Source organism: Triturus cristatus, chromosome 4_2, assembly GCF_964204655.1.
Source record: "Triturus cristatus chromosome 4_2, aTriCri1.1, whole genome shotgun sequence".
NCBI lineage: Eukaryota > Metazoa > Chordata > Amphibia > Caudata > Salamandridae > Triturus > Triturus cristatus.
This window is the reverse complement of record NC_140586.1, coordinates 543,398,394-543,542,572: the sequence shown is the minus strand read 5'-3', so window position 1 is coordinate 543,542,572 and position 144,179 is coordinate 543,398,394.

Genomic DNA, 144,179 nt, shown 5'->3' with positions numbered 1-144,179 from the left:
AATTTTCAAAACTAATTCTTAGATGAGATCAGCTCCTATGTTGAAAGTTTGGGGTGATTCGTCAAGAGGGGCAGAGAAAAAAGGGGGGTCCCAAAATGTGTTTTCTCCATGTTAATTTCAATAGGAAACTTTAGACAAGGCTACAGGTTGAATGGGTGAACAGAATTACCCCAAATTCGGCAGGGAGAAGGGTCTTGGTCTAGAAAGCATGCTTTTGTTTATTTGGTGTAAATTCGTTCAGTAGTTTTTGAGAAATATCGAAATTTACAGATATCGATATTTGAGAATTCTGTCATCTGATTGGCTGAGGCGTTACGAGCACAAGCTTGTTGCTGATTGGCTGCAAGCGGTGCAAGCGGTTGCAACTAGGAAGTGTTGGCCGCCATTTTGTGATTCCGTTGAAGCGAGTAAGGTGAAAAAAGGGGGGAAAAAGTGGGAAATTGGAGGGTAGGAGCACTGTAACCTCTGTGGGGTGTTTATGGTGTGCTATAGAGGGGTCTGAAGCGAAGTATTTACCCCTACCGGTGTGTAAGTGGTGGGCTATGGAAATTAAGTGAGGTATTAGGTAGAGTCTGATGTGGGTAAGGTGAGCTGGTGCGGGACTCAGGGATTAAAGCGTGAGCCCAAATTGTCTTATGCTGTGAAGTCATGTGCCGTGGCTGCTGCACTACAGTTGTGGAAGTAGTGTCCGGATGTGTTTATAACTACTAGGATGAACTACTGACCCGTACTGGTATGAACGTCCTGGGGTACGGAATATATGTGAGGTATTGTCTAGAGTCTCATGTTGCTAAGCTAAGCTGCTGCCGGAGTCGGGGATTAAAGCGTGAGCCCAAACTGTGTGTCATATGCTGTGAAGTCATGTGCTCTGGCCGCTGTGCCACATCTGTGCAAGTAGTGTCAGCATCTAGTTATAGGTACTTGGATGAACTTTTGTTTAGAACATTGTAGCTTGTGTTTGGTGCTTAGGTGGTTTTGTATAGGGAGTGCAAAGGTAAATCAATATGGTATTTGTAGAGCGCAAACTACTCACCCCTATGGGTGAGTAGAGCTGGGGATCAAAGCAAGAGGTCTGTGCTGCAAAGTGAGATGATCTGGCCACTGCGCCACAGCTGTGTGGAGAATACATATTGGTGAGGTTGCGGGAGTTGGTGTTATATGGCCCTAAAATAGGGGGCCTAAGTTGTAAGTTATAGGGTGGCTCTAAAAAGAGCCCTTGTGTTCATTAGTTGGAGCTACATATAAGTGCGGATGCACAGCTTCCAGTTATTCAGGAAAACTCGATTTCCCTGATCTGTGAAGTGTACTCCATCACTTCTGTATATATCCGCCATATCAAAACGTATGTTGTTGTTGTATATGGACCCCATTTTGTGGTGTCTGAGGTATGCAGAGACCACTTTGTTGACTTTTTTCCGAGATTTTTCAATCTGGGGACAAAATTGTTTGGACCATTTCCACTTCTGTCTTTGGCTTATATTGGCATATACAAAGACAGTTTGAGGCAAAAGTAACATCAATTGTCCAAAGGTGTCCTTCATAAGTATTTCCAAATCTACCCCAGTCAATGTGCCTAGGTCGTTTCCACCACAGTGCACAATCATGAGGTCAGGGTGTTGGAGATGCAAACAGGTTTTAACCAAAGGCAACAATTGGTGCCACTTCAATCCTCTCTGTCCAAACCATTTAATGTCCACATTTTGTAAACCTAGGTCTAAGTCAATACCTCTCTGTTCTGCATACCTCTTGCCCCAGAAAACATAGCTATATCCTACGATCCACACTAGCATTTTGAAGGTATGGCTGGAAGGTATGGAAAGATGTCTGTAACTCATGCAGTTCCTTCGTAGAATAAGAGATATGTTTAAAGATGGGGAACTAGTTTCTTTTCGCATACAAAACGGTACCTGATTGGGAGATGAAATTCGTTTTGTGGAAAAGTATGTTTGTGATTGGTTAAGAAAAAGCAGTTTGCACGTACATATTATAATACATATTATAGGACAAAATTTGCTCAACTCAACCACACCTGCTACTTGCATTTGGAAGGCACTGTTCGAACTTAAAACAATCATGAACTTTTAACCTGCACATGCCGTTAAATGTTCAAGAAAATGTTGCTAAAAAATATCATTAGGTTTAAAATAATTGATAAACTTTTAACCTCCATGTGTTGTAGAATGTTCTAGAAAGTGTGTTGACAGAACACGTTGCATTTCTGACTTCGATGTGTACTTGAATATTTAAAAAACTATTTATATGGAAAAGTAGAAAGATAGTAATAGAGAGAATTTTTGAAAGCTAAAAGAATCAAGGAGCTATTGTAATTTGTTCTTGATTACCTACTAGTGGTCGCCAGTCGGTAGTTATCACTGTTAACAGTCTGAAAGTGCGGTGTTGCTCAGAGTGGCATGGTGGTGATATGATGTGGTGCTACACTCGGGTATGAAACCGAGAGTCTAAACCGTGAGGTAATTGCTGTAAAGTGATGTGGTCTGGTGTTTGTAGCATACGTGTGCATGTAGTGTTAGTAGGCATTTATACCATACAGGGAGTGGGAAGAACACTACTGACCACTACTGTGTGTTGATAGTATACCGGAAGCAGGAAGCAAAATAGTTACGCCTACCGGTGTGAAGACTTGGGGATGAAACAGAGCTGATTGCTGTAAAGTGATGGTCTCCGGATGGTGTAGGATACCAGCCGCTGTAGTATAAGTAGTGTTAGTATGCGTTTATAGTATATAGGGAGTGGGAAGCGAACTACTCATCCCTACTGGTGTGAAGACTCAGGGATTAAACCGTGAGCCTAAATTGTGAGCTCATTGCTATAAAGTGATGTGCTCTGGGCGCTGTAGCATACTTGTGGAAGAAGTGTTAGTTTATGTTTATACAATATAGGGATTGGGAAGCGAAAGTCTTACCCCTACCGGTGTCAAGACTCGTGAATGAAACTATGAGCTCATTGCTGTAAAGTCACGTGCTCTCTGTAGTATTCCATTGTAAGTCATAGTAGAATGTTAGTATGTAATTCTACTAGAATCTAAGGGGCATATTATCAAGGAACGGCGTTAAAATTATCGCCGCTTTAGCGGCAGGAAACTGCCGCTAAAACGGCGATAATGGGCTTGATAATATGCCGTAGAGAATTCCAATAGAAGCCCATTGTTAGACTTGGGGGTCTCTAGTTGGCACAGGTATGCACTTGTCACAAATAGGGACCTCCTCCTCTAGTCAGGGTAAGGGGGTACACTCCTAAAAATATCCCCTGCTCACCGCCTTGGTAGCTTGACACGAGCAGACAGGTTTATCTCAGAAGCAGTGTGTAAAGCATTTGTGAACACATACAGTTATCAAGTGACAACACTACAAATGGACACCACACAGGTTTTATATCAAGAATAAGTATTCTTTATATAGATTTATCACAAGACCATTAAACGACAAAAACACACAATACCGTTACTTTTAGATGGTAGAATTTAACTTAGTTCTCTTAAGTTCTAATATGCAACACTTTAAGTCAATGTACCTTTTAGATGCGACATGCAGGGCAACGAAAGTGTTGCAACAATGTTGATGCGATGAAGTTTTTGGTGCAAAGAAATAAAGACGTGAAGATCTTCCAGATGCGATACGCTTCTCCGATGTTGCGAGAAGACTCGACTCGATGCTTCAGCTGCAGCGGCGGCACCCTTTACGCAATGCGATGACAGCGGCCTTGGCAGCGACACTCTTCTCCGACGTTTGCGAGACGCTTCCGCTCGATGCGATGTTGCAGTGGTGACACCCCTTTACGCGATTCAACAACAGCAGCTCTGACGGCGGCATGCTTCTCCGTGGATGCGAGGCGCTTTTCTTGATGCGGTACAATGCGACAACTATGATGGCTGCGATGGCGACACGCTTCTTCCTCGTTGCGAGACTCTTCTCTTGATGCGGTGCAATGCGTCAGCTACGATGGCTGCGATGGCGACACGCTTCTTCGGCGTTGCGAGACACTTCCTGGATGATGCGAGACGCTTCTGCTCGATGCGATGCTGCAGCGGCGACACACTTTACAAGATGTGACGCCAACAGCTCCGACGGCAGCACGCTTCTTCTTCTTGAGTCGCGCTTCCAGCTCCTTGTGACACGCAGTCCCTCAGAAGGCCCAACAACAGCAGCAGGCACTTCCAAAGAACTCTGGGGAGCTGGGGGGTGAAGTCTGTTGTTCCTGAGACTTCAGCAGGAGGCAAGCTCTTTTCCAAGCCCTTGGAGATCCTTCACAAGTTGAGCAAAAGTACACACAAAGTTCCTTTCTCCTCTCAGTAGGCAACCACTGCAGGCCAATCCCCCAGTTTCAGGGATAGTTTCCTTCTCAGCTTCTTCTGGTTCCTCTCCTCAGCAGATTTTCTTCTTGTTTCCCAAAGTGATCTAAATTCTGGGGATCAGGGTCCTAATACTTATACCCCAAAATCCTTTGTCCTCTGAGGGCAGAGGGGCCTTTGCCTTGTTCAAACCGGTACTGGTCAGTCTTGGAGCACTTTGTTGACATGACTCCTTCTTTCCTTTTAGAGACATCAGATGTACCACAGGAGGTGGAGCCAGCATTGTGGAGGGAAGGCACAACCCTATTCAGGTCCCAGGTGCTACTCCTACCACCCATCTAGATGCAGATCTCTCTATTCACCACTGGGACACCTCACCCTGTCTCCTGGAATTCCCCAGCCCTGTCACTCAAACTCCAGACAGGGAATACACAGCCTAGCAGAGGTAGGTTTGAATGGTTAGACAAGAAAATGCCTACTTTCTAAAAGTACAACAAAAACCAGAGGTGTATCTGGGAATACCTAGTGCACTACGAAAATACACTATCCAGTGTATATCTTTCACAAAAATGTTGAATCACAATTATCACATGAAACCCATTGTACAATGTGAACCAAAATGTTTATCCATGAATCAAACATAATTCAAACAAAGTCGCATGTTGATTGTGAAAACAGTTCTTTCTTTACTGTCACAGAAGATCAAAATTCATAGCTGTTGCAGCGACATCCTACTGCAATAAACACATGTTCAAAAGAACGGTCTCAATTTCAGAATTTCCCAATGCATTTCGGGCTGATAAAGCAAAGCCCTTCGTCAGGGGAATCTATAAAACATAAATGACAGCAATGTACATGATTGTTAGAACTACATATATACATATTATACAGCTAACAAATAGGGCCCAACAGTTTGGCCGGACTTGTGACTTGCATACAGTGTGTGACAATGGAAATAGTAAAAAATCAAAAAAGAAACCAAAGGTATTAGAACTGCCAAAGGGAGTTGAAAAGCCAAGAGAAATAGAAAATTCCAAAAGAATATAGAAAATTCCTACCACCACGGGTGTCGTGCAACTAAACATCAAGTGTTCTAATGAAGAAATACCATCTCTTAACTTTATACTAGGTGCAAAGCGAACAAAAACCATGAAAAATATCGTACCAGAAACTGAAAGTGAACACTATGTGCCAGGTCTTTAATTATAATTGATGATGGAAAACCTGAACGTAAAATAAAATAACATCAATAGAAGAAAAGACGAATGTGAACAGTCCACGACTCATTAAACCCAGTGTATTCATAATCGTCTTACCCACAACAGTCGAGGCTGCATACGGTAAGAGTTCAGAGAAAACAAAAATGCTGCAAAATACGGAAAAGCACGCAGATACGTTAGTGCCTACAAGAGTTTAACTAAATGTTCCACAATGGTGTATAAACCAGAGCCATCGGTCGCTTACCATTCGTCAAGTGGAAAAGAGTCCATCACCCAAAGTGTCGTCCTAACCGGAATGAGGAGTAAGACGTTGTGAGAAGCATGCAGATTTTAAATAAAATCAGCGGAAATAGACAGAGGACTATGCTGATAGACTCGCTGCGGCCATATTGACAAGTGCAATGAAAAGTACCACGAGGAGTGCAACAACACTTGAAAAATAGAAAGAGAACTAGATTGAAGAACTAACACAACCATGTTAGAAGATACAATGTAAGATACAGCAATGGCATGTTCTGATTAGAAGACTGGAAAGTCAACAAATAAAATACAAAGCAAATAAAGTATAATAACATTGTGCAATTATAAAAATTAACAATGCTACTGAATATTATGCTGCGCTATATGGCAATATACATGATTTACTTAACAAAGAAAAAGAATTGCAAAAATGGCGAAACAATAAACCTTAGAGTACCAGACAGAGAGATATCATTTATACACAGAGATGACAAATGTGTGAAAGCGATCAGAGAAAACATGATAATTCGAATTTGTCATTCAACCCCATTGGGGCCAGTGTTTGTAAAAACCAAATCCAGTGTGACTCCCGTTGTGCTAGCATTTTAGACATATTTCTCCCTGGAATGTTCTCAATGATTTCAAGAACCCCAAATCTAAGCTGAGCAAGTGAGTGTTTGGAGTTACTCCAATGTTGTGCAAGCGGGGAACTGGTGGTTTTAGTTCGAATCCGACTTTTGTGTTCAGTTATTCTTGTGCGAAGCGCACGTTCAGTTTTGCCTACATAGCATAAATCACAAGGACATTTTATAATGTAAATTACATGATGGCTGTTGCAATTCGCATTAAAATGTAGATCGATCTTTTTGCCTGTTCGTGGATGGGGTAGGCTACTTCCTACCAACACATTATTGCAGTGTGAGCAGTTCATACATTTAGACATTCCTTTGTGTGCCACCTTGGGTTTGATTGTACTCTTGGTGAGCAGTTCTTTGAGATTCCGTGATCTCTTATAGGCAAACAATGGAACATCAGTGAAAAGGCCCTGAAGGTCTGAAGGATGTCGCTGCAACAGCTATGAATTTTGATCTTCTGTGACAGTAAAGAAAGAACTGTTTTCACAATCAACATGCGACTTTGTTTGAATTATGTTTGATTCATGGATAAACATTTTGGTTCACATTGTACAATGGGTTTCATGTGATAATTGTGATTCAACATTTTTGTGAAAGATATACACTGGATAGTGTATTTTCGTAGTGCACTAGGTATTCCCAGATACACCTCTGGTTTTTGTTGTACGTTTGTATTCAGTGGTCCGCAGAGCCACTTATCCTGGTGCACACATAACCCTATAAGAGAGCTTGAACACGCAGAACATTTGATATATGGTTTAAATTAGAAGACTTTTAGAGTGCATCACAGCTGTCTTTCTCCCAGTACTTTCTAAAAGTGGCATTTTCAAACACAGGATGTTAAAACCAACTTCACTAAAAGATGTATTTTATCCTCCTGAGTTCAGGCATACTAAATTTGAATTTCTACCATGTTCCCTGAGTCAGTTAGGATTATAAAATGTAATAATCAAACTGCCCATTCTGGCCTATGGAGAATAGGTAGCCTTGCAATAGTGAAAAACAAAAATGGCTGTAATTCACGATTAGAACATGCCACACACACCAGGGCATGTCCTACCTTATACGTACAATGCACCCTGCCCTTGGACCAACCATCGGGGTGTCTGATATGAAGAAAAGGGAAGGTTTAGGGACTGGCAAGTGGGTGCACTTGCCCAGTCAGCATGACAGTACCAGACTGCACACAGGCTCTGCAATGGCAGGCCTTAGACACATGTTTACAGGCTGCTTCTGTGGGTGGCACAACCAGTGCTGCAGGCCCACCAGCAGCATTTGGATTTACAAGCCCTGGGCACTCCTGGTGCACTGTACTAGTGTCTGACAGGTAAACCAAATCAACCCATCATGGAATCACAAATCATACATTAATTTACAATAGGGAGCACTTGCACTGTGGCACTGGAAAGCAGTGGCACAGCGCCCTGAGCAACTAACACCAGCAAAAATACATGAGGCAACAGCAAAAAATGGAAGGGAGACCCACGCCAATGTGCCAGGTCTAACACCCATGTTAACACGAGAACATGGGCTTCTATTGGAATTCTCTACGGCATATTATCAAGCCCATTTTCGCCGTTTTAGCGGCAGTTTCCTGCCACTAAAGTGGTGATAATTTGAACGCCGTTGTTCCTTGATAATATCGCCCTCAGTATGTAATGTTAGAATGTAGGGCTGTCATGAGGGGAACCTTGCGGAGTTTGTACATGGTGCTGGATTAGACGGTTGCTTTGCTGTTTGCTCCTGTTGGTGGTTGTTTCAGGTGTCTTGTTTTCTTGTAATAAATCTACTTTTTGGATTCACTGCTGTCTGCCTATTCACTACAAAAATGTGGCGACGAGTAGGAGAAGGCAAAAAGAAGGCACCACTCAGCAATATTTCAAAATTGCTCGCGTTGTGCTGATGACCCATTTTGTTCGTGTAGCTGTTTCTACTCATGCCAGGGTCGTTGGCTCATTGAACTATGTCATTCGACTTCTGGTAGGATTTATATTTTTAAATTTTGCGCTTCCTTTGCTTCTTTGTAAGTAGTGTTAGTATGTGTTTATACTAACAAGTGCATCATGGTAGTAGGGAGGGTGACCTCTCAGGCGCAGCTCATACAATGTCCCGGGGTGTGCATTCGCTGGACATTTGTGTTTGCTATTAGAGGGTGGTACATGGCTTCCACCCTGTGATAGCAAATACTTGTTCGACTATTTGAAGCGAGAGGAGGAAAACCTCGTATCGCTGTAATAGAGGGAATACGGATGGTAAAAATGTAGAGAAAAGAACCAAAAAAAAAGCGGGGTCTCACCCGTTCTTTTAAATGAGGCCCATGGTGGGTGGGTAATGTTCCGTGGTCAATCCAATTATTATATTGCGGGGTCTCTGTAGGACTGGGGATCTTAATGTCACATGTAAATTAGGCGCAGAAGGGCACAGAGACGTTTTGCAGCCTAGGGGAGCGCCAGCTTCCCGGGTATTGTTTACTAATTGTTTGCGGGTTTTGAGGCCAACTGAAGTCCGGGGATCGCCACACTCCAGGTCTTTATTTAAATATGCAGGGTGGGCCTCGGCAGTCCCTGAAGCCTCGGTGGTCCTAGGCAGTGCCTTATTTGTTTTGTAATCACACGGGCAGTATTTATGGTGTTATAAAGTGATACACTCATAGAACTCTTGCAGTTGTACAATTACCCAGGCTTCATTTGTCTAATAGTCAGTTAGATTATGTTTGATAGGTGCACTCTAATATTAAATAATGTTGTCCTTTAAATCTCCTATAAACAGATGATTTTCACAATAAACAATAGACAGGTGTCGTCAAAAAAAGAAGACCTATACACTCAGTTATTTGAAAAAATAAGTAACCTTTATTAAAACAGAAATAAATAGAAATAAAACTTACATAGAACTGTATAATAAAAAATAAACGTGGGTTGGACTCCAGTGGAAACAGCGTAGGAAACCTGCAAGACAAAAAAGAAACATTGCGGACGCTCGAGTTATAGTTAGCTCAACTTACTATAACAGGTGAATTTCTCTGGTTTTATATGAGTCAAATGTTCAACTAACTATAACATCCCTGAAACCTATGGTTTTTTTGTGAAAAAAAAAAATATATATATATGTATGCATATCTATATATATATATATATATATATATTCATAGAAAAAACAAAGGTTACAGGGACGTTATAGTTAGGGTGACATTTCACTCACAAAAAAACAGAGAAATTCAGCGGCTATAGTTAGCTGAGTTAACTATAACTCGCGCCCCGGCTATGCACTGCTGATGACATCACATGTTACACCAATCATGATATGGTCAGTGACATCTCAAATGACATCACTGATGACATCATCCAGTGAGTAAGTGTTTCTTGAAAGATTAAGAATGTTATATGTATATATATATATCACTGATGACATCATCATCAAGTGAGTGAGTGTTTCTTAAAAGTTTAAGAATGTTTTATATATATATGGATGATTTAGTGCGTACGTGACTGTATAAGTGAGTGATTAAACGTGTCTTAGTGAATGTATGGGTGAGTGATTGATCTTTGTGAATGTCTGTATCTGTCTGTCAGTTGCTGTATAAGTGGCTGCATGGGTTGGTGAGTAGATACATGAGTGTCTATATGAGTTATTTATTAGTTGTCTGAGTACCTGTATGGGTGCCTGAGAGTCTGTGTAGGTGGTTGAGGGTATGTGTGACTCCCTGCATGGAGGTATGAGTGGGTAAATCCCTGGGTGCATGGGTTCATGAGTGCATCTGTGAGGGACTGTATGGGTGAGTGAGTGTCCATATGGCTGTGTCGGTGAGTGAATGGCTGTCTCAGTGGTATATGGGTGAGTAACTGCATATGTAAAAGGCAGTATATGTGAGTGTTGGAGTATATAAGTGACTGTATATGTGAGTGAGTGATTGTGAGAGTAGCTTTATGGGTGAGTACATGCTTGTTTCAGTGACTTTTTTGGAGAATAAGTATTGTTATATGAGTAGTGAGTGTGTGTATGTTTCTGTATGAGTGAGTAAGTGGCTGAGTGATTGAGTGTTTGGGTTAGTGAGTAGGTGTGTGAGTAACTCTATGGGTGACTGACGGTGTATGAGTGGCTGTATGGGTGTATGAGTGGATATCTCAGCGGCTGTATTGGTAAGTGAATGGCTGTATGAGTGCCTATATAGGTGAGTGAGTGTATGTGTATGTAGACCTATCAATCAATGAGTGGGTATGTACTGGCCATATCATGAGTGATGTAATATGTGACATCATCAGCAGTGTATTGCAGGGGCATGAGTTTGCTCAGCGAAATATAACAGCTGAATTTCTCTTTTTTTGTGTGAGTGAAATGTCACTCTAACTATAACCTCCTTGTGACCTTTGATTTTTTTCTATGAAGTTTAAGGTTTTTTAAAATGCTAATTCCTAACTATAACGTCCCTGAAACCGCTTTTTTTCAGTGAATTTCTATGGTTTTTTAAATGTTAATTACTAACTATAAAGTCCCTGAAACCTCTGTTTTATTTCAGTATATTTCTAAGGTTTTTTAAATACTAATTTCTAACTGTAACGTCCGTGAAACCTGTGGTTTTTTCAGTGAATTTCTAAGGTTTTTTAAATGCTAATTTCTTACTGTGCCTACTTAGGTATGACATGTGCAAAAAGAGCAAAAAAGGTACAGAAAGAAGCAGGAGAAGTGCAGAATGAGGCAAGACAGTTACAGAAACAAGCAACAGGGGTGCAGAAAGAGGGAAGAGGGGTACAGAAAGAGGCAGGAGGGGTGCAGAAAGAAGCAAGAGAGGTGCACAAAGAAGCAATAGGTGCAGAAAGAAGCAACAGGTGTGCAGGAAGAGGCAAGAGAACTGTAGAAAGGGCATGAGAGGTGCATAAAGAGGCAAGCGAGGTGCAGAATGAGGCAAGAGAGGTGCAGAAAGAGGAACAAAGATGCAGAAAGAGGCAAGAGAGGTGCAGAAAGAGGAACAAAGGTGCAGAAAGCGGCAAGTGGGGTGCAGAAAGAGAGAGAAGGCCTCAGAAATAGGCAAGAGAGGTGCAGAAAGAAGCAAGAGAGGTACAGAAAGAAGCAAGAGAGGTGCAAAAAGAAGCAAGAGGTACAGAAACAGGACAAAGGGGTGCAGAAAGAGGCAAGAGAGGTACAGAAAGAGGAAAAAGGGGTGCAGAAAGAAGCAAGAGGGGTGCAGAAAAAAGCAAGAGAAGTACAGTAAGAACAACAGAGATGCAGAAAGAGGCAAGGGAAGTGCAGAAAGAGGCAAGAAAGAGAGATACAGAAAGAGGCAAGATAGCTACAGAAAGAGGGAGTAGGGGTACAGAAAGAGGCAAGACAAGTGCAGAAAGTGGCAAGAGAAGTGCAGAAAGAAGCAACAGAGGTGCAGAAAGAGGCAAGAGAGGTGCAGAAAGAGGCAAGAGAGGTACAGAAAGAGGAACGAGGGTTGCAGAAATAGGTAAGAGATGTGCAAAAAGAGGCAAGAGAGGGGCAGAAAGAAGCAATAGAAGTGCAGAAAGAAGCAACAGAGGTGCACAAAGAAGCAAGAGGGGTGCAGATCCTGTCTCCTATCTACCTGACGTGATGTACCATCCATCCTGGCTAGAAACATTTGTCGCTCGCGGCAATCTTCCTCAATCACTTGGCTATTTGATAATCCTAAACCTAGCGGATCTTGACCATAAACCAGGTTCAGTCCAAGACTCCTACTGAGACCCTGCGACGGGGACAGATGGCAAAAATACTATCTAAAAAAGGGAAAAAAAGTTCATCGGTGGCAAAAGTAACAAATGTTCAAGTCTTTGCTTCAGGTCTGGTCCTCAGGTTGTATCGTTTCTTTGTTGGAGTCGTTTGGTCCTGAAAGATTATTTCCGGATTAGTAGTGTTCACTTGTAGATGTAATGGGATGGTTCTTCGAAGAGTGTCATCACTTTCTTCCTCAGTCTGGGTGTCTTCCAGCCGTGCGTTACTAAATGGTACGAACCGGGGAATCTTGTCTCCTTCAGATTCACCTATGCCCCCGCGGACCCACTGGTCAAAAGGCAAGGGCAAGGGTACCTTTTTGCAATGTACGGCGTGGACCCAGTTTTTCTTGCCTTTTATCCTTACTGCTGTCCGCGTAGCCAGTAGAACCTGGCGAGAAGGCGACCAGCGAGGATCAAGATTTTTCTTTCGTTGAAAGTTCTTGGTGCAGACCCAATCTCCCGGTTTGATAGAGTGACCTGGGTCTGTTGAGGCCTCTGGCAGAGCACTTTGAACCTGTTGGCGAAGAACACTTAATTTAGCAGTCAAGTCATGAAGGTAATCAATAAGCATAGGGTACGGTATGTCTGAGTACTTCCTAGGGCGAGGAACTCCCCAAATATTGGCGGGGCGTCCGAATATCACTTCATATGGACTAAGTCCCATGCGAGAGTGTACAGTAGTTCTGGTGGATAGTAAGGCCAATGGTAAAGCATCAGGCCAGGCAAGACCTGTGCTGGCCTGAATCTTTGCCAATTTCAGTTTGAGAGTGCCATTGTAGCACTCTACCAAACCCGCTGACTGTGGATGGTTTGCCGTGTGGAATTTCTGCCTAATACCAAGACCCGTACATACTTTCTGCATGATTTTGCCTACAAATTCACTTCCATTGTCACTCCAGACAATTCGCGGCAAACCGAATCTAGGAAAAAACTCTTTCAGTAATACTTTAGCAGTTGATACAGCTGTGTTATCTTTTAAGGGGTAAGCCTCTATCCATCTAGAGAATGCACATACTACCACCAGAACATACTTGTGATTGTTGCATCGATCCATGTGTATATAATCAATCTGTAATACTTCAAAGGGGTACGTAGGGGGAGAGAAATGGCCTGCAGGAGTTGGAGTACCTTTCCCTGGGTTATGCATTAAGCATATGATGCAATGTTTTACCACATTGTCTGCACATTTCGGAATTCCTTCATTTTGCCAAACTGGAGCCAGGAGTTTGCATATGCCTTTAGCACTAATGTGAGCTGGTCCATGAGCCATAGTCACTACAGGTAATACATATGCATCTGGCAACATCCATCGCTGATGCTCTGACAATTCTGTCCAACATCCATTCGAATCCAACATTCCCGTACTTTCTTTCCACTTACTCAATTATTTCTCTGTAGCCTCTTCCTGAATCGTTCTTACGCTCTCAATTGTGTCCTCACACATTCCTCTTTCTGGGATCTGATTTGCAGGGCCTGCAACATACATGTGACTTGTGATGTCCCTAGCTGTGTTTTTCACTACCTCGTCTGCGAAAGCATTCCCGCGACCAATGTCATCTGTAACTCTTTTATGTGCACTACACTTGATGATGGCAATTTGGGTAGGTAATGTGAGAGAGTCAAGAAGATCGGTGACCAACTGGCCATGCTGAATCTTCGTTCCATGGGAAGTAAAGAATCCTCTTTCCTTCCATAAATGACCAAAACTATGTGCCACGCCAAAAGCATATTGGCTGTCTGTGTAAACATTCACTCTTTTCCCTTTCGACAGCACACATGCTCTAGTCAAGGCTATCAATTCTGCAGCCTGGGCTGAATTGTATCGGATACATGCTGTCTCCACTACTGTATGTAATGTGGTGACTGCATAAGCTGAGGTAGTCTCGCCATTGGGTAATTTGAAACAGGAACCGTCAACCCACAAGGTTCCATCCGGATCCTCGAGCGCAGTATCCTTTAAATCTATACTTCCTTTTGTTTCTTCTTCTGTGCGAAGAAAGCAGTCATGATGATCCTGAGGATCTCTTTCATCTGGGAGTGGTAAGAAAGTAGCTGGATTCAAGGTGTTACATCGCTTTATACGTATGTGGCTTGCTAAGAGAGTCAACTCGTAACCAGACAACCGAGCACTCGTGAGATGCTGTGTTTTAGTTCTATTCAATAAAGTGTCCACAGCATGTGGTACCATGACAGTGAGAGTGTGGTCCAATACTACTCCAGCTGATTGACGAACAAAGATTGCTGTCGCCGCCGTAGCTCTGAGACAGCTAGGTAACGCTTTAGCTACCGGGTCTAACGTAGCAGAAAAGTAGGCACATGGCCTCTGTTTGTCTCCAAATTGTTGTGTCAAAACTGATAATGCACAACCTTCTCTCTCCTGGACATAGAGCGTGAAACATTTACTGTAATCAGGGGTACCTAACACAAGAGCAGAACAAACTCTTCTGACATTCATCAGTCCATGGGAGTGGATGGGGCGTGTCTTTCTGTGTAAGTGCTAATAAAGGTTTGGCCAATAAAGAGAAATTAGGTATCCATTGCCTGCAGTAGGAAGTAATGCCCAAGAAAGCACGTACTACTCTCACATGTGCGTAATTGCTTCAATGCGTTCGGGGGTTAGTCGCCTTCCCTCCATTGATAAGAGATGACCTAAGTATGTAACTTCTTGGCACACGTACTGTAATTTAGAATGTGATACCTTATGATTGAGATCAGACAAATGCCGCAACAATGCCACAGTCACATCTTTACACACATCCTTTGAATCAGTCGCGATCAACAAATCATCCACATACTGAATAAGAGTGGCTCCTGGAGGCAAAGGGAATGTATCAAGCTGTGATTTAAGAGCTTGACTATAAATGGATGGACTTTCACAATAGCCTTGTGGTGCTCTCTTGAATCGGAAGCTTCGGCCTCCTAAACAAAATCCAAAAATATCTCTGCTCTCTTTAGCAATAGGAATGCTGAAGAAAGCGTTCTTTAAGTCAATCACGGTGAACCAAGCTGCTGAAGCTGGTATCATCGTCAGTAAGGCTGTAATGTCTGGGACAACAGGGAACTGTGGTGAAACAATTTTGTTCACCTCTCGAAGATCAATCACAAATCTATAGACTGGTGGTTGAGAAGGATCAGTTCGCTTAAGAATCGGAAGAATAGGGCTGTTACACACATTTCCTCTCGTTTCTTCCACCACACCCTTCTGGACCAAATCTTGAACAATAGCCAATAATGCTTTTTCTCCTTCATTGGAAACCTTATACTGAGCTATACGTGGCAGTTTAACATTAGGCTTGAGAGTGACAACATATGGTGGAATTGCAAGACGACCCACATCATTCGGACCCGTAGCCCAAAGACTTTCAGGAAGAGATAGTAATTCAGGTGGAAACTTATCTCTAGACAGATGCATTGACGATGTCAGTTTCTTACCTAGTGTAAGATACACACCAGAAGGGGAGCAGTGTAACGTGGCATGTAACTTTTTTAACAGATCCAAACACAATAGATTCTCACCACAACCAGTTGTAAGGATAAGTGATGCTTCCAGGTCATATGGACAATCGAAACAGGTAAAGGGCAAGAGACTGGGTTACGAACTGGGGCGCCGGAAAATCCTACAGATGTGTTCATTAAGCCAGACAAAGGTGCCCCAGGGAGTTTAGAATGAATAATAGAACTTCTCATTGCACCAGTATCTAAAAGAAATGGCTCTGAAATACCCATTGCATTGACAGTGACATAAGGACCATTCTGATCTACTGGAATTGATACTACTCCCTTACTTTGTCCATGGCTGGCCTATTCATTTTGGAAACTTTCGTCGTCGTCTTCAACATAATAGTCACTATAATATTGTGTAGACTGGACTCTCTGTTGGTCAAAAGAATTCACAGCGTTAGGGGAGGGAAAGGAACGCTTCTCTTGGAGGGACGTACCTCTACCTCTACCCCTGGAGACTGACTGGAAATTACCACGGCCTCATGGGACAAACACTCCATTATTACGTTGGAGCAAAACTGGACAATTACTCTTAAAATGTCACTTTTCCTTACAGTAAGCGCATTGGTTTGGACCTAGCATGGATCGGGGTACATAATGTTCGGGCTTCTGAAACACTTTCTGAAACTGTGGGGGCTGAGAAGACTGGTGCTGAGCAGGACGTGGAGGATAAGCCTGCTGTAAAAGAACCTTTGTTTTTAAATCTTTATTTTTCTTCTCCTGCTTATCTTTCTCTTCCTTGTCCCTGTTTTCATAATATTGTGCTTTGGCCAATATTTTAGCAGTAGAAGAAACAGCCCATGCACTCTCGGAACTTTTTAATTTATTTGATAATTCGGGAAGCAAGTTAAATACGAACTTGTCCACAAATAAGCGTTGTCCACCTTCAGTGCTCATATCCTGGCCACTATGATCCAGAAAGGTCTCCTCAAAACGAGTGAAGAAATCGGAGATGCTCTCGTCTTTCTTTTGCTTACAGGCGGTTAACTTATCCCAATTTACTCGTACTGCAGGCATAAGAGTCTTCATTAAATCAATGATTCTACCAGGAAGTGCTGTAATCAGATCGTCAGGCTTTGCGCCGCCAACTTGTGCTGTTTCAGCAGCTCTAATAGCTGCCCAAACACCACCTAGTTCGGCAGCATGATCTTCCCTACGAATTTTCGCCCATATTGCTTGTGGAACAACATTCCCAAATAACATATCAATGTCAGCTAAGTTCATAACGCAAGCCTCAACTGTCTGGGATAGCTCCTTATAATAGCCAGCAGGATTTTTACGTGGGTCTGGAAGTGTTTGTTTAAGGGCTAAAACTTCGGCTCTTTTCCAAGGTTCAAGTACCCATATACGCTGGAAATGAGCAGCCACCGGCTGAGCACCACCTACCGCCTCTCTCCATACTGGGGGGACTTCACGCATTGGATAGTGTTTAGTTTTGTCAATGAGATCAGTTTCGGGGAGTTTTAGAGAGAGAAATGAAGTCCTAAATTCAATCAGCATAATCACCGCTTTCTCAACGTCTGCTCCTACTATAAAACCTTTATCAAAATCGGCTTGGAGCTTCATCAGTTCCATAGGAGCCGTGTCTAATTCCATATCGTCCCAACCCTTAATGAGAGTGTCGCACATTACGTCAAAAACATATCTTTGAATGGGCTCTGTCCATTGACAGAAGGTGCTCAAAATATCCCGTGCACTATATATTGGACCTTTCTTAATTCATTTACGGGCGAGGGAACCTAATACTGCTTTTTCTTCCATAATAGGAAGCTGACAACGAGATTGTCGTCTAGAAAAAGACGGAGACAGATTCAGGGCTCCAATTAAGGGAGAAAAGAAACTTGTGACAGTATTTGTGAGTCTCCTCGGTGTACCTGGAGAGTTTCTCACCAGAGCAGGGGATAGAGAGGAATTTAAAGGAGATGGAATAACAGGAGGAGGAGAGAACAAAGGCTGGGGAAGAAGTGAAGTATTATTTGGCTGAGCAGGTCGCTGAGCAGCTGCTGGCTGGGCCATAGGAGGTGCATTAGGAGTTTGCAAATAGGGTGGAGGAGAATTCAACAAACAAGACATTAAAGGGTCTTCCTCTATATCTTTACTCTTCTCTGAAGGGGAAGTAGGCAACACCGGATAGCATCTATCTACTGCCATGCGATGTTGTCTTTCTGATACCTCTCTAGCAGAGTCTACTTTGCTATTTCTGAACTGCTGGCCAGCCTGTAAAATCGACATATTTTTATCCTTTTGATCTCTTCTTGCTTGTTTCATTTCTTTCTGTTTGGCTTCCTTTCACCAAAGGCGGAACGAGTCAAACATTGCCGGCCAGGCTTTTCTTCTACACAAAGGGGTTTCTAAATTGTCTAATATATTGGGCTCAAAACTGCCATTTTGTGGCCACTGTAAAACACAGTCTCTTCTGGTATATCGGACCCATGTTTTGTTAAAAGTAATGGGGCCAATACCATGTTTCGAATAGAGCTCATAAGTGGGAGTTCCAACCGGAGGAATCGGACCAGAGTCCTCGAGCTGGGAGTCCCTAGTACAACCTAAGCAACAAAATCGACGAAACTTACTAAGACCAGGCATCGTTATTTCTCTGGACTATTCTACAAACTTCAAAAAAAGGGGGGGGGGTGTCAATTCTTAACAAAAACAGCACAAACGTACTCACCCCTTGGCTTCAATTATTGCAACAATTGAAATACAAAAAGGAAACTCAAAGAACCAAAAAACAAAATTTGTGGGAGCGACCCACCAATCAAATACATAACTAAGTATCTTCTTACGCCAACCGGAGGTCCATCTATCGTCTCGCTCTACCAAATCGTCACAAAAACCGGGGCCAAGGCAGGACGGCAGTCAGGGCAGCAGTCGCAGCAGCCGTCCGAAAGGAGAAGCCACGCCGTAAAATCCTTCGGTTCACTTCCGACATACAGGGGTCAATCACGTGGGGCGCCTCCTCCGGATTTTCCTTGCGGGGCCCCTCACGATCCTCTGGCTGCACCGCTACCACTGAAGCCGTCCCTTCGTGGTCTCCATTTGAGGAACCTGACCATTAAGGGCCAAGCGGCGCAGAGTACGCCTGAAATCCTCTAGTTCTCCTGCCTTGCAATACAGAGACACTGGACACTCCGTCTGGCGTAAAAGATCGAGTTTTATTAGCTTCAGCTAGGACAGTTGTCCGTGAAGTCACACAGGGATGGGTTCACAAGAGACTGCTCCTTGACCTCCGTGGCACACAAGCTTTTATACAGTGAAATACAATGGATACAATGGATAACCAAAAACATATAGAATTTGAGACATCGACAAATGTCACCAACAATGGTTTAAGCTAAAAAATGACTCGGGTTACAGGTGATGTTTGTTGCTGGCCCCTTTAAGCAAATTGCAAAGAGAATCCACATGATACAGTTTACAAGGAGAGAAAACATGGTTGTATGTTCTAGAAGGACAGTCGTGAAGCCAGAGAATGCATGAGATGTGTAGCGAAGGGCAGTAGATAAGATAAGCGAGAGGAAAAAATGGTGTGAGCTAACAGATAGTTCGGGCGGGGGTTATCCAGTTCAGACATGAATTAGTGTATTCGGCCAGACCCTGACACTAGTTAATAAACACGGGATGACAGGCTACCTGACACGCAAGGGCAGACCTGACAAAAACATCTAGTTTACCAGCTGCCTGAGTGAGGGCAACCTAAGATGGCGGAAAACACAAGATGGAGTCTGGGTGCGATCGAGAAACGACAAATTTCCGAACCTCAGGTGCAGGGAAGAAGGGTATAGAAAGAGGCATGAGAGGGACAGAAAGAGGAAGAAAGGCACAGAAAGAGGCAAGAGAGGTACAGAAAGAGACAAGAGAGGTGCAGAAAGAGGCAAGAGTGGTACAGATGGAGGCAAGAGAGTTACAGAAAGAGGTAAAAGAGGTGCAGATAGAAGAAGAAAGGTGTAGAAAGAGGAAGAAAGGCGCAGAAAGAAGCAAGAGAAGTGCAGAAAGAAGCAAGAGAGGTGCAGAAAGAGGCAAGAAATATGGGGAAAGAGGCAAGAGAGGTACAGAAAGAGGCAAGAGAGGTGCAGAAAGAGGCATAAGAGGTACAGAAAGAGGCAAGAGAGGTGCAGAAAGAGGTAAGAGATGTGCAGAAAGAAGCATGAGAGGTACAGAAAAAGATAGAAAGGTGCAGAAAGACGCAAGTGATGTACAGAAAGAGGCAAGAGAGATGCATAAAGAGGCAAGAAATATGCAGAAAGAGGCAAGAGAGGTGCAGAAAGAGGCATGGCAGGTACAGAAAGAGGCAAGAGAGGTGCAGAAAGAGGTAAGAGAAGCGCAGAAAGAGGCATGAGAGGTACAGAAAGAGGATGAAAGGTATAGTAAGAGGCAAATGAGATGCAATAAGAGGCAATAGAAGTGCAGAAAGTGGCAAGAGTGGTGCAGAAATAGGCAAGAGAGGTACAGAAAGAGGTAAGAGAGGTACATAAAGAGGCAAGAGGGGTGCACAAAGAAGAGAGTGAAGTGCATAAAGAGGCAAGAGAGGTGCAGAAAGAGTAAGAAAGGTGCAGAAAGAGGCAAGTGAGGTGCAGAAAGAGGCATGTGAGAAACAGAAAGCAAGAGAGGTTTGCACACCATTAGTACAAATTTGACACCCACATTTAGCAATAAGTAACACATGACCATTCCAGCTTTGCAACAGGCCTGTCCCCCATGTTGTAGCATGTGTTGCTGCATTTTTTATAACATTGAGCCATTTGAACTAGAACCAAGGTTTTTTTGGTTCAAATCTGCAGATTATGCGACAGATGATGGATTATGTGGCAAATGCGGAAAATGTATAATTATGAAAATTACGCATAGTTCCAGTGGCCCTCGTCATACCTCTGATTAGGTCCAGAAGTGAACCTATGTAGTTGCTTTTTTTGTGGCAAATTAGTTTATAGTTTAGCTTCTATGGAAACGAGGAAGCCTAAATGTGAGGTTACCACTCCACAACACAGACTACCGTACCACATATTTATTCCTAATAACACATAATACCATTCCACATAATTCCTATACACTAAATACCACATACTTTCTATTCACATAATTTCACTGCACAACATACCACATAGTTCTACTACACACAACGTACATTTACTCCACTCCCAAAAACATTAGTAAAAAACATTTACATTTATGACAATAGCTCTAACTCGCGCAAATGCGAGACCTATTGCATTGCAAATGCTTGTTTAACTACCAGTCACGTTTGCAGAGTGGTGGAGAAAGGGGGCTGGGCCTCTAACCAGTGCTCAGGAAGTACGCTGCGTACAACTTACAGGAAGTACCAGGAAGGCTTCTTGGCCACCAAAGTCCATCAGGAGTAAGGTGGACTTCATCACCCAACCAGTAGTGTGTCAGGAGGAGCATTTGCAGAGTGGTGAAGAAAGGGGGTCGAGGCCTCCGAAGACCTCTTAGCAATCCCACTGTGAGGGACTTACTGGAGGTAACAGGAGGGGTTGTTCGCCCCCAAGGACGGGGCCAACTACCCCTCCTATTACCTCCAATAAGTCTCACACAGCAAGAGTGCAAAGTTCTGAGAGCAGGCCATGCCCCCTGGGCCCACCACTATGCAAACACACTCCCTGGCATGCTCTTGCATGGGGATTGAAGTCCCCTTTGCTGCCGGGGGACCGTAGGGGTCAACCAGCCTACCTGTTACCTCCACTAAGCCTCAAACAGTGGGATTGCTGAGAGGCGGTCACTGGCCATGCCCCCTTTCTCCATCACTCTGCAAATGCACCTTCAGGTGTGCTCTTGGTTGGGGGATGAAGTCCCCTTGCCTCTTGAGGGTCCCTGGGGGCCAACTAGCCCTTCTGTAACCTACAGTAAGCCCCACATAGCTGGATTGCTGAGAGGTAGTCAGAGGCCACGCCCCTTTTTTTACACCACTCTGCAAACGCACCTACAGGCACACTGCTGCTTGGGGGATGAAGTCCACTTTAGTCCTGAAGTCCTCAGCAATCCCGCTGTGTGGGGCTTACTGGAGGTAACAGGTGATCTAGTTGACATGCAGCTCCCTTTGCCCAAAAGCAATTCTGCTTTGTTTCATGGAAGCAAGAGCAGTTTTCCTGCTCTCGCTTCAATGAAGAGTAGCAGAAGTTTGCTATGGCATAGCTGGAGCAGTGCTACCACCATGCCATAGCAAACTGAAATGTCCCGGGTGGCACCACCGGACATTGCTGGAGCTGGCCCTGGGGGGTGGTGGCCCCACATGGCCATGGATGGCTCCTGGAGGGGGGCCAAACTGCCCCCTCCAACACATTTAAAGCCCTGGGGAGGTGGTGGTCCTTGGGGCCGGGGTTCCGCAATGGACCATGCATTTTAATTGATGTATACCCTGGGGATGTGGTGGTCCATGGGGCAATGTGGGGGGCTTGAGCATGGCCCCCTGCATTTAATGATTAAACCTCTGGGGAGGTGGTGGTGTCCAGTGCTGCGGGGGCCCACTCGGGTCCCGGCATTTAGCAACATTATTTCCCCCGGACTTGGCCATTCCGGGGGCTTAAGAAAAAGAAGCACGGGAGACCGCGCTTCATTTTTAAAATAAACTTACCACATTCTCGCCTGATTTCTTTTTAAAACGCTTTTTTTTTGCCCTGGGGAGTCCCTGTGGGACCCCCTGAGCAGGCCTAGGGGGTCAAATTGTTTCTACCCTGCCCCCTTTTCTTGTTTTTAATCCTTTTGTTACTGTTTTTTCTTGTGACTCGGTTCAACCGAGTCACAAAATGACTGCCAAAACTTCCTGGTTTGAAGTGTTGGCAGCCAATCAGATTGCAGGCACGAGATCGGGAGGGTTCGCGGATCCTCTGTGTCCTCAGTTGTATATCTGTAAATATTTAATTTTCTCACTCTGGACAAAGAGCTACCTTTCTGCCAATTTGGTGTAATTCTGTTCAGAAGTTCGGGCTGTAGCTGTGTCAACAGTAGCCTATGGAAATAAACATGGAGAAAACACGTTTTGGGACCCTACTTTTTTCTTGGCACCCGCTTGACGAATCACCCCGAAACTTTCAAGACAGCAGCTCACCCGAGCGCCCCATTAGTTTTGAAAATTTTGCAAAGATTCATCAAACGGCTCCAAAGATATTGGGAAAAGAAATAATTTAATGGCTACGCGTTTCAACCCAAACGGGTCTTCATCACGGCCACGTAAATCCATTGAAACTGACATGCTGTGTGTGGGCTGTTTGTCTTTTTGATTTACAAGTTTGACTTTTACCTGGAGATATGTATATATATATATATATATATATATATAGATATATAGATATATATAAAAAACTGTGCTTCTGCATCGGCCATTTTGGTCGATGTGTGTTACAGGGTGTGAGGTGCCCTGTAGTAGTATATATATACAAACTACCTAGAGTTGTGATTAGAAGTGCATTTATTGATTTATGGCATGACCTTCATTTCCTCATTGACACACTGGCTGCAAATTGGAGTATTTCATGAACACATTAATACTAGTATGGTGCATCACTTCAAATTGCACATTTTTTTCCTTAATAAATAATCAATAATCACAAATGATTACTTCATGACCCAATTCCTTCATAATTGGAAATTACATATATATCTTATCCAATAAGATATATATGTACCAATTGGTATGACTATACTAGGAGTTGTATTGATATTTACAAATGTATTTGCAAGCTCAAATTGAGGAAAATGTACATTTTAAAACCTAGTAAGTTTGTAATGTGAGCATTGGTGATGTGAATCTTCTTCACACTCTAGTTGAACTTAATACAGAGTATGATTTGCATAGTGACCCCTGTCTGAATTAGGGTGGTACGGGCATTGAGGTTGATCAGAGCTAGACAAGCGGCTTTAAGCTACCATCCACCTATATGCCTTATGGTACTATTGATAAGTTCTACAAAATAAGGGAAACCCTAGGATTACTAGAGGCTTGGTGTATCAATTAATTTCCCAAAAACAAAGGGTCCTATAACAAAATGAGTTCTGAGGTCAAGTCATATCAAGTCAACAAACACTTTATTTGGTTAATTAAAGCCATAAAAGCAGCATTAAAAACATATGTTACATTAAACATTAACAAATACCTAAAGTTCATTATAAAACATCATACAAAATGTGATTACAATATGCCCAGTGTGCTGAACACTGAGGAGGAACCTAATGTTCATCTGGACCCAGGCTGAAGGAACAAATAAACTGATGATATGAATAATGTGCCTGTTTTTTCATCTCTGGTTGTTATTACCTTTCTTTTATGTACGGATTTTAACAGATTTATTGTAGTTACACAGGTTGTGGTGGCCAGAGCCTGAAACCACCAACTCACTAAGATATATTTTTTATATTTGTTGGTTGGATCAGTGAATGTATAATTTCGATTATAGATGATGCGATTGCGGTAAATGAAATCTAATGATTGTATTGCATGGGTACTCACAAACATTTTCCAGGGGCTACACAATTTAGTCCATGGTATTACTGAGGGCCTCACTGAAGCCAGCAGGGTAAGGGAGAGGTAGATGTAGGAGAAGCCAAGCATGTACATCTAGTGACTGAATGGCACAACGTGGAACCAGAAAACCTGGGATCAACCCTGGCTTCCCCATTTGACAAATTGTTATCCCAGGCAATTGTTGTATTTCACTTTCCCTCCTTTTTCTTCATTATCACATAAAAGAGGACCTCGAAATACGTAACTTCAAGATGTACACTGTACAAGACCTTCTCCTCTCCTGTGTTTGATTTAATAAACTATAATATTGTCCATGTATAATAGACCCCCCCCCCCCCCCAAGGGTGCAAATAACAACTAGCTTGCCACTTAGTTCACTATTAGCATTGTTGTCATGGTGGGGGCGGGGGGGAGCATGAATGTTTCTAAATTTATGTTTGAAATTATCACTTTTTAAAAATAATTCTTCTCAATGCACTGATATAATCTGATGTATTAATGTGAAATGGTTCTTCAGGTTAATGAAATATACTTTTTATTACTGTTGTATTGGAATTATTGCTCTAATTTATGTCTTTATGTATAAACATTGAGCGCTCTATGTTGGTACGAAGGAGGATTATAGGAATTATTTTGCCCTCTGGGGGCATTTAGGGGAATTTGGATGGAACTACTGCTCTCTCTCATGATTGCATATCACATCTCAGTGTGTTATGTGGTTACGAAGGAGGACCAGACACTTTTACTTTGCCCACTAGGGTTTGATGTTATGACTTGATGTGTCCTGCTTGATTATGCCTCCAGATACAGGCATTGATTAAGGCTCTGGGAAATAATCTGGGCTTATGGACAAGACTTGTGTTGATTCCATTTGGGATATAGTATTGTATGCCAATACACTAAGAGGCCCATTAGTATAGCGGGCGGATCGTCACCGCCCGTATGGCAGTGGCGATCCGCCCGCTTAAAAACACAGCCCGCTTCACAATTCCCCATGCCACATTACCATGGCGGGGGGGGCCCCGGCGGACGAAAAGACCGACCGTCAGTTTTCCACCCAGTCGCAGAGTCGACCGGGCGGAAAAGCAGCTAACATGGTGGCGGTGTCAGGGAGACACCACCATCCGTATTAGCATACATGTGTGAAAGGCAGGCGGTCTTTGCCATTGGGGACCCGTAGCGGGCCCCCAGGGATTCTGGGGGGTGAACATTGGGGGTACCTATGTTACCCCCCTGCAGTTCCATGCACAACATGGCAGGGAACGCGCGGTGCCTGCCACGTTGTGCATGGAAGTGCATGACATGCCTTTCTGGCATTGCGGCGGGCTGTGCTGAGAGAACCGCCCGCCGCAATGTTAGGAATGCAGGATGCACCCGCCAGTGTGGTGGGCGCATCCTAATGTCTGCAATGGGACCCCCGCATCGATGGTGGGCGGTCCCATTCCCCGACAGGATGGCGGGCGGACAAAGTCCGCCCGCCATCCTAATGACCCTCTATATGTTGATTATATTGAGTATGACACTACAGCACCCTTTGACTCTTCACTATTGCATGTCCTGTTATGAAAACTCTGAATGGGGTTTCCCTAGGAGCGTGTAAATGTGGACTCAGTACAGAGTGGTAACGTACATTAATGGATAATTGAAACTGTATATAGTATTATTGTCTGTCTTATTTGGTCTGCTATACGAGAAACATCGATTATGGAGGAATGGGGTCATCAAGTAATCATTTGTGATTATTGCTTATTCATCACAAAGGAAAATGTATAATTTGTTGTGATATCAAACTCCACACAGAATCTTTCTATGTTCACGACTTACTCCAATATGGCACTAGTGTGGCAATAAGGAAGGGATGGTCCTGTTAACCGTCTTCTATGCTACTTTCAAGTGTTATTTATAGATGTTATGGTTAATATTTAGGGCATAATTACAATGTTGGTTGGGTGAGCGTCTGAATGACATCGTAGTGGACACGTACTGCACGACAAGGAGTCTGCTGTTCTGCTTCCACAATTAGGATGCGACCGCCTTCACGGCGGTTGAAAAATGTGTATTTTCGATTGTGCTGTGCGGTGCAGCACCAGCCTCAATAGAAAATAATCAATTTTCCCTCCGAGCGCTGGCATTGTAATACAGCGGTCGAAGGGAAACCATCGATGTCGGGCAGAAAGCCTCAAACAAGCTGTCAGATGGCTTTCTGCCTGCCACCGAAATCGTGCCCATAATGTTGCTAGATTAGTATCTATTTTGTTATTTGGTGTCAAAACAATCAGGCGGAGTTCGTGCATTATTTACAATGCATTTATAAGATTTTTAGCTATAAAAATGTCAAGTCAAATGCTAGGGTAGAACGGCACTTTTGGTAAATTCCAATGATTTAAATGGATATTGCTCCACTACTTTTGAAATACATCTGTTTCTTTGACTACTATTTCAGCATGACAATTGTCTAAACTTGCCATCCCATGGTCCTGCACTATAACTACTAAACTGGTTGCAGCTAGAACTACTGTTGTGAATTGGCTGGTTCAGAGCAACAGTTAGGGGCTTATTACAAGGACGGCGATCCTAGCACTGTTGTACTCACGAAGGCGGTCTGACCACAGCCATCCCTGTGGGTCCACCCACTGTATTCAGAGTATGGTGGTCGAATCACCACAGGACAGCCACCTCTGCCGAGATCCAGGATCCCACGGTAGTGGCGGTGTGTGTCCATTGGGGCTAACTGCCCATTTCATAGCCGTTAGCCCACCATGAAAAGGGTGGTGGACATGCAAGTAAGTGGGCCCTAACAGGGCCTCTGGGTGAACTTGCCCATTGGTGTGAGTTAAGTGGGACACATGTTGTGCCCCCCTATACTTGCAGCCAGGTTTCTGCACTGTGTGGCATGGGCCGCATGGTGCATGCCACACTGTTCAGGAACATGCTGTAGGCGCAGTCAGGGCGGCGGTCTGCATGTTAGGCTCTCCTATGTGACAAAGCCGCCAAACTGCCTGCCCGCCCTGTATTCAAATTGGAATCTGGTGGGCGCTTGCACCACAGACTTGGCGGTCCTCCTGTGAGCGCAGCGTTGGCGGTCTCACAGGGGGACCTCCAAACTTGTAATAAGCCCCTTAGTCTGGTAATGGTCAGGTTCCAAAATGGAAATAAAGATGGAAACCATGCATGTGGATAGAGTTGGAGTTCCCATGACAGAAAAGGAAGATTCAGCCAGCAGATAATCTTCTTTTAAATACAGGCATTTAAAAGTAGCCAATAGAAAATAAAGATTGAAGAATAGGCTCCCCTACCTGCAATCGAAAAGGGAAAATATATTTTCTCAAACACAGTACATTTTGATTTTTAGGCATGAAGCTTTTATTACAAATATGTTTTTCCTAAAGCGCCCTTTATATAGCGTTCCATGTTCAACCAAACGTAGGACACCAAGGGGCCGATTCCGATCCTGGAAAAACCGGGTATGAATCGTCGGACGGAGCATTTTCTCCGTCCGACTCGTACCTGGGAAAAATACCTTACAAACATGCAAGTACCATTCGTACGGAAACACCATTTTTGTACGAATCGTAAAAAACACCGACTGGCTAAAATATACCCGCAATTCCGATCCGGGACACCGCGTACGCGACATTCGCACGGAGTCAGGCAGCGTTTTACGGACCAGCAAGTACGATACGTACCCACAGCACTTTGCACGGCAATATTTTTACGGGACCCAAAAAGTGCCGGAAAAGCTAAGTACGCCACGATGCACGGCGAAAAGGGGGCCCGGTACGCACCGTACCCCCATCCCTACACGTCCGCACCATACCCCCACCCCCCCATGTCCACGCTGTACCCCAGCACCCCCCCATGTCCGTGCCGTACCCCCATCCCCGTATGTACGGAGCGTACCCCCACCCCACCCCGTAGGTACGGAGCGTACCACCACCCCCATATGTACGGTGCGTACCTCCACCCCCCGTACATACGGGGGGTGGTGGTACGCACGGTACATACGAGGGGTATGCACCGTACATACGGGGTGGGGGTACGCACCGTACATACGAGGGGTACGCACCGTACATACGGGGGTGGGGGTATGCTCCGTACCTATGGGGTGGGGTGTGGGTACGCTCCGTACATACGGGGGTGGGGGTACGCTCCGTACCTATGGGTTGGGGGTATGCTCCATACATACGGGGGTGGGGGTACGCTCCGTACCAACGGGGTGGAGTGCGGGTATGCTCCGTACATACGGGGGTGGGGGTATGCTCCGTACCTACGGGGGTGGGGTGGGGGTACGGCACGTACATGGGGGGCTGGGGGTACGGCGCGTACTTGGGGGGGTGGGCTGGGGGGGTGTTCAGCGCGTATGCGGGCACATGTTTGGACGTCTCCATGGTTGCTATGGGAGTTCGCTCTGTACGGTGTTTTTTCCATACGGTGTTTTTTCCATACGGTTGTGCAGTTGGACGGACGGGACGGATCGTACTTGCGCGCTCGGACTTCATTTTCCCGATTCGTACGTAAAAATGTCCGGGGATGTGTCGGACACTTTTTCCGACCCGAGGACGTGTTGGGGAATGTTCCCAATGCGATTTGTATGGATTTTTTTACATACGAATCGTACTTGCCAGTTTGTACGGGACTTGTACGATTCGTACGTAAAAAAATCCGGATACGATTCGTACGGGGAATATTTTTAACGGATCGGAATCGGCACCCAAATGTATTTAACCAAAGTGCTTATCAGTCAAGTGCATTAAACTTATTTACCTAATACTGCATCGGTTTTTCCTTTTCTTTGCTACGATAAGATTTGCCAATTAACATTTGTTGGTGTAATGCAGAATGAGGAGACACTCTTCAAGCCATCCCAGTGGCTTCTCTGGGACTACTGACATCTGACCATAAGTACCAGCACCTTATCTGTCAACCAGGCAAACGCTCTGTGACTGTCATGCTAAGGTTCAGTGTGCTGGAAGAAAGGGCTTGCCGTCTTTACAAAGTTGTGGGACATGCTGATTTGTAGATCTGAGCCCAGGGAACATGGATGCTATACGTATCAACATAATTCTGCAAAGACTGAGAATGGGTAAAACACTTGGATACATCAGATCCCCAGTTTTTTCAGAAAGCTTCACATTTTGCTTAGAAGAAGAGAACAAGGAATACGAATTTGACAATTTCTTACCCAGGTTGTAAGGGTATTTGGACAAAATATTGAGTTAGAAATATCAAAATACAATAATATTGGAAAAAACAATATTGTGATGCAAAGATAATGTGGTCGAGAATATCGTTGTCAAGAATATCCATTTTTTTGGTAAGTAATATCGTTTCTAAGAATATCTTTATATTATTGTTTTCAATAAAATAGTTGCAAAAAATTGTATTTTAATAATTTGTTTGTGATTTAGTTATATTAATTTTAGGTGTTGGTATTGTTAGTATAATCGTTATTAATTTTACGAAATGTAGTTAGACATTTTTAGTGATTCAATTTTTTTATTATATTAGTAATTTAAAGTGCTATAGCAGGTTGTTGCATATGTAAGGGTGGGAAGTTATTTAAATAAGAAATAGTTTTAATGTATTGTTATTTATTGTTAATTTTTTTTATTGATTATTAATTATGCAAATAATTTTAGGGGGCCGTTTCTGATCCTGGACTTTTATTTTACATACAAATCGGATCTGTATTTTTTTCCATACAAATCGTACAAGTCCCTTCCAACCCGTGTAGTACGATTCGTACGGGAAAAATACATACAGATCGGCCCGATCCTTACAAATCGGATCGGGAAAAGCTGTACGACACGGACTTGTAAAAAAGACCATACAATTTGTAAAAAGGCTGTACAACCCGTCAAGTACGATTCGTACCGGGTTGTCAGCATGCGATTAGTATGGAAAATGGCCTGTATACGGGGAACAACTCATACCAGGCTATGAAGCAAACCCCTATATGCCTCGTACCCTGGTATGACTCGTTCTGGGGGTACGACTCGTACTGGGGTACGGGTCATATAGGGGTATGAGGCGTACAGGGGTACCCCCACATGCGAGGCATGTGTATGGAGCGTACCCCAACATCGCGCATTTACGCACCGTACATACGTGATTTTGGGGTCCGCACCATACATACGCACTTTTGGGGTACGGTGCGTACACAAGCGATTTTGGGGTACGGTGCTTGTACGGTGCGTACACGACCAGTACCCCTTCAGCGCGTATATACGCACCGTACCCCACTTTCCGTGTCATTGGTACGCACCGTACATACGCACCGTACCCCTGTATTCATGGGGTGTACGACGCGTACATGGGGGTCCGTCTCGTACTGTTTTCGGGGCGTACAATGTGTTCCCGGCACTTTTTGGCTCCTGTAAAAAAAGAGCCGTACGAAGTACCGTTTGTACGAATTGTACTTGACGGGTTGTAAACTGCTGCCGGGAATACATGTGAACGTTGCGTACAGGGCAATCCGAATCGGAATCGCTTGTATATACGAGTTGTATGGTCTTTTTTACAATTTGTATGGAGAGTGTCTATTTGTACGGATTGTACTGCCTAGGTTGTAGGGGAATCCTTACAAGTACGAGTTGTATGGGGAAAACACTCCATACCACGATTTGTACAGCGTTTTTCCAGGATAGGAATTGGCCCCTTAGTGTCATATTTTGAATTTAAAATTGATATTTCAATTTTTTTATGTAGTTATATTATTTATACCAGTAGGTTATATTTTAGTTGCATGTTGTTGGATTTTTAGGGGCTATAGGGTGGGAAGTTCAGTTAAAGAAATATTAAATAATTGTTAATTAGTTTATAATTGTTAATTTTTTAATTGATTGTTAATTATGTAATTTTGTATTACTGATTTATTTCATTTATATTTTAGTTGTGAGTTGCTGGGTTTGTAGGGGAATAATAGGGTTGGAAGTTTACTTAAATTAAATGTTTTTGAAATGTAATGCTATTGTTTAAAATAAAATATTATTTATTTATTAATTATGTAAATTGCTTTATTTAATAATTATTGTTTAATTATAAGGTTTTATTTATTTGAATATGTATGTTACTTTTGATATGTTTATTAAACATGTCTTTTTATTGCTGTGTAATTTTTAGGTCACAGGTTGTGAACAAAATAAATATATAACATTTTTTATATCAGTTGATATTTATATGTCATTTATTATTGATAATTAATTATGTAACAAATGTTTAGATTCATTATTTTGTTTAAACAAAATACTTTAATGGTAAATGTTTTTGAAATTTGGTTTCTGAGACGATATTTACTGTTTACATTTAGTTTGTTTTTATTTATTGATTGAAATAAAGAATAATTATTTCATAATTTTGTTTTTATTGAAAGTGATGTTATCTGTAACTTTATTTTTTCTTTGTTTCTTTTTTAACTTATAGGTTAACATTTCTAACTTTTGTTGATAAGTATATTTATGAATACTGTAATTTAATAATGTTTTGCATTAAGGTCCTGATAATGATGCGGTTAGGAAATGTTCCCGATCTAATCGGTTTGGAAATGGTTCCCGACCGACTCGGATCGGGAGAGTCCGACTGACCGAGTATGATGCATCCGGATGCTTCCAGATACGATTTGGTTGGACTACCATTGACTTCTATGGAAGCCTATGTTCCTAACCGCATTGTAATCTGGCCCTCGGTCGGAAAGATAAGTTCCAAATCCGATTTGGAAGGAGCAAATGCCATTAGGAGGCCTTCCTAACTGCATCGTAATCGTGCCCTAGGTGGGAATGCTTTCCTAACCGGATTTTGAATCAGGCCCTAAGGGGCCGATTCCGATCTCGCTCGGAAAGCCCGGAGTTTTCCAACTGACTCGTGCTCCGGGGTTCCGAGCGACAGAGTACGATGCGCTGCAGCGCTGATGGACTTGGGTCGCTCGGAGTCCCATTGAGGTCAATGGGAGCCAGTCGTATGTCGCGTACATAGGGTTCCATTGTGAAAAACGTACGTTTTGGAAAAAGGTGCCCCCTGTCGTGTGTTCGCGTCAGTGCCCCCAGCAACGTCTACGCATGGGTCTGGGGGAACCCTGGGTCCCCCGCTGTCTGAGTCGTAGGGCCCCAGGTGAAGGGGGGTCCGGCGCAGACACCCGAAGTACGCTTCCCGGAGCTTTTTCGAGCCAGAGGCTCTAATTTGGACCGGCTTCTCACAACATGCATCGTACTTGGGCGGCTGGAAATCAAACGCATTGCTCCATACGTGTTGGACATATATGAGTCGCTCGGGAGGCATCGCTGACAGGTACGAGTCGGTCAGGCATCGAGGTTATTATTGCATCGTACTTGCTCGCTCGTACAGCTGTATGAGTCGCACGGAAATCACTTGTTCGACTTGGACTCGCTACTGGTGGATGCCGCTAAGAGCCCTTCCGAGCGAGATCGGAATCGACCCCTTAGTGTTAACTTATACTAAATTAATATATTTTGTATTCATGTATGTAATCCTTTTTAAGGCAAATATTTTCCCTGCTGTTGCTTAGACTGGAGTGGGAATAGTATGTAATACCTTTGAAAACCAGCACTTTCCCTACAGTTTCGTAAGCTGGAATAAGGAATGGTAAATCTAAATCTTATGAGGTCAAACACTTTCCCTACTGTGTTTAGACTGGAATGGGAAGAGTAAATCTAGCTCCTCCAAAGTTCAACACTTTCCCTACTGTTGCCTAGAGTGGAGTTGGAATGGTAAATCTAACCCCACCAACGTCCATTACTTTTCCAACTGTTGTTTAGATCGGAGTGGGAATAAGAAAGTAACCCTACTGAAGTGTAACACTTTGCCTATTGTTGCATGAACTGGATTGGGAACAGTAAATCTAATATTTTCTGAGTCTAACACTTTTCCCAATATTGGTGACATTGATATTATTATTTGCGTTTTTTTACGTTATTTAATTTAAAAAAAAATGTTTATAATGTTTTTATTTAATTTGTTTTTCGTGGTTTTATTCTTTTAATATTTAAATATTGGGTAAGTTAATTAATATATTTGATTAATTAATTGTTTATATTGTAATGTTTTTTATTTGTTTATCTAGTTTGTATATATATATGTCTCCAAATATATAGATATATTTATATATTTTTTCCAACAAAGGCCACATTCACCGGCTGAACTCTACGGATGGGTGCCTTCTCACGTGCACATGGCTACACGGAATTAATTTCTTCCCAAAACGTCCCACTGGAAGGAACAGGAGCACACAACAGGTACAGTCTGATTAATTTATTAAAGGCAGTCGCGTTTCGACAAAAAGGTTGTCTTTTTCAAAGCCATAGTCTATCAGTGTCAGTACACACGTTGTTATATGAGTTTAACTTCATTGTGATTGGTTGCTCATCATCCAATGATATTTACCTGCTTGCAGCCCACAATGCAAGTGGTGAAAAAACAAAAATATGGAGACACGTTTCGTCCGGAGCCTTTGACTGACCATAGAGTACATTGAGTGTAGAGTCTATTTTTAAAGAGCACAAAGCCCATCCCCCATCTCAAAGTTAGAAAGAGCCACTGGACTGCTTACGGCAAGAATACTTATACTTTCGTATTCCGCACCATTCAGTGTATCACTCTCAATTTTAACATTATAAAAATATTTTGGTAAAGTACCATTTCAACGATATTTGATCCCTCTCAATTTCAACAGTCTGTAAAAATAATGGTAAAGTACCAATTCAAAAATGTCATAAAAATAATTAAAGTATCTGGTCCAAAAACTAAACAGGAACAGTTTAGTGCAATCAATATGGAAAACAGCTCATAGCACCTCAAGAATTCCCAAAATGAGGCACCAAATACTTTGTAAAATACATAAAGTGACACGTGCAATTTGACACTTTACTTTGTAAACTTTTCAAATATTCTCAAACTCACAGGATTTCTCCTCTTGTGTATTGACCACAATATATTTATATTAAATATCAGAAATCTCGCAGTATCTAAACAAAGTATTTACATATCTAAATAAAGTGCAATAGAGAAAAAAATAAAGTGACACGTGCATTCCATGTTTCTATACACATAGGGCCTTATTATGATGGCGGTCAGTCAGACCTCTCACCGTCATCATTTCAGACAGAACACCGTCCACCAAGGAGACCGCTATGCAAAGTGCCTTTTCTACTGCAGCCCAGGAAATGGGCTGCAGCACAAGTTGCAGTATTAAAAGGCACTTTGTGCACACCCATGCACCATGTGCCAGGCACCATGTGGTGCCTGGCACATGGTGCGTGAATGTGGTGATGGCTCTACATGTGCCCTCAGGGCCACATAACAGTGGGCTAAAGAGGACGGAGGCCCGGCTTGGGGCACCCAAAGTACCCATCCGTCTGCCTGCTCATGGCAGTGGGACTGCCAGAAATAGGCAGTCAGAAAGGGATAGCCTAATCCCTATGGCTGTGCCTGCGCACGCACCGCCTACACTGTAGGGTTAGGAATCTGACCACCGTCCCGACGGGATCTTTGATCATGTCGGAGGCGGCTGTCCTACCACCCAACCTCTACGGTCTGACTGGCTGCATTGTAATGCAGCGGTCGGACTGATGCTGTGGATAGCGGGCAGACCGACAGCCTGTCTGTGGCGGTCTGCCCACCAACGTAATGATGGCCATAATGTTTTCCACTGTAATGCAAGGACCCCCCTTACGAAAATAGAGCAGCATACATGTGGTACAACAAACTTGTCCCAAAATATATCTTTGTTAACACATTTCCTAGAAAGTACCAAATGTCTTAATCCTAAAGAAAGTGCTCAAGATTGTATAAAGGAACATATGCCTTTAACGTTTGACCATTTAAGCATGCTCAATATTCCTCATTCACAAGATCGACATTTCATGTATCTATCCACAGTAAAGTACAGTCAAATAAAGTGTCACATGCATCAATTATTTTCCACACATATGATTCAAAATTACAAAATGAAATACCCTATATGGTAAAGAGAAGTGCAGATAAAAGTATAAAGTGGCATGTGCACAAGACACAGAACATGTTAATGACTTTTTAAAAAAAAATTCTGTAAAATACCCAATGTCTTGGTACTCGATAAAATCCATTAAGTGCTGCTCCAAAGACAAGCACCGCATATATTTTTGATCAGACATTAACTACTAAAACAATAAGAGAAAATGACCTGTGCATTCCATGTTTATCAAGACACTTGCTTTTTCTAACCGTAATTGTGTGGAGACACCATGTTTGAAGGGTAAAGTACTAACTTCAAATACAAAGTGATGCTCAATTTGCATCTTCTTTCCAACATAGGGCCCGATTGCAATGTCAGAGGGACCAGAGTCCGTCCGACATTGCTCTGGAAATAGAACCGAACGACCTCCTGTCGTCGGTTCCAGCCCAGTTATTAGGATGTGACCGAACCCTGTTCAGTTGCAATCCTATACTTTACTATGGATGCATGCATTCCAAACGGAATGCATGCTCTCATTGCAAAGAGAAGAGATGCAGTTCATCCCTGCACCCCATGGCAGGCACCTCAAGATGCCTGCCACCGGGTGCAGGATCAAAAGAGGGGCACCATAAGGTCCACCAGGCTGCCATTCTGTGGCCTTGCACCAGTGACAGCCCTGCTGGGGGCTCCCAAAGATAGTTTCCCAATGCCTTACTGTGTCGTAAAGACCAGCACAGAAAGGCAGTGGGAAACTGCCATTGTAATCCCTCGGCCGGAAAGAGCTGGCTGAGTGATTGCTGAAGGCCTTCCAAATTGCGGGCGGGCTCTCCGAACCCATCGTAAGCCATTCGGAACCACTGTTTGGAATAATTTCTGACCTACTCCATCAAAATGGGTCGGTCGGAAATTATTCCAAACAGGAGACTACAATGCGGTAAGAATGGCTCCAACTGGCGGTCGGAGCCATGTCTTACTGCATCGTAATCGGGCCCATGGTGTTTTATACAATTGCCCTGACATTATTTATTGTATCAATACACATCTCTGATAAGCTTTTGTGTAAGGAATTCAAAATTTAAATCTAAAAAAGAGAGGGTACAACTTAGACAGATCTAAAATGACTCATACAATCAATCTCCATCTACATCAGGGAAGCTTTCAGTCAAGATACTAGATACATAAAAACGCTGTTACAGATGTACATGTAATTCAGCATCCATATTTAATACCCATGGTACCTCTGTCCCCATGAGGATAATCCATTTGAATTCAGACCTTCTGAAGGCAAGTTCCTGATCAACTCCTCTTGGCCCTTTGTTAATATGACAGATGTCATAATCGCAGGTCAGACTTTTTGCCATCATGATTTTCCCAAATGTGTTCGGCCATAGCATATGTGAAATCCTGGTTTGAATCAGCCTGAAGATGTGCAATTTCAATTTATTAACAGTACTGCCAACATATTTTTCCCACAGCTGCACTCCAGGATATATACCACGTATGTTGTCTCACAATTTATCCACTGCATGATTTTGCATTATGAAGTTGAAATGTGGTTTTGTTCTGGCCAAATGAACAAGCTTTGCATTTTTGGCAATGTCGGAACCCTTTATGGCAATTTGTAAGCCAATTAGAATTGTCAATATTGCTGCTTGTCATTAACTACTGGTGAGGTGATTCCTCAATTACGCAGTTTTCTTATAAGTGACTATGGGGTAATCTGGTAGCATTTTATTTAAAGTCTCATCCATTTTTAGTAGATTCCACTTTTCTTATAGCAATTTTTTACCTTGTTGGCTTGAAGCATTGAAGTCCATAATATATCTAATATCAGTTCCTTGTTACTCATTTCTTGGGATGACTTTTTTAGGAATCAGTGGTTCTTCTCTTTTTGTTTTCCAAGCTCTTTTCAATGCATGGTCCAATAGTGACTGTGGGTCACCTCTGGTGATAAACCTTTCACACATGTCTTCAGCCTGTACGTCACATTCACTGTCCTCAGAGCAGTTTTGCCTTGCTCAGAGGAGTTCCCCAAATGGTATGCTCCATTTGAGGGCCTGTGGATGTCCACTGTTAGCATGAAGCAGACTGTTACAGCTTGCGGGCTTCCTATGTATGCAAGCAGATATCTTGCCATCCTGAATATAATAACTATGTCTAGATAATTTATTTCAGTTGCGCTGATCTCATTGGTGAATTTTAGGTTTTGAGGATTATTTTTCAGTGATTTAATAAAACCTTCCAGATCTTTCTCATCACCTTTCCATATCAGGAATAAATTGTCTTTGAATCGCACCCATAGGATGACTTTCTCCGTGATCTTTGAGTTATTTTATATATATTATCTACTGGCAGTCGCCAGTAGATAGTTATAGTTAGGACCGAGTTTCCATAGGAAATCTGAAAATTCTATTTTGAATAACTTTGGCGCCGGTCGACGAATCCTCGTGAAATTTTCAAAACTAATGGGCCGCTCCGCTCAGCTCCTACCCTGAAAGTCTTGGGGTGATTCGTCAAGCGGGGGCTGAGAAAAAAGGGGGTCCCAAAACGCGTTTTCCCCATGCATTTTCCCATAGGACCTTTAGTCGAAGGTACAGCCCGAACAGCTGAACAGAATTACTTGAAATTTGGCAAAGAGGTAGTCCTCAGGTCAGGCATGTGCTTTTTGCATATGCCTGATCAGACATTAACTACTAAAACAATAAGAGAAAATGACCTGTGCATTCCATGTTTATCAAGACACTTGCTTTTTCTAACCGTAATTGTGTGGAGACACCATGTTTGAAGGCTAAAGTACTAACTTCAAATACAAAGTGATGCTCAATTTGCATCTTCTTTCCAACATAGGGCCCGATTGCAATGTCAGAGGGACCAGAGTCCGTCCGACATTGCTCTGGAAATAGAACCGAACGACCTCCTGTCGTCGGTTCCAGCCCAGTTATTAGGATGTGACCGAACCCTGTTCAGTTGCAATCCTATACTTTACTATGGATGCATGCATTCCAAACGGAATGCATGCTCTCATTGCAAAGAGAAGAGATGCAGTTCATCCCTGCACCCCATGGCAGGCACCTCAAGATGCCTGCCACCGGGTGCAGGATCAAAAGAGGGGCACCATAAGGTCCACCAGGCTGCCATTCTGTGGCCTTGCACCAGTGACAGCCCTGCTGGGGGCTCCCAAAGATAGTTTCCCAATGCCTTACTGTGTCGTAAAGACCAGCACAGAAAGGCAGTGGGAAACTGCCATTGTAATCCCTCGGCCGGAAAGAGCTGGCTGAGTGATTGCTGAAGGCCTTCCAAATTGGGGGCGGGCTCTCCGAACCCATCGTAAGCCATTCGGAACCACTGTTTGGAATAATTTCTGACCTACTCCATCAAAATGGGTCGGTCGGAAATTATTCCAAACAGGAGACTACAATGCGGTAAGAATGGCTCCAACTGGCGGTCGGAGCCATGTCTTACTGCATCGTAATCGGGCCCATGGTGTTTTATACAATTGCCCTGACATTATTTATTGTATCAATACACATCTCTGATAAGCTTTTGTGTAAGGAATTCAAAATTTAAATCTAAAAAAGAGAGGGTACAACTTAGACAGATCTAAAATGACTCATACAATCAATCTCCATCTACATCAGGGAAGCTTTCAGTCAAGATACTAGATACATAAAAACGCTGTTACAGATGTACATGTAATTCAGCATCCATATTTAATACCCATGGTACCTCTGTCCCCATGAGGATAATCCATTTGAATTCAGACCTTCTGAAGGCAAGTTCCTGATCAACTCCTCTTGGCCCTTTGTTAATATGACAGATGTCATAATCGCAGGTCAGACTTTTTGCCATCATGATTTTCCCAAATGTGTTCGGCCATAGCATATGTGAAATCCTGGTTTGAATCAGCCTGAAGATGTGCAATTTCAATTTATTAACAGTACTGCCAACATATTTTTCCCACAGCTGCACTCCAGGATATATACCACGTATGTTGTCTCACAATTTATCCACTGCATGATTTTGCATTATGAAGTTGAAATGTGGTTTTGTTCTGGCTAAATGAACAAGCTTTGCATTTTTGGCAATGTCGGAACCCTTTATGGCAATTTGTAAGCCAATTAGAATTGTCAATATTGCTGCTTGTCATTAACTACTGGTGAGGTGATTCCTCAATTACGCAGTTTTCTTATAAGTGACTATGGGGTAATCTGGTAGCATTTTATTTAAAGTCTCATCCATTTTTAGTAGATTCCACTTTTCTTATAGCAATTTTTTACCTTGTTGGCTTGAAGCATTGAAGTCCATAATATATCTAATATCAGTTCCTTGTTACTCATTTCTTGGGATGACTTTTTTAGGAATCAGTGGTTCTTCTCTTTTTGTTTTCCAAGCTCTTTTCAATGCATGGTCCAATAGTGACTGTGGGTCACCTCTGGTGATAAACCTTTCACACATGTCTTCAGCCTGTACGTCACATTCACTGTCCTCAGAGCAGTTTTGCCTTGCTCAGAGGAGTTCCCCAAATGGTATGCTCCATTTGAGGGCCTGTGGATGTCCACTGTTAGCATGAAGCAGACTGTTACAGCTTGCGGGCTTCCTATGTATGCAAGCAGAAATCTTGCCATCCTGAATATAATAACTATGTCTAGATAATTTATTTCAGTTGCGCTGATCTCATTGGTGAATTTTAGGTTTTGAGGATTATTTTTCAGTGATTTAATAAAACCTTCCAGATCTTTCTCATCACCTTTCCATATCAGGAATAAATTGTCTTTGAATCGCACCCATAGGATGACTTTCTCCGTGATCTTTGAGTTATTTTATATATATTATCTACTGGCAGTCGCCAGTAGATAGTTATAGTTAGGACCGAGTTTCCATAGGAAATCTGAAAATTCTATTTTGAATAACTTTGGCGCCGGTCGACGAATCCTCGCGAAATTTTCAAAACTAATGGGCCGCTCCGCTCAGCTCCTACCCTGAAAGTCTTGGGGTGATTCGTCAAGCGGGGGCTGAGAAAAAAGGGGGTCCCAAAACGCGTTTTCCCCATGCATTTTCCCATAGGACCTTTAGTCGAAGGTACAGCCCGAACAGCTGAACAGAATTACTTGAAATTTGGCAAAGAGGTAGTCCTCAGGTCAGGCATGTGCTTTTTGCATATATGGTGTCAATCTGTTCAGTAGTTCCTGTGAAAATTGCAGTTAAAAGTACATAAATATATATATGCGTGCACCGTGCGCGCACGGTGCGAGCACCATAACGTGCGCAAGCGTAATTGTGATTGGTGGTTACATGTCAGTCAACATTCGAATCGGTCGAAATCAGGAAGTGTCGTCCGCCATTTTGTGTGTGACCGTGAAAAAGAAAGGTGGAGAACGTGAAAAGGGGGCAGGGTACAGAGTTCCTGACCCCCTAGCTTTTGTCAGGGGGTCCCTGAAGGACCCCAAAGGGTGAAAAAAACATTTTATTTTTTTTCAAAAAAATCGCGAGGTGCGCGCATGGCGGGAAAAAAAATCATAAAAAAAATAGAATTAAAAATCAAATTTAAGTGGTTAGATTTTAGGTGGCTCTAACAAGAGCCGTTGTGTTAATTGAGGAACAGAGGAACAAAAAAATGAAAAAAATTATGGGGTGCCGCATGTGTGCTGCTGTATCTTGCTCTCTATTAGGGGAATGCTGGTGTCACCATAAGAGAGAAGAGCATTGCACGCATTGCACCGTATATGCACCCTCTTGAACAGAGGGTGCATATCCAGAGGAACAGAAGAAGGTGAAGCTGCCGCCGCAGATGAAGTGCTCGGCTGAGCTGCCGATGAAGTGCTCGGCTTAGCTGCTGCGGATGTGCTCGGCTGAGCTGCTGGAGGGTTGTCTCTAGCAGCTCGAGCATAAGCCACAGGATGTACTCCTTTAACGTGCCTGATCATAGTGAAAATACTAAAAGAGTATTTCTTTTTAGGATCTCCTCTTGATGAGACAACACCACCTCTGGAAATGTAAAAAATTGCCATATAAAAGAGTCTTTCTGTTTACTCTGTCTCTGTGTCACAAGGGTCTCCTGCTCACTCCCAGAAGATGAATGCTGCTCTGCCATTCTCAAGTACTGGAGTACTGGAAAAGCTGCTCAGCTCCTTCTCCCAGGGAATCAGAAGAAATAATGAGGGGAGTGGGTGTGGTGTTGGAAGTTTCTGGAACTAAACTACTTTAAACCAATGAAAAGTGTTGTTTCTTAATCACATGACCTGAAACTACTATAAACCAATGAAAAGTGTTGTTTCTTAAGCACATGACTTGCCCTGCGCGCACGGTGCGTGCACGGTACAGAGCACGCGCGCATGCGCGTATGGAGCACGCGCGTATGGAGCACGCGCGCATGCGCGTACGGAGCACGATGCGCGTACGGAGCACGCGCGCTTGCGCGTATGGAGCACGCGCGCACGGAGCACGCATGACGTACGCATGCGCACGTGGAGCACGTACGCATGCGCACACGGAGCACGTACGCATGCGCACACGGAGCACATACGCATGCGCGCACCGTGCGCGCACGGTGCGCACACGGTCAAAAACCCTTAAAAAAAGATTAAAGTGTTTATAAGTTTATAGAAGATATTAACTATGCTGTTCAACTTTATCCAAATAAAAAAAAAAAGAGCTGAGCCATTCCATATTACAGGATACAGTCAATCTATAACTATATACATAGGTAGCTTATTGTAAAATAAATATCTAAAAAATATAATAATACATTCATAAATTAGCATTTAAAAAACCTTGCAAATTCACTTAAAAAACCATAGGTTTCACACACGTTATAGTTAGGAATTAGCATTTAAAAAAACTTGCAAATTCACTGAAAAAACCATAGGTTTCACACACGTTATAGTTAGCAATTAGCATTTTAAAAACCTTGCAAATTCACTGAAAAAACCATAGGTTTCACACACGTTATAGTTAGGAATTAGCATTTGAAAAAACCTTGCAAATTCACTGAAAAAATCATAGGTTTCACACATGTTATAGTTAGCTGGACATTTCACTCGTACAAAACCATTGAAATTCCCGCGTTATAGTTAGTTCAGCTAACTATAACTCGCGCGCCCGCAATCCACTGCTGATGATGTCACATATTACATCACTCATGACATGGTCAGTGACATCACTCATGACATCACTGATGACATCTCAAATGACATCACTGATGACATCACTGATGACATCATCCTTGTGTAAGAGTGGCAGACCTCCTCTTATCCGAATATAAACTTTGATACACACATTAAAAAATACAAACTAAGGTTTTGAATACTATAGAGATACCAATACCAGTTAGAACAACCTATTCAGTAATTCCAAAATCTACATACGCATCCACTCATTCATCAACACTTCTATATAGTCACTCATACATGTACTCAGTCATCATATGTACTCATACACCTATACATCCTGTTACACACCTACACTCATACATAGAGTTACTCACACACATACTCACACATGCAAATAAACATCCATTTACTTGCATGTACAGCTATACACACACCAGTACACTTACTTCTACAGAAACGTACACATACTTACTCTCTAAAACAATCAGTTATAGAAACACATACTTATTTATACAGGAACTCTTCCAATCTCTCACTCTCATATATCCTCACTTATATACATCAATACTCACATATACTAATTCAAAACATATGGACTTACTCATAAAGATACTATTGAGACAGTCATTCACTCTCTTACTCACCCATACACACACTCATCCACCCATACTGTCTTGCTCACATACTGTCTTCAAAATACATACAGTGAGTCACTCATTCATGCATCCATACGCTAAGTAACATCCCCCACTGAACCACGCAGACACTCATACTGATACTCTAAAAACGAACTAATAACCCATATACACACTCATGTAGCTACTCACCAACCCATGCAGCCACTTATACACAAAGCGAGACGCTGATACAGATATTTAAATATTTAAACATTACTCACTAATACTTGTATTCACTAAGATACTGTTAATAAGTCAGTTATACTATTAATTTTACACAAAAAAAACATCAATTTAGACACTTATTTACCCATTTTTTCTTCCATTAACCTTTAGATATACATACATAAAAATATTTATTTTTCAGAAAGACACACATTCACTGGATGATGTCATCAGTGATGTTATCAGTGATGTCATTTGAGATGTCATCAGTGATGTCATGAGTGATGTCACTGACCATGTCATGAGGGATGTAATATGTGACATCATCAGCTGTGGATTGCGGGCGCGCGAGTTATAGTTAGCTGAATTAACTATAACGGGGGAATTTCAATGGTTTTGTACGAGTGAAATGTCCAGCTAACTATAACATGTGTGAAACCTATGGTTTTTTCAGTGAATTTGCAAGGTTTTTTAAATGCTAATTCCTAACTATAACATGTGTGAAACCTATGGTTTTTTCAGTGAATTATATATATATATATATATACACACGGATATATGTATGTATATATATATATATATATATATATTCACTGAAAAAACCATAGGTTTCAGGGGTGTTATAGTTAGCTGGACTTTTCACTTGTACAAAACCATTGAAATTCCCCCGTTATAGTTAGTTCAGCTAACTATAACTCGCGCGCCCGCAATGCACTGCTGATGACGTCACATATTACATCACTCATGACATGGTCAGTGACATCACTCATGACATCACTGATGACATCTCAAATGACATCACTGATGACATCACTGATGACATCATCCAGTGAATGTGTGTTTTTCTGAAAATTGAATATGTTTTATATATGTATATCTCAAGGTCGATGGAAGAATAAATGGGTATATACGTGTCTAAATGGATGATTTGTTTTTGAAAAATTGATTGTGTAACTGACTGATTAAGTGTATCATAGTGAATACATGGCTTAGTGAGTAATGTTTAAATATGTAAATATCTGTATCAGTCTCTCACTTTGTGTATAAGTGGCTGCATGGGTTGGTGAGTAGCTACATGGGTGTCTATATAGGTTATTAGTTGGTTTTTTGAGTATCAGTCTGAGTGTCTGCATGGTTCGGTGGGGGGTATTACGTAGTGCATAGGTGCATGAATGAGTGACTCACTGTTTGTATGTGTTGAAGACAGCATGTGTGCAGGACTGTATGGGTGGATGAGTGTGTGTATGGGTGTGTTAGTGAGTGAATGACTGTCTCAATAGTGTCTTTATGAGTAACTACATATGTTTTAAACTAGTATATGTGACTATTGGTGTATATAAGTGAGTATATGTGAGAGTGAGAGATTGAAAGAGCTCCTGTATGAATAAGTATGTGTTTCTATAAGTGATTGTTTAAAAGACTAAGTATGTGTAAGTTTTCGTAGAAGTAAGTGTGGTGGTGTGTGTATAACTGTATATGCAAGTAAATGTATGTTTGATTCTTTATTAGCTTGAGTGACTATGTGTGTGAGTAACTCTATGGATGAGTGGCATTGTGTAACAGGATGTATAGGTGTATGAGTACATATGATGAGTGAGTACATGTATGAGTGACTGTATAGGACTGTTGGTGAATGAGTGGATGTGTATGTGGATCTTAGAATTACTGAAGAGGTTGTTGTAACTGGTATTGGTATGTCCATTGTTTTGAAAATTTTAGTCTCTATTTTTGAATGTGTGTATCAAAGGTTATATTAGGGTGAGAGGAGGTCTGCCACTCTATCACAAGGATGATGTCATCAGTGATGTCATTTGAGATGTCATCAGTGATGTCATGAGTGATGTCACCGACCATGTCATGAGTGATGTAATATGTGACGTCATCAGCAGTGCATTGCGGGCGCGCGAGTTATAGTTAGCTGAACTAACTATAACGGGGGAATTTCAATGGTTTTGTACAAGTGAAAAGTCCAGCTAACTATAACACCCCTGAAACCTATGGTTTTTTCAGTGAATTTCAAAGGTTTTTTTTAAATGCTAATTTCTAACTATGCCTACAGAGATAGGACATGTGAAGAAAGAAGAAACAATGCACAGAAAGAAAAAAAAGAAGTGCAGAAAGAAGCAACAGAAGTCCTCAAAGACGAAGAAAAGTGCAGGAAGAAGGATAACGTGCAGAAAGAACAAAAAGAAGAGCAGAAAGAAGCCTTGTTGCAAAATCATCCTGTACCCTCAACTTTTTCAGACGGATACTGGTGGTAACTGTGTCTGACTAACCAGTCCTAGAGCCAGTGCTATGTTAAAAGACACTTAGAATACAGTGAAAACACCTACATACACTAGGGAACATTATGCGTTGGGGTCCCGCTGTGATTAGCATGACCTCCTCTGTAAGCCCCTAGTATATAATAGGGCAGGGGGATTAAAACTACCTCTTAAAACAGGCCACAGGGCGTTTTTGCACACGTTAACTCAGGCCCCGTCCCCTCCCTTCACCACTGTGTAAACACGCCCTGTGTCCGTTTTTAGTTGGGAGATTAAGTTCATTTGAATCCTGAGGGTCCCTAGGGTCCAACTAGCCCACTAGGTACCTCCAGTAAGTGCCACAGAGCTGCGTTGCAGAGAGTTGTAAAAAGTGGCACGGCCTGGACCACCTCTCTGCAATGCAGCTCAGTGGCGCTTACTGGAAGCACTTGGTGGGCTAGTTAGCCCCCAGGGGCCCTCAGTATTGAAGGGAAATTATATCCCCAATTTAAAACGTGCCATAGTGCGTGTTTGCACACGTCACCTCAGGCCCCGTCCCCTCCCTTCACCACTGTGTAAACGCGCCCTGTGGCTGTTCTAAGTTGAGAGATTAAGTCCCCTTGAATCCTAAGGGTCCCTAGGGTCAAACTAGACCACTAGGTACCTCCAGTAAGCGCCACAGAGCTGCGTTGCAGAGAGGTGTAAAAAGGGGCTTGGCCTCAGAACACCTGTCTGCAGCGCTGCTCCCTGGCGCATACTGGAGATGCCTGTTGGGCTAGTTGGCCCTCAGGGACCCTCAGTATTGAAGAGAAATTAATTCCCCAACTTACAATTCGCCAGGGGGCGTGTTTCAGAGTGCTGCAAGGAGGGGGCGTGGCCTCCAGCACGATGGCAGTCTTTATTTATTTTAATTTTTTAAGAAGGGGGCTGTGTGGTTCCCCTTCTTATTCTAATTTATTGGCCCTGATGACCCCATCCCCCAGGGCCTGTCTCCTAATTATATTTTTTTGACCCCAATCCCCAGGGCCGGCCACTGTTTTTTATTATTTTTAAAAAATATATATTTATAGACACACCTAGGACATGCTGGACAAACCGTACGTACCTATCACCATGACGATTTGCGTGATATTCATTAAAAGGCGACTATGCATACAATGAATCCACGTGGAATGTATTTACACCACTAGTGAAGCTCTGACATGTCTGATGCCCTACCGTGCCTAATCCCGGTAGACACCCTTGTCGTTTATTTATACAAACATGGGTAGCTATTGACGGGCACATTTAATACACATGCACACCAAGCCATTCAAAGGGGATTCGACAAAAATTCGACCAAAACTATGCAAGAAACCCCCCTCACGGTTAATAAAACACACATCCACTGCTGGATGTGTAATACTTTTTATTTTACTCTCTGGAAAGGGGACGAACATCACTTGAGAGTCACAGCGCGCTCCTGGCAGAGCCCCATGCTGTGTTACACCCACCACTGCCTGCTGAGTGCCACACACCTCTGTGTTGTATTCCACTAGCTAGTGCATATGCTATGACACTCTCTAGCCCATGTGCACTGTAACACCACCCCGTGAATATGTCATGCCACACTTGTCTTCACACGGGTTATATTGCTCCATCCTATGTGCCTTCCTCGATGCCTATGTTATAACGCACAGTGCTATGCCATACATATTACAATCTGGGATCCATATCTTTGTCACAGTGCATATGCAACGTTACACTCCCCAGCACATATTTTATATTACAACTTTAGAGACTAGTTAGGTTACACAACACTGCCCTGTGCATATTACACTCCAAGGCGCATATCGCATAGCACACGCTAGTGCCTGTGCTATCTCGTGCTCTCCAATGAATCTGCAACTGCGCACAATGTATTGCATATTATATTTCACACCCGGTTCATCTTATATCACACTTTTTGGTGCATAGTTTATACCATACACTATATCTAGTTTTCATTTTCAATCGTGCTCTCAGGACTATGTTCTATATAACACTGTGTTCACCTACCCTTTTCACGGGCATTACATTTTGCGATAGGGGGTGGAGGTTCAGGGGGTGTTTCTGCCAAGTGAGCCCAGAGTCACAGTCACAAACGTCCTCTTCTTCCTGAATAAAAGTGAGATTATGCTGCATACTTGTTCATATTTTAAGTAGTTCGCACAGACACACGTTTTAAAAACAATAAAGTTCCTAATACCCGCCTTCTCTGAACAGTTAGCTTGCTGCCCCATCCCCCTCCTCCCTATCCTCTGTTGTGTGAATCCATGGACTAGCCTTCTCCCTCCTGGCATGCATGGTTGGATGTGCTGCCACTGCCCTCAATTTAGTATGATGTACCAGTCCACTCCTCCTGCCCTCCATTGCCCAATTCTATGCCCCATCATTGACCTCCTGCTTAAACTCTGTGCTTAGCTTGCTGCCCCTCTTCTCCTTCCCCCTGCCCTCCGATGTCTTTGTGCATGCCCCTGCTCCATCCTTTTTGCCCAACATGTTCCATGGACCTGCCACTCCTATCTACTCTGAGTGTTCTGTTGAGCTGCCACTCCCCTCCCACCTGCCTAGCATTGTCAGATGACTGTAACCTGTCCCTGCCCCCTCCACCCTGCCTGTCCACATGCCATGCTCCTATCCTCTTCCTCCTGTCCTACATGGTCCATTGTACTGCCACACCCTTCTGCCCTCCGTGGTCTGTTGTTCTGCAACTGCTCTTCCTGCCTGTCCCGTGCGGTCTGTTGTGAGGCCCGTTCCCCTGAACTTTCTTGTCTGTGCACAGGTCCTGACCCTCCCTTCTATCCTCCATCATCCTTTGTGCATGCCCCTGCACCCTCCTTCTTGCCCATCATAGCCATTGTGCTGCCACTAACCCTCCCACTTGCCATGCATGGTCTTCTGTGCTGCCATGGCCCCTCCCACCTTCCCTGTGTGGTCAGTTAGCTGCCCCTGACCCCCTCCCACCTTCCCTCCATGGTCTGTGTGTATGCCATCACAGTATCAGTGTTGCTCTTCATGGTGTGTCTTGCTTCTAGTGCCCATCCTGCCTGACCTCCATGGCTATCTTGCTGCTCCTGCCCTGCCCCCTTGCCCCCAGCCCTCTGTTTACATGTGCAGACCCCTACTCCCTCCCTCCTGGCTTGTCTGTTCCATTGTAATGCCCCTGATCCGTCCCTCCTGCCCTTTATGGTCTGTTATGCTGCAGCTTTCTCTCCTGTCTGTCCATTATGGTCAGCTAGCTACCATTGCCTCTTGCCCCTCTGTTCTCTGTTGTCCATGTGCATGGTCCTGTCCCCTCCCTCTTGCTTTCTTCGGATTGTTGTGCTGCACTCCCGTCCCGCATGCCCTGTGTGGTGTATTGTGCTGCTGCAAACCCTGATGCCTGCCCTGCAGGGTCAGTTTGGTGCACCTCTCCATGTCCCTCCTGTCCTCTGTTATCCAAGTCCATGTCCCTACCCCATTTCCTTCCATGATCCAATGTACCATACTTGCGAACATTTTGAACTTGGTAAGAGGGAGATTTTGAAAAAAAACTGGGGTATTGATTTTCCCCTTTGAGTTACATTGAAAAAGAGGAGATTGTAGACAGGAGACAGATCAAATAAAGCCCATTTGAGCTTAAAAACATTGGACGTTTCCTGGCTGAATCGGGTCTGTTGGCATGTATGGTTGTACTACCATTGCCTCTTCCTTCTGCCCACAATGGTCTATTACATTGCCACAGCCTCTCTTGCAAGTCCTGTATGGTTGGTTTGTTGCCCCTGCCCCCCTTTCCACTGCCCTCCATAGTCTGTTGTGCTACCACGGCCCTTCCTGCCTGCTCAGTGTGGTTAAATTGTTGCCTTTGCACCCTCCTACCTGCCTTCAATTTTCAGAGTCCGTGCCCTTGGCCTCTGCCTCTCAACAGTATCCTAATGAACAACTAGATTGCTAACATTCTATATTTATTACAAAAGTGTGGAACGCCTGACGTCATCTTGATGTAATCAAAACTGTAATACCTAGAGCATTTCCTTTAGAAATTACATATATGAGAGGGTCTTATTGGCATCAAAATTATGGTTAGTGCTCTAAAAGACTAAAAGAAGGACATATTTTCTGAGTTTTCAAATACCGACAAAGCACTTTTAAATTATTTGTTATCTTTATGTTTTTTTATCCAGTTGACCACTTGATTAAATGTTGCACTTAGGGGAGAGGATGTGGTGTTACTTCCAGAACTGCAGACTTTGCAACTGGGGAACCAGGTTGGAGTTTCTGCTTCAACTCGACATTCTGTGATTCTGGTCAAATCACTTAGTCTCCCCCTGTCTACAACCAAAATGAATTTGTTCTTGTGTGATGTAACCAATGCTCATGTAAAGCACTCCAATACCTGACAAGTCTTCACTATATAACACTGCAAAAACACAAAATAATAAGTGTTTTGCACACTTCTGTCATTGGGCTATATTTGGGCTACATCTGGGTGATTTTGGGCTACGTTTGGGCTCTTTTGTCTCCGGCGGCCATCTTGGGAGATTTATTTGTTATGAAGTTTCCTAATTTCCTCATGTACTTGTGGAAATTTAGTTTACAACTGAACATTATCTGCGCCATCTTGCCTCTCCACAGCGCGACACACAGGAAAGCGCACGGCAGCCATTTTAGGCACTTTTGGTCTCTCCCTGCTCATTGCCGGTCGCCAGCGCGTCCCCCTGGCGCTGCAAGCACCCCCCGCGCGCCGACCACCCCCGCTCTCTCATACACGGGCCATAAACCCTCTCCTTCTGCGCGACCCTGCCATGGAACCACATCAAACGCCTGACCGACATCCCATACATGGTCATGCATCTCTTTGATAACCCCCTTCCTCTGCGCCCCATTGTCCGAACCGATCCCAGGCCATCACCTAGCTCTGCGGATGCAGTTTATTGCCCCTACTGTAAGGGAAACACCCCACATCAAAGGGATTACAGTAGATCAAGGCCCCCCACCCCCTGAGACCCGACCGGTCACACACACCCCCGGGAATTGGCGGAATGTCCAGCTGTGTGATAGCCATCTCCTACTGTGGGTGGGGTGGGGACTTCCACTGTAGATATGTGTGGGAACAAGCTCGAAGTGGGGATTCCGAGGATGTTCTTTCATGCATCAAAGTGATCTCAAGAATGTGCCATGTATGATAACCTGCAATAAAGTCATAAACCTGTGTATAAGAGGCTAGGCCTCAGAGATGCAGTTAGAGCACCTTGTGACGATACCTTGCTGTCTGATCTGATGTGTTCTCCTCCGGAGAGAATAAAACTTTGTTTCCTTCCTTCCAGTCTCCGGCGCCTGCCTCTTTGTTGGTTTAGCATCGAATGGTATAAGAGGCGATTACCGCCGGGCAATACTTGAAAGGTTATCGACTGCGACTGCCGCTACCATTTAACAATTGGCGTCCCAAGCGTGGGGCCCATCAGCGACACGTGGAACCAGTGGGAGAGGTCCCGACGACAGAGTGAACGACTGCAACGATCGGGAGAGCTCCTGCCCGATAGACCCTCGTCTGGCAGCCGATCATCCGAACTTCACTGGTTCCGAGCAGACCTCTCTCGAGTGATCTACGGTCCTGACTGGGAACCATCAGGAGTGCCGCGGCAATAACGAAGAGTAGAGGACGATCGGGCGCTGGAGGCGGAAGACGAGAAACTGTCCATGAGGTCCGGGTAAGGTCGTGATACACGACAAATTGCGAAACGATTGATTGATTGATTGAAAAATACTAGTATTGCTTATTGATTGTTCTCTTTGAGATATTCGCTGTCTACAAACGGGGAGGAGTAGAAATACTCTCTCTCTCTCCTTTTGCAGATAGTGAAGGGTAGGTAACGCAGACTTTTGTCCCCGTTGTAACCCGTTGTGCCTATCTTTATCTCCCCACTGATTGATTGTCCGAACATTGATTGTTTTGAAGGATAGTGCTCTTTGAGATATTCTCTGTTTGCAAATAACGTAGAATAGAAATATTCTGTCTAGTCTTTGCAAATAGTGAAGGGTAGGTAACGCAGACCTTTGTCCCCATTGTAACCCGTCGTGCCTATCTTTATCTCCCCATTGATTGATTGATTGTCCGAACACTAGTTGTTCGATATTGGTTCTTTGGAGGTATTCTCTGCTTACAAATAACGAGGAATAGAGATATTCTGTCTAGTCTTTGCAAGCAGTGAAAAGATAGGTAGTGCTGACTTTTGTCCCCGTTGTAACCCGTCATGCCTATCTTCTCCCCACTGATTGGTAGTTGGTTCTGCCCGGACCGCTTATTAGAGGTGGACCATCCGGCTCCACTGGAAGGCACCCCTAATAAGGACATGTTCACTAAATATGGACTAGTCGCCGTAGCTTATAAGCAAGCTATGGCATAAATATACAAAGGGGGACCCCGAGAGTCAGTGGCCACTGGTGGGATCTTTTTTTTGACCCTACAAAACTAAAAAGACGCTAGGAAATAGCCCTTTGTGGGATATATGAAACTAGGGGAAGGAGCCAAGCTCACGGTCAAGATGGCCACGAGGTAGCTCGGCTCCGTCGCTCTCGCTGCCTAAACATGTCTGCCCTACCACCCACCCCGCCCAGTAAACACGACAAAAATCCCACACAACCGGAAGCCTGCTGATACCCACCATCGACGTCACCGAACTGGACTAGGATCACGCACAATTGGACTATGCCATTTTCCGATTACACAGTAACTAGATTGCAAATATGTACAACACTCCAACAAAATAGTATGATTAAAACATTTTAATAACTTATAGGTATAACAACATTCCGACAGGGTGAACAAGTTAAAACACGTTTTAAACAACTATTTACATGACAGTCTGCTGCAACCTCCATCCCAAAGCATTTACGTCCGCGTGACACCGTCCTCGCCTCTCCTTCCTCGAAGTTGCAACATTGGCCTGTTTTGGGCGGTCCTTTTAGTCGGCTTTGGGCTATAAAAGCCATGCAAAAAATCCATTGACATCAGTGGCGGACAACTGTGCGAATAGGCCGGAAGCCACACGCGGCGCCAAGACCCTGGCAACGCCGAGGTGGGGTCTGCCACGTTGTGCGGATCTTCCCATTCTCTTCTTCTTCCTTCAACAACGAAGGGTGCCCTGGCGGGGGGAAGCGACGCGGACGGGCCTCCCCCGCCTCCCCAGGTGGAGGCTCACCAGCAGATGAGGGCACCCCAGCCGTCTCTTTCACCGGCCAGCTGAGTTGCACCCTGCCATTTTACTCGCCGGCCAGCTGAGTTGCACCCCGCCGTTTCTTTCACCGGCCAGCTGAGTTGCACCCAGCCATTTCACTCGCCGCCCAGATGAGTGGGCGCCCCTGCAGTCACCGACCGGCTGCAACGGGACAGCCATTCAAGTCTTGCCTGCCGGGTAGCCACTCAGGCGCAGATCCACTAAGATTGCCATTAGCGTTTCACCCGAGAAATGGGCCCCCGCGGCCGAGGGATCGAGGGACCCCCCACCCTGGTGGCTGTAACGAAGAGCTGCTGCTGCTGCTGCCTTTGGACTCCGGCGGTCGGTTCTTCGGATCCAGGCCTAGCCCACCGTGAGACGGCCCTGGACTCGGAGGCTTGTCTGCTCGGGCGTGGGCCCCACCCCTTGAAAAACACCCTCTCAGCTTTGCAGGTTCTGCGGGAGTCATTGACATTCGACTCCCGTGGGCCTCCGGTGGGGACAATCGCCGCTATTTTTCTTGATTATTCCACGTTAACTTGTCCTTGCCCCGGGCGGCAGCCATCTTGCCTCCGTTTGGTGTCGTAAAAAGAAAGACTGATTCAGGGCAACGGCGGAAGAACCCGCCTGCTGTCCCGCCCCAAGGACGAACCACGGCATCGCTACAAGACCGCGGTGACGCCATGCTGACGCAGGCTGACGCTGATAAAAAAAAACTCTCGAACTACCGAAGGGGATTCTGGTCCGGCAGCTAGTTAGTGGAAAGACTTACAATTGTGCACTGAACCCACCCGACCTCGCCCCAAAATGGCGCCGAGACACCTCTCACACCGTGGCCGGCCTGAACGGTTGTAGGCCCGTATTTGTATACTGACATTGTTTTAAATAAAGGGCTTCTTAAAAGAATTACGGAATCAGTGTCATGACAAATCATCTAGGTTGGTAAAGGTTTTCTTTTGAATAAATGATTGTTACTCCCAAGCAATAGAAAACAGATAATGCAGACCCCATTTACCTGAATCTTTTTGATTAACGGAATTTGTACCTGTCACACCTGTCTTTTTCCAAGAGTTGTCAGAAAATGATCGACTATAGCTTAAGGTATATGCCGAATGCAAGGTATGGTATCTTGCACCATAATATACGACCGATTGAGAAATACATGTACGACCAGGGAACCCGAATTTAGGAGATGAATGAAATAGAGCATCTTTGTTTCGGAAGAAAAGAATAATAGGTCTGTGGTATTACCCACTCCTGCGGCTAGCCTGGTACGTGGTTAGTAGAACTTTTTCGTGTCTACGCGCGCTAATGTACTTTGAATACTGCACATCCCCTCCCCTCTTTTCCCTCTCTATAGGTCACGACGAAGTTCCGACTGAAGAATGGAGTGGACATGGACCGCACCATGTTCAATATAGGGAAAAAACATAGACAAACGTTGTGGGATAATGCGCAAAGTACAGACCACCATTGGGAACATGAAAAACTGTATGATATGATTGTGCGTGTGTGCTACGATTATGCGGCATGAATGTGTATGCATTTCATGCTTGGGTCGCTTGAAGAGAGCGTCATCGTATGACTGAAGTGCTTGTCTATCAATCAAAGGGAGGGGAGTAAAAGGTCCGACACCCCCCCCCCCAAGATAAACTACAAAATACTGAAAATACGCAGCATGCATAGGAAAGAGGACAAGAAAGGAAAGGTCCCCATACTCAACGTAGCCCTGTATCTCCGTCTTAAGTTTCTGCGCTTGATGTATGTACTGTCACGCCCTATCCGGTATTTGTGTGTACGTGATCACCAAATTTATGTCTTTCCCCCGCTTGTGTTTTCTTACATAGAACTGACCCATGCTACTCCAATGTTGTGTGTGCACCAAGTAGCCTATTATCGTACACATGTTACTCTCCCTCTCTCGTTTTGTGTCGTACGTATGCCAAATAGCCTACTTGATGCGCACGCCTCTCTCTCTCTCTCTCTCTCTCTCTCTCTCTCTCTCTCTCTCTCACTCTCTCTCACTCACCCCCTCTCTCTCTCTCTCTCTCTCTCTCTCTCTCTCTCTTACTCTCTCTCCCTCCCTCGCTGAAGGCTTTCTTGCCCTCTTTGTTATTTTTGAACAAATTAACAACACATACCTCCTCAGTATGTGTATAATTGGCCTCGAACGCGGCGGTGTTCGAACAAATTGACAGAAACAAAAAACTACCGTACTTTACCACGTTACTACCTCTCCTTTCTGCAAATGTTGAACTTAATTGGCTGAGAAAGAAAGGACAGGTAAGACGACTGATGTCTTCCAATTTGGCCCTCATCACGGGGACTATATGTCAGTGGTTTTCGTTTAACAACACCATCTCCACCGCCCAGAATTGTCCCCGCCCAATTACCCCGAACTAGAATGTCTAAGCACCCCGTTCTCCCAAAATAACCCCAGCCCTGTACTAGCCGTCTCAGAGTATTTCGAACAAAACAGCTGATGACCTTATTCTCTAAAGGTACCTCGCCTAAGCTGATAAGGGTTACCTATTGTCTCCAGCAAGAAAAATGTTTAGCTTATGTCCCTCCCCGAAATAGATACCTGTGAACCCATGACAGTAGTACCTCGCATTTATTTCTTTTCATAAACTTAGCAGTCCTCGGAGGAAAATGTACATTAACAGAACTTGTGTTAAGATGAACGAGTCTCTACCGGAGAAGCCGGTTCGAATTTTTGATAAACCAGAAAGTCAACAGATGTCAGGCTTCCTGCAACGATTATAAGGCACAGGAATCGACACCTAGTAGGCCAGACGATGAACAGGAACACCCACAGAAACCTGCACCACAGCAATGATTAATAGATTAGTAACACACACCGACATAAGAGTTAATAGACATCAATCATGCAGCGACCGACAAAAGCATTTCCCTAACTACTCGGTGGTTGGGAGAGAGGATGAAGTGTGTAAATGTCTTCCCTGCCAACTCTCTAAGATTTTGTTTCTTGTACTCATTCAAAGATAACCTGCGGCCATCGGAAGAGAGGGGTCGGACGTGACGCACAGCCTGGCTGCGGACCATGGAACATCTATGGCATCGACCAAGGGGGAAGCAACGAAGCAAAAAGGGCGTGAGACGAGGCACCATTATCAGGATGATAAGCAATAGAACGAAGGGCTATCTCGAGGCCCCCTGCTCGCTGACCAGCGTGCCTGAAGTCCCAACCCGTCGGGCCCGATTGATGGGCCCAGTGCTGGAAGATTCTGCTCTCCTTGGTCCGCTTTTTGATCCGATCCCACTCCACCCCCTCTTCCCTCGGCATCCCGAAGCACGCCACACCCCTTCTCTCTCTCTCTCTCTCTTTTATATGGATTTTGAATTTGACTTAACTACAGAAGAACAAAAAGCGGGTACCCCGTCTCAAAGTACCTATGATAAAATGTGTTAGGGAACAGGACTGTGATCGGAGAACAACGAATGGTCACACCCTGCTACGTGAAAACTTGGATTTGAGCTGGACCTTAGCTCCACCGCCGGTGCTCAACAGTGCCAATAAAAGAAGAACAACAATAAGAGCTTACCAGTGATGGCTCGTTATAATAGGACACTGGAAAGAAGAACTCCCTTCCATGACTCCAACTCATGTTAAGTTGAATTCCTCTCCCAACCACCTTTTTATATTGACTATCTTCCAACCGAGTTTTCATGATATTGCGTCAGTCACTTCCAACTGTACACTGATAAGTTAAGAAACTCTAACTTTGTATAATGACATTTGTATAACACCAGCCGTGCACACGACTATGCTGACTATTTTTGATCCACACGAAGTCTGGGCCTTAAGTAATGTACGAAATATCCCTTGTTTTGCCAGAAACATTTTTGCTTTACGGTATCATGTTTGTGCTCAAACAAGCTCCCCTCCTCCTATCCCTGGGCCTGACATGCGGCACAGCTGATGTAATTTTGTATGCACTACCTCCTCGCCTATTTTATCAACTATATGTAACTATGTACAATTGTGTCAGATTGCTCCTGCCTGTCCTAAAGACTCTGTACTTTTAAGGAATGCATGAAAAACATTTACGATATTATAAGCTAAAGGGTTAACGAAGGTGAATGTCGGCCAGGCAAGCTGTCGAGATATGTTAAAAGGGAGGACTGTGGAAATTTAGTTTACAACTGAACATTATCTGCGCCATCTTGCCTCTCCCCAGCGCGACACACAGGAAAGCGCACGGCAGCCATTTTAGGCACTTTTGGTCTCTCCCTGCTCATTGCCGATCGCCAGCGCATCCCCCTGGCGCTGCAAGCACCCCCCGCGCGCCGACCACCCCCGCTCTCTCATACACGGGCCATAAACCCTCTCCTTCTGCGCGACCCTGCCATGGAACCACATCCCACGCCTGACCGACATCCCATACATGGTCATGCATCTCTTTGATAACCCCCTTCCTCTGCGCCCCATTGTCCGAACCGATCCCAGGCCATCACCTAGCCCTGCGGATGCAGTTTATTGCCCCTACTGTAAGGGAAACACCCCACATCAAAGGGATTACAGTAGATCAAGGCCCCCCACCCCCTGAGACCCGACCGGTCACACACACACCCCCGGGAATTGGCGGAATGTCCAGCTGTGTGATAGCCATCTCCTACTGTGGGTGGGGTGGGGACTTCCACTGTAGATATGTGTGGGAACGAGCTCGAAGTGGGGATTCCGAGGATGTTCTTTCATGCATCAAAGTGATCTCAAGAATGTGCCATGTATGATAACCTGCAATAAAGTTATAAACCTGTGTATAAGATGCTAGGCCTCAGAGATGCAGTTAGAGCACCTCGTGACGATACCTTGCTGTCTGATCTGATGTGTTCTCCTCCGGAGAGAATAAAACTTTGTTTCCTGCCTTCCAGTCTCCGGCGCCCGCCTCTTTGTTGGTTTAGCATCGAATGGTATAAGAGGCGATTACCGCCGGGCAATACTTGAAAGGTTATCGACTGCGACTGCCGCTACCATTTAACATACTGCAGTCTCCTCAGTAGGAAATGCTTTCAGTTTTTTACTTTGATTCCATCATGAAGGTATTCAGATATGTCACACATTTGCCATAAATTCTGAATGTTAGCACTCTAGTTGCTCATTAGATCACTGTGTAAAACTACTGTTCACCATGGAAGTCTGCTCCTGGTATTAAAAGTGCATGTTTCAGTCTGCATGTCAGAATTTTTTAATTAAATAAAAGAGGATTTGAGAAGTCACTCAAAATGTGCCCTCATTTTCTTTCTTCAGCATTAATCATAATTTCTATGGCAAAATGAACCCCCTCATTTTGTTCCTTTCTAAATTAAATGTTTTAAGAGTTACCACTTTAATCCAAGCAAGATGGCTTCAGGTGTGCCATATGTTTATCATAAGTAGGACTGTTAGCGCTCTAGTTGTTCTTTGGAACACTCTGGGAAGCTGTAGTAGAACACAAAGGAATCAACTGACAGTCTCTGCCCTTGTTGGATGTACATGTTTTACTGAGAATGTCAGACTTCATTCTCACATGACTGAGAAAGATAATGTGAATTTACAGAAAATAAGCTCTCAGTTTAGCTTATAGATCACCTTCCAAACCTCTGTGGGAAAAGCATGAGAAAATATTTTTCTCTCAATCATGATATCCCAGCAGAAGGCTTTATCACATGGTGAAATCACCTTAGAACATACTACAATTCCTAAAATGAGTATGGTACCATCAACAAATGATTTATAATGTAACTAAAGTCTTAAAACTTTCTATTAACTGCAATGCTTTTTAATGAGGTGCTATCATGTATATTGGTCCCAAGATGGCTGCCAACACTTCATGGATGAAGTGCTGACAGCCAATCAGATCTCAGGATGAGATGTGTGGTTAGGCTCCACCCACATATGTATATGGTTTTACTTTTGATTTTCTCAGGAACTACTGAACAGATTGACACCTTTCCAAATTGGTTGTTATGAGACCGTTCGGCTGTTGGAATCTGAGTTTGGAGGCCCGTGAGGGTACCCATGGATCTCCCATTCCCATGCATGCACAGTGTGGCAGGCACCATGGGGGGCCCCCCACAGGGTGCAAGGTTTTCCCCAACAACCCCTTTTGTCAATGGGAGCCTGTGTTCTCGTTCGGAACATAGGCTACCATTGAAGTCAATGGGAATCCGACCGAACGATGTCGGGAAGCATCGCAATCGGTCGGTCAGACTTCCAGAACCAGATTCGTTCAGAAATGATTCCAAAACCGATTCGGTCGGAAGGGTTTCCCAATGATATTGTAATTGGCCTCTAAGTGTGAACATGGAGCCCTTTTTTTCTAAAGTAGTGAGATAAGCAGAGTGGGTCTTGTGCTGCTGAAATTAAAAGCCTGGATGGCTATACACTGTGCCTCATGTATTTTGGGCTCTTGAACATTTTGATGAATAAATTGCAAGTATGGCATTCATTCTTGTGGGGGAACCTCTATACCCAAACCTACTCTGGTATACCAGGCTGCACTGCCATAACTACTACTAGTACGGTCACTTCATGGATAAATGAAAGTATACTCTTACCAGACATTTGGTGATTGCCTAGTTATTTGTAGTGCCATCCTCATTCCACAAAAACAGGTCAAACACATATGTTTTACAGTCAAACTCTCCAGTGTTCTCAATGTATAGCGACTGCGCCATTAACAAAACAAGAACAAGCCAAAGGGATTGCCAAAAACAAAATGTCTGTTACAGAGACATGCTCTTGACTAAGAAGCCTTGTGGCACAATGTGGAAACACATATCTTGCTAAAGTGAAATCTGCACCGGGTTTGAGATTTCAAAAGAATACTTAAATGAGCCAATGAATGGACAACATTTTTTAGGAGCAGGATGAACCACTAACATGTTCTTTCATTTTGAAATTATAGGCAGAAATGAGATAGAGAAAAAAAAGGTTTATAACAGAAGTATATGTGGGTGATAGAACTAAAACCAGCATTAGCAAAGCCAAAGCTTTACTTTGCATTTTGAGTAAAATATTAACAGACTGGTGCATTGAAAACAAAAAGAATTGCTTTCTACATAGAATGCATCTATGAGATAAAGAGTTTAATGTGTGATGATTCCGTGCAGGTTTGAAATGTTAAATAATCCCTCATGCGTTGTAATGCAATCCCTACATAGGAGGCAGAATGATACACCAAGCAGCTAAAAGAATGAGGTGAGAGAGGAATTCTTTTCTGGGTGGACACAAAGCCAACTCTATATATATTGTAAAGAATTGTGTTCTCCAGCCAGACCTAAATAAGATCACCACTCATGTATGGACACACATGCATGCAAGGGCTAGCAGCTTCAATTTTTTAATACTTTATTAAACCAAGATGGTCACCTGTGCATGCATGCAGTTGCATGCACATGGACAGGCAGTCTTCTTGGAATGGTTTTGGCATCTTTTTTTATCATCTTTAGCCATCTTGGAATGGTAACAGAATAATAACCATGCTGGAATGGTAAAATAATAATAAAGTATGAGAGGAATGTGTGCACATTAAAATGTACCAGTGGCTGGTAGCAGTCAGTGCAGAGATGCTGTGCCCTCGTAAAAAACATGAGATACAAAACAATTTTCCAACAACCCTTGCCACAGATATGCGCTACTTACTGTGGGGATTATCTCATTTTGAAGAGGCAAAATGCCATTCCCCGCAGATAGGGGGGTCAATATCTGAAGCTGGCTCACCCATTGCCCTTTGCTGTATAGTGAGGTGGGCTACGGAAATATATGAATGACAGTACAGCAGACTAATGGATGAAGACTCAAAGCCCCTCTATGAATGTGTGCGTATGCATAGATTCTAAGCATTTTTGTGAGAAAAATAAAATGTTGGGTTAAGAAGCTTCTACACTCCTAAGTGGCATCGCCATATGAAAAATATATGTTTTGCGCCAACATTTTCTGTTAAATACTGGGCATTTTTCCCCAATATTTATTGGCAGGATTGACCTGCTGATACTTATCCCATAACTATTCAATCTGATATGTGTGGTAACATCAGTTATCCCACTTAACTGGGTTGCTGGTAATGAGGGCCCAATATTAAGCAGCATTAGGATTGAAGTTGATTTCCACTCTGTCTCTGGCTCTCGTGACTGGACACTTTAAAGGAAGCTGAAAATGTTCCCAGAATCACAAAGTTTATACATTTAAGAAGCCAGAATATTGCATTCTCTGCTCATGAGTGAGAAATATAAGCATAAGTAAATCAGACATTTGTTACACATATTTTTGGAAAATAAATGTTCTTTGTTAGTTTCTACGCATGTGTTAGTTCCAGCAGGGTAGCTTTGCTGTCTAGGGCATCCACTTCTAACATCTGCATCACCTGAGGCTGCTGTGTTCAAATCCCAGCATACTTGGTTCACTTGTGCAGCCTTCTGAGATAAATAAAATAAGAAGGAAATGCAAATTGTTCATAATGACATCTGCACAGTTTTGAGGGTTTTCAGATATGAGGCACCTACTGGCAACTCCCGCAGCTGAGCTGAGTAGATGATGTGTGACCACGTGGAATTCGAAGGTGGTTTTCAGAATACTTCCTAATTAATCACAGAACAATATTCATTATCCACTTAAGTAGAATGCAGAATGCAAGATTAATCCAAATAGGACTGGGGTGTGTTCTATTTAAAATGTCCACCAGGCAAAGACAAAGGAAGCCTGTGTTTCGCTCCTTCTACTTCCTAAACAAGGGAGGAAAGATAATTGTTTGTGTTATACATTTTAGATGTAAAGAAAGAAATACGCACAAGGGCATGTTCATTTCTTGCATATATAGCAGCTGATTCTAAAATAAGAGCGAGATTTACAGAAATATAATTTGCACAAGAGCAGATGGAGAAACGTGTAAAGGAAAACACTTGTTCAGAATGGATTTGCACAAATTAAAGTTGAAAACCTTTCTTATTTTAACAACTTTCTTTATTAAGTTTTGGCAAAATACAGGATCGAGAAAGCCAAAGTTCGCTCATCGTTTGGAAGCCTTTCCTTCATAACATCTGTACATGTATTAAATTATTCTAGCATGAACATGCAAATAGCAACCTGGTATGTATAAATATAGTGACTCAAATATACAAATGCAAAAAATTGTTAATATTCAGATAATGTCTTCTCAATGTAGGCTGCCTACCTTATTTTGCTACAAATTAATGCAGAAAGATATCACAGTACTCCGTATGTAATCAAACTCGCGGCATAGAAAAGAAAAGTCCAAACCGCAGTCAGTTGTTTCAGTAAGTAAGAAATCCAATATGTTGAATCTAAGTCTCTTTATTACGCAAGTCAAAATCCTCGACAATATGTAGTAGGTGACATCATAAAGCACAGGCAACACGTGTTTCTTCACCCAAGTGACTTCTTCAAGGCTCTTGCTATATAGTAAAGATTGCAAAAAAGGCCAGTCTGGAACCAGTGAACCGGTCTTGAACTCTCAATAAGAATCCAAACAGAGTAATTTCTGTCATGAAGTGAAACAGTCGATATCAGTGAGTAAGGCAACGTATACAGACTCCCCAATTTCCAACGTTCCGAAGTTAAGTCAATTGCTAAATAGGATCATGTATTCCTCCCGTCCATACTCAATATAGTCCCAAGAAAGCTTTCAAATATAGACGTTGCTTGCAGATGACTTACCTTCAGACACAGGAGTTTACCATATCTCCAATGCCAGTGAGGTCAAGTCTCTTGGGAAGTAATGAATGATTTACAGAAGTGTGCGATTCTCTTATATTCCTTGGTTTGGGCAGACCACATCTTGGGACTATATTGACTATGATCGGGAGAATACGCAATCTTATTTAACGATTGGCTTAGCTTCAAAAAGCTAGACATTGGGGAGTCTGTATATGTTGACTCGTTCACTGTTATCAACTGTTTCCCTTCATGACAGAAAGTATTCTCTAATTGGATTCCTATTGTGAGTTCAAGACTGGTTCACTGGTTCCTGATGGACCTTTCTTGCGATCTTTACTATAGCAAGAGCCTTGAAGAAGTCGCTTGGGTGACAAAACAGGTGTTGGCTGTGCTTTATGATGTCACCTACTACATATTGTTGAGAATTTCGACTTGCAAAATAAAGAGACTTGGATTCCACATATTGGATCTCTTATTTATTGAAGCAACTGACTGTGATTTTGGTCTTTACTTTTCCATACCGTGGGTTTGATTACATATGGAGTGCTGTGATATCTTTTTGTATGCATTGTACATGCAGTGGTTCTGGATCCACTTCATTTTGACACCATGTGGTAGTACAGTGTCTAGATATCTTGGTATAGCACCACTGCTCGTACTTTTGAATGATTTTATATTTTTTGTTAAAAAACTGTATTAGATATTACAAACACTGTAAAGGATTATTAAAAGTGCTCAGTGGAGTTTGTACATGTAATGAAGCATGTTGTTGTGTCAACTTCAAGCATAATCAATAGTTGTTGCAGTCGTACTTTTGAATGATACCCACCAAGCCACTAAGACTGTGCACTATTAAGAGGTGCAAATCATTGACCACTACTACTGTTCTGTTGTTTTTGCTACAAATTAAGTAGGCACATAGTAGGGAAATTGAAACTGGTAGGCTAGTATTTGAAGTCCAAGCCGCCTGAACAACTAGGAGCACCATCTACATGAAGAGCTAATCTCCAACAATGTCATATAACACTTAAGGGAATAACTTTCACTTAAGGAAAAACATACTTTTCATAAGTGAATTGGACATCTGGGATAATATTACATATACGACACACTTTGCCTGTTTGCGCCACAGCGCACCTTTAAATAGGTGTGCTGGGTGCAAAGAGGGAAAGTGTGCCCTATTTCAGTGAATGCACTGCCTGAAGGGCATCCGCGAACTCGTGCTTCGCCATGGGCTGCACATTTAAGTGACATACAGAGTGGTTGCTTCAATGCATTCCGTGATTCATGGCAACTCACCTGGACTTTAAAGAGAGATTAGAGATCCCTTTGCAGGAGGGTACAGTGAGTCACTGAACCCACCTTCCAAGGGGATGGCTGTGGGTCCATGGGACCCCCATTTGCCCCCTCCAGAGGGCTGCAATCAGGGGGTGCACTGCAAGTGCACCACCTTTATGTGGCACACTTTCAGTGTGCGTCCTGACAGCTTCTTTAGTGCAGGTGGGGAGGCAAAGCTATTCCCTCATTTGCATGGGGCCGCGTCTCCATGCAAGTGAGGGAACACCCTCTTGAGATAGCGCCAGTGCTACATGTGTACCAGCGCTATTTGTGTTATAGAATCCTCTGAGGCCTCTTCTTTAATACCAAAGTGCCCCGAGGGTGCACAAAGCGGGCGCCCATACCCATTGTGCCCCCTTGGGCCCTTTCTGTAATGCAGCCCCTGATTGCCAAAGCCATTTTTAGAGTTCCACCTGCCACATATCCTCAAAATAATGCCCAACAGGTAAATATGCATTTCTTGAATACAATTATACAAATTTCAAGCAATGGTAAATGGAGTGGCCAGATCAGGACATGGTTTGTTTTGTCAGTTTACGAACATGCACAAATTCTGAGTTAGTCACATTCACAAATTCGTCCCCAATGCTATTCCACTAAGGAAATTTTCAGAAATGTCTTCCTGCAGAATTCTGGAGTAAAGCTCTTTTAAGGGAGAGAAAGGGAACTAAATACCACCTACTTTGTGAGGGGTGCAGGAGAAGGGATTTTTCCTCATGGAAAATGTTTTCCCAGCGGAGAAATAAATAAAAGAAAGCGAAATGTGAAACTGATCCTGCGAAAAGGGGGCGAAATTTACAGATCCTCCCTGCGTCACAGATCCGTCACCGCACTTACTCATTCACACACACATTCATTGGTGGGGCCCATAACACCAACACTCCCACGTCTCACTCGTATCTGCACAAAGGAGGACGATGAATCCGCTGGACATGTGGGGAGGTACCTTATTACACATGGGGAAGGAAATGTGTTACAATATTTACATATATATATAAATAACCATAGAATCCTAACCTTAACATCAAGGCACTACACCACTTGGTCGATAGACCAATTAGTTGGATTGGTTGATGGTGATTTAGAACCAGCTAAAACACATTAAAGCTTCGGAATTCTTATTCAATGCCCTATTTAAAAAAAAAACCACACAAACTCATTCTCTGTTAATCAATGTTTAGTTTATCTAATTACTTGCTTTTAGTCGCATAAATTTTTTTGCATTTCGGTCAACAAAGTTCCAAATTAATTAATCAACACAATTTTACATGTCATTTATATTTACCTATTCTTGCTATCAGGGGTCGTTTCTCTATTTTTCTTAGCTCTGCATAACCAAAATCTCTTTCAATAAATCGTCCCAATCGAATGCAGGCCACGACTCTATAAGTCCAAAATTTTCCTCTGCTCAGCACGGCCGAGTCCCAAAAATATCCAAAGGACCAAGCAATCGTGCAAACAAGTCGATCACGCAAATTCGGGACACCCCTCTGGAACGCACTCTCTCCTCCGGATGCACTCTGTAACTCCTCCCTATTCTACTATCCTTTTATAACAAATTCGGGGGAACGTGTAACATTTACTGAATTGGGAACGCTTTTGGATTGGCTGGACCCCTTAAAGTTGTAATATAACTCTTCCTTTCACATGATCTGGGGTTCTCATAAGATTTGCTATGTCATTCACTGAGCTCATATAGTTCTCATGCAAAAATGTCCAATGTATCCACAATGTTGGTCTTTCGTTACAGGTGACTATTGTTCTTTCGGGTAATTTACATTGACTGAAATCTGTCAGTCCTTCATGTTCCTATCCTTGACCAGGAACACTGTGCTCTGAATTGAGGATGCCTGGAGATCTTCGGAGCCATCCGAGTCCGCGCAGAAGACATCGCGCTCACAAGACGGTGGCCACCTCCGAACTCCATTTGGAATGCCATCGCCTGGTAGGCCCAAATGCCAACTTAAGCGAAACAAACATAAAACATAATTAATATATGGAAATGAAGATTCTAATGTTTAAACCCACACTAATCCCATTATATATTAGTATTTTCCTAGCTTATAGCGACATTTAAAGCAATAATATTCACCATTCGGTCCCAACAGGAACGCAAACGTCACCAAAGCAACATAAATCATGCAATTTTCTATTACCACACCTTCTATTGTTAATAGGCGTACCACAGTTAGTCATTAAGTTATTCTGCCATGCAGATAGCAATTAGTCCCGCGTGTAATTCGTGTTTAACAAAGGTGCATTTTGTTGATTAATAAATCACAGCACACAGTTAAGACCGATTAATATATATTTAATTACGTCATCAGTACTTTCATGCAAAATAGAGAAGGTATACAAAATTTTGTTTTACCTGCTCCTTCAATCCGCCCTTTGGTGATTTTTAATATCACCACAAATTCCCATAAATTTTGAAAAAAGAAAAAAAATTACGGAAATGAAGTCTTGTTATGTCACATGATTGTTTCCCCTGTTTCCTCCTCTCTTGTTTTCTTATACATATTCTCTTTCCATTCTTGCAGTTCTATGTCTCCTATTTCTCTTTCCCTTCTTTCTTTCTCTCTTTTCTTAGCAACTTCTCTTTTTATGTAATTTTGTAATTTTCTTCTTTTAATGCATAAACATTCTAGCCTCAGAATTAATACTAATAATATCACACAAGTTATTGGAATTAAAATCTTACCAATAAATGAACTACCTAGTTTTATTAAAAAGTTTTTAATAGTAGAAAACCCTTTCCCAATCTTTTCCCATACACTCTCAACCTCCAATGGAACAATCTCCTCATGCAAGTCCTTAATATTTTGAATATATTTCTTCAAATCATGACTCTCGTCAGGAATATAAGTACAACAATGTTGCACCTTCAACATTCCACAAACTTCTCCTTCTTTGGCCAAAATAATGTCAAGGACAAGTCGATTTTGCATCACCATGGCTCGCATGGCAACCATTTCTGTATTTACTAATAAAAACCCTCCAGCAGTGCTTGTTGATAAGTGATCCACTACTGTAGACAATTTTCTAATTTTGTGTACATTCAGAGATATCCCAACGGCTGGCATCAGTGCTCCAAAAATATCTCCTACAATTTCTGACCAACTTTCCCTCCTTCTACGTGTTAGTTGTCTACCTATCTCATGAGTGCCATCTTTTCCCCTTCCCACATGAAATATCTTTGGGAAGACCAGGCCTAGATAACATGTGCCAATCCAATGGTCCGGTAATCGATAATAAGCTTTGTTCCCACAGATAAAATATAATCCAAGGAATACCGGATCATTTCCTCCTTTAAATCCCATCCTCCCATGATTATATTCGTATCATGGCAATCACTCGCACCTATAAAATAGTTATCATACACAGTTTGATTTCTTCTAATACACAATTTCCCTCTTTGAGGCCAATCTAAAGTCATAGCCGGACTAGTTTCTCCTTTCAAATGTTTTTCTCTTTCAACGTCCCAAACCGTCTTTTCTCCCTTTCCCTCCGGTATCTTCCTTTGCATCTTGATTCGCCTTTCTTCTACCATATCTAAAAAAGTATTTTGTTCCCTCTTCAGACTACAAGTGAGATCATATTTAAATACTGCTTCTAAAGTTAATTCTCTAGTTTCTAAGAAAAATTCACCTAAAACTTTAGCAGGTTTTACCTTATTCAATTCAGGAACTACGGGTACTTGTGAAAATTTTTTATCTACATCAGAAAAATAATATTATAGTTTCCCTGTTTTATAAAACAAACTTGCTAATACACTACATGTTATTCCATATGTCACTGGAAGGTGGTGCTATGTAACTCCCTCAGACACTGATGCAGGTAACTGCATGCAGACGTAACAATCTATCGTTTACGCTCTGTAGAAAAGGTGGTTTTGGCACCTGACACTGTTGGGCAATAACCTGCTGCTGTCGCTGCGGTTGACAACTCACCTCATTCTGCACCTGCGGATTTAATGATGCATTATCGCTATTAGCACTTGGGGTAATTTACACTCAGATTTCCAATGCCCTACCTTTCTGCAGTTATGACATGGCCACTTCATTTTAGCTTCATCTAAACTAATCTGTCCTTTTCCCTTCTCAATATTGGGTCTTTGTTTCATATGGCTCATGCCATCTGCTTGTTCAATCAATTGGGCTTCTTGTCTTTCCGCCACTTTAACCTGAGCCCACATGGCCTTTAATTTTAACTTACGTTGCTTGGCTTCAATCTCATCACTAAAATACTTTGCATGCCTCAATACTTCGTCTATCTTTTTATTTTGCCAATCCACAGTATGCTGTTTTATCATTTCGCTTACTTCAGGGTGCAACCCGTACACAAATCGACATACAAAATGACTTAAATCTTTCTCACTCAAATTGTTATCACCACTGTATTGTTTAAAAGCCAAAACCAATCTCTCATAATAGGCATGTACAGATTCTTTTACTTCTTGGTGAGTCCTATCAATTTTTACCCAATCTGTTTCTTTTGGAGGTACTTTATTTTTCAAGAAGGTGACTACTTGTTCATATTTTCTCATTACTTCTGGATCAGGGGCACCTGTTTTAGGATCTCTAGGGTATTCCTGAGTGGGCCAACCTACTGTAATTTTACACTCTGCCCACAGGTCTGCCTGTACAATTATATCGAACAGGCCATTCAAATCTATCCATAGTACTTTTGATAATTTAACAAACCTATCTACCTGCCTGTACCATTCCACCGGCTTCTCGCGAAGACGGGCAAAGTCATTGGTGAATGATAAAATGTCCTGCCTAGTCCAGGGAACATGGACATAGCCTCCTCCTGGGATCTCCCTCATGGGACATTTAGTTACCACTTTCTCTTTTTCTCTTACTGGGAAAGCTGAAAACGTTTTGTTTGTTACATCGTCTTGTTTCTGAAACCACCTGCTCTTCCATTTATCTACATCGCCCCATTTCCTTAGTAAAACAATCAGCTCTTTAATTAGAGTCAATCTTCCTATGGTATTCAAATTCTCAATGTCTTTTTCAGCAACGTCTACTCTGTATGGTTTCTGTAATGACTTTATTTTCTAAAAATCGATACCCATTTCACTTGCCACTTCTTCCAATTTTTCAGGCAAACTTCTTGCCCTCCATGTTATACTTTTACATAGAAACATCAGTTCTTCATCTTCGTATTCCTTTAATTTTTCTGTGGGAATAGCTCCTACTATTAGTTCTACCAAAGTTATTTTTAATTTTGCCACATCTAAAGGTCGAGGTTCGGCATCTTTTTGCTGTAAGCTCCTTAACCACTCACTTAGTTCATCAGAAGTGGGACCTACAGGGATTATTTTATTCCTCACTCGTTCTAGACTCTTTGGGGATTCTGGTACTGATTCTGTTGTCATTAATGTTTTATTTGTTGGACTCTGATTCACTGTCAAATTTTTAGGAGTACTTAACCCAGAAGTTCCTACCAATTGTCCCCATGGATTTTCTCCTGAATCCCTTTTCCCCGTTTCAGCCTGTTTATTACTGTTGTAAGGGATCGTTAGACAATGCTCACTGTCCTTTTGCTTATCAAAGACAGGCATCACTGGTCCTATTGTTACAGGAACAGTTACAGCTTCCATATTTTTGGTCAATTCCCTAATCTTTTCAGTTAACTCCAGGGTAGTTCTGGCTAATTCAGCTGAGTTTTCAATTGTCATTCTACCGGGCTGTGTATTTTCTGATTCTCTAAAGGGATTGTTTTTTCCTACCTCAGGTGGCGTTGGCTCAAATTTTATATTTTGTGGTGCCTCTTTTACTGGCGCACTTGGTGTCAACAACGTAGAATTTGGTTGCTACGGGGGAAGATTTTTATCAAACATGTCCTCGAGTACATCATCCTCCAACTCATTCACACCATACTTAAAGCCTTCTGATCCTGTATTGTTTCTCTTCTCTGTACACTTTCTACTACTAGTCTCTTCAGCATTTCTCATAGGGAACATCCCATCAGCCATATTTGCACTCCGCCATCTCCTCATTCTGTCATCATGATTCTCCGGTCCACACGGTCTCCCAAACATATATTTATACCTTCTGCCACTCCGCTGTCTCTCCCTTTCATACATCTCATCTTCCCATTCTGTTAATGCTTCAAACTGAGTAGGTCTAGGTCTCGGTTCTAATCTCGTCATTCTTTCTCTTAAATTCCTTAATACTGCTAAACTAAATGAGCCATTTTCTGGGAATGCTAATACTCCATCTTCTTTGGTATACTTTACCCAATTATCGAACCAAATACACGTATGGTACCCATATTTCGCCACCATAAAGGATGCGGGCGATTTTGGTGGGGGAAGTTTCTGTCCTTCCCTAGTCACAATTGGCTTATCCTTTTTAAATAAATTCTTGATTTTTCCAAACCATGATTTTTTCTCTTTCTCTGGTGGATCGTAATACATAATTTTCCTTATTCTGTATCGCTAGATTTCCTCTATGACTATTCTGTGGTCTTATCCAGTCATAGCGCGACTCACACCAACGCACCAATGAGGAGCGTCTATGTCACCTTTGTAATTCTCCAATCCCAGCGCGACTCACACTAACACACCAATCCGGAGCATTTACGTCACCCTGTCACTTCTCCACTCCTAGCGCGGCATACACTAACGCACCAATCCGGAGCGTTTAAGTCTCTTAATGGCTGACCAATCTCAACGCGGTCTTTCTGACAACAGCTTTCTCACTACTCCTGCTTCTGCTGACCCCTCCTTTACAAATTTTACCGGCAAACTTTCTCTACGTTCTCTTTCACTCAAACTCTGTTAGTAACAACATAAAAACACCACCATTGTCCGCTTCGCTAAACCAAAGAGATAGTTTTGACCTTTTACACAAGAATTCCGTATTTCTTGAGAACAGCGCTTACCTCTGCCCTACCACAGAATTATTCCATTTGCCGATAAAGTAGTACTTCCCTCTACCTTACCCTTCTAACTAGCAATGGGTAACCATTTCTCTGGAGATAAAACACATGTGGACACTATACCGCTTCTGAGAAATAAGGCCAGAGTTTCACGATAAAACCGAATGCTATTTCACTTACGCACATTCATACGGAAAATGTAGTCCATTTGCACAAGAACCCTGTATTTCCAGAGAGCAGCGCTTACCTCTACCCTACCACAGAATTTTTCCATTTGTCGATAAAGTAGCACTTCCCCCTACTTTACCCTTCTTACAAGCTTAGGGGAGACCTATTACCTTTCCAGTGATAAGCATAATCAGAGCTCACAATTGACTCCTGTTCTTAAGACCGAAATTTCACAGATGGCCTTCGCTATCCATACACCACTTTCACACGGAAAATCCCTACCGATAACACACGACGATGTTACCAATTTCGAACCCAGACAATGCGTCGAGCGACTCCAATCGTCACATGTTTTCCCCATGTACCTACAGGGCAACAAGACAATACACCGTGCGACTTCACTTGCCACACGTTTTCCCCGTGTACCTACAGGGCATCCAACTTCCTAGAAGTCTTCAAAAACAACATAGAACGCAACGTGATTCAACACAGAATGTTAGAACATAAATCAGCAATCAATCAAACATCCTCGATCAACAATCAATAATCAATAATCACCAAGCCAATGCAATAAAACCATAACTCTGCTACCAGAAAAACTGATCCAGCGGAAAGGGGGCAAAATTTACAGCTCCTCCCTGCATCACAGATCCGTCACCGCACTTACTCATTCACACACACATTCATTGGTGGGGCCCATAACACCAGCACTCACACGTCTCACTCGTATCTGCACACAGGAGGACGATGAATCCGCATGTGGGGAGGTACCTTATTACCTATGGGGAAGGAAATGTGTTCCAATATTTACATATATACATTAATAACCATAGAATCCTAACCTTAATATCAAGGCACTCCACCACTTGGTCGATGGACCAATTAATTGGATTGGTTGATGGTGATTTAGAACCAGCTAAAACACATTAAAGCTTTGGAATTCTTATTCAACGCCCTATTTAAAAAAAAAAAAAACACAAACTCATTCTCTGTTAATCAATGTTTAGTTTATCTAATTACTTGCTTTTAGTCGCATAAATTTTGCATTTCGGTCAACAAAGTTCCAAATTAATTAATCAACACAATTTTGCATGACATTTATATTTACCTATTATTGCTATCGGGGGTCGTTTCTCTAATTTTGTTAGCTCTGCATAACCCAAATCAGCACGGCCCAGTCCCAAAGATATCCAAAGAACCAAGCAATCGTGCAAACAAGTCGATCACGCAAATTCGGGACACCCCTCTGGAATGCACTCTCTCCTCGGGACGCACTCTGTAACTCCTCACCTATTCTACTATCCTTTTATAACAAATTCAGGGGAACGTGTAACATTTACTGAATTGGGAACGCTTTTGGATTGGCTAGACCCCTTAAAGTTGCAATATAACTCTTCCTTTCACATGATCCGGGGTTCTCATAAGATTTGCTATGTCATTCACTGAGCTCATATAGTTCTCATGCGAAAATGTTCAATGTATCCACAATGTTGGTCTTTCGTTACAGGTGACTATTGTTCTTTCGGGTAATTTACATTGACTGAAATCTGGCAGTCCTCCATGTTCCTATCCTTGACCAGGAACACTGTGCTCTGAATTGAGGATGCCTGGAGATCTTCGGAGCCATCCGAGTCTGCGCAGTAGACATCGCGCTCACAAGACCACTTCCGAACTCCATTTTGAATGTTATGGCCTGGTAGGCACAAATGCCAACTTAAGCGAAACAAACATAAAACATAATTAATATATGGAAATGAAGATTCTAATGTTTAAACCCACACTAATCCCATTATATATTAGTATTTTGCTAGTTTATAGCAACATTTAAAGAAATATTACTCACCATTCGGTCCCAACAGGAACGCAAACGTCACCAAAGCAACATAAATCATGCAATTTTCTATTACCACACCTTCTATTGTTAATAGGCGTACCACAGTTAGTCATTAAGTTATTCTGCCATGCAAATAGCAATTAGTCCCACGTGTAATTCGTGTTTAACAAAGGTGCATTTTGTTGATTAATAAATCACAGCACACAGTTAATACCGAGTAATATATATTTAATTACGTCATTAGTACTTTCATGCAAAATAGAGGAGGTATACAAAATTTCGTTTTACCTGCTCCATCAAAACCCACATAGATGATGACTTATCCCGATGCAGGCTTTTACTGTGCTTTGCAAGCCCTACTTTTGAGCATACCACTGAGTAAAAAAGTCTCATGACAATCTTGGTAGCACACCTGGAAACCTGCGACTGGCAAAGATTTCCAGCCATGCAACTGGAAATGTTTATGAATTGCACAAAGCAGTAAATGTGTGTCCATTTTTGGGAGCACATTTAAGAGTGCAGATTTATTACAGTTGGTAAATCGAGCCCATGGTCTATTGCTACAAGATTAAAAGCATGACGGGCCTGATTCACAAAAAACTAAGATATTTTCCTTGCCATATGGCTAGGGCTTACAGAAACATTTCACTGTACCAAGTTCACAAAACCCTCTATAATGAGGTGAGAAAGCTCCAAATCTCTCTGCTGTACTCCTGTTTGCTGTAGCAGTGTGATTGTGAATTATCAGATTTTTGGATATCTGCAAGTGTAGACATATTTTACTCACCACATTTCACATGGCCAACAAAGAAGACTACATGAAGAACAAAGTAAATGGCTGCTTTACCCTGCCTGGAGCACTTTCCTCCACCCTAACAAATTCCCCAACTAGAAACAGTCAAGGGCAACATCAATTTTCTAACCAAAATACATTTAAAAGTTGCAGAAAAAACACAGTAGTCATGATCTCACATGTACACAAACTCACAAAAGTTTGTGTTCGTGTACATGTGGAAGAGGATAGCTTAAAACAAAGGAAAATGTTTGGCTATGTGGCCAGGGACTCCAGGAGCCACCCAGACCCTAGCAACCGAGAGGCACATGCAGACAAAAAAATAACCTATAGTTTGCATGAAAAATCTGCACACAACTCACAAAACGTAGAAGGAAATGGAGAAAATGTATTTGTGACCTCTGACCACTCCCATCCAAAATATGTGCAAATATTATCCCTTAAAAAGATCAATCTCACAAGGGTCCCTACTCCAAACTCTTGGCCATTCAGCGACAAATTAACAAAAATAAAAAAATCCAAAAAAGGACCACAAATAGTGGTGCCTGCCCTCCCTCAAACAACAAACTTTTTGCAAAATCTTTCATTAAACATATATGATTTTTCACAAAGCATAAAGATTCTAACGGGACGGTTGAAGCAGAGATTGCAGACAAAAAAGGAGCGACAATTTCCATCCAAAATCCAGATCCAAAATGACTACGGGTTGAACGAAGCAGAGGGAGGAGCCTTCAAGAGAGGCAGTTGCTGCTGTATGTAGAGTATCTCCCAATCTCCATGGCACTTCTGTTAAAAAAAACAAATGTGTTGCATGCTAAATAATTACTCAAAATGTCTGGTTGGGTAAAAATCTGACTTCAAAATGTGCGTTTGAGTTGTTTTCAGGTGCCCGTGTTAAAGAACTGCTGCTTGCATTTGGAAAATGCAGGTCGTGTTTGTGCCGATCACATTGTTCCCATGCTCTCCCATTGGGATTTTTACGATTCTCATGAAGCTGCGTGACCTAATGGCCTAGTCTCAGGTATTACGTGTAAATGTCATTATGCCAAATGCCTGTAATTATGGCAAGTTACACTGGCATAACAAAATGTATGCCCTACTTCTACGGAATTAAGTCTCCTTTCAACGGGGGAGTTAAAAGTAGGAGAATTTTACATGAAGTATTTCAGACCATAAGTGAGAAGCTACTGAATGACATGTGTAACTTCTTATGACATCATCGTAGACCAGCTATGATGGCAGGATAGTCTTATCAGCAGCACATCTCATCATGCAATATTGTGTTATTGAATCTCAGGTCACCTGCAATATTACACATCCTTTTTTGGTAGTATTCCCACTAGAGGGTCCTACAGCCCCAGATGGAAGGCTCTGACTTTAAAGTTAACCACGACTGCCGGGGTCTCAGGAGGCACTTCTGAGATCACTGTCACCACAGGCAAAAACCAGTGTGACTATAGATAAGACTTTCTTAACTGCTGCCCCACTACTCTGGAATTTTCTTTCAACTTGAGCTTTTTGTTGCTGCTCTTTGGGAAAGTCATTGAAAATTGTCTTGGTGTCACACTTTTTTGGGTAACTGGCAATCTCTGTTTTTCTTTAATTACATTTGTTTTAGTTACAAATCAACTTGCATTTGACATACGTTGTTAGTTTGTATTTTGAGATGTTGCTATTGTATATGATTTTCTGTACATTTGCAGCGTGATTTTTGCATTGTTCAATGTTTGTGTGTTTCATTTATTATTTTAAAGTGTTTGTCAGATGGATACGATTAACCAATCAAATATTTGATAGTATTTGGAGTTGAAAACAATTCCTTTTCTTTATTTCAAGAATTTCCAAAGGAGATTCCCCAAATTGGCTGAAGAATCCATTAGAAACCTATTCTGCTGGGCCTTTAGATGTCCGGACAATTGATGATTTTTATTGCTATCCAAAGTCGTATGTGCTGAGTTCACAAAAATCAATAGGATTCCATTATCAGGTCCGGCTGGGTCACTGATCTGTCAATGAGCTGTTACAATTGCTGTGCAAGGGTGAGGATGACCAGTCAATTGCAGGTGACAACAGGAAAACATGCTGACAGCGATGGGAGCAAGTCAGAACACAGATTTGCACTTCAGTTTTTAAAGGCGTGAGGGTGAGCAAGGCCAAGTTGAAGATGTAGGTTAAACTGCTGTACAGCGGCTGGGGCATTTCTTCTATCCAACACCACAAGAAACTTAGAGGTTCTTTTTTAATTAAAAAACAAAGGAAGCCATGAGCAATAGCGACAGAATAGAGAGAGTTTTACCAAACTGGACTATTTCTTTGCCCATGTGTCATATAGTGTTTTGCAGTTGTAGTTTGTAATGCCACGCGGACATTTTCTCCTCGGTGTGTGCTTCTTAAAATATTTCACTGAACTTTCAGTTGAGGGCACACAGAAAGGAACTTGAAAATATACAAATGAAACAAAGGCCCGAAATGTCGGTCAAGCAACACATTTTTCATAATACAAAATGAGGGCCGCTTGTTGAGCAACAGAATTGTGACATTCAGTTAAGTTTTCAGCATATCCACAATGAATAGGTAGTAAGCCAATTTTCAAACAATACATTTCATTTGTAACTATTTGCATGTGTTGGTCTTTACGCAAACCGACTCAATTCTACTATCTGTGCCTAGACACATCCATCCTTATTTAAAAGGGGAAATAAAAGTGAGCAATTTGATAAATGATTTACATAGAAATAATAGCCTGGTCTTCTTTAGAGAGACTTGCAGAGTTTTCCATCCCACAAACATGGTGAAAGGGTGGGAAAATTTGGCTTAGGTATGTATTCCTTATCCACATTTTCAAAATAATTTGGTTAAAATGCTTCAGGGTTTATAAGCACTTCTGCAGGTGAATTAATGAAGAATTGCAATCCTTCAGTGCCACAGTATGCCGAGTAATATTTGCCAAAGCATCAAATCATATATGTGCCATTAAGAAAATGTTGTTGTGGATACAGTACACTAAGGGCCTAATTCTGACTTTGGCGGTACTCCAGTGGCACCACCACTGTACCGTCTGCTGGAGGACCACCAAGGCTGTAGTACGCCCGCCGGATTACGAGTGTGATCCATGGTGGGCGGGTGTTGCAGCGGCGGTCTGATAGTGGTGGTCAGTTTGGCTCATGGGAGAGCCTAACATGCAGACCACCGCTGTGAGAGTGCTGACTGCATGTTCCTGCACTGTGTGGGATGCATGCTGCTGATGAGTTGGAGGCATAAGGCACCATCTAGATGCACAAGGGAATCAGGGTGACATGACGAGAAGGTGGGACTCAACTATTGTAAAGTTTAGGGGCGCTAGAGAGCCCACAACAAGATAGCCACACCTTAGTGCAGCTTGGCCGGCCGTGAGCACATCATCCATCATCATCCTGTGTATCCGCCAGTTACATAACATGAAACCGAGTGCTATACTTATATCAACACCGCGGGCACCGGAGGAAGGCGGTGTGTGCTGATGAGGAACCTTTAATGACGCTGTAAAGCACACCACCCCAGACGCGGTCTGGCCAATGGCGGTAGCCATGCTGTGACGGCAGAGAGTGTGGATAATTGGACTGTGAGCACCAGTGGCCACTGCCGCAGTCACAGGCGAGCCCTAGAAAGCAGACGTTGCAGCCCCTCGACAGAGCTCAGCACAACGGGGAGCGACGCACTGGTGCTTGAGGATTGTCATTGGTTCGTGAACTGAGGCCCAACCGCGTCGGCCCCGCAGGCACAAGTAAGCTGCGCACTGCCACACCATGGGATCAGGAAGGGCGGCCCACAGTGTGACCCAGCAGTGGCATGAGTCCCTGTGGCACTCGGGGGGCTTAACTAGCGACGGCTTGGCGCAAGCACAGACTGGGTTTTCACCATGCCAACCCCGCCGGATTACATGCACAGTGGGCAGCGCTACCCTGGGCTGAGGGTGTGTGCCCCTCATAGAGGCTCCATCAATACATTGACCCCCACGGTGGCCCGGAGGCCTCAAAAGCCGCTCACCAGCGTACTGCGGGGGAGCTGCCCCTGCAGCCAGTGACTGCACGACCTGGGCCCTTACGTGGGGCTTGGCGCAACATGGGAGGCCTGCCTCTACCTCTTGGGCTGTGCGAGCCTGCTGCTGACTCTACGCCAGCGTGTGCTCCTGGGTGTGCGGGGAGCGGATACCCGCTTCGAGGCCGGGACGAGAATCGAGATACAACAGCCAGGTGATGACACAACGTCAGTGGCCCGGGGCCCAGAGGCACTACCCCAGCTGGCCCATCAGGCGAGGGCAGAGTCTACTGGACACGACCGTTACCATGCAAGGTGCGACAGTGCTGCAGCTTTGAATGCCCATGCAGACTGGGCCTTGAAACCACGTCAGACACAACACTGCAGGCCCGCTGCAACGGACTAGACCCACAAGAAGTAAAAGGACGCTGCTGAACCCAGTCACACACACATACACGCTATCCCTTAATAAAGCGTGCTGCGGTAAGACAGCAGCAGATGAACAGCACTGTACATCACCTGAAGCTGGGTCTATGCGGGCCGGTGTGGCGAGGAGAGACTGCAGTAGACATCGAGTGAGGGGTTGGTGCCGGAGGGCCCACTTTCGATAATGACGCTGGAGCGTTGGGGCGCTGCACCGCTGGGGCTGACGAAGACTTACCACCACATAGGCCGTCCCACTTGACACGTCCGTGAACACCAAGGCAGCTCCTAATAGGGCGTTGCAATGCACAGTCGGCACCGTTGCCCTGCGCCTCACGGCTCCTATGCTAAAGAGAACAGGACATAAGCTATGGTGGGGCACCCTTGGCGGCAACAGCTTGGAGAGTTAGCGGACCTGGCCGTCTCGCCACGTAAAGCTGCAACCTAGCAATTCCGCATAACCAAGGCCCAGGGCAACGGGCCCAAGAGTACAGATAGCAAACTAGCAGCAAACAGTGTACTGGTCCAATGGGGAAGCCGGATAAAGCCCAACCAAAGCTAACATTTGAATCGAGAAAAACCACCCTTGCTGTGGGTGAGACAGCGCCGACAATAGAAGAACAAGGCACGAGCCTGGACACTCATGCTGCTACACTTGGGGCCGTGCAACAAAGTCTGTTATCAATCGATGGCAAAATCGATCACCTCAGTCTCCGCATGGACCACATGTCGACCAAACTAGATGAGCAAGCGAACAGGATCACTGAAATGGAAACTCGTATATCGTCCACAGAAGACACAACGCAAGAACTACAAAGCAAAAGCCTCAACATGGAGAAAGTGATGCCCCTAATCCAAGCAAAGCACAAGGAAAAGTTCTGTCCTGGCGCAACAATGTCCATATTACAGGGTTGCCGAAATCGACGAACATGGGGCGTATGTAACAGTATGTAGAGACACTGCTGAAAGATATTTTTGGACCAGAAGAACTGCCGCCCATGCTCATCGTTGAACGGGCACAACACACCCTCACCCCCTTGACCACCGTCAGGAGCACAGCCGTGCCCAATCGTGGCTAGACTGTTAAACTATAGGGACCTCAACACAGTTCTACTCCTAGCAAGAGAAAAAGGGGCCATCACTCATCAAGGCAACACGTTGCTTTTCTTCACTGACTTCACCATGGCAGTGCAGACGGCCAGAGGAGAATACCAGCTGGTGAAAAACCGGCTACAGAAAGCGGAAGTAAAGTATGCAATGCTGTACCCAGCACACCTAAGGATAACATATAAAGGCAAGGACAAGGTCTTCAACATACCAAAGACAGCCACGGCCTACGTTAACTCAACACTGAAAGGCGATAAATCAGGCAAAGAACACGAAGAGGAAGACCTGTTCGTCAATGCGCGGAAGCTTATAGGCAGAATAGAACGGGGGAGTCGCCTATCAAAGAACAAGAGGCCCCCCGCATCTGCTCGCCCCAGGCATCACCAGAGGCCTGCACAACAAATAACTGGCAGTAACTGAAACACTGTGCTCACTGCCACCCCCTTACCAACCAGGGAGATAGATGGGACTCTGGCGTGCCTCCACAGTGGGTAAGCCCTAAACTGTTGTACGCTTGTTTATTAAGTCCACTAAGTTTGGAATTGATGTTGTTTAGAGAATACAAATTCTCCAAGTACAAGGGAAATTCTCCAGCATGAATGGGATGCGGGAATGGGTGGGGGGGGTACTGTTCACTTTGTATGTCAAAGTTGTTACATTTATGAGTTATGCAGCAAATGCATAGATGCACACGCTAACCTAACGTCACATATATAATCATACTTCGCTGAGAAATGGCAGAGCAAAACAGATGTAGATTGCTAAAGTGCTTAACTTGGAATGTAAGAGGATTGAATAATCCTAGGAAAGTTTGTCAAGAACTGGCATTTCTTAACAGACGCCACAGAGAGATAGCAATGCTTCAGGAGACGCACCTCACCACACAGACTGATAAGGCCATAGGCCGGAGCTGGGTGGAGCTGATAGCTGCATCATCCTACTCCACTTACTCCCGGGGAGTCCTCATCATGATTAAGAAAGGTCTACAATTTCAACCAGACCAGGTGATCAGGGACGACCAGGGAAGATATGTTATCCTAACGGGCATATTGCGGGGCACCAGAAGAGGGCTGATAAACACCTATGGGCCTAAAACGGACGAGCCAGAGTTTTAACTCACCATCCGCAACAAGCTAAGAGACCTGTCATACACAGACCTTATTTGGGGAGGTGACTTAAATGTAACACTCAACACGGAACTGGATAGTTCGTCTAATACGACAGAACACCACAAGCAGGCTGCCAAGGAAGTGTTGAATTGCATGGATGAACTCTACCTAGTGGACACGTGACGTCTCCGTCACCCAAACAATAGAGAGGGCACATTCACATCAACCGTACGCACGAGCTGGTCCAGGCTGGACTATTGGCTTGCATCGACAACGGCTGGGTAACAGATGTAAGTCATCTCCCTAAGACACTCTCTGACCACAAGCTAGTGCTGATGGTGTTAGACATTCCCACCTACACACCACCACAATACATATGGCGCTTTAACGCAAAGTCCCTGTTGGACCCTGTATGCAGCGACACTCTATGGGGGGCAATTGAGGAATACTTCCAGATAAACGTGGGTGCGGTCGACGACCTCAGCATAGTGAGGGAGGCCTTCAAGGCCATCATCCATGGGAAATGCATTGGCACCAGTGCGGGAATATTGAAAGACACATGCTTAGAGGCAACAATTAAAACACTGGAGGAAGAATACGAAAATACACACAGCGCAGAAGTGCTAGGGAAAATCAGGGAGCAAATCACCCTATATTACGAATTTGCATAAGTCAAACTTAAGTATGTAACAAAGAGACAAACGGCAAGGGCATACGGTGAGGGCGGCCCGTCAGGTCATACTTTAGCACACTAGATGTACACAACACACAATAACACATCTCACAGATGATAGCGGTGTGACACACTTTAACGATGTCGCAATTTCCTCAACATTCACCGCTGCATACAGCAATATGTACACATCAGCAGGGACAACTGACAGGGTAGAGCTCTTGGAATATCTGGAGGATATTGCTCTTGCATGGCTGTCAGAGGGCCAGCGTGAACATCTGGATCAGCCGATAACAATCCCAGAAGTCCAAGATGCCATTAAATCGCTACCGAATGGTAAAGCCCCAGGTCCGACTGACTCACCAATGAGTTCTACAAAACATATAGAGACCTGATAAGCCCACAGCTCATAGCCATGTACGCAGATGCCTATGAGAAACAAACCCTCCCCCCCCCACTCTAAGAGAAGCACTTATAATAACTCTACTCAAGCCCGACAAAGCACAGGGCAGATGGGAATCATATCGCCCACTGTCCCTCATTAACACAGATGCCAAAATACTGGCTAAACGAATCGCTGCCAGACTGACGCCATTAATGCCACTAATGCCAAACATCATTCTGCTGGATCAATCAGGTTTTTTACCGGAATGATCGACCTCCCATAACATATGCACCATTTTTGCGCTCCTACATGTCCTAAATCCGGAACTGGAGGCGGTGGCCAGTTTATTAGATGCGGCCAAAGCCTTCGACTCGGTGGAATGGGGCTATCTCTTTGCCATAATGCAGAGAATGGGAGTGTTCTTTAACTGGATAAAGCTCCTCTACACAGACCCAGTGGCCAGGATCAAGGTAAATGGGCGTGTGTCAGAACCGGTACACATACGGAGAGGAACGAGGCAAGGATGCCTGCTCTCCCCACTACTCTTCACTATAGCGCTAGAACCTCTCGCCTGTAAAATACGACAGAGAAATGCAGACACGGTACTCAAATTCCACCAACGCCCCATAGGCATATCCCTCTATGCGGATGACATGGTGCTCTATGTAAAGATCCTCAGCACAATCGATCAAGGCTGCTGATAGAATATATTAGATTTGGTAGGTTCTCAGGGCTGCAAATTAACTGGAGCAAATCCACAGTGATCCCCCTGACAGAGATAGCCCACCCACCCAGTGGCAAACTGACCCAGTTAAATACCTGGGAATACGGATGCACAGGGACCCAGCAGACGTTTTAAGGACTAACTACGACAGTGCAATAGACAAGCTTGAAACACAAGTGGACAGATGGATTAAGCTCTCCTTAACACTAGCGGACAGGATTGCCATAGTAAAAATGGTCACTCTGCCCAGATTTTTATATCTCTTCAATAATATTCCTAGCACCCTATCCAACCACATTTTTAAAACAATACAAACGCATATAATTAAAATGATCTGGGCAGGAAAGCAGGCAAGAATAGGATGGGAAACACTGTCACTACCCTATGAACAGGGAGGATTTGCCGCCCCAAACTTCAAACTTTATTATTTATGCGCCCAAGCACACTATGCACACTACTGGTACCATCCGGTGAAATACTTGCCACACCTGGCCGTGGAAGAAGGGGACACCCACCCTATACCTCTATCCCACATTCTGCCCCACAAGCATAAGGAGGTCCCTCGCACAGAAATCAACCCAGTACAAGCCACTGTAGAAGCATGGGGTAGGTTGGGTCACTTGGCGGGTATGCCACACACTAACCACCCTGCACTGTCAGTGACAAAAGACATGGGTAGCATTGCCATGCTATGCAATGCAGGCATCAGCACGCTAGGCGATCTATATGTAGAAGGTCAGTTTGTAGAGACTTCCGATATGCACTACATCAGCAACCAAACATTACCGTTCCGATTTACCTACCATAGACTAAGGGCAGCCATCAAAACCCTTTACCTGAGCTTCCCTGCGGAGCCCCCAACCCTAGCCCCGCTACAAATGGTAATCGCTGAACCTACCAGCAAAAGATTAGTGGCCAAATTATACCAGGCGATGCAAACAGAACTAGCGCAAACAAACACCAGGGCATTAGAACGGTGGAACCAGCTGCTAGACACGCCTCTAACCCATGAAGACTGGAAATTCTGTGGTAAACTCACTGAAATGTTGATCTCAAAGAGAAATTTGCAGATTATCCATTTTAAATATCTACACCAAGCCTACCACACACCCCTGAAGCTTTACCGACAGGGCCTAAGGGAGGACTCTGCTTGCGTCAGATGCGGGGCACAGGATGCAGATTTTGTACACTTAGCGTGGCACTGTGTGAAAGTCAGGGAATACTGTGAACCAGTGGTGTCAATTTTACACGAGGTCGCTGAAAGGAGGACGACAACCACGGTTTCGCCAGGCATCTGTGCACGCTGCAAAAATGTATGCCGCTCAAGAACTACATTGCGCTTAGGGTTAAATCTTTTTTCAAGAGTTTTTATTAATGAAGCGTAGTCATCAACGACTAGTGAATCGCCATCATCACCTCCACTGGTACACATCCAAACTGACTCCAGAGGTAGAGTTTTCAAAATCGTCCTGGCCCCAGCACCTACATTGTACATCAATAAAGCTTTTTTCTTTTTAGAAGTAAAAGTATCGCCATCAATTGCCTCTAAATAAGCTTCGAATGTGTCTTTCCATTGTTGCCATAGCATAGGAGGAGGGCCAGGTGACTGTAAAAATGGAGGTGGAGCAACGACGTTATTCATTGGTTACTTTGCGTGGGTGAGTTGCTGCCACTTTAAGATAACCACTGTTTAACAAGTGTCACTTCAAAATAACCACAGTTCACTAAATTATATCTTCTTGCTTCACTTAAAGATGAAGAAAAAACAATTTTAAATAGCGCTTGGGATGCATATGCGGTAAAATCTTTGTGCGATCTTCAATTAGAACACACGCGTTGAAACGCACGACGGTTGCCAGGGCAGCGATAAACAATTGGGACGGAAAAGAGATGTCCTCGCAGAGACGCTCGCGCTGACGCCGCGCTCGCGCTGACGCGAAGCAAACAAGTCAAATCTCAGGAGGAAACATTAACTTATTAGAGATCTCACCAGACAAAGATCGCTGGAAAGCGCGAGCAACAGGAGGAGCTCCGAGTCCCTCGACCTCCAAGCACAGCGAAGCTCACCCCGCTCACATCACCATGGGCAGCGCTGGAAGCAGGAAATCAGTGAAGCCACAGAATGCTCAGGAAGGGAGGCTGAACACTGGACCAGCCCGTCGCCAGTGAAAGGAGGACGACAACCACGGTACAGTAAGGCTCCTTTATTCACGTCCAGTAGCGCAGACCTCCCGGCAGCAACTGCCATCCAAGTCCGTTCCACGTTCTCTGCACGGAACCTACATTCCAGGTTCCGTGCAAGGAACCCAGTTAGAACACCCAACAGTCGCGCAATGTGTGTTGGAGAGTTCTGCACAGCTGTGTCTCCTGGGTCTCCTGCACAAGACTCCGCGGCCAAGAGGAAATTTCTGGCAATCGAATTGTTAATGGCGAAGCATAGAGTGCCCATGCACTGGGACAGTAAACTCCGTCCGACCACTCAGAAGTGGATATCAGACCTGGTGTATTGCAGAGACACCTTAAAGACTTATGAGGAAGAACTCCCTACCAGGTCTCGCCCGAAAGACTTTTGGGCACCCCTCACTGCGTACCTACTGGAACACTGTGACATTCTTTCCACGACGACTTGTACGTCAACTGGTAACCCCGATTAAGCACTCACTGTAGCTATTTGTGATTAGCCTTACTGTGATTGATGTACAGAATTGCAATATAATAGACCATGTAACGCTGCATGACTGAGTTATGTTGTTAATTGTATTACTAAAACCCAAATAAAAAAAACTAATAATAAAAGTTTATGGGGGCCTCTTGCCATGTTTTCTGTGGCACACCTTGGACCATGTGGACTGATCTGTCTGTGTGCCTCATACAACATTGAAATGAAAGGACTGCCAACATAGGGACAGGGAATTGCAGAAAGGGAGGAAGGACGGCTGACAAAGGGACAACGAGAGAGGGAAAGACAGAATGTAAGGACTGTGAGCCAATCTATGGTAATGAAGTTAAAATAAGGACTGCTGCAAACTGCACTAAGAGAGCGGTAAGAGTGGTATAGTTCTTCTGCCTGCCAGCCTGCACATCTTAAGTGACCAAATCTTCCGTCCTGCTGTTCATCTATAGAAAGTGAAGGGGTTTGGGAGACAGTTATGAAAACAGGAACATTGAGAAAAAGTTTAAAGCTGACTTAATGATTTGTGAAAGAAAAGTATCATTTAGAAACATGTATTTTGAAACCGTGTGGAAGACTGAATTTTTATTTTGATACTCTGTCCAGTTTTTCTCTGCCATCCTGTAGCCCCTCTTTTTACCTGGGGTGACTTGTTCAGTACAATTTCAGCTTGTGGATTTTAGTGTTTGACATGGGTACTGCAGTTTTGGTCAACGTCTTGTGTTAAACATTATATCCTCCATGCCTGACATTCAGACTTCAATAACGAGAGAATAACTTTTGAAACCTAGATACCAGAGGGTAAAGCCTTCTTAATACCTCCTCATTGGCAATACATTATACTGAGAGACAGACAATGGGCCAGATGTACAACCCTTCCAATTTATGATTTGCAAATTGTGTCGTTTTGCGACTCGCAAATTGGAATTTACAACAGTGTCTCAGACACTGTTTGAGATTCCAAATGGGGTCACAAATTGCCTGCCTCATTAATATTCATGAGGTAGGTGCAATTTACGATCCCATTGGGAATCGCTAGCACTCCCAGGGATGGTGGCCTGCTGGGGTCAGCAGACCACCATGTCTTTTTTTAATGCATCCCGTTTTCCTTAAAGAAAAACAGGATCCATTTTTTAAGAGTAGGCAGTGGTCCGTGGGACCATTGCTTGCTCTTAAAAATATTTTCACTGCCAGTCACAATGGGGAAGGGGTCCCTGGGGACCCCTTCCCGCTTGCAAGTGGCTTACCATCCCTCTGAAATGGGTGATAAACTGCAAGTGTTTTGCGGCTGAAAAAAACCAATCTTACCTTGAAGTGCGACTCACTATTAGGAAGGGACACCCTTGGCACGCCATTTCCTAATAGTGACTCGCAAACCCTATTTTGCAAATCGGTAATAGGTTACTGACTCACAAAATAGGGTTTGTACATATGGCAGACTTATTTTGTGGTCGCAAATGGGCTGATTTCCCGTTTGTGACAGCACAAAACGGTTGTACATCTGTCCCCATGTGTCTCGCTTTTTTAAGACTACATTAAAGTTTGGATTCTTCAAAATCATCAGAGACGATGGAGAATCAGAAATTCTTTGGAGGGTTTTCTTTTGACTGCCTTATGTTTTATGCTGAATATAAAAACCTTTTATTTTCTAAAGAGAAAGCTCTGACTACATATCGACCATCCAGGAGTCAGTCTTGACTGCTCAACCAAGCTACTGTTAGAGAGTCAGGATTAAAAATAGAGTACTAGGTCAACAAATCAGGAGTCCAATAGTGTACAACCCTGCAATACGGGTGATAAACAACAGTACCCACAATGGAAATTGGCCAGCATCCAAAGTATGAATCAGACATTGGAGAAAAGGCTGCACACTTAGGGGAAGCTTTGTTTGGCACAGCTTGTCTGCACCATTTTTCAGTTACAACTACTCTTCCACAGTCCTCAGAGTTTTGCTTTTCAAGGTAATGTTTGCTGTGGAGGGAGATGTCATGTCAGACAGTTGTCTGACTGCAGACATCTGTATGGGGATGCCGAGCAGGTTTTTTAAATATGCAGAGCTAACAGTGCCCTGTTCATATAAATGCATCTGAGTTACGAGAAACTGTGCCCCCTTAACCAAATCTTTTCTCCATTTCTCAGCTTATGGAGTAGCAGTCCTGATTAGTTTCCCTTGGTGCTCTCTGGCAAGTCTCTGTTAGATTGCTGACTTTACATACTTCAGTCTGAGTTTGATGTTAGACCTGTTAGTGTTATACTTGTCTCACTTTGTGATCTTTTCCTTCTTCTCTCTATGGGCACAATTATGAGTCTCGTGGGCCACAGACCGGCAGGATTGCAGGGGCATGGCGATGGTGGTCTTCTGACAGCCCAATTAAAATTAGGATGGTCGAACACCCATTGCCCTGCCGCAGCCACCACGGAACTGCCATTTCCTGGTGGCGGTGCGGCGGTGTAAAGGCCGCAATATGCTTGGCGGGACCATTGCAGTCTCGCCAAGCATATTACAAGTTTCCTCTCCGCCATGGTTTTCATTGCAGTTCCTCCTCCATGAAAACTGTGGTGGAGAGGAGACAAAGAGCGCCCCCTACTGCCTCTGCACCAGGGGGTGCATACAGGGAGGCACAGCATGTCCCCACGTGTGTGCATGCACCCCAGTTCCTGCACAGCATGGACTTTTCAGTCCATACCCTGCAGGAACTGTTTGTGTTGTTCCCATTGCAGTGCCCATTTTCAGGGCACCAACGTGGGAAAACTCGTAGTCTGGCAGGCTGCCCGACCACGGGTTAGGCCATGCAGTGATGGGGTGGACCCGGTGCCGCACCGCCAAACTCGTATACAGGCCCTATGTGATGTTTTCCCAGCAATCTATTTTCTGAATTCGGCCAGATACATGCTTTTGCATAATAGCACTCCAGGTTCCGAATAATGGCTATTCTTTTACAACAACTCTGTTTCTGAATTAAAGACCTAATTTAGAGTTCAGCAGAAGGGTTACTCTGACAAAAACCAGACTGATATCCCATCCACCATATTACAAATGTCATTCAATATAATAAACTTGTAATACGACAGACAGAATATCCGTCATGTTTGTGACAGAGTAACCCATCTGCTGAACTCTAAATCAGGCCCTAATTCTACAACGTTTAAGTTTGTGTTGCTGGCAGATCAATCTGGTTCTTGCCTCCTAAGTTAAGACTTGTTTTACACGGCCAGCTTTCATAATTCCTCCTAGTCTAATTTTCCCAACCAGTTCTGAACCCCTTAATATAGAGCACCAGTCTCCAATCTTGTACCTCTGCTCCTGAATGCCAATCCTTGTCCTTTCCTGCCTCTATTATTCTCTATCTCAATCTCTATCAAAGACCTTCACGTTTGCTTTTAAGCTTCCTCTCTTGTTGGTCTTTGCCAGCTGTAGAACAATTTTAGCTTTTCCTTCCCTTGGTTGTCACATGCTTTCCTTTTTTACCTGTTCAATGGTGTACCTGAATCTCTATTACTAATTCTGAATCATTTATACAAGGTTTTGCTGGCAAAGTCCCTTGTGTTTGATTTATATTTAATATTCAGCCATCTCTAAGATTGAGAACCTATGCCTACACTAGCCATGAGATGTTTACCAGTATGACCTACCAGTGGTGTACTGGTGCAAAGTGCACCTGTTCTCAGTAAGTTTCAGTTAATAAATGCACCAAGTGGGCATCTGCAAGTATACGCCATGGTTCACCCCGCCAAGGTCACGAATATCTCACTTGTGCACCAAAGGCATATTAGATATTTCTGAGACTTTTGCTATAAGAAAGCTTCCTGAAGCTAGTTTATTGACATGCCACATGGTTGTAACTTCTGTCCATAGGCATCTTCAAAATATTGCCATTTAAAAGAGAAACGTGTTTGCTAAACTATGAATCTCCTGAAGTCTCTGATGGCACTGCCAGTGCTTATTACTTTTGAAGGTAATTCTACTTTTTGTGATATTTGCAAGGACATGTAGTGGCATACAGGAGGGTGTTCAATTATATATTCCCTATTTTGTTTCTACATTTTAATGTAGAAATAGATTATGAGGATTTTTTTTTTTTTTAAATTGCATATGTCAATATATTGACCTCAGATGCAAGGCTTTAACTGAGATAAAAAAAACTGGGGGGGTCTCTAAATGGGGTATGGCAAACTTTTAAAGGGGGCGTGACCAGCCCAATTAGGGGCATGTGCTAAATCATTTGATCTAGCATTGTGTGCTTGTGAAAAAAATGTTTTCTTCAAGAAGGCCTTAATACAAAAAATCAACATGGCATATCTGCATCAGTCTACAATGACCTCTTACTCGTAGCAAACCCAACCAATCTTAAAGAATCACTCTAATGTATTCTAATTAATAATATTATTTGGCAGTCTATATTCTATAAATTGGGCCTTAAGTCGCCATACATGAAAGAATGAGGATTAACTCTTTTTAACTAAACTTCTTTTTTTCTACTCCCTGAATGCATCTCTACAACAACATTGGGGTATATTCTCAAGAACGTGTGAAAACTACCGCAAGAGTAGCTTCAGGCAACTCAACATCGCAGCCTATCGTGGGAAAATTACTCTGTGTTAACTAAGTATTCACAACACGGTGGTACCATGCGATAGTCAAATGGCCACGATAAAATCAACACCACGCCGCAAAAATGCGAAACACAAACGCACAAAAAGCTGCGATGAGGCCAATTGCGATACAAAAAGCTACGAAAACCAGTGCCAGCCACGCATCTGGTAGGGAAATTGCACTATGAAAGCTAAGAAAACAACCCACTAGAAACAATTTAAAGTGCTAAGATGCACCCTGACCTAGCACAGAGGACAACGCGAACCCCACAACCCCCACAGACCACCAGCAAGGAGCAACGGGCTCGGGGAAGGCCAAGGAGAAGAGAGAGAGGAAGACAGGGTGCAGTCCACAGCAAAACCAGATCAGCGTCACGGAGGTGACAGAACACAACCATCCACTGACCCACAATTAGACCACCGGGAATGCAGTCGGAGTGTCGAGGAGGCCAATGGAGGAGGCCAAGAGGCGCTGGCATGATGTGAAAATCTAAGCCAGACACAAAGCCACTGCCAACAGGAAGGCAGCAACAACGACAGAAGGTGGGAGTCCTGCGCCGCAGGAGGAGCTGGAGGAAACGAAGGCCGCAGTCAACAGTGTGGAGACGGTGCAAGGAGTCGGGAGTGCGGACGCAGCTCAGGAGGACCTGACACAACAACAACAACAGGGTGTGTAATGACCAGGAACTGGGGGGACGGGGGAGACGGGCACAACGGCACACATGCACAATTAAGTATAGCAGACTGCACACCCACAATGACCCAGGATCATGTCCCTCATCCCCATGGCACACTGCAGCACACACACATAGCAATAACAGCACATCCACATTGACGACAATGTGGCACAATGTGCAACTCTGACACTGCAGAACAGAGGACACAACTGGCTCCGCACACGTGCAGAAACAGGCCTACTACATCTGACAGAGCTGGAAACTGTGAAATGGAAATCTACGCGTACAACCTCACATTCATCATGTAGTCCAAATGTACACTGTACCGCATCTAAATCCTGCACCACCAAAACAGTCACAATGTACATTGTCATACAGTCTGCATGTAAACAAGAACAATGCGCCAACATACATGTCAACACAATGTCAACATGCATCTCCCCTTCACATTGCACAGGGACACACAACACCTCCAGCAGAGCACAGAAGACCACACATCAGTGATGCCAGGCAGGACCACCACACCTTCGACACCGACGTCCTACAGCAGCCCATGGACATTCCACGCAACCCACCACCAGGACCAAGGCAGCCAAGCTATTTAGAGGAGAACCCAGCCCCTGCAACAGACCAGACAGCATGAAGCATCCACAAGCACGTCTGGCTCACAACACCTCACCGACCCACAATTGGCACCCCAATGTCAGGTGTCAGAATGCCAAAAGGAGGTGGCCGAACAGGTGCGGGTGTGGTCCGAACCCATGGAAGGCGAACTAGATCACATACGTGGGTGTCAATTACCTCTCTGGGACCACCTATACCCCACAAAGGAGACCAACACTGCCATAGAGACACATGCAGATGCACATTCCCAGCACAGAACCATGCCCAGGGGCACGCCCATATCAGTCACACACCCACGTTGGCTCTCCGTACGACGGCTCAGTCCACTCCCCTTATGAATTGAGTGGGTGATGACAAAGCTACATGTCCAAGCCCAACCTGCTGCCTGCGGTGACATGTCCGCGTCCGATGTACACAGCACAATGTAATTTTGTAGGGCCCAGGGCCCTCATGCCTACAACAAGACCACAGGGACACACGCAGATATCATGTTGAACTGGCTTCGGGCACGTGCACCTGGCCCCTTTATTGGCTGGGCCACATGTACAGTGATGCCTGTGCTGGATGTGTGTGGGGCAAGTATAAGCCAGCCCACATGGAATGCTTGATGCTGGCAACAACTTGAACAGTGGACACCAGTGCAATGAAAACAGAAAGTACCTGCATAACAGAGTCAACTGCTGAGCAACATGGGTGGAGCCGGAGCAAGTACAAAGGTCACCCAACATACAAACAGAAGTGTCTGTGAGTTGCAGTGCACTGAGGTTGGGGCACTAGAGATGAGCGCGCTCATATGAAGAGAATGTCTAGGATTGTGTCCCTTCGGGTTATTCCTGATGCAGATGCAGTGGGGTGTGTTAGACCTGCACCAACTTCCTCATCAACGTCCCAGGTCTCCCACACTGCCTGAGGTGACATTGCTAGGCAACCTCTCCACAGCACAAAACTCAATCAGTAACGGTCCATGGGTTGCGGTGCACTGAGTCAGTGGCACCTGGAGTGCTGAGCAGGGGATCAGGCAGAAGATGGCATCCACAACAGGTGAGAGCAAATCCGTCAGTCTGCTAGTACGACCATTTCGACCCTGGCAGTTGGCGGTTGGAGTTGGTCAGTCAGGATTCGATTTGATGTGTGAGCCCTGGTAGACCGCAGTGGAGGCTGGAGGCAGAAGACAGCACAGGGCCATAGACACATGGCGTTGATAATCCCAAGGCCATCACCTCAGAGGCCATCCAATATCTCAGAAGAAGGGGTCCCGGACCTGACCAGCACAGAGTTAGTGGCCCCGGATACACAGTGGCCTGCACAGGCACCCCGCCATGGGATGGTGACTTGCGGTGCACTGAGGTAGGGCCACGCGGACTGGGCGGGTCCTCATCGATGTCTGAGGTGAATGTGGTGGACGGCTGTGTGGGAGAGTGGAGGGTGTCGTCCAGGGCATTATGCAGAGGTCTGATGTTTTCCGGAAGCAGCAAATGGAGGAGTGGTAAGTGACAGCTGGGTTGCCACCACCAATTCGGTATCAGCTACATGAGGATGAAAACTACCCCCTAGTCCATAGACTCAGACGCTACCAATGTATGACCAGTGAGTGTCCATGAATGTCGGGGAACAGACTTAGTGGCACCAGGGCTGAGAGGGGATGAAGTTTGCTATGATGCCGGTACACTGACATGAACTCCGCCATTGCTAAATCAAGACTCTGTGACCTACTGGAACGCAGTGTAGACCGGAGGCAGCGGTCAGCAGTGGGCCACAGCCACGTGTCGTAGGCTCGCGAACCACAGAGTTAGTGACACTAGGGCAGTTGTCGGTAATGTTCGATCACCTCCGTAACGATGATCCTTTTTTCTGCCCAAATGCAACGTGTCCTCCTCTTACGCCTCTTCTTGCGTGCAATGATATGTACTCTGCCTTTGAATAATCGATGTCCAGTTCCAATTCTGTGGCCTATTCAAGCGCAGCGTAGGCCGAGAGCAGTAGTCCGCGTGGTCCCACATAATCTTGCGGTTGTGATGTACTACTATGACCTGGTGGCACCACGTCGAAGGGTGTATAGTTACATACACTCAGCCATAATTAATGTGCTCTGCCATTGTGTAATCAAGACTCAGTTCCAAATGTGTGACCTACTTGTCTGCTGTGCATGCCGGTGGAGTATGTAAACGTGAAAGGAGTATTGCGGGTCTGTGTTGCGGAGTCCGTGATGGTCTGAGGAGGCTGCCAAGGTCGCAGGCCTTGGGCTTGGAGATTGCACCGGCACGTGGCGGGCCCTCTTTGACACATGCCGGTGTCGGCAGGTGGGCATTGAGGCCTGAGTGCGCAGGGGCGGGAAGGACTGGTTCGGGGACCAGCTGGCCAGGGTGCAGCAGGCACACAGGATCGCTGACAACACCGCTCATGGCATTGGCCTCATAGTGGGGTGAGAGGGGTTGCTCAGGCAGAGACGTTGGGCATTCCAGAAAAGGACCACGCCCAGAGTTACGTGCCTTTTATTCACACCCCTACGCTGGCCTGGCGTACACCGAGCCTGTCCACTCAGCTCATGCTTATGGGGGGGACGTAACAAGTTACATTTCCGCGATCTTCCCCACTGGCTGGGGTGACATGGTTGCATCCACTGTCCATTGCACCCCAAACACCAGTGGTGTGTGTCGGCATGGATATGTGTCTGGTCTGCATACTGCAGTCTAGCCAGCACATCCATGCCACGCTTAGCATTGTGTACAGTCTCATTCATCGGTCACTTGCCTACTTCGCACATGCCTGGTCCCCACCTCTTCCGACATTCTGCTATTGTGTGGCCAAGGTGCCATGCCATTAATGGCTAATGAACATGGCTGGCCCAGGTTCCCACAGTGAGTTGTGCTGTCGTGTCTGGTGGGTGTGCATGTTGTATGTGTGCTTGTGACATGTGCATTTCCTGTGTTGTGTGTTGCATGATTATGGAGTAGAGGTGTGTGGTGTGTGCATTTGGTATTGGCCAACGGGCATGGCATTTCCGTGGGTGCCATCCTGGTGGCGCAGGTTGATGATGGACTGTCGGAAGGTGTAGGATTCATGCACGCTGCCTGGGTAGTTTGTGGCGGTGTTGGTGGATATTCCCCGGTGGTCCACTATTGCCGGGACATTGGTGGCAAACGTGCGCTTTCTGTTGCACTTATTGTGTGCAATGTTGCCAGGGGCTACTAGTAGGACATGTGTGCAGTCAATTGCCCCCTGACAGGTGCAGGAAGCCAGCTGTGGTGTACACGCCTTGCTTGGTCTCCGGCTGTTCTTGCGCAGTGTGTGGGAAGTATAGATAGTGGAGTACCAAGTTGATGGTGTCATCCATGACTGTTGTGAGGGACTTGGATTGGCCTGGCTGTGTAACTCCTCCGTCTCGGGCAAATGTTAGTTGGAGGGTGCCAGAGGCCAACACGTGCAGCACGGCCAGCAGCTTTGTCTGAGGTGGGATGTTGGTCGTCCGCTGTGTTGGTACTGTCAGCCTGTGGGAAATGGGGGTCAGGATGCGGAGGAGTGTTGTCCCTAAGAGCATGTAGTGGGCGATGACATTCTCTGGTGTTGGGTCTGTGAGGTTGGTGCATTTTCGGCGGGTCACTGTCTTTGTCTGTGCTGTCTCTGTGTTGGTCCGGGGGGGCCGGTGGGTGTCCGGAGGTGTGGGGGTGGTCCGGGGGTGGCGGCAGTGGGTGTTGTGGCCCTGCTGGGGCTCCGAGCTGCATGATCAGTGGCTCCATGGCATTTGTTGCCCTTCATGTTTGGCTGTGGGCTTGGCTCCCTTGGCTGCTGCCGGTTGTTGTCCGACTTTACACCAGGTCAGAGCAGGTGTTAATTTCCTGCTGCTAACGCACCTTATCGCCTGTTTTGTAATCTAATTGCCGATCTGTCTGGTCGTTGAGAATGTTGCTGGGTGGTGTTGTCACGGCTTTTTGCTCGGGAACGCCTACTCTGCATCTCATTAGCGTAGTTGCCGGGGTCATCTATGGCGATGTTTTTTGCTGCGGCTATCGTGGGTAAACTGGTGATATGGTCTATTAGCACTTGCTTGTGAATGGGGCGATAAATTTATCGCGACTTTGGCTGCGATAGAGTGCTGTTAACTCGGCGATAGCTCCTTGAGAATATGCCCCATCGTTGTGTAATTAAGGCACAGCTGTAGTTCGGAATTTGGTTTGCTGTAATGTTGAGAATGGGTAAAACTAGCGCTTCCAAGTAATGCGCCCATGCTTAAGGGGAAGAACAAACACAAAGGGGAAGGAAGTTAACGAGTGAGAAGCAAGCAGATGTGTGATAATGGAGCCAACCAATGGCAAGCAATGTGTAGCCTCTAAACCCTCAGCAAGGTAACAAGAATGCATGTGCTTATTTGAGACCTTAAGGAAAAACAAGCTCATCCCCATGGCTTCTGCTTGCCCTGGAATAAGAACTAAGAATGCAAAACACATCTTTACTTTTTAAATGCAATTTACTCATTTTGCCAAAAGTATGCAAACTATGTAGTTGCCCAGATCAGCCAGCACACATCTTAGTAGATCAGTGTTCCCATGTTGCGGGGACCTGCCCTCAGTGGTCTGGTTTGCAAATGGGTTTAAATAGATTCCTGAGATTAAACTGGCTCTGCTCCAGCACTACAGGCCTACTGTCCAGCCTCCCTCCAAAGGTCCCATGAACCAGAGAGCATCACGTTGCTTTAACAGAACATGCTGTATATTCGGAAATATTTTGAGTAAATATAACTGAGACTTTCTCCTGCATTAAACCTAGGGGCATATTAACAAGGAACGGGGAAAATTAACGCTAAGGGCGCTTAGCATTAATTTTTTTAACGCCCGCTATCGCTGGATAATATCGCCTGGTTATTGCGTTATTAACAACGCTAACCGCCTAAGCGATAAAAAATCCAGCAATAGCGGCATTTTGGGAGGTTATCGCTGGTAATGCAGCGATAAAACTACAAGGATAGGGATATCCTTGTTGATAGCCCATGGTGGATTTAGCCATGTAATCCACCTCCGATTGGATTACATGGCTAAGTCTGAAAATTAGCAGACATAAAAAAGCAGCATTAACCGTGGTTAGCGCACCTTTTTTGTCTCTAACAGGGTTAGCGTGAAGCTTGATAATAGGAGAAATGTCGCTTAGCGACATTTCTCCTATTATTTTGCTCTGGAACGCCCACTTTGCATTTCATTAGAGATGCAAAGGGAAGCGTAGTGAAAAAGGGTGCTAACATGCGATTTTGCATGTTAGCACCCTGTTGTTGATAGGGCGATATTTTTATCTCGCAGAGTCACGGTTTGAGATTAGTGGGACTGTGTACCACTGACTGACCCTTTTGAGCTGTAAATAAGCAGCTCTGGAAATGGTCTGTGGCTCTTTGCTTTAGCTACACCTGAATTAAGTTTGAATGTAATTTAATTTTATCTTTAAATGCTCTTTATTGGCCACTCATTGTAAAAAGTAGCAGAATAAGAAGTCTGTTGCAAGTCGGCTGACTTTCTGTCTGTTTAACTGAGGCAACAGTGTTTTAGTTCGGTAGTTTTTTTTTACCAAACTTTTTTTCATTTTAGGTTGCACTTGCTATCAGATCACCATGTCACCATTACAGTAGTGGCCCGTGGAGGGAGTGCCGCAGGGCGGTGGGGCGGGGGAGGTGCAGGGTGGGGGATGGTAAACGCCAGCTCACGGCCGACCGGAGAAATGTAAATAAATAAATAAATAAAACAAATTTCATTGCGTGCGCTGAAACGCCAAATGCGTTTCAGCGTGTGCAATTAAATTTGTTTTATTTATTTATTTATTTACATTTCTCCGGTCGGCCGTGAGCCGGAGTTTACTACCCCCCAACCTGCTCCTTTCCTGCTCCACCGCGCTGCGGCACTCCCCAATGTTACGGATTTCCTTGCGTCCTGCTCAAACACTTACCTTCCTCATGCCATAACTTCTCCACTAGTGTTAAGTGAGTGCAAAAGGAGCATGCGCACATTGATGTGCATGCTCACCCCAGTCCACAAATAAGAGACCACCTGAGCCAGGGCATAAATAAAAGAGTCTGATAGGGACCCATTTTGATGTCTCCTTTTAAAAACTGCCAGTGCACAGCACCGGCAGGACCCGGCACACTTAAAGCTCTGGTCAGATGTGATTGGGTCCTTGATGATCTATCTGGGCACGTATAGACTATATGAAGCATTACTTTACATAATACGACATGTGAATGGTTCATGGTATGGGTTTGATGAACTGTTGAACGTTTTCTCTATTCGGTTAGGTGCATCACTGAGCTATCGATGATTATTTATAACAAAAAGTTATTTGTATGGTTTGATTCTTTGTTGCACTCACTGATGATGACTGTCGTAGAACCTTTGACAGCAGGTTACGTTGCATTTCAGTTGTGTGCTATGAATTCGTTTATTAGCTTTCTCCCTGGAAACGTAAGGTTCTGTGTTTGGCATAGGTTGCTTAGAATATACTATAATCCTAGTTTTGGAAAATAATCAATTTATGATTCCAGTTTTGGGTGCAGTCTTTCGGAGAGATGCAAGCCAAACAATTTCCTGTGCTGCTCTTGCACACATTACTGGGTCCCTCTTTTAGGAGTCTATCCATGGTAATAATCATTGATGCCTAGAAACCACAAGTAGTCTTCCATTTCCTGCATAGAGCAGTATTGTGTTTTTTTCTGTCTGAAGCAAACTGCCAATTGTTTAACCCTATTTTGGGTGTTCATGGGGATACTTTCATATCCAAAGATGCTATTCATTGACTTTTTTTGCTGTGTTGTGTTAGGTGAGGTTTTCAGTAATGATGCTGGTATGTGTGGTTCCCATTATTAGCATATGCAGTTTGGTGTTCACCTATCATGCAATGAAAGTTTGTCTTGTCCTTCAGTTTACTGTATTTTGGCATAGTCTTCTGTCCTGATAGAAATGGCTCACGGATGTGGGGTGTGCGTCTGAAGCCCTGCATGATTCATATGTCACTTCAAGGGCTTCGTAGGTTTCGTGGGTGTGTGTAATGGGTCAACGGTCCACGCTCGGCCCAACATAGATGCGTAGTTTGTGTGAATTTAAGGGTGTATGGAATATTATTGATTTAGGAGTATTATAATGCACTGCTACTTAGTCCTCATCAAAGGGTAAAATTGGAACAAGTCAATAATGTCAGTAAAAAAGTCTGGGAAAGGCAGAGTACAGGCAGACGTATAGAATGAACCTATGATCTGACATTGTTTGGTCATCATGAAGTAGAGCTTAATTGAGTGCCTGTTCTTGAACTGAGGGTAGTGAGATTCCATTTAGAGATTGGGGCTAAACCTCTGCCACAGATCCAGACCCTGGAAACCCAAGGATTTTCCAGTATGGTTTAGTCTCTTAAATTGCAATTATTAGATCAAGTGGACTGATGAGGATCCCAGATCTCTGAATGCAGTGTAGAAGCAAGCAAGTTGGTGAGTGGTGACAATATAATTGCTTAGCGCAATGACTGTGCAACAGTGCTGAAATACCAATGGCAAGTATTGTATCTTATTTACAGTGTTATAAAGCCACATTGTGGAATAGAAAATCACAATGTGTTTTAAAGGTCCATGATGTAATGGCACTTGTTGTAAAAGTCAACGTGTGGTATTACATTTGTGGTAAAGCCATACATATTGTACATGCATTGTAATGAATACATTCCTATTATACCAGGACTAGCATTATACAATGTATATGTGTGCATGTTTGTGTGCCCAAGCAAACACACACATATTTAGATTTATATATGTATGTGCATATATATGTGTGTGTTTGTCTATACATATATATATAGCGAGAAGAACAAGTCAGCTGATTGCGGGATTGTAAGAGGCAATTTGAACGGCAGGACAAGTTATCGCAACCCACTGGGGTTTCATTTGCATTAAGAGACAGCACTCGCATGGCAACTCACTAGAGTAAGATGAAGGACACTACAGTTACCAGCAGGCCATGCAGTTGGCCACGCCCAACCGGGCGGTGACTGCTACAAATTTCAGGTGTCTACAAATTGCCGTGACAAGTACCTGCCATTTGCCTGCAGCCCATGATGAAGTACGGACAGTACGAAACGCGTCGGCAGCATCACATTGTGCGGAACTTTTTCCTAGCTGTTTCCTTTGGTTTCCTGCAATAAATAGAAAGCCTAATCAAAATCGACTTGTTGGTGGTTCCCTTACAACAGGCAAACTCGTGTTGGATATATATTTATATATATATATATATATATATATATAACCTCCCTTTTTTTTATACATGCGTGGTGTATTGGTGTATGTGTGCATAGATGTATTACCACCCCTAGGATTTATTATCACGTGATCGACTCCAAAAGGAGATAATCCATCACTATTGCCCATATCTTTGTCATGGAATTGCCTGATTACTTGATCATTTTTATCTTTTCATGTTGTGACTCTTTCTCGTTCCAATATTGTCGTTATAACTTGAAACGTGGTGCTTCATACATACCACATCCTGCACGGGCAATCCAATGTGTAAAACACAAATGATGTAATGCACTTACTGAATTGTTGGATCTTCCTATTTTTGTTGGTATCTGGTATAATGTAACTATTTCTATCGTATGAGTTCTTACTAGCCTAACAATTGCTACATCTTTTGAAACTACTTATATCTATAAGAGTAGTTTTCACTTTTCAGATAGTAGATAGCTGTGAACCAATCTTTCTTTTAACTGCTACATCTCTTACTTGTAATAGCCAATGTATCACCTACTATTTCTCTTAACTTGGAATATACCTGATATAAACCCCAGTGCCTCTTAAGAAGTTTTCTGACATTAGATGCTTGAGAAAGAACAATAATTTTTTTATAAATCTCACTGCATCTGTTTTTTCTTTTGTATTTTGGGTGAAATGTCAGTACCCCCCTGTTTTTATACTTCTTACCTCCCTTATCTCTACCCGCTGCTAAAACCTAAAATTACACTTACATCCATTTACCTCTACCTACTCTTAAACCCTAAAATTGCCCTTTCTGCTCTTTACCTCTACCCAACACTAAACCCTAAAAGCTCCCCTACTTCCCTTTCCCTCTACCCACCCCTAAACCCTAAAATTACTCTTACCTACCTTTACCTCTACCCACCCCATAACTCTAAAAATATCCTTAACACCCTTTAACTCTACTATCCCTTGAACCTGAAAATTACCCTTCCATCCCTTCACCTCTAGCCACCACAGAACCCTAAACATCCCTTACCTTGCTTTACCCCTTTACCTCTACCCAACCCTGAACCTTAAAATGACCCTTGCCTCCCTTTACTTCTGCCCACTCCTGATGCCTAAAATCTCCTGTACCTCCCTTCACTTCTATCCAAAACTAAATCACTTTTAACAGAAAAAGTATGTCATTTTGAAAATACTTACCTGCGTGGGATAAGTACAAATACTTACCTGCATGGTACTAACCTGTGTGGTAAAGACATCATGGTAAAGACATTTCATCCTAAATACAGCATGGTAAAGGCATTCTTTCTGCATAAAGGTGGTAATTCCTGGCATACTGTGAACATGATAGTGTGATGTGGTTTACACTGATATAATGCTGGCCCTCGCATTACAAGGGGCAATTCTTGGCATATTGTTGCCATCCATGGTAAGGTAGTGCTTCTCGCTGCTATAATGTTGGCTTAGGCACAATGGTGGTAATTCTTAGCACCTTGCTGGCATTCATGGCAAGTTGGTGTCCACCCCGTATAAAGATGGCCCTGGTATAATGGTGATAGTCTGAACATTTTGAGTACATATTTTGAACACCCAAGGTATGATGGTGTTGAACTCTGATGTGATGCTGCCCCTGGCATAAGATGATGATTCTTGTTATATTGAGGCAGGCAATGTATGGTGTTGGCCACACTGGTATAATTGTGACAATCACGTACTGGGGAATTTCTGGGCTTTTTGTGGGCCTCAGAAGTTTGAAGAAGCCTACTGCTGGTAAACTGGTGTTTCTAGACTATTGGTGCTAATTCTTGTCAAAATAAGGGAATTCATGACATGATGCTGCCTACCTGTAGTATAATGCTGACCTTGGCATACAGGTAGAAATTCATGAATATTGCAAGCATTCATTTTGTAATGAGTTCATCCCTGTTACCTTGCTCGCTCTTTCATAATAGTAGTAAATATTGGCATATTGTAGGCATCAGTGACACAATGGTGATTACACTTGTTATAATGCTTGTGTTCTATTTTTGTGTTAAATTTTTGGTATATTGTAGATACACATGGCATGATAGTGCCCAATCCTGATATAGTTCGGGACCTAACACATGGTGATGCCTCTTGATATGTTGTGGCACCACAACATGATGTGCCAACCTGGTATTATGCTGGCCCTGGCGTAATAGCGGATATTAGTTTCATATAGTAGTTTTATATGGCACAATATACTGCTGACAATAGCCATTATGGTAGATCTTGCATGTTGTGCCGTTCATGCTATTATGGTGTCCAATGCTGATATAATCTTGGTCTTGGCATAATTGGACATATAGGGGCCGATCTTGGTCGGAAGGGCACCGAATCGGGTTCGGCCGGAAAAACTACGAGCCGTACGCCTGTTTTCCGGCCGACTCGTACAGCTGTACGAGCAAGCAAGTACGATGCAAGCTACATGAAATTCACCGACCGACTTGTTTCCGGGTCCGAACCGCTCCGTACGTCCCAGTCGGAAGCTAACCGTGGCGTGCAATGGATGCGATTTACAACCGAGCCAGTACGATGCACGCGTTGGACAGCCTGTGCGAGCCGGAGTGTCCGGCTCGCAAAAGCTAACGGAGTCGGACTTCGGGGGTCCGCATCGGACCCCCTGACACCCGCAGCCCTATGACTCGGACACAGGGGGAGACCTATGGGTCTCCCCAACACAGGCATGTACGGTGCGGGTGGCACCGACGCGTACCCACTGTAGGGGGCGCACTTGTTCGAGACGTACCCATTCAGTCAATGGGAGCCCATGTACGTGTCGTACGACTGGCTCCCATTGACTTCTATGGGAGTCCGACCGAACCGAGCCCGACAGCATACGTGCGCATCGTACTCGCTCGGTCGGACTGTAGGGGTCCGGCTTGGTCCGAAAACACTCCGGATCTGACTCGGTCAGAGTGCTTTCCAACCCGGAGCGGAATCGGCCCCATAATGGGATTTTCTGGCATGAGATTGCGATATATATGCACACAAGTCAGAATTTATCCATCTGAGTGCTTGATGAAAATGAAAAACTTGTGTTTGGGTACCAATGATGTATGTATCGAAAGCAAAACAATGATGTTTGAGGAAAAGATGTCTTTTTTAAATAAAGACATTCGTTTTTGTTTTGGGGTATTGGGGCTATATTTCTAAACTGAAAAAAGTGTGTTTGATAGCAAATGTGTGTGTATTAAATACTTGACAGTCTACTGTTTGGCAACAAAATGATTGTGCTTCCAAATATATGATACACGATACTGCTATCTGATACCATTCCCCTAAAAATGTATGTAACCAGTCTGATATTCTAATCTGTAAACACTGTAACCTGAGCAATAGCACTTCTCTATGAGTTTGTAAAATCTGTCAGACTCTGCTGTCCATGAGGTTTATGAAATAATTTTTTTCCTGTCTCTTCCAGTGAAATGATATTTAGATATAATACATAACTTAGAATGTCTTTGGAAGGACTAGGATGGAAAAATGAAAGGAAGTAAGGTGCAGACATTAAGAAACATATTATGAAACTACCTAAATGTCATATGGCATTCTAATTTTTAGTTTCAGAGAAATGGCAACCTTCTGCTCCCACTTTCTCAAAACAGGGTAAGGCTTTCCTAGCACACCATGAGTATTTTCCAATTAAATGGCTTTTTAGCAAATTTATTTTAAGATTGTGCCGCAAAATGCACTCTTTATTCCCCTTAAAATATTTCTAAGGAGAACCATACTGGTGCACCCTCCTTGCTTGATTTAATTAGGGACTGGTATTTACAACCACCATTTTCAAAGATCACCACCTGCCACTGCAACTACTGTTTTCGGAAAGTTTATTTTTTATTTCAAGGGGCTGTATTATACAGTGCGGTGCATTTTCCTTGTTAGCACTGGGCGCACCTTCCAAAAGGTGCACTCGATGCTAACAAGGAGAATGTGCCGCATTAAATTGAATGACCTGCCCACAGGGCAGCCGCAAACTCATGCTGCCCTGGAGGCAGCGCATTCAAGTGAAATACAGAGATGCTTTGAAGCAGCCAATCCGTGTTTCACTGTACAGGCAGCAACCCGCCTAGACTTTTAAGAGGGGTGAGACATCCTCTTCCAGGCAAGTGCAGTGAGTGACTGCACCTGCCTGCATGGGGATGTCTGGGGTGTCCATAGGATCCACATGCCCTCCTCTAGAGGGTTGCCATCAGGGGGCACATTGACAACTTCTTTGCTTCTGTGCTCATTTCTACAATACAGTGCAGGGCAGAGGCAAAGGGACTCCTTCATTTGCATAGGGCCATGCCCCCATGCAAACGAGGGAAAACCTTGGTACCATATGTGCTCCAGCGCTATCTGTATTGCAGAAAGGACAGCACAAGCGTCTGCAGACCTTTCTGTAATATCAAAGTGCCCGTTCCATAACAGGACACTTTCCATAACATGGCTCCAGGTCTAGTTTTGGTTTAGGCGCATTTATTCACTGATGTAAAGTTGTCAATCTCCTTACTTAGTTCAGTTAAATACAAATACTGTTGGTGGAAATGTTAGCTTCACTCTGGGTCTTGATGTCTGTTATAAACTAATAGGAAAAGAAAGAAAGGAAGAGAAATTGACAGAAGTGCATTGTCTCAAAAGCTTTGTAGTCACCAATGTTTTCCAGGAAAGAAGTTGAACATGAGAATTAAAATAGAGCATATGTGTGGAAATGTCAGCTTTGAAGCCTCATGTATCTGGCTCATTCTCTACACCACCAAGAGTGCAAGCCAAATCCTCATTTAAGAGCTGAACTTTGATGTACCAAAAATACTGTCAAAACACACAAAGCAAATCAAGCTGTATAGATGTTCAACCAAAATATCAACTCAACTTCATCATCTGATTATAATATTGTGGTCAAATTATTGTAACTGCAAATATGTCATGGGCCAAAATATTGAGGCTAAGAATATATTTTTTTTACTTTTTAATTTCATATCAAAGTTTAAAATATTGTTCAGTGTAATATTGAATTCTATCATGGTGTTTCATTGTGTTGTTTTTTGTTTTTATTTTAGTAGCTAGGTTACTGTAAATGTTTAAATTTAAAAAAAAAACTATATTATTAATGTCACTTTTACTTTTTTTGCATTGAAGAATTTATTGAAGGAATAGAAGGGTCGTATTTTTAAATATTTAGGGTCCGATTCCAAATCTCGTTCTAAAAGCATACTGACCGATTCAGTTACGGAATGCTTTCCGTACGACTCGGATCGGGGGAGTCCGTATGACCGAGTACGATGCATCCGTGTGCATCCGGTTGCAATTCGGTCAGACTCCCATTGACTTCAATGGGAGCCTGTGTTGCGAACGTGAACACAGGCTCCCATTGAAGAAATGGGTGCTTGGGGAAAACCTTGCACCTTGTGGCAGGCACCCCATGGTGCCTGCCACACTGTGCATGATTGGGAAGAGGGGACCCATGGGTACACCCACGGGCCCAATTCAGAGGTCTCCAGGTGAAGGGGGGCCTACTGCGGGCCCCCAAAGTCTGATTCCAGCAGCCATTTCGTTCTGGGCAAACCGAATCGGAAAGGCTGTCCGAAACGGTCATCATACTCGCTCACTCGGAAACCGAGTCCATTGAGCTGTACGAATCGGCTCCGGAAAGGCTTGGTCTGTCCGAATGTATTATGGAACTGATTTGGTCAGCCCTAATGACTTCCAGGAATCGTACTTAGTTGTTCAGAACTGGGAACGAATCGGTCGGAAACAAGGGCTCTGGATCGGATTCGGAAAACCCAAATCTGATTCGGAACCCTTCCAACCGACATCGGAATCACCCCAATAATGTTATGTTTTATATTTTTATAGTTATTTCGATTTTGAATGTTTATTTTTTGTTATGTTTTAGATTTTTACTTTGTTGGATTTATTGGGGTTTTGGCTAGGTAGACTGTTTTATTAATTATATAATTATTAATGTTAATGTATTAATTTGTTGATTATTATATACATTTTAATTGGTATTTGTTAAATTGTTTATTAAATTCAGCATTTTTGTGTTCAATTTCAAGGATGCGTTGTTGGGTTTATTGGTGAATTGGGGGTAGAATTTTCCTTATTAATTATATTTTATTTAATGTATATTGTTCAATGTGTTAATGATGTGAATGGGGGTAGTGTTTTCCTTAATAATTATTTTTTATTTAATGTATATTATTCAACTTGTTAATGATGTTACAGATTTAAATTGATATATTGTTATTTTTTTTAGGGATTATATTTTAAATTTGCATTGAGTGTTGCAATATTTATTTGGGGACTGTGTGGGCAACTTTTAAAATAAACTATTTAATAATTAATAGTAATTGATTAATGTGATAATTTCATTAACTATTAAGTTGTCAGTAATTAATAGCAATTATATATCATTTGAATTGATAAATATGATTTTATATAACATTTTAAATACATATATATTATTTGGTTCTGTGATTTTTTTGTTTATTCAGTTTTTTGTCTTTGCTAAAGATTAAAGGGAAATAAATAGATTTTTTAAATGATTGTTTCACGAAGAAATGTGTTTTAATGTCTGTGTTCTATGTGGGTGAGTTAGAGGTGTACTGTTTGTTTTAGGATCACTTTAATTAATTTAATTACATTTTTTATAACTGCATTTTCTTTTTGAAAAATATATTTTTACCTTTTTAAACAAAATTTGATATTATTATATATTTTCCTAATATTACTATTTTTGTTTAGCATTCTACTATTTGGGTGTAGAATGTTACCCCTGCATGTACATCTGACCTCCATGCCCCTCCTCCGACTCACCCCCTCCTCCCCATGTATGCGCTTTCCTTAATGTTTATTAGATTGGAGCTAGAATAGTGAATATGAAATCCCCACTGTATGCACTTTCCCTAATGTTTGTTAGAGAAGAGGCAAAATAATAAATCTGACACCTCCTTTGTATGCACTTTCCCTAGTTCAAACCACGAGCTTCATCAGCTTGCAATGAAAGCCAATCATGGCTGAAGCGTGGTACATATTTAGAACTGTAAACATAGGCAATTTATTTTTGTGTTCAGTCTGAGGTTTTTGGTATAAAGACACAGACCAGACAACTCTTCCTTCAACTACATTTCTAGAGCCTCCGTGAAATAAGTGCGCGTGGTATAACTGCATTCTCGAAACTAAAACAAGATCTCTATTTCTATTAATCACAAAAACGCAGTTAAGAAAATCAGAGTTTTCCCTGCATCTAATTAGATGCATAAGTCTTATGACTCCGAGCACATGATGGCTCACACTGCATCAGTTCTCTTAAAGCATTAATTAAAGCACATATTATTTTTTAATACATTGCTTCATGTTGTGGCCTCTCTGTGCTGCTCTAAATGTGATTATGCGGGCTGAAGGGAATTCAGGTTAATATGTTGACACACTTAACAATGCAGGGTCATGTTGCTCACTCCGCCTGACTGCTTTGGTTGAGTGCACCCCTCGACAGGTCCTAATCATCCCCTGCCCTAAGGCAGAGGCAACGACAGGATTTTAATTACTGCTCTAGACACGGTTTTGCCAGCATTAAATTGAGACATAATTAGGCCTCTGAATTTTAATAATTGTCCTAGCTAATTGGGCAGACAAGTATGTTATGTAGCGTGGCGTGATTAGATAATTAGTATTTCAAAATGACAAAATTGTACTCTTGATTACAAATTATGGAGGAGGAGAGAGGAGGGGGTAGCAGGGGATATATCTTTGCAGTCTATTAGGAGTTTAACAATGTTAGTAATTTGAAGTCCATTAAGAGGTGGAGTTCAGCTTCTTGTCCTTGTTGTAGGGCAGGTAAAATGCACTGGCTTGTCTATTCATGCTGCTCAGCCCCTCATGTACACTTTCTCCTCTTCCCTCCCCTTGTCTCTCTTGCTTTCACCCCTCGTTTAGCCCTCTCTATTATTTTCTGAGGTCTATCTCTCTGTCAACCTCTTCTCTCTTTTCAATCCAAGTTTGTTTTTCACTCTATATATATCTATATATATATCTATATATATCTATATCGGTGGCGATCGAAACGCGTCTGAGGCGGACACATGTCTGACAATGAAATAAAATGTCAGAATTGAAAAATTTGGAATCGTTTGCTGTCTTTACTGTTGGACGTCAGCATTGTGCGTGGTGAAGAGGTCCTTACCTGTTTGCAGCTCCCTTTGTCTTACTGGGGAGTTCAGGACTTTGTTTCTATACAATTTCTTCCGGATATCGGCTGAACTCCGGATTTCTGGACCCTCTCCCTTTCAAGTGGCGTGTTCGTGTTTGGCCGGACATCACATCTGTGATTCTACGTGACTCGGAAGGAGTAATCTGGTCACGCCCCCCGTGCCTCGCTACAGTGTTGCAGCATGTCTCCGTGAGCCAGGCGAGGAAGTTTGTTTCTCTGGAGTCGGCGGACCCCGGACGGCTCTCTTCAGTCGCCGGTAAGGAGTGGGACACTGTCTTTAAAGAGGTCATTTAACGGGTTGGGAGATCCTTGCCGTTGCTTTAAATTTGAATTCCTCGTCCTCGACCAGCAAAGAAGCGGTTCCATTTATCTAACGCATTTCAAGCTTGCTAGCTTTCAATGTCAGCCCAGGACGCGCTGCGTGACCGGGAGGCTGCAGCAGAAGCGCTATTTGTTGATTTACCGACTGCCAATGTCACAAGTGAATCGCTAACCCATGAGGGCAATACAAATGATGTAAGAAGTTTACTGAGAAAATTGGAGAAACTTCAGAAAACCGAGTTATCCAAATGGTGGGAGAGTAAGTCCCTTGAGAAGTATCGTGATGTAGGCAGGGTGCCACGGGGGATGCGAGTCATGATCGCACCATCTTATGAAAACCCGCACCCTGAGATGCTTTCTGAATGGGCAACGAATAATCTCCAAGCCTCTATGAACATGGTTCACATTCTGATCAAGTACGCTGTAATTGACAGAGAGAGGATTCTTAAAGAGATTACTGAATTAAATCAAATTCTTGATGCTCATGACCAGAGGGATGCTATTGCTAAAGGCAGAGTCTTGATAGCCAACAAACTGAAACAGTATGAAGAGACTATCAAAACCCGCAAAGCCTTCAAGTTCGCCAGGGATCGTGATGACTATCTGGCGGGAAGGGTTTTCACGTTTTCCCGTAAATTCGACAACGTAAAAAGGAAAGCCCTTACGGAGCAAGTCCAAGGGAATCGTGATCATGCTACCAACGACGACTCTAACACTCCAGGGGACTCTGATGTCAACTCTCTGACCAGTGGAGACTCGGATGAAGGTCCCAGCACAGGGGTCACATCTAGTACAGTGGCCATCAGACATACTTTGGGGGAGGAGCTTAATTTTTTAACTATGGACAGGCGAGCAACCCTCCGCCCGAGAAATCCTCAAAGCCAAACAACCGCAGCAAACGGCGGAGAGAGAGGCGCAAATGTCGCCTCAAAACCATCAAACAGGGGCAGAGGAGGACGGAGATGGAAACGCTAGAACCATCTGATAACACAATTATCAACTTGACGGACACTATGTTAACTAATGCTGAGCAACAACTGCTGAAATTGGGGCTATCATTCTGTCCGGAGTCTAATTTTTCATATAAACAGTCTCGCATAGATGTTTACAAGTTCATCCGAAAAATTAAACTCAAAAAATTCTTCCAATTGAATAAATCCATCAACACGGCCACCACTTCTGACTTGCTGTTGGATCCACTGCAAGTTCGGGACTCTGAGACACTTCAAATCATGCAATCCTTGGCTAAGGAGAGTTCGGATCTTACTGTATCTGGTATTGTACCGGAACAAGTGGAAGGAATTAACACAGGATTGGCGGCTGCCAGTCCATTTCGTCCTCCTTCAAGTTTTTATCCCATCATGCCCAAGGACTCTGTTGATGTGTTCAGTGACATGGTAATTAGTGACCTCAAAAGTTTGAATCTATCCACTTTCTCCAAATGTAAACAAATAAATGCAAAAATGAGAAATTATTGGGCACTGATCAAGAAAATTCGTGGGAATGGTCAAATTGTGGTTATGGGTGCTGATAAGGGCGGTAACATAGTTCTCTGGCCCAAAGAAGAGTACTTACAAGAGGCACAACGCCATCTGTCCGACACTAATTGTTACAGCAAAGTAGGTCGGGATCATTTGGGTGAGATCAAGAAATCTGTATCCTCCCTATTAGCTCAATGGAAAAGAATGGGACTCTTGTCAAAGAATGAATATCTGTTCCTTAAAAATGATTTTCCCACTACAGCTACCCTTTACTTTATTCCTAAGGTCCACAAGGGTACTCATCCGGTACCAGGCAGACCTATTATTTCTGCACGGAATAATCTTTTGGAAGCTATGTCTAAATATGTAGATTACTTTCTCCAACCCCATATGACCGCTTTGCCGTCCTTTATTAAGGACACGGGGGATTTTTTAACTAAAATCAAGGCGATTAGTTGGCAATCTACCTTTGTACTAATTACACTTGACATAGCTTCCCTTTACACCAGTATCTTACATTCACAGGGGTTAAATGCTGTCAAACATTTTTTAGATTCCCGTTCCATTAACTTCAAAGACCACAATACCATGCTTCTTCAAATGATTGAGCTCTGTCTCAATAATAACCTACTTTTGTTCAATAAAGTTCTATACAAACAGTTGAGGGGTGTGGCTATGGGGGCATGTTTCTCTCCAACCTATGCCTGCCTTTTGGTTGGGTGGTGGGAGGAACATGTCCTCAGGACCAACCATAAAGACATTTGGGATGCACACATCCGGTACTATGGCAGATACATAGACGATATTTTTATCGTCTGGGAAGGTTCCAATGAGGAGGCCTCCTCATTTGTGGCTTCCATTAACAACAACTCAATGAATTTACAATTCACGGCTACTATTAGCACTGAGAGAGTGGAGTTCCTAGATGTGGAAGTGTTCATTATGGACCAACACATAGAAACCAAACTGCACAGGAAATCCACTGCTGGCAATTCCATTCTACATGCCAGCAGTGCACACCCACCACATCTCATACGTAGCATTCCCTACGGGGAGTATCTTCGTCTACGTCGCATTTGTAGCCGTCAATGTGATTTAGAACAATGCCAACAGGAGGCCACAAATCGGTTCCTTGCCCGTGGGTATAAACCAGACAATCTTAAAAAAGCCCTTGACAAAGCCAATCTTTGTTCTCGGGAAATCTGTCTTAGTGCCGGTCAGCCACAAATTATGTGTCCAAGTTCGGAGGTGGACACCGAGGTCACTCAACCCATCAGACTCATTACCACGTTTTGTAAACAGCACAAAAGTCTGCGACACATTATTTACAAACACTGGCCTATTGTTTTAACCGATATGACTCTGAAATTTCTACTGCCAAATCTACCGGACATTACTTTCAGGAGAGCTCCCTCAATGAGGGATGCGTTGGTTAAATCCAATCCTGAAGTCACTGAAAAGATCACGTGGCTAACACGCTTTGGCTTCTTCAAATGTGCTTCATGCCGTGCGTGCAAATTCGGAATTAATGTTTCTGAATATTGCACTGCATTTAGCAATGTTCCGGTACAAATAAAACAACATTTCACGTGCCGCACTGATTTTGCGGTTTACGTGTTAGAGTGTACCTGTCACTTAAGGTATGTGGGGAGTACCAAACTACCGGTTTTCAACCGCATCTTACAACATCTTCGTGCGATTGTAAACTCGGACCCCACATATCCCGTTGCACGACATTTTAAGGCCATTCATGCCAATAAGGTCAGTGACCTGTCTTACTTTGTGATTGGGGCGGTACCACCTTCAATTCGGGGGGGCAACAGAGAGAAACAATTACGCCAGCTAGAATCCTCCTTCATCCTTTTATTAGATACCAAGATGCCAAATGGGATGAACACGAGTGAGGATTTGCATAACTTTCTGTAAATGTGTTTCTTTTGGGGCTGTTTATCATTACTTTGTATGTGGTTACTCCAACAACATTAACAACTTCAATTTAGCGGTTTTTCTGTGACTGGCAGTCTTTTGCAACATGAGTATTCATTCCAATACTTTCTGCTCCAGCTTCTTCATCTTTATTTATTTTTCTTCTTTTCTAGTATTTATTAATTTTCTTCATCCCTATTTATGCTTCTTAATTTTTATTTTATATTATTTTCTTTCCCCTTTATCTTTAGTCATTGAGAGTGTGCTATTTATGGATAAAAAATGAAGCAATGTTGTCGTTTCTTTCCAAACATGCGAGCCGTGGTAAGGATTTGACAATTAACATTCTAGCATTCAGGGGCACTAGCCGTGTATGTTATTTGCTATGAATTGTTTTGTTGGTTTGTTGCATTTTATGTATCAATTTTTTCCATCAACCCGGCTACATTTGTTTCTGATTGATTTTCGGCATCTCTTTAAGCAAACACACTCTAAGTTGCAGTATTTCTATTATGTTTATTAACACTGAGCATTGTGATTGGGTGAATCCTATTTTAAATTGGATGGTCCGGCACCAGCGCGTCAGGTGATCAAGATCGCGGGGGCGATCGAAACGCGTCTGAGGCGGACACTTGTCTGACAATGAAATAAAATGTCAGAATTGAAAAATTTGGAATCGTTTGCTGTCTTTACTGTTGGACGTCAGCATTGTGCGTGGTGAAGAGGTCCTTACCTGTTTGCAGCTCCCTTTGTCTTACTGGGGAGTTCAGGACTTTGTTTCTATATATATATATATATATATATATATATATATATATATATATATATATATATATATGTGTGTGTATTTTTCTCTCTTTCTTATCTTATCTCTTCACCCTCCCTCTTTCTTTCTCACTATCTCTGACATATATATATATATTACCTACTGGCGGTCGCCAGTAGGTAGTTATAGTTAGGACCACGTTTCCATAGGAAATCCGCAACATTCTATTTTGAATAACTTTGGCGCCGGTCGACGAATCCTCGCGAATTTTTCAAAATAGGTGGGGCGCTACGCTCCGCTCCTTCCCTGAAAGTCTCGGGGGGATTCGTCAAGCGGGGGCTGAGATAAAAGGGGGGTCCCAAAACGCGTTTTTCCCATGCATTTTTCCATAGGACCTTTAGACAGGGCTACAGCCCGAACGGCTGAACAGAATTACTAGAAATTTGGCAGAGAGGCAGTCCTCAGGTCAAGGAAGTGCCTTTTGTAGGTTTGGTGTAAATCTGTTCAGTAGATTCTGAGAAAATAGCCTTTAAATCAATATATATATCTGAGCCAGCTTACGGTGCGCTTACGGTACGCTTACCGTACGCGTACGGTGGCGTGCGCGAGCGCGATTCTGATTGGCTCTTAGATCTTAGTAAACATTCGAATCGGCCGAAACCAGGAAGCGGCGGCCGCCATTTTCTCTCTCGCACTGAGAGTGATGTTTAAAATATTAAGCCCAAAAACATGTAAAGGGGCTGTCTAGACAGCTCCCACACACATAGCAATGTTGAGGGAGTCCCCAAAGATCCCCCAAGGCCAAAAACGGAATTTTTATTTTTTCGCTAATTTCGCCGATTACGCTTACCGTACGCGTACGGTAAAAAATTATATAAAAAAAAAAATTATCCACACTCTCCCCACCCCGTGTGCAATTGGTGCCCGAAGAGCACCAATTGTGCATGGCTTATTAAAGATGAGTTAAACTAAAATATTTTAAAAAAAAATAATAATAAAAAAAATTATCCACACTCTCTCCACCCCGTGTGCAAATGGTGCCCGAAGGGCACCATTTCTGCATGGCTTATAACATATACGAAAAATTAAAATATTACCTTTCAAAACGAAGTGCATCATATGTCCTCCATGTGCGCACGGTGCGCGAAGCGCATCGTGCGTACATGGCCCATCTAGCGTAACGTGGGCACGCGGTGCGCGTAGCGCACCGCGTGCCCACCGTGCGTGCACGGCACTAACTGCGTAAAGTGGGCGCGCGGTGCGCGAAGCGCACCGTGCGCGCACGGAACGAACTGCGTTAAGTGGGCGCGCACGCCACGAATGGCGTAAAGTAACTTAGCATTTAAAAAACCGTACAAATTCACTGAAAAAACCATAGGTTTCACACACGTTATAGTTAGGAATTAGCATTTAAAAAACCTTGCAAATTCACTGAAAAAACCATAGGTTTCACACATGTTATAGTTAGCGGAAATTTTACTGATAAAAAACCAATGAAATTCCCCCGTTATAGTTAGTGCAGGCAACTATAACTCACGCGACCGCAATCTTCTGCTGATGACATATGTGTCTTTATGAAAAAAAAATATTTGTAATATATGTATAGCTAAAAATGTATGGAAGAAGACATGGGCAAATAAGTGTCTAAATACAGTATTAGCATCAGCAGAGGATTGCGGTCGCGTGAGTTATAGTTGCCTGCACTAACTATAACGGGGGAATTTCATTGGTTTTTTATCAGTAAAATTTCCGCTAACTATAACATGTGTGAAACCTATGGTTTTTTCAGTGAATATATATATATACACACGCACACACATGCACACACACACAGGTGTTTTTGAATGTTGCAAACTGATTGAATATTTAGATTGTCCACAACTGTTGAAAACTTAACTATGCATTTTTATATCAAATGCCAAAATGGTGATGTTCTAAATTCTAAAAGAACGTATAGGAACACTATGTTCTTATTTGACAATTCGATTCCCATACCTATCACTGTGGTAATTTTATTTATTATGTAATGATCGGCTAATGTGCAAGTAATTAGGAAAATATTTGTATTTCTTTTAAAAAAATCACAGTCCTATGTTTAAGTTCATTCGTAAACTGTGTTGGCAATTATCTAAGCGGTCATGTTATTAGTCACCTTATATATAGTCACTGACTGGTCCTGCGCGTCATGTGATCAAGACTGCCGTGGGGCAGTCGAAACGCGTCAGGCTGAGCACTTGCGTGATATTTCCATGCACTATGCACTTTAACCTGCAACTTCAATAAAAGAATTTATCTTCCACGTTGTGGTCCGTGCCTGCTTTTGGATCCCACTAAGGATCGCCCCAGGACTCTGGTTTTCCTATAATTCGGACGAAGTACGGCTGTCTTCGTCATTACGGACCCTCTCTCCATTTTGTGGCTGGCGGATTCACAGTCGGCATCACGGAAGTGAATTTGTTGTATAACCCGGAACGGGTATTTGCCGACCAGCCCCCTGCACCTTCCATGCTGAAAGTCGGATCTGAGCCTGGCTGCCGTGAGGATTTGTTCACAAGGACCCGAGGCGTCGGAGGACACTAAAGGTACCGGACTGTCCAACCCGTACGGTAAGCTGTTCAGCGGGCTGACTAGGCAGGCATTGCAGGTGTGGAGACAGTGGAGTCACTACTGTTTATTCAACGAAAAGGCAACGTTTGGATAATTGGTCAGTGTATGCAGATTACCCATTCATGTTATCGTCAGCGGACGCGCTGAAGGACCGTGAAACAGCAGCAGACGCTCTGTTTTCTAATGTTTTAAGAGTAGAAGAAACACGCACCACTCAAGACACCAATCTCAGCCACAGTAATGATGTCAAATCCTTACTAAGGAAATTAGAAAAACTCCACCGTACCGAAATGACTAAATGGTGGGAAAGAAAATCGCTGGAGAAGTATAAAGAGGTTGGGAGAGTCCCGCGAGGATTGAGGATAATGATTGCACCCTCATTTGAAAATCCCAACCCTATGATGTTGAAGGAGTGGGCAACAAATAATCTAGACGCCTCTATGAATATGGTATTAATTCTAATAAAATACGCTGAAATTGACAGAGAAAAAATACTGAAAGAAATAGAGGAAGTCAATATTCTATTGGAAAAAAATGAAAACAAGGAACAAATAAAGAAAGGTCGCGAGGAAAAACAATCCAGACTGAATAAACATGAGGAAACTATAAAAGAAAGGAAAATCTATAAATTTGCAAGGGACAAAAAAGACTACGAGACTGGGCGAGTGTTCACTTTTTCGAAAAAATTCGATAATAAAAAACGCCGAGCACTAATCAGTGATGAAAGTGATATCACCAGGGCATCGGATTCTCACATGCAAGTTAACGATAATTTTTCCTCAGTTGAATCAAGCAGTGTGGATAGTAGCATCGGATCAGACGACAACATGGGTCGCAAAACTTCGCAAATTCCTACCAACTTTGCACCAGGGGAAGAGTTATCTTTTTTAGTCGAAGACCGCCGGCAAACTGTGAGACCACGCAACCAAATAATGGGTCAAGAAGTAGAAAGAACCAACGGAGGAAACAGAGGCGGAAAAGTAAACTACAGAGGAAGAGGCAAGAAGAATTACAGCAACCGAAAATAAATAAGGTAAATGCGGATGTTGTGGACAATACTGTGATTAATTTATCAGAAATAACTTTATCAATTGCTGAACAGCAGTTGTTAGCTCTAGGTTTATCATTTTGTCCATCGAACTGTTTTAAGTACACACAAACGAGAGTGGATGTTTTCAAATGTATCCGTAAGTTAAAGTTAAAAAAACATTTCCAACTTAAAAGCGCAGTGAACATTGCAGCACAAACCAGATCAATACAAGGATTACATTCAAATCTGCAAGCTTCGGATGTAGCCACGATGTTAGAAGTACACTCTCTGGCAAATGATAACAACCCTACAGGGAACTCTACACAGGAAGATCTTAGTGAAACAGGTATCATGTGTAATATTCCAGCAACTAGTCCATTCAAGCCTCCGTCCACATTTATCCCCATGATGCCACGGGATGCGATCGATGTATTTAGTGACTGCATGATTGAAGATCTTAAAAAATTGAATTGTAATGTTCTCAAACAGAAAAGACGCTACAACTATTCTGAACTTCAATATATTAAACTCATTCACAAGCTGCAGAAACATACGGAAGTCATTATAAATAAAGCTGACAAGGGCGGTAATATTGTTTTGTGGCCTAGATCTCTCTATATGGAGGAAGAATGGCATCATCTTAATGATGCCAGTTTTTATAAGAAAGCTAGCTTCCAGGAATTGCGCCAAATAAAGGATAATGTATTTGCCGAACTTTTGCAATGGAAACGAGTGGGATTACTAACTAAAAACGAATACAATTTTTTAAAGAATGACCATCCTATGACCCCCATTTTATATTTTATCCCTAAAGTGCATAAGAATATAACACCAGTTCCAAGCAGACCAATTATATCAGCACAAAAGAGTCTACTAGAAGCTATGTCGAAATATGTAGACTATTTTCTACATGAATTCGTGGAAAGTCTGCCTTCTTACATAAGGGATACTGGACACTTTTTAACTAAATTGAAAGATGTCAAATGGGAGAATGATTGTTACCTAATAGTGATGGACATATGTTCATTGTATACCAGCATTAACCACAGTGATGATACAAATGCAGTTCGCTTTTACTTAGACAAAAGAAGTATACATATATATGAGCATAACAAAATGATTGTAAAAATGATTACCACTTGTTTGACCAACAACTATTTTTTATTCAATAAGGAAGTTTTCCAACAATTGCGCGGCGTGGCTATGGGAGCATGCTTCTTCCCCAGTTACGCGTGTTTGCACGTGGGCTGGTGGGAGGAGCATGTTTTGAAGGTCACCCACAAGGTCATATTTGAACAACATGTGCTCCATTGGTGGAGATTTATCGATGATGTTTGTTTAATTTGGAAAGGTACCATCGAGTCAGCCAATAACTTTGTGGAGGAAATTAACAAAAATACATTGAACCTTAAATTCACTTCAGATATAAGTAATATCAAAGTACAATTCCTGGACGTTGAAATCTTCATTAGAGAGGGCACATTACACACTAAATTGCACAGAAAAACAACAGCCGGGAACTCTGTACTGCATGCTAAGAGTTCTCACCCTCGCCATCTCATTCGTAGTATCCCCTATGGGGAATTTTTAAGAACTAAACGGATTTGCAGCCATGAGGAAGATCTAAAAATCTGTCAAAATGATGCGTTTGAAAGATTTTTAAACAGGAGTTATGAGGCTTCTGATTTGCACATAGCTCGAGACGAGGCAAATAACATAGCCCAGGTTGCTCAGCAACACATTGTTCAAGAGGCCCAAGAACCATCAAGGCTAAGTATTGATAATACTGACTCCACTATTTCGGAATCTACAAATAACATTAGATTGATAACAAATTATTGCACACAAGAAAGACAGATTCGTAGAATTTTATACAAAAATTGGCCAATAATTAGGACAGACATTACTATGTTGCAAATTCTGCCAGAACTCCCCCTATTGACATTTAGAAGGGCCCCCTCAATGAGGGATGCTCTAGTCAAAAATAGTCCCGAGGTGATGACTTCTAACACATGGCTAACAGCCAGGCATGGTTTTTTTAAGTGTAACTCTTGTCGCGCCTGTAAGTTCGGAAAAAATGTATCTGAATACGTCACAGCTTTTAGTCCCAATCCAGTTAAAATAAAAGGACACTTCACTTGCAGAACCGAATATGCAATCTATATTCTGGAATGCACTTGCCATCTATTATATGTGGGCAGCACTAAGTTGCAAGTTTTTAACAGGATTTTACAACACCTTAGAGTTGTGGTCAATTCCAATCCCACCTATCCTGTAGCGCGACATTTAAAGTTAGTACACAAGAATAACCTCAATGACCTCAGTTACTACGTCATTAGTGGGATACCCAAAAACATCAGAGGGGGAAATAGGGAGAAAAGGCTGAGACAAGTGGAGTCTGAATTTATTATGTTATTAGACACCAAGATGCCAAATGGGCTTAACAACAATGAGGATTTGCACAATTTTTTATAATGAATTATTTTAATTCAATGATGTTGAGGATTTGGTGAGTTCCTGGTTTGCTTTTAGACTAGCGTTTTATCCTTAATTTTACCATATTTTATCTAGGTCTCTAGATTTTATTTGGTTTTTGCAGGATTTTATTGTTGGTTTTAAGCGCCTAGATTTTATCTATTTCAAAAATCATTTTAAAGTTGTGCAATTATGTGTGATTTTTTGGGTACTAACTATTGATTTTAATCAGACCTATATGTTATTATATGACTATATTGCAATACAAACATTTTAGGTCTGTGTTCAATCCTAACCCAGAAATATCTTGATTTCCTTGTCTCATCAGATGCTAGCAATAAAAACAATTTTGAAGAAGATGACGCGCATATCTGTATGAACAGTATATTTCAAATTATCTGAAACGTGGAAAAACTCTTAAAACGTCTATTATAAGCTGCTATGTATTTTACACTTATTATTCTTTATATATATATATATATAAGTTCACTATGACTATGCACTTTATTATTAGCACTTTATTTGCACAATTTTTGCACTTTTGTCAGAACTACCGCAAAACATGCCGAATATTTTAATGGACTTGTGTATAAAACTGTATCAAAAAAGTAAAATTTGCACATAGGTAATTTTGCCAGTCATTAGATGTTAACAAAAATGCATTTTGCCTGCATATATAATTATCGACAAAATATAGGGTGGTTTCTATTTATGTGATGATTTACAGTTGTGAATTGTCGTAAATGAACACTATGTTCTGATTGAATATTTAGATTGTCCACAACTATTGAAAACTTAACTATGCATTTTTATGTCAAATGCCAAAATGGTGATGTTCTAAATTCTAAAAGAACGTATAGGAACACTATGTTCTTATTTGACAATTAGTTTCCCATACCTATCACTGTGGTAATTTTATTTATTATGTAATGATCGGCTAAGGTGCAAGTAATTAGGAAAATATTTGTATTCCTTTTAAAAAAATCACAGTCCTATGTTTATGTTCATTCGTAAACTGTGTTGGCAATTATCTAAGCGGTCATGTTATTAGTCACCTTATATATAGTCACTGATTGGTCCTGCGTGTCATGTGATCAAGACTGCCGTGGGACAGTCGAAACACGTCAGGCTGAGCACTTGCGTGATATTTCCATGCACTATGCACTTTAATCTGCAACTTCAATAAAAGAATTTATCTTCCACGTTGTGGTCCGTACCTGCTTTTGGATCCCACTAAGGATCGCCCCAGGACTCTGGTTTTCATATATATATATATATATATATATATATATATATATATATATATATATATATATTATTTATTTATAATTTCTAGTTTGTTACTGGAAAAAACAAAGGTTTGAGTGCTGTTATAGTTAGGAGAAAATGTCACTTAAAACATGACATTATAAACTAATAAAATATTAACAGTCACCAGTTATAGTTAACTAGGGTAACTATAAATTGCAACATGAAGAAACTATTATGCATCCTTCTGCCATGCGCAGTGTTGTCATTTCACATGTCATCAGTGATGTTACTAATGCTGGCATTGTACAAGCAGTGAGTGATGTAGTATATGAGGGTGTAAGCAGTGCATGGTGAGGGTGGGTTACTTCATGGCACAAATTATAGTTACTTCCATTAACTATAACTGGTGAAGCTCAGTATATTTTTAGTTTCAAACGTTATGTTGAAAAGGCAGGCATATTGGTTTTGTCAAGGGGCGACTACATCAACATGCAAGAGTAGCCTATTGGCTTTGTCAAGGAGTCTGGACATCATTGCAATGTATGTTAATTAACATTTAAATAAAGCATGTATAGTCACAACAACATTAAACATGTGTTGACTTCTTTTGTTTACACTGCTCAAGCCACATAATGCAGCCGTAGATCCAACCACGAGAGGCCCCTGCATCCCCCAGCTGAAAAGCAAAAGCTCCAGCTCTGGAACTGCTCGAAATATCATCAATATTTCCTGGGGTCATGTTATGTGGACGCCAGGAGACATTGGGTTAATTTTATAACATTTTTTCGGGGTGGATGCTGCACTCCCTGCAGCCTCTGATAACACTGGCAGAACTCCATGGTGGTGCTCTGCCCAGACGGGGCACCACCATGGTCCAGAATATATGTTAATTATCCCATGAAGGGCATTATGGTGTGTTGCTTAACAAGACTAGTGATTAATAAATGAGGGATTCGGGACACTCATTTATTATTTATTTCTTTGTTGTTTTTTCTTTTGTTTTTTTTCTTTGTGAGTGCCCAGCTCCCATCCAGGACACCCACAGACTGTTTATTTAGTTGGGGGCCACAAGGTTAATGCCAGAGCCTTTGTGGCCCTGTCGGTTCCCCTGAGAGAACCCATCTTGGGTGTGGGAGGAGCAAGCCTTCCTTTTTGCTTGGTGGGTGCTCTGGTCCCACTAGTTTGCTTCTGCCTGGTTGGGAGCAGCTTTTGTTTATGTCAGGTGAGAGCAATCTGGAGTTCCTTGCCTGTGGGACTGCAGGCAGAAAATTGAAGTGATACCTATTCATGCTTTCATGGGTAGGAAACAACAGTGTCCCAGGGATTGTTATGCAGTCGGCCCTGGGTGATGGTTTCTTTAGGGTTTTTAGATGGCTCAGGAAGGGGAGTTCCATGCCCCCCTAAATAATGTTGTGGCGGGTGCCAGGGAATGGGGTCCCTGGGGCTATTCAATGCCTCGTAGAGCGGACCTCATGCTTCCGCCCCTTAAAACAAATTAAAAATAAAGGAGCTGCTGGGGCTGTTAAATAACTAGGTGAGTAGGCCGCATGCCCTCGCTCCTTTTTTTTTTCAGTGGGCCAACCCCCTAACCCTGGTCTAAACCGGGGAGGCTTACAAATGAAATGGGTAGGAGCCTTTTTAGGTCTCGCCTGACCCAGCGCATGCGCTGGTCTGGCAAGACTTATTGAGAGGGCTCCAAAAAGTGCTACCAGGCCAGCCTAGAGCTACAGTGTATGTGCGCGGGCGCGCGCGCCACATTTTACCGCGATTACTTTCACTTTCGGCCGCACGGCCGCTTTGATGTTTGATCGTGATCGCGATCACTTTCACTTTTGCAGCCGCACAGCCGCTTGCCATAGCCAATAGGTCTCGCTTTTGGGACCTTATAAGTATTTAGTTATGCAACTGTTGCATGGCTAAACACTTATAAGGTCCCAAAGGCGAGACCTATTGGCTATGCCAATGCTTGTTATTTAAATGGTGTGGTGGTTCTGCAGTGCTACTGCAGATCTATGGTACCATTTAAAAATATTTGTTTTTGGCCCCACAGAGGTTCCTTTGGGACCCCCACCAGATCTAGGGGGCCAAGGTATTCCTACATTGAACCCCATATTTTTTAATGGCTCAGGGACTGAGTCCCGAGTGCTAAAATGGCTACCACAACATTTTTGTTGATGTTGACAGCAGTCAATCAGTTCTAGTCTTCTGATCTGTTGGGTCCATGGATCTTACACAACCTGAAATATACCAAAATTGTAATCCCATATTTCTAAAAAACTACTGAATGGATTTACACCAAATCACAAAACGAATACTTTCAGGGTTATGTAATTCCTTTCAGCATTTTTTTCTGTATTGCTGTTCAATTTTCTTCTGAAAAATTGCATGCGGAAAACGTGTTTTGGGACCACCTTTTTCTTGGCCCCTACTTAACAAATCCTCACAAAACTTCTGGGAAGTAGCTGAGGTTGGTCAAAGTTATTAGCACACCTCCGAGCGCCACTGGGTGATATGTGTGTGTGTGTGTGTGTGTGTGTGTGTGTGCGTGCACGTCAACTGTAAAAAACAGCTGTTATAAAAGCAGAAAATTCCCCCCTGATTATAACATACAGTTTGATAATCACCGCATTTGGTAATTCCACTACTGTTTGCAATCCCTCTATAGAAAAATAATGCAACCAACAATTGTTCCAATAGTTGTTTATACACAGTTGGCTAATAGTTGTTAAAAAACAGTAAGCTCTGACCTAATCTTAAACAGGTAAAACTCCATATCTAGTTCGTTAGATGTGAGTCATTTGTGTGTGTGTGGTCACTAACGTCTCCTATTAACCACAAAGGGATATTGTCCTTTGAGGTCCCTTTCTTTACAACCATTGCTCTATTTCCTCAGTTCCTAGAAATAGGAGGAGTTTCCTATTCAAGCACAAATATGGACTTGATAATTCTGAATTGCAAATATACCCATTCTCCCAGTGGCAGGTTGATCCCTTGTGATAGGATGTACAAGTTCCCTTATGATGATCCTTCAGGGTGAATTTTTCAAGGCTTGAAATAAATAGCCTTCATCTAAACCTAGATCATCAGAAGTACTATACAGGATGTAATTAACTGTGATTAGAGTCCTCCTAAATTTGCCAACATGGATTAGGTGTAAAGCTCCAGCTTCATCTTTGAGAGTCACTTGCGAGTTCAAATAAGGATTGCAGAGTAGCAAAAGGGAGCATCCTCAAATTGTGCTGTTTGAGAAAAAAAATCTTCTGTTTCTAAGTTTGTATTAGTAATTGTTAATGGCAGGCTGATTAAATTTGACCCTCTCGTTCCACCGTGAAAACTCAACACTATAGCTGGCTGTGCTACAAACCAGGAGTAGACTCAATAGTTCAGACATATTTTAACCAAACAAATTGGCATCATTTAAAAGCCCTGGCCATTGTAGATCAAACCTTCTTTGCTAATTCTTTCAATTACTTGAAAGGCACTTTTGCTCTCAAGTCCTCCTTTGATTATTCCCTTTAAGAAACAGAACACACTTCTTTCCAAAAAAAAGCCAACACTTCGAGCAAATTTCTGAAATTTTGTGAACTTCACATGAGACTTCAAGATAATTCTTGAGAAGCTGTGACAGGACCGTCGCTGGCTCTGTATGGAACATTTTTCTTACATAGAAAAACATGTTCTCATATTGTAAGTAATTTGCAAAGGAGGAAAAAATATATCAATCAGGAGTCTCATGGAAACAAATTTCGAGGAAATGTTACCATATTTATAACTATAGTGACACCACAGCTTTGCACTGAAGAAATAGGTGAGAAAATGTTGTTCCACAAAACTGACAGTAATGGCCATAATCCATTGGGACTTGGTAAATGGGTTGCTAAACCACGGACTCACCACAACTTGAATGTAATTGAAGACCGGCAAGATCCTCAAAGTAATGACAGGCAGAAATGCAGAAATGGCTGTTATAGCTATGAAATACCTTTTTAAGTTATTACAGTTGGTTTGATGGAAATCAGCCACATTATGTGTGTTGAATTTCAATTGTGGTTTCCTAGATGAAGTGATGTTGCACCAGGGGAGTAGTCCGCCACAGAAAAAGTCTGTAACAGAACCCACACTGAGTGATAATGGTGCCAATATGTGCCTCTTTCAATTTTAGCTTTTGCAAATGCATTCATGGAAATTAGTAAATTAATCTAGTAAACTCCTCCCTGCCTTACCCAGAAGGCACCAAAGATGTCTGTGGTGTAGTCAGGTGAGAATGATGCTGACAGTTGTACTTCAAAGCGCTTGGATACAAATGTCCTCAATAGTGGAACACTGATAAAAGTGCATTTGTGTTGTGTTGCCATTGCACGTCCTTGGGGTCTATAGGTTAGAAGGTATTAGCAGGTTCCAATCACCGCACATTGTATGTCAGCAAGGGGTGATTGGCCACCATTCCCTCCCTGTACTGGGAACAGCAGTGGTCCAAGTCTCCTCTCTGTACTGGAGGAGGCAGCAGTTGTCTAAGTCTCCTCTCTGTACTGGAGGCAGCAGTTGTCTAAGTCTACTCTCTGTACTGGAGGTGACAGTGGTCCAAGACTCCTCCCTGTACTGGAGGTAGCAGCAGTCCAAGTCTCCTCTCTCTATGGGAGGCCGCAGTGATCCAAGTCTCCTCCCCTTCTTGAAACAGCAGCGGTCCAGGTCTCCTCCATGTACTGGAGGCAGCAGTGATCCAAGTCTCCTCTCTGTACTGGAGGCAGCAGTGATTCAAGACTCCTCCCCATACTGAAGGCACCAGTGATCCAAGACTCCTCTCCTTAGTGGAGGCAGCAGTGGTCCAAGTCTCCTCCCCTTAATGAAAGAAACAAGGATCCAAGTCTCCTTCACATACTGGAGGCGACAGTGGTCCAAGTCTCCTCCCCTTACGGGAAGAAACAATGATCCAAGTCTCTTCCACGTACTGGAGGTGGTCCAATTCTCCTACCCTTACTGGAAGCAGCAGTGGTCCAACACTCCAGATGAACATGTTTTGTAGCAGCGATTCCAATCTTTCTGTTTTTAAGGTATCAGTTGTGAATGTCCTAATACATTTAATTTTAGCTTTTTCAAATGCATTTCTGAAAATCTCTAACTTAATTTAATCAAGCCTCTCTGCCTTACCCAGAAGGCAGCAAAGCTGTCTGTGGTGTGGTCAGGTAGGAATGATGCTGAAAGTCGTACTTCAATGTGCTTGGCTGCAAATGTCCCGAAAGTGGCACACTGGTAAATGTGCATTTGTGTTGTGTTGCCATTGCACATCCTTGAGGTCTATAGGTTAAAAGGTATTGGCAGGTTCCATTCACTACACTTTGTATGTCAGTAAGGGTTGATGGGCCATCATTCCCTCCCTGTACTAGGGGCAGCAGTGGTCCAAGTCTCCTCCCCATAAAAGAGGCGACAGTGGTCCAAGACTCCTCACTATACTGAAGGAAGCTGTGATCTAAGTCTACTTCCTGTACTAAAGGTGGCAGTGGTCAAAGTCCTGTCCCTGAACTGGAGGCAACAGTGGTCAAAGTCTCCTCCCTGTACTATAGGTAGCAGTGTGCCAAGTCTCCTCCTTGTATTGGAGGCAGCAAAAGACTAAGGCTCCCCCCTGTACTGGAGGCAATAGTAGTCAAAGCCTCCTCCTTGGACTGGATGCGGCAATGGTCTAAGACTTATCTCTGTACTGGAGGCAGCAGTGGTCCAAGACTCCTACGGTTACTGGAGGCATGAGTGGTACAAGACTCCTCCCTGTACTGGAGGCAGCAGTGGTCCAAGACTCCTCCCTGGATTGGAGGTAGCAGTGGTCCAATACTCCTCTCGGTACTGGAGGGGGTCCAAGTCTCCTCTCTGTGCTGGAGGCGGAAGTCATCTAAGACTCACACCTGTACTAAAGGCAGCAGTGGTACAAGACTCCTACCTGTACTGGAGGCGGCAGTAATCCAAGACTCCTCCCTATACTGAAGGTAGAAGAGGTCCAAGACTCCTCCCATGATTGGAGGTAGCAGTGGTCCAATACTCCTCCCTGTACTGGAGGCAGAAGTGGTTCAAGACTCCTCCCTGAATTGGAGGCGGCAGTCGTCCAAGACTCCTCCCTGTACATAAGGTAGAAGGAGTCCAAGACTCCTCGCTGGATTGGAAGCAGCAGTGGTCCAAGACTCCTCCCTGTTCCGGAGGCAGCAGTGGTCCAAGACTCCGCCCTGTCTTGGAGGTGGCAGTGGTCCAAGATTCCTCCCTGTACTGAAGGCAGGAGTGGTTCAAGTCTCCTACCTGGAGTGGAGGCGACAGTGGTCCAAGACTCCTACGTGTACTTAAGGTAGAGGTGGTCCAAGACTCCTCCATGGATTGGAGGCAGCAGTGGTCCTAGAATCCTCTCTGTACTGGAGGTAGCAGTGGTCCAAGACACCTATCTGTACTGGAGGCGGCAGTGGTCCAAGTCTCCTCCCTGGATTGGAGGCAGCAGTGGTCCAAGACTCCTCCCTATCCTGGAGGCAGCAGCAGTCAAAGTCTCCTCCCTGTACTATAGGTAGCAGTGGTCCAAGTCTCCTCCTTGTATTGGAGGCAGCAAAAGACTAAGGCTCCTCCCTGTACTGGAGGCAGCAGTGGTCCAAGACTCCATTCTGTCTTGGAGGTGGCAGTGGTCCAAGATTCCTCCCTGTACTGAAGGCAGAAGTGGTCTAAGTCTCCTACCTGGAGTGGAGGCGACAGTGATCCAAGACTCCTCCGTGTACTTAAGGTAGAGGTGGTCCAAGACTCCTCCGTGGATTGAAGGCAGCAGTGATCCAAGAATCCTCTCTCTACTGGAGGCGGCAGTGGTCCAGGACACCTATCTGTACTGGAGGCGGCAGTGGTCCAAGTCTCCGCCCTGGATTGGAGGCAGCAGTGGTCCAAGACTCCTCCCTGTCCTGGAGGCAGCAGCGGTCCGAGACTCCTACCTTTCCCCTAATGCGACGTCGCTTCTCATGTCCGCTGTGAAGAATTTGCATGCTCATATTCTATGAAAGGCCCTGTATAATAAGCCAAAAGAGATGCGTACCTCCAGCATGCCAGTGGTTTCTGTCTTCTTTCTTTTAATAATTTTGTCTCTAAACTTTCATTTACATTTCTGTGTTATCCACAAAAAGCTACAGATGTTTAAATGCTCTGGGGCTTTCATTTTCTTTTTCAACTACTGTTTCTGAGGGCCTTAAATTCTAAGCCGAATTTTCATGCATTTAGTGCTTCAAACAGTTGAGTTACATATTCCTTAGTGCCTCCTTAATCTCACAGTATCTAGATCTGGTGTCTTCTACAGAAGTATTCAAGAGAGATATGTTTTGTACAAAGCGAATAATATTGGGTTTGAATGTAGAAATGTTGCACATGTGTTTCATTCTGCATTAAACTGTGACACTATAATGCAATATGGCTTTGCCAAAAAAGAAACCACATCACCCAGCACCAAAGAAACCTTAATTGGTGAAAGAAGGAGTCACCTTTAAAACACAGCCTCACCATAACGCCTTAAACTCTCTGATCCGATGTGCCTGTGGAATGACATCAAAAGTTACAATGCTCTCTGCACCCATGAGCTCAACCTCTTAGTGCAACAAAGACTGGAAGTCGCAAGGTCCAATACTCCTCCCTGTACTGGAGGCAGAAGTGGTCCAAGACTCCTCCCTGGATTGGAGGCAGCCAGGACTTTAAGTGGGCAGGGTCTCACCGGGTCTGAGCACCGGCAGTTTTTTTAAGGGGACCTCGAAACGGGTCTCTATCGGGCTCTGTTTTGTGCCCTGGCACAGGCGGTCTAGTTTTTTTTCCGGACTGCAGTGACAGCAGGCAAATCGATGTGCTTCTGAACGTTGTAGAGGAAGGGAAATCCTTTAAAGAGAGGCATTTTTTCTCTCTGGATGTCCCTGCTCTTTTTCAAACTCAGGAGCAGCAACATTATCGTGGTGTCACCAGGGCTTTAAGTGGAAGGTTTTTCAATATTATATACAAGCCATAGTTGCTGCCTATTTATCTTATGCAGCTAACAACCATTGACAAAGCCAATAGTCCTGACTTGTAGGTATGATGTGACTTGTTGTATTATATATCTGAATGCAATGACAGAAACAACAAAATACAAGTTGGGCGGCATACTGTGCTAAACACAGATTTTTAGCTTACGTGTTTTTTAAGCCGACCCCTTATTTACATTGACCATGCCCCTTTGAGAGACCCCCCCAGTTTTTTCATCTCACTTAAAACCCTGGAGGCAGCAGTGGTCCAAGACTCCTCCCTGTTCTGGAGGCTGAAGTGGTCCAAGACTCCTCCCTGTACTGGAGGCAGCAGTGGTCCAAGACCTGTACCTGTACTGGAGGTGGCAGTGGTCCAAGACTTCTCCTTGGATTGGAGGCAGCAGTGGTCCAAGACCTGTACCTGTACCTGTACTGGAGGTGGCAGTGGTTCGAGACTCCTCCCTGGATTGGAGGAAGCAGTGGTCCAGGACTCCTCCCTGTTCTGGAGGCTGCAGTGGTCCAAGACTCCTCCCTGTACTGACGGCGGCAGTGGTCCAAGACTCCACCCTGTACTTAAGGCAGAAGTGGTCCAAGACTCCCCCCTGGATTGGAGGAAGCAGTGGTCCAAGACCCTTACCTGTACTGGAGGCAGCAGTGGTCCAAGACTCCTCCCTGTACTGGAGGCGGCAGTGGTCCAAGACTCCTCCATGTTCTTAAGGTACAAGTGATCCAAGACTCCTCCTTGGATTGGAGGCAGCAGTGGTCCAAGACCCGTACCTGTACTGGAGGAGGCAGTGGTCCAAGACTCCTCCCTGTACTGGAGAGGGCAGTGGTCCAAGACTCCTCCCTGTACTTCAGGAAGAAGTGGTCCAAGACTCCTCCCTGGATTGGAGGCAGCAGTGGTCCAAGACTCCTACCTGGATTGGAGGCAGCAGAGGTCCAAGACTCCTCCCTGGATTAGAGGCAGCAGTGGTCCAAGACTCCTACCTTTCCTTTGATGCGACGTCGCTTCTCATGTCTGCTGTGAAGAATTTGCGCGCTCGTATTCTATGAAAGGCCCTGTTTAATGAGCCAAAAGAGACGCGTGCCTCCAGCATGCCAGTGGTTTCTGTTTTCATTCTTTTAATACATTTTGTCTCTAAACTTTCATTTACATTTCTGTGTTATCCACAAAAAGCTACAGATGTTCAAATACTCCAGGGCTTTCCAAGACTCCTCCCTGGATTGGAGGCAGCAGTGCTCCAAGACTCATCCCTGTACATAAGGTAGAATTGGTCCAAGAGTACTCCCTGGATTGGAGGTAGCAGTGGTCATAGATCCGTACCTGTACTGGAGGTGGCAGTGGTCCAAGACTCCTCCCTGTACTGGAGGCGGCAGTGGTCCAAGACTCCTCCCTGTACTGGAGGCGGCAGTGGTCAAAGAATCCTCCCTGTAATTAAGGTAGAAGTGGTCCAAGACTCCTCCCTTTACTGGAGGCGGCAGTGGTCCAAGGTTCCTCCGTGTACTGAAGGCAAAGTGGTCCAAGTCTCCTCCCTGTCCTTAAGGTAGAAGTGGTCCAAGACCCGTACCTGTACTAGAGGCAGCAGTGGTCCAGAACTCCTACCTGGATTGGAGGCAGCAGTGGTCCAAGACGCGTACCTGTACTGGAGGCTGCAGTGGTCCAAGACTCCTCCCTGTACTGGAGGCAGAAGTGGTCCAAGTCTCCTCCCTGGATTAGAGGCAGCAGTGGTCGAAGACTCCTTCCTGTCCTGGAGGCAGCAGCGGTCCAAGACTCCTATGTGTCCCCTGATGCAACGTCGCTTCTCATGTCCGCTGTGAAGAATTTGTGCACTCATATTCTCTGAAAGGCCCTGTATAATGAGCCAAAAGAGATGCGTGCCTCCAGCATGCCAGTGGTTTCTGTCTTCTTTCTTTTAATACATTTTGTCTCTAAACTTTCATTTACATTTCTGTGTTATCCACAAAAAGCTACAGATGTTTAAATGCTCTGGGGCTTTCCTTTTCTTTTTCAACTATTGTTTCAGAGGGCCTTAAATTCTAAGTCGACTTTTCATGCATTTAGTGCTTCAAACAGTTGAGTTACGTATTCCTTAGTGCCCCCTTAATCTCACAGTATCTAGATCTGGTGTTTTCTAAAGAAGTATTCAAGAGAGATATGTTTTATACAAAGTGAAGAATATTAGGTTTGAATGTAGAAATGTTGCACATGTGTTTCATTCTGCATTAAACTGCGACACTATAATGAAAAATGGCTTGCCCAAAAAAGACAACACATCACCCAGCACCAAAGAAACCTTGGGGCATATTATCAAGAAACGGCGTTAAAATTATCACCGCTTTAGCGGCAGAAAACTGCCGCTAAAGCGGCGATAATGGGCATGATAATATGCCCTTGAGAATTCCCATAGAAACCCATGTTCTGGTGTCAACATGGGCTTCTATTGGAATTCTCTGCGCATATTATCAAGCCCATTATCGCCGCTTTAGCGGCAGTTTTCTGCCGCTAAAGCGGCGATAATGTTAACGCCGTGCTTGATAATATGCTCCTTTAATTGGTGAAAGAAAGAGTCACCTTTAAAACACACAGCCTCACCTTAACGCCTTAAACTCTCTGATGCGATGCGCCTGTGGAATGACAGCAAAAGTTAGATAGCCCTCCGCACCAATGAGCTCAACCTCTTAGTGTAGCAAAGACTGGAAGTCGCGAGGTCCAATACTTCTCCCTGGACTGGAGGCAGAAGTGCTCCAAGACTCCTCCCTGTACTGGAGGCAGCAGTGGTACAAGACTCCTCCCTGTACTGGAGGCAACAGCGGTCTAAGACTCCTCCCTGTTCTGGAGGCTGCAGTGGTCCAAGACTCCTCCCTGTACTGGAGGCAGCTGTGGTTCAAGACTCCTCCCAGTGCTTAAGGTAGAAGTGGTTCAAGACTCCTCCCTGGATTGGAGGCAGCAGTGGTCCAAGACCTGTACCTGTACCGGAGGCAGCAGTGGTCCAAGACTCCTCCCTGTACTGGAGGCGGGAGTAGTCCAAGACTCCTCCCTCTACTTAAGGTAGAAGTGGTCCAAGACTCCTCCCTGGATTGGAGGCAGCAAGGGTCCAAGACCTGTACCTGTAATATAGGCGGCAGTGGTCCAAGACTCCTCTCTGTACTGGAGGTGGCAGTGGTCCAAAACTCCTCCCTGTACTTACAGTAGAAGTGGTCCAAGACTCCTCCCTGGATTGGAGGCAGCAGTGGTCCAAGACTCCTCCCCCTTCTGGAGGCTGCAGTGGTCCAAGACTCATCCCGGTACATAAGGTAGAATTGGTCCAAGATTCCTCCCTGGATTGGAGGCAGCAGTGGTCATAGACCCGTACTTGTACTGGAGGCGGCAGTGGTCCAAGACTCCTCCCTGTACTGGAGGCGGCAGTGGTCCAAGACTCCTCTCTGTACTTAAGGTAGAAGTGGTCCAAGACTCCTCCCTGGATTGGAGGCAGCAATGGTCCAAGGCACGTACCTGTACTAAAGGCAGCAGTGGTCCAAGACTCCTCCCTTTACTGGAGGCGGCAGATGTCCAAGGTTCCTCCCTGTACTGAAGGTAGAAGTGGTCCAAGTCTCCTCCCTGTCCTTAAGGTAAAAGTGGTCCAAGACCAGTACCTGTACTGTAGGTGGCAGTGGTCCAAGACTCCTCTCTGTACTGGAGGCGGCAGTGGGCCAAGACTCCTCCCTGTGCTTACGGTAGAAGTGGTCCAAAACTCTTCCCTGGATTGGAGGAAACAGCGATCCAAGACTCCTCCCTGTTCTGGAGGCTGCAGTGGTCCAAGACTCCTCCCTGTACTGGAGGCAGCAGTGGTCCAAGACTCCTCCCTCTACTTACGGTAGAAGTGATCCAAGACTCCTCTCCGTACTGAAGGCAGAAGTGGTCCAAGTCTCTTCCCTGTCCTTAAGGTAGAAGTGGTCCAGGACCCGTACTTGTACTAGAGGCAGCAGTGGTCCAGAACTCCTACCTCTACTGGAAGCAGCAGTGGTCCAAGACTCCTCCCTGTTCTGGAGGCGGCAGTGGTCCAAGACTTCTCCCTCTACTTAAGGTAGAAGTGGTCCAAGACTCCTCCCTGTACTTAAGGTAGAAGTGGTCAAGACTCCTCCCTGGATTGGAGACAGCATGGTCCAAGACACATACCTGTACTGAAGGCAGCAGTGGTCCAAGACTCCTCCCTTTACTGGAGGCGGCAGTGGTCCAAGGTTCCTCCCTGTACTGAAGGCAGAAGTGGTCCAAGTCTCCTCCATGTCCTTAAGGTAGAAGTGGTCCAAGACCCGTACCTGTACTAGAGGCATCAGTGGTCCAGAACTCCTACCTGGATTGGAGGCAGCAGTGGTCCAAGACGCGTACCTGTACTGGAGGCTGCAGTGGTCCAAGACTCCTCCTTGGATCGGAGGCAGCAGTGGTCCAAGACGCGTACCTGTACTGGAGACAGAAGTGATCCAAGTCTCCTCCCTCTCCTGGAGGCAGCAGCGGTCCAAGACTCCTACGTTTCCCCTGATGCGACGTCGCTTCTCATGTCCGCTGTGAAGAATTTGCGCGCTCCTATTCTATGAAAGGCCCTGTATAATGAGCCAAAAGAGATGCGTGCCTCCAGCATGCCAGTGGTTTCTGTCTTCTTTCTTTTAATACATTTTGTCTCTAAACTTTCATTTACATTTCTGTGTTATCCACAAAAAAGCTGCAGATGTTTAAATGCTCCGGGGCTTTCATTTTCTTTTTCAACTATTGTTTCAGAGGGCCTTAAATTCTAAGCCGACTTTTCATGCATTTAGTGCTTCAAACAGTTGAGTTACGTATTCCTTAGTGCCCCCTTAATCTCACAGTATCTAGATCCGGTGTCTTCTAAAGAAGTATTCAAGAGAGATATGTTTTGTACAAAGCAAAGAATATTGGGTGTGAATGTAGAAATGTTGCAAGTGTTTCATTCTGCATTGAACTGCAACACTATAATGCAATATGGCTTTGCCAAAAAACACATCACCCAGCACCAAAGAAACTTTAGTCCGTGAAAGAAAGAGTCACATTTAAAACACACGGCCTCACCTTAGCTCCTTAAACGCTCTGATCCGATGCGCCTGTGGAATGACATCAAAAGTTACCTAGCCCTCCGCACCGATGAGCTCAACCTCTCAGTGTAACACGAACTGGAAGCCGCGAGGAGACGGGCTGATACAGACTCCTTCCCCCCATTCATTGGAAACTGACAAAAACGTTTGGCCTTCAAGCAGTGGTCGAAGTGGGGGGGATCGGAAGGGCACGGCGTGCCCCTACTTTTTAAATTTATTACAGTCCGTTCCCCTACTTCTTTTTATTAAGAAAGCGTCCCAGGACTGCAGGAATGGTCCATACTAAAATGAAAGCTTAATCATTTAGCCATGTCCCCTGTGTGGTGCATATCGAAGAAGGCCTCTGCAGTGCCCACGACCTCCCCCCTCCCCCCCTCTGTATCTGGGGACAGGGGCCTGTAAAATAACACTGGAAGGGCCTTCAGTGGGAAAACTGCTACCTCTGATGGCTCTAATTACAGTGATTTCCAGCTCATTTACTGCCGATGCTACCTGCCTGCCCCCACTGTGACCGATACAATGGTCGCATCAAGAAGGTTTGGTGCCCCGCCCTTGGCCTCGTGTGCCCTTTATTTTCGGGCTCACCCAGATTGACGGACACCTTACTGAAAAGAAGTAAGAGGGATTCAGTGAGGAATCCCTGGCTGGCTGCGAATCTGCTCTCCAACCAGCCAGAACTCGAAAATAGGAGGAAGGCTGCTGCTGTGGAAGAGGCCCCCAGCTGACCCAGCCCCACCAGCCTCTCCTGGAAATTGTTCAACGTGCCTGCCCCAGAGGTCCCCAGCCCCTTCTTTACAAACCTGCTCTTTTCTCCTCACTGGTGCCTGGAAGAGGAGCCTGGACTGCCTCAACTCCACGCTTGCTTGTATATAAACATCAAGTAAGTTGGGACATTTTATAGAATACCTTGATGCATTTTTTTTTTTACAAACGTTTAATGTCTTAATCAGCTGTTTTTCTTATGTTATTTTATTTCATGTGTCTTATGTTATTTTATTTAATGTGTGAATGGCTAGTCTGTATCTGACCTTTTAAAAAAAATAATATTGCATTTAAGCGGCACAAGTTCTGGGACTCCCGAGCACCAGAGCCCCTTTCAGACCCCATCCCGGGTCAGACTATGAAAACAAATAGGCCCTGGCACCAAGGTTAGACTGGCCATACCGGACATCGGCGGAGAGGATGGTTTTGTAACTGGGGACCAGTTTTGCAGCAGTGCTGCAAAATCGGCCCCCAGTAACAAAACAAGCATTTACAATGCCATAGGTCTCGCATTTGCAAAATTTTAAGCTATTGGCATTGTAAACGACAATGCCTTTTATTTATCTCTTTTCAAAACCAACACATAGATAAAAGGTTTGTCATTTACAATGCCAGTAGCTCAAAGTCTCGTAAATGCGAGATCCATTGCATTGCAAATGCTTGTTTAAAGCCCTCCCAAGAATGTGTGCAAACCACAAACATACTAGGATCCGAAAACACAAAACAGATACTGAAAAAGTACAAATAAATGTACTGCTTTTAAAAAGCATTTACAATTTTAATTTCTTTCATGTTTACACAAGATCACACAGTGCTTTCGTGTTTTAATACATCACAGAGTTACAACCTCAAGGTGAGAAGACGGAAACAAAACTCTGTTGCAAGAATGTAGCAGCCAGGCTGCTTGGCGCTTTAATCTCAAAGATGTTATTTTGTGCAATGAAGAATTCTAAAGTCGACAAAGTTAATAGACCCTAAGCACTGTAAACTGCCCCAGATCACCATATGTGAAAGTGACGGCAAGACTCAAATGGTTGTTTTGTACATTGAAATCGCCGCGATCTGTGAAAAAAAAAAAGAATTCTTATCGAACTGAATTTGTACAAAGCTGTTCTAATGTACTCGAAGTTAAATATGAAGTCGTGCTTGCACAGCTACACACAATTTCTCAAAAAGGGTGTAAGTCATTGAAGTTTACGACAGTATACACTCCATAATAAGAGTTATTTTTTAAGTTCATAAACAAAAATCAAACGACTTTGAAACCATTTTATGCCCACGTGTTTTTGTTACAAAGAAATATGCCCTTAAATAAAGTAACTGGTGACCATGTAACGCGCTCTAAAGCCCTCTGGTTGTGTGTCTGCCGCTGTGAGCAGGTCATTGCCATGTGCAAACAGGGCGCAAACTCTTTAATGCAAGCATTTGTAATGCAATAGGTCTTGCATTTACGCGAGACCTATTGCATTACAAATGGGAGGCATCACGGACAACGGGAGGGGGACGAGTTAGGAGGGAGGCATTACGGACAACGGGAGGGGGGAGGCATCACGGCCAATGGGGGGCGGGTGGGATTGAAAGGCACAGACAACGGGAGGGGGGTGGGTGGGGGACTGAAAGGCACGGACAATGAGAGGTAGGGCTGGGGGAGTGAAAGACACAGACCACGGGTGGGAGGGCGGGGGGAGTGAAAGGCACAGACAATGGTAGGGGGTGGGGGAGTGAAAGGCACAGACAACAGGAGGGAGGGCGGGGGATAGTAAAATGCATAGACAATGAGAGGAAGGGGAGAGTGAAAGGTACGGACAACGGGAGGGGGGTGAAAAGGACGGACAATGGGAGGGAAGGTGGGGCGGGGCAGGGCAGGAGAAAGAATGCATGCAGTAGAACCTCATTCGCGAAAATAGTGCTCACAGTCTAAAATAACACCTTCCGTGTAATACTCAAAGTAAAGGGGACAGTCGCCACGGGAGGTGACAAATGGAGAGGAGGCGGTACTAAGGAGGGACTAACAAGCCTATTGACAAATCTGAAGCCAGCACTTAGGACGGACAATGACACAAGACAATGGCAAATATGGGAAGAGAGTGGGTGGAGCTTGTACTCCGGAGCTTCTACTCCGTACTCCTCTACAATAAGCCTCGCAGAGCAGTGCATGCGCTCTGGTTCTAGGCTCCACCTAACCAGCAGAACTGTGCAGCAAAAAGATTATCTCTTAAAAACACATAACTCACTGCAGAGTTCCTTGTAAACCCAGTAGTTATTCTGCAACTATTAAAGTGTTAAGACTGTTATCTTGATTGTTTATCTTCTTGCTGGAGATAGATTAGAGATTTATTTGTTGGCAGTTTTGAGGTTTGACTCATCTAATGTAATGCACAGGGGTAATATGCCTGCTGCAAAGAAGCTGCACCATACAGATGGCAGAAATGTATTTAATGTTCCGAAGTTCTAATTAATTAATGGGAAAGCTGGATTGGTAGTTTGTGGCTGTCATTAATTCATTGATGATTAAACCCATATTTTATAGGGACCTCTAAAAAATAGTTAGTTTCTGTGAAAAACACAAACATTTAGAAAATAATATTTAATGCATAAAGATAAATTAACCATTGACGATACTTCTCAGTTTTTGCTACAAAAATGTCAAGCCCCAACCAGAATCGGAATCAATAGCTAAACTGCAGGTTAGTTTGGTGAACAATTGGTCCCTTTGTATATGAGAGATGACTGCTGGAAATTGGGATAGTATTATGGCTTCTCTACCAAAAAGATTTTGCATAGTAAAGCATAGACAGGAAATGTACAGGGAGGTCAAAAAGGTAAGTGGTCCTGTGTGAGGTTCCTTAGGAATAATATTAATGTGCTTACCTCAGAGGTCTACCCAGAGGCCTTCTTTTGGAGATAAGTCGTGCAGGAAACTTTGTACCAAACTGTTCATGTGTATCATTCATGCAGGAACCCAATTCAAAGGATATTCAGAAAGAATCTGTGTCTCACACTAACAGTGATACGTGACGTTTATATCAAATAAGCATACATATCTACAATAGTGCATTGAAAAAGGCTTTACAGTAACTGAACCGGACTGGCCGGACCGGCAATCAGACGTTTCCCAGGGCACCCGGAAGGGTAGGGGGTCGGTTTAGTTAGCAGCAGTGAATTTGTCACTGAGGTCATAGGACCTTGAGGCTAGTCCACCTCACTCATTGGTGCCTCCATTGGCTTTGTTCCAGCAGTACTAATGCAACTCACCAGGGATTGGCATGCACAACGCAAAGCTCCAAGTCATATTTTAAAAGCCACGCAAAGCCACTTTGCATGTATGAAGTAATGCAACGCAGCGCAAAGTGCTGCGTTGCCTTACTGTGCGCAAAGGTGTTGCGGTGGGTGTTGGGTGGGAGACTGGTTTTGTAACCGGGGACTGGTATTGCAGCAATGCTGCAAAATCAGCTCCCAGTAACAAAACCAGCAGAACTGTGCAGCAGAATGACTCACTCTTAAAAACACATAATACACTGCAGAGTTCCTTGTAAACCCAGTAGTTTTCCTGCAACAATAAAAAGTTTCCACGCAACTCCCACGGTTTCTGATGTATTCACAGATTTACAAGGACTTCTAAACTTGGGACTGCGTCAAAATCTTGCACCTCCTGAGAGGAGGCATAACGAGGAGAAATATCGTTATTTCTCCTTTTTTCAGCACACATAGAAAGAGTAAATAGCCTCTTAGGATTGTTTTTGTACAGGAAGGTGCATGCAACAGAGGCATCCTTGCACCATGGTGCAAGTGTGTCTACGTTGGTGCTAGGCTGCGAAAATGGCATCAGCACAGGGGAAAAAGTAAAGGAATGCACCATATTGGATAAATACGGTGCATTCCTACCCTTTCCCTGTGATGCAGGGCAGCGCAGCAAAGTAACTTGCTGCGTTGCCCTACGCCACCATTCCCATGAATATTCCCCTAAGTTTGCAAACTTCACGGTCTCACTGCTTTATGCACAGGCACTTTTAGCATGTGCTGCCTGCTTTGATGCCACTGCAATTATGCAGCAATGGAAGACAAAATTATGTTGCAGTGTTGACTAAATCCTGCAGCAAAAAAGGCTGCAGCATAATGTTGTACATTTTCTGATACTTTATTATTTTGACATTTTTACACATACTAACAGTCTCTGCAAAGCAGTTTAACAAACAAGTGCAGCACTGAGAACGTGATGAGTCAACCTTTGTAAAGGACCCTCCACTTCACAGCAACACAAGTCACGTTGTTAATCAATTTGAGCTACAATTTTCTTTTAGTTAAAACCGTCAGATTATGCAGCAGATGGTGCATTATGTGGCAAACACGGGAGAGCTAAATTATGTGGAAAACATTTGCAAACTAGGATATTTTGCCATCCATGTTTGAGGTTCTCTCATGCAGTCTCTGTTGGGTGGTATTTCCAGACATCTACAGTGCTCGTGGAGAGATAAAGAACGAAGACTGCAGAGGATAGTAGTCTGGAGGGGAGAAAATAACTGATTGAGATAATCCAAGGACCACTACCTATTTCTGACTCTAGCACTGTTTGAGTCTCATAATTTCAAAATTGATGCATTTGCAATTCTCATTGCTAACTAACTCGAGTAGTAATTACACATACTACTAATAAAAAAGTTGTATTTCATTCGTCTGATGGAACTAAAAGCATCTGTAAAACCACCAGGTCTGGGTTTTTGAGTGCGCTATGTTTAGATACAATAACCGGAAACTAAGAGGCATCTAATGCTGGCTTCATGACATGTTGCGTGAATCACGTAAAAATGTAGGAATATAATTTTGCATGGGGGGGGGGAGCACAGAATGATGTAATCAACAGTGCTCCCAAACTCGTAGGGCCTTCTATCATAGAATCTAAAGCCACATTTTATGTTCAGAAATGGTTAGAAAAAGGGAGGAAAAGTGCTGATGAAAGAAACTACATGGCTTGGACACACATGGCTTATGAATCCACTTATATGTGTATTTGGGACATTCTGTGATTGAAAACGTATCCCACGTTGTAAATGTATTTTAATGTCAATAACTTGTATTAAACCTCAAATAAACGTGTTTCTATTGGTAGCAATAAAAAACACTTATAAGTTGTAACTGGTCAGTGAAATGCCAAACATGCTGAAAATTAGGATGTTTTTCTCTTTCTAGCCACACCTCTGACACCGCCCACTGAACCAATCCTGGATTATTCTCACCCCCCTGATTCCCCGCCCACAGTTCCCCTACTTTTTTTTCCCCACTTCGACCACTGCCTTCAAGAAAATACTGGAAAGCCACCTATTCGAAATCTACTCTTCCACACAATTCCCCAGGTAGCATTCTCGCAGAGTGCCTGGAAGCCTTTGCGTTATGTACGGCACTCTTTACAAAACAAACAACGTAATAAATTAATTTAATGCCCCCACCTTGTACAAAAAAAGTACCTTGGTAGTGAATCCCTTTCCAAAGAAAGGTTAAAATTTGGTGAATGTGGGGCTCAGCTGGAAGCAGCTTTTTGGCTGCTTGCCTGTCTCCTGTCTGTCTCAAATTCCTTCTTCTCTATATTCTTTCTTGACAATGTTGGAGCCTGTGGCAGTTGTCAGTCACCCTTCGTGCGCCATGTTTGTCTTCTTTGTTGCCAACAACCTCCAGTGCCATTCATTATACATTAAGGCACCGTGGGTGTCAACTCGATCCAGGGTCTCTGGGTGAAGTGCTGTTTAAAATAATCAAAATGCTAATTAGGCACCGAGGCGGCCTGGATGGCCTGTGAGGTGCCGGAGACCGGTGCACTCCTCTGGCGACGCCATTATGCCCAATAATTACGCACTTAAGAAGGCCTGAAGAAGAAATGCAAGGTGTGACCGGTTGCTGGTCCATGAACAGCTGTCCCTATTCCCACTTCACTCCAGGGCATAACCTGACCCCATTTCCTCCCCATCCCACGTTCACCCCTCGCGCCTGAAATCGCCTCCTTTCTTCTCGTGTCTATTGACTCCACATGGGCGCCACGAGGTAAACAAAGGCGGAGTGGACGTGTGGAGTCAATGGTGTGCTTTGCACCACAGCCTGAGATAATTGACCCAAGAAGCTGCCAGCACTGTGTTACTCCTGCATGAAGAGACGCCATCCTCTTTCACCAAGGAGGAGCACGTGCAATTTTCGAGTCAATGAAGCGCACGTAACAGTAAAATAACCCCATAGTAAGGTGAGCAGCCAGTCAGGAACACCCGGGCAGAAACTGATAGCCAAGCAAGGAGGCAGACACAAACAGGCAGACAGAAAGATAACCGAGGTCGGCTAACTGGATGTTATGTTATGTTTCGCCATGTTATGTCTTTTACGTAGCAGTACATGAAGTTGGTGGCAGCCGAGGTAGAGTTGTCGAAAACAAGACAAGATGCCAATAGGGAAATTAGAAAAGAGAGCTATGTATGTACATTAGTGTGCCTGGGAATGGAAGTGGAACTTAATGTCAATTATTAAATATTTTAAACACATTTTAAATGAAATGAAAACCATGTTGTGCTCTCAACTTTGAACATCAACACAGCAGTGGTTAAATATGTGGTGAATCGCGTCATCAATCGTGACGGACAGACCCTTGGAAGCTTTCATGGAAGTGCATAAAATATGCAATAAGAAACACATGTCAGAGCAGTTCTGTGTGATTTGCATTTCCATAATCGGATAAACTCTGCGTTTAAGGGGTTTTCTGGGGATGAACAGCCCGCAGAAGACAGCCGTTTACTCTGCCGAGTGCTTCCAGGGATATTGCAATTGAGGTTTGTTTTCTCATGCTAAGACCCCGTCAGGGGCCTAACTCTCCCTTTCTTGGCAGGTCCTTCTTGGGGCGCAGTTTAAATCTCGCCCCTTCCCTCTCCTCTCTCCTCCTGCCTCCGCTGCTCAAATGCAACACCCAGGGAGAAAGGTGCGAAACCTGTCAGAAGCGCTCTCTTCCCACTCCCCATACGCGGCTGTACCTTCCCGAAGACTCCCTCTTTCGACTGATCGCTCAACACCCTGTTGGCTCTGATTGTGGTAAGCACACCTTACAAGCACACGATAACCGCCATGTAATAGATAGTGCGACAATTTACTTCGCAGCAAGTTTCGAGCTGCTAATTGATCGTTTCAGTCCAGGAATTATATGGAATAAATTATAGCCATCAAAAGGATATCGCGGTTCATTTTGGGAAGCAGCGCCGGTGTCGCTTCTTGTTCATCAATGAAGCTTTGCACTGCCGCCTTGTTCTATTGGATTTTACCTGTGAGGAATGCGAGTCTGGAAGCGGCCAGTAGAGGCCGCTGTATTTGCAAACATCGGACATAAAAAGTAGCTGTGAGATGCTCTCAGTCCATTTCACGGTAAAATTGGACTTGAATGAAAATCTTTTCCTTAAAGTCAGCAGGGCCTTTAAAGCAGGCCTGTCCAGAGTCAGCCAGAGCGAGGGACACTTGAAAACCATCATCAATTTGCATGATAGCAGAAGGGAGCTGGAACCCTGCCGTTTCACCCCTCAACATTTTCATTGATGAAAGACTTCAATTTATTTTACCGTCTTTTGCGTTGTTCCATAAATCCCAGGTTATGTTGACAGTGAGTTCATTTTAATGCGATTTCCGGACTCCATTTATAATAAATCGTTTTTAAAGAAATTGGTTTGATGGTTAACCCAGCGTGTTCTCCTCCCGTTTCCTTGAGGTGTGGGGTGTAGCGTCAGACGCTGACCCGGAGACAGCAGGTACCTGAAGGACGGTGAATCACTTCATGTCTGTCTCAAAATGCCCACCGACATGAAAACAGCTTACTTTTCATAGGATGGCTTTGCTTTGCAATAAGTAAAGATGATATTTGAAAAACATTGAAACTTTGGTAAAATAAAAAAAAAAATGAACAAAAAACTTTGGGCTAAAGTATAATATATTAAGATGGACAGGACGTGTGTGAAAATGCAGATGCTAAGCGTACAGTGAATTGGAAAGAGTATCTGAAAACCACAAAGTGTCACAGCTCATCTACATAAGCGAGTTGTAAAAAGGAAAACAGAAGGAGGCAGGCGGGCTATCATGAGGGATGGCTGGGAATTTACCACCTTGTCCGATTGAAGACAGCAGAAAAACATCACAACACACACCATGCAGTAAAGTGTTAATGCATGTTAATTGGCACTTAATGAGACTGGGCCCTTCCAAAGAATTACACCAGGCACGTCTTTATTCGAGAGCCTGTCAGCCCGATGCGTGAAAAATGGGCACAATTCATACTGCAATGTAACAAAATTACTGCAACGAACCACAAAAGCACTCGAATGCGTGGTATCAGGGTGACGGGGGCTGTACCTGTCACCTGTAGCGCATGAAGTCCAGAATGGAGAGGGTGTCATCAGGGGCATTTGTGGCAAATGGTCGAATCATGAGGCGAAAACTCCATTACAGCAAGAGAGACATCAATAAAGCGGACTGAACGAGGTGCAAATAGTGACTTATAAATGACAAGCAAGGACGAATCAGACACATGCAAGGCACAGGCAACAGTGTAAGGTGCCCGCACGGGCATTCTTGCAGAGGCCGCCCCCGCAGGGGGCTCGAGGGCCGGCGCCATAATGGCCGCCAGAGCCCGGGAAGGAACAGGAACTGGTTTTCACCAGTGGGAAGCGCCGCAGGGCAGAATGCCCTGAGGCCCCCGCCCTCTCCCTTCCAAGAACAATAGGAAGGGGAGATATAAGACGACGCTCCCCCCTGTGGCAGCCCACTTGCATATCCTGGGAGCTGGGGGAGCGGCGCCAAAGACTTTCGAATCGGCCGTGGGCTCTTAGGAGCAGCTGCGGCCTACACCGTCATGACCCGGGCGATGAAGGATCCAAGCCCGCAGTAGAGAGCAAGGAACCCTGCTACCACATGAGGTGCCAGATGTTGGGGGACTACATGCCCGAAGCGTCCCCACCCCCGCCGGGGCACGGAAGATCGGGATGGAATGGACGGGGCGAGACACCAGGCATGACCCCCAGCTCCCCAGGAGTTCTGATGCTCGCAGCGCCGGAAGCAATGGCAGGGTAAGGGCTCGAAGAGTGGCGGCGTCTCTGCCTGTCACCATTGCCATGTTATAATAATTGCCTGCCGTGCCTTTCTTAGCGCAAGGGCGATGTACTAGCCATGTAAGCAAGTGTAGCGCCAATCGTTAATATGGGCTGGAGGCGCAGCGGGCCGAGGGCTGTTACTGCGCTCCACAACGCCGCCACCGCAACAGGTGCCCCTTCCGCGCTTTGGCGATGCGTACGATACATTGCTGCTTTGCCACCCCCCCCCCCTACCCACCACTGGCAGGGATCAGTGCAGAGGACGCGCGGCTAGGCGCACTCCCACTGCATAGCGGGAGTGGGGCTGGAGTGGGGTTAAAGCGAGGAGAGGTCGTGGCCCGCCGGCGGTGCTGCCGCCGCTAGGGAAGCAGGATCGGAGCCTCGAGGTCGAGTCCTCGCCCTGTGATTCTCGGCAAATCACTTAGTGTCCCCGTGCCTGAATGTGTAACGGGGATGTGGTGCTATGTGAAGCACTCCAAGGCCTTTACGGTCGAGTTCGCGTTATGTGTCTGTGAGTATAAAAGAATATACGAAGTGGGCCCTGCTGACCTTTGGGGGACGTCTGCGGTGGGGTACATCGGCCTCGGATGCTGTGAAAGAAGGGAGCAGTTGTGTAACATCACATGTGTGTTTGCGTGTAAAACATGCTGCTGCTACTGCCTAAAAAGCGGTATTCCCAATGGGTGCCATATGTGCCAGTAGACGTGAACTGTTGAGCAGGCATTTTTCAATGGTTTTGGTGCAGACGGCTCTAAGGAAAGCCAGAGCTGCGCCACTACAGGGGCGCCCCGGGCTCAGAGAGTAGATGCAGCGCGCATGTGACGCACATACTTTGAAGGACGCTACAAACAGTTTTACACCAGGCAACTGTGCCACAGTTTGAAGCAGGATCCCGAATTATCTGCTTTTTAAATGTGTGTGTTGTTTGAGCCTCCTGCGTGGCCATATTGAGAGATCTCCGTGACACCCCTTCAAACGCCCACGAGTGCAGAACTCACATGTTTGTAAATACAAACTCACTGCACGAAGACAAAGGCTGCTGGGCGCACCGAGTACCAGGACACACGCACCTATTCCTGCCGAGGCGCGCGAGCAGCCGGGCTCTGGGCCTCAGAACATACAAACGGCAATTAATAAACTATGTCATTGGTAGAGGGTCCCAACAGTTAGGCTCGTAATAAATAACATCTAGTTTTATTTATTTTCGCTGCGTTTATTACGGAGGGTCCACTTCTTTCTCTGAATTATCGTTAATGCATCACGCTCGTGGCCGGCGCGCATGTAAAGAGCTCCGGTGCCTTCTGTCGAGTATGCGCTATATATATGCACCGAGTGTGAGTAGTCTCCCCCCGAGCGAGCGGAGTGCTGTGTGGGGCGCCATTGGGGCGGAGGGCGCTGGAGCCTGGGAAGGGATGCGGAGAGTCTCTGGGCTGGGCCTCGACTTTCGGGCCCCTGGGGGGGGGATTTGCCTTGGCCCCCAGCTGCGCACCTTCGCCCACCGGAGCCGTGGTGTATGCGGCTTTACATTGTCTTAGTAGGCAAAGATGTGTGGCCTTCACGAGCGAATTAAAAAAGTCATAACCTTAAAGAAATTGCAATGTAGCCTTCAGAAGCGGTTTCGGGAAATCTCTCCTCCCGTCAAACGTCTTGCAGATGGACGCTTGGTACATGCATCAACCGGAGCACGACCCCCCTATCTGTGCGCTTGCTGCTAGACCAGTTTCTCTAATCAAAAATAACAGCAGAGTGTGCCAATTTTGATAGTCAAGGGAGTGAATATGCGGCGCTGGCATTCAGCGCTGATGGAGGTATGCCCCTACAGATCGGGGCTTCTTAGCTGCAACACCTTTCACGGTGCTTTCATGGGCTAATGGGTAAGGCGTCTGACTTCGGACTAGAAGTTTGAAGGTTCGAATCCCTACAGGTCGGGGCTTCTTAGCGGCGGAAATTGCAACTTTTAATCTCCCTGTGCCTGAATGTGTAATGTAAATGCGGGGCTACGTAAAGCGCTCCGATACCTTCGGGTTGAATTCGCGCCATATAAATGTGACGACCAGCTCTGTTAACGCCAGACTGGTTCTGTCAACTAGCGGTGGTCGGCACCGGAAGTGAGCCACGTTGCTCACCAGGTAAATACACCAAAGAGCAACAAGTGTGTCATGTGGGCCTCTATCTATGTATGTAATAAACACTATTAATTTAAAAAAAAAAAAAAAGGGAAACACCATTAGGGCTGTCGACACAGAGTTTAGCAGCTATGTATTTAAAGCTGACAGGCGTAAAATGGTGTGTTCCCAAGGAATCTCTCCCAGGGATATTCATTCCATGAAAACCCAGAGTGCCATTTCCAGACAGAGCCTTTTGCATGACCAGTACGTGTAAGGTTTCCATCCCACTGCAGAGGACTATGGGGATTGCTAAACGCCCCCTAAGCGAGCTATCACGACCAGTATAGTCTAAAGCAGAGAGGCTGACGTCATTACTAAAATATATATATATATATATATATATATATAACTTAAACACACTGAATTCTGGTTCTGGGACCAGGGTGCATAGTACGCTGAATGCGGGCAAGGTAACAAGAACGCTGAATGCTGGCAAGGTTACAAAAAAAAAAAAAAGACAAATAAATAAATGTGTCCTTTTGTAAGAGTTCATGCGTGCTGTGAAAGCGCCCCAATACCTTTGGGTCGAGCCCGCACTGTAAAAATAAAAATAAAAAAAAAAAAAAATAATAAGTGCCAGAAAATAAACAAACTAAGTACAAACGTTTCG